General features: G+C 42.6%; 6 protein-coding genes across 13 annotated transcripts in view; 4 read left to right on the top strand and 2 right to left on the bottom strand.

Annotated features, from left to right (window-relative positions):
• Positions 1-4,585: 4,585 nt before the first annotated feature.
• Positions 4,586-11,837, bottom strand: PRDM13 (PR/SET domain 13). Its single transcript, XM_036379793.1, has 4 exons — positions 11,697-11,837; positions 9,892-10,023; positions 9,674-9,794; positions 4,586-6,216 (listed from the first exon to the last, which is right to left on the bottom strand). Exons 1-4 carry the CDS (start codon positions 11,835-11,837, stop codon positions 4,751-4,753), a joined length of 1,860 nt encoding a protein of 619 aa, XP_036235686.1. The 3' UTR covers positions 4,586-4,750.
• Positions 11,838-29,874: 18,037 nt separating this feature from the next.
• Positions 29,875-47,778, top strand: CCNC (cyclin C). The gene is made up of 12 exons (XM_036380228.2): positions 29,875-29,979; positions 30,893-30,999; positions 34,494-34,578; positions 34,824-34,893; positions 36,333-36,384; positions 38,929-38,984; positions 40,235-40,270; positions 41,668-41,759; positions 42,907-42,974; positions 43,260-43,339; positions 45,252-45,370; positions 46,027-47,778. The coding sequence occupies exons 1-12, from the start codon at positions 29,948-29,950 to the stop codon at positions 46,079-46,081; spliced, it is 852 nt and encodes a 283-aa protein (XP_036236121.1). The 5' UTR covers positions 29,875-29,947; the 3' UTR covers positions 46,082-47,778.
• Positions 47,779-49,321: 1,543 nt separating this feature from the next.
• Positions 49,322-51,842, bottom strand: TSTD3 (thiosulfate sulfurtransferase like domain containing 3). Its single transcript, XM_036381348.2, has 4 exons — positions 51,764-51,842; positions 51,490-51,645; positions 51,085-51,244; positions 49,322-49,737 (listed from the first exon to the last, which is right to left on the bottom strand). The coding sequence occupies exons 1-4, from the start codon at positions 51,840-51,842 to the stop codon at positions 49,674-49,676; spliced, it is 459 nt and encodes a 152-aa protein (XP_036237241.1). The 3' UTR covers positions 49,322-49,673.
• A 2,226-nt stretch (positions 51,843-54,068) lies between these two features.
• On the top strand, positions 54,069-108,434 carry USP45 (ubiquitin specific peptidase 45). Of its 4 annotated transcripts, none has more exons than XM_036379410.2 (18): positions 54,069-54,146; positions 62,924-63,033; positions 65,095-65,264; positions 67,401-67,504; positions 67,891-67,991; positions 76,504-76,649; positions 77,896-77,991; positions 80,111-80,241; positions 88,741-88,828; positions 92,174-92,255; positions 93,241-93,332; positions 95,316-95,372; positions 96,734-96,877; positions 98,155-98,821; positions 100,501-100,598; positions 100,987-101,073; positions 101,506-101,659; positions 103,062-108,434. In XM_036379410.2, exons 2-18 carry the CDS (start codon positions 62,934-62,936, stop codon positions 103,193-103,195), a joined length of 2,451 nt encoding a protein of 816 aa, XP_036235303.1. In that variant the 5' UTR covers positions 54,069-54,146; positions 62,924-62,933; the 3' UTR covers positions 103,196-108,434. The 4 variants fall into 4 exon arrangements, with proteins under 4 accessions (XP_036235303.1, XP_036235306.1, XP_036235304.1 ...); XM_036379411.1 differs by lacking the exon at positions 54,069-54,146 and adding an exon at positions 57,037-57,045; XM_036379413.2 differs by lacking the exons at positions 93,241-93,332; positions 98,155-98,821; positions 100,501-100,598; ... (1 more) ...; positions 101,506-101,659; positions 103,062-108,434 and having other exon boundaries at positions 96,734-96,841.
• Positions 108,435-110,152: 1,718 nt separating this feature from the next.
• Positions 110,153-137,235, top strand: PNISR (PNN interacting serine and arginine rich protein). Its single transcript, XM_036380183.2, has 12 exons — positions 110,153-110,243; positions 122,472-122,590; positions 123,828-124,013; positions 125,805-126,031; positions 127,710-127,896; positions 128,163-128,353; positions 128,957-129,094; positions 130,101-130,200; positions 130,907-130,960; positions 132,234-132,404; positions 133,928-135,029; positions 135,269-137,235. The coding sequence occupies exons 2-12, from the start codon at positions 122,503-122,505 to the stop codon at positions 135,297-135,299; spliced, it is 2,475 nt and encodes an 824-aa protein (XP_036236076.1). The 5' UTR covers positions 110,153-110,243; positions 122,472-122,502; the 3' UTR covers positions 135,300-137,235.
• A 2,358-nt stretch (positions 137,236-139,593) lies between these two features.
• Positions 139,594-141,398, top strand: part of COQ3 (coenzyme Q3, methyltransferase) — a 9,640-nt gene continuing 7,835 nt past the window's right edge. Inside the window, exons 1-4 of one of the 5 annotated variants that reach the window (XM_036380939.2) lie at positions 139,594-139,678; positions 140,567-140,690; positions 141,068-141,220; positions 141,380-141,398. The exon at positions 141,380-141,398 is cut by the window's right edge and continues 81 nt beyond it. In XM_036380939.2, coding sequence (XP_036236832.1) covers positions 139,594-139,678; positions 140,567-140,690; positions 141,068-141,220; positions 141,380-141,398 — 381 coding nt within the window. Of the gene's footprint in view, positions 139,679-139,791; positions 139,931-140,566; positions 140,691-141,067; positions 141,221-141,379 lie in introns of those variants that run through there. The other 4 variants (XM_036380942.2, XM_036380940.2, XM_036380943.1 and 1 more) reach the window with 4 other exon arrangements.

The raw sequence follows: 141,398 nt of genomic DNA, 5'->3' as shown, positions 1-141,398 counted from the left end.
TACATGTCAAAGACCCTAGCAGATTTTAAATCAGTCCCACTAACTTCAGTGGGAAGAGAAGTGTTCAACACCTTTGCAAAATCAGGTAATTTTAGGAGTTATTTAAAGCTATAAACTATGTTCAAACCCATTTAGCAAGTTTAGAGGAGTAACACTTAGATCCCTGGTCCATGAGACCCTGCCCTACAGCTTGGTCATTCAGGGCACCATTCATCTCCCATGTGCATCCTCAGGCAATGGATACAACAGTAATTACAGCCTTAACTAGTAAGATACATGACAGAGCTTTGTGCCAAAACTAAGTTTGGTTGAAAACCAAAATTACCTTCAAGATCCTTACAATCTACTTCTTGGCAATTCTTTGCATCCCCTGCCAGATGCATCCAGATTTCTTGATGGTGATTCTAAGAAGAAGATAATGCAGGGCAAGACAATAATCATCAAAACTGCTTCCCAAATTTTAAAAATGGGATGTTACTGAAATCAATTGCTTTTGCAATAATAGCTGAGGTTGAGTGTGACTCTTTGGAAACTGAAAGACCAGTTTGCAAAATGCCTAGACTAGTTTCTAATAATGTCCAAAAGCCATCTCAATTTATTTATTCTTCTTGTCTCTTGACTTCCAACCAGCAAATAATGTTCTATTCTTCACTCACAAAATGCACCCTTCATTATTCCTGTTCAACTTGATTCAAAAAACCTGAGTCCTTCCATAGAAAATAAAATAGAGAAATCTTGTCATTTAATGTCTATGGCCCTTGAAAAGGATCTCAATGAGTAATATTTTAAAGGAGTTAATCTTTCTTCAGTCTTAGCACCATTCTTTTTGCCTACACTTCCCACATTTTTTCCTGCAAATGTGGTTAATTATTTTCTCCTTTATTATAAAATTGCAGAGACATACCTGCTTTACTGCAGCTATCAATAATTACAAATTCGGAAGGTAAAACCCGTGGCGTTTTGGTTTTTTTCCCTAGCTTCATATGGTAGCCAGCCAGAAGCAATGGTAGACCTAGAGGCGCTAAGAACACAAAATCCAGCGGGTACCGTGCCCAGGCTGGCTGGCACCAGCTCCGCCCCGACCCTGTGACTTGAACTTTGCTCACCTCCCTCCAGACCCAAATTTGCCCGGGAAACCGAAGGACGCAGAACCGCCATGACCGGCAACATGACTCAATGAGCCCAGGAGCTGCAACCGGCCCGGCCGCAGCCCACGAGCCCACGGGGGCCGCTTCACTTCCCGCAGCCACCGGGCGCTCCCGACCCTTCCCGCAGCCGCTCCCGACGCCGCGCCCGCACCGCCCTCAGCGCCGCCGCCGCGGGGCGGGGCCATGCCGCGCGGACCGCCCAATAGGAGCGCGGGCCGCCGCGGGGCTCAGCCAATCAGCACCCGCGTTGGCAGCGCGGGCCGGGACTGCGGGAGGGAGCCGCGGCGGTGGCGGCCGGGACCCTCAGCGCGCCCCGCGGGAGGGAGAGCAGCGGGAGCCGGAGATCTGCCCCCGCTGATCCGTGAGCTCCATCCCGAGGAGCGAGGGGCCCGCCGGAACCCCGGGACTGCGGCTGCTGACCCGCCTGAAACGCTGCTTTCCCTGGCGCTGCTTGCACCCCGGGCTTCCGACACCGCCTTGGTCAATGAGGTTTCGGGAGAACGTTGCCGCCCCATCCCTGGCCTGACAGGGACAATGAAACAAAATATATCACAATTGAATAAAACAACCCAAAATATGGTAAAATTTAATAAAATTAATAAAGTTTAACGCGGAGGGTAATTAACAATAACGCCGAGCAGGCAGCGCTTCTCACGAGGGGCAGTCGTGCCGGGTCGGAGGCCGCTCGGGGCGGCGAGAGCTCCCGGCGGGCCCTGCACCCCGGGCCGCTGCACCCCGGGCCCCTGCACCTGCACCCCGGGCCCCTGCACCCCGGGCCGCTGCACCCCGGGCCGCTGCACCTGCACCCCGGGCCCCTGCACCCCGGGCCCTGCACCCCGGGCCGCTGCACCCCGGGCCCCTGCACCCCGGGCCCTGCACCCCGGGCCGCTGCACCCCGGGCCGCTGCACCCCGGGCCCCTGCACCCCGGGCCCCTGCACCCCAGGCCGCTGCACCCCGGGCCCCTGCACCCCGGGCCCTGCACCCCGGGCCCTGCACCCCGGGCCCCTGCACCCCGGGCCGGGCACCGGGGCTCGCCCGCAGACCCGGAGGGTGAGGCTTCGCTAAGAACTTCGCAGGAATGGGGCCCTAAAAGTGAATGGGGCAGAATTTCTCCATGTGTCTCCGCCTGTACTTTGTATTTCTATTTAACCGCTGCATAGCAATTAAAAAAAAATTAAAAACAAAAACAGATAAACCATATACTCTTTCTTCTTTTTTTCCTCGGCTTTGGTTATTTGAGGTTGGTTACATTTGGTTCAGTTTTGGGGTTTTCTCTTAACTCTAAGACTGATTATTATATATACAGACCATTAATTCCCACAAATTGACTCTCTGGAGTACTTTTTTTTTTTTTTTTTTGTGAGGGTGGCCCAAGTATTACGATTTGATGGAACACTTCTACAGACATTAAAAATGTCTGTAAAAAACTCTACAGACATTAAAAATGTCTGTAAAAAACTCTACAGACATTAAAATATTTCCCGTATCACAGTTGAATTATTATACCCTTTCCACGACCTGACAGTACACATGGTGCATCCCTCCCCGACAGCAGTTCCACGGTGGGTGCCTTCCTTTGGGAAAGCAGCAGACAAATATATTGAAATAAAGAACAGGCAGGAGATATTCCAGGTCCTGCTGACGGTGCTATGAATGACAACAGGATTTTCAACTCCGCCAAGAGATGAAAAAAATCCCCCTCTTTGCAGGAAAGGGGGTTTCCATTTATTTTCATGTCAGAAGGACAACTTGCATCTTGGGATAAAATGAATCAAGTGGGTGCACAAGCCCAAATAAGGGGGGTGGGGAGGGGACAAAAAGAAAAAAAAAAGGAATAAAAAAAGCCGACAAACAACGCTACAGCATCAAACCTTTAAAGGAATATTGAAGATTGGTATTTGAACTCCCGCTTCCTATTGCTGTCAAGCACGGTATAGCCTTAAGTGAGCAAACGAAGGATTAGTTTTGTGTCTGAAATTCTCGCAGATACTGAAAGTAATTTGTTTGTATTTTATATTGCAGCGCCTACACCCCGGACTGAAATAGGGCTCGATCCTCACAGTCTTCTAAGTGTATCGAGCAGTCAAAGAGATTTACCCTCTACTTCAGAGCTGTGAGCTACGCCAAACCAAAAAGCGGGGCTCCCTCCTGACTCCGCCTGCCCGAGGGCACACGGAAAGCCCCAGCTCGGACCTGAGCGGGCAGACCCGCACAGCTGGCGGGTCACAGCTGGCGGGTCACTGTCGGCAGTGTTGCATCCTTTTGCCTGGTGAGTTGGAGGAGCTGCCAGGAGAAACAGAATTTTCTGACAGTCTTTTATTTTTTTAAGTTGAACTCGTTTCAGGTTTTTCATACCAAAGAATAAGTAGATTTTTTTTCCTCGAATAAAAGTAACAACGATTCTAAAGAAGAGTGTTTGCAAAAGTGGCACATTTGACCGCGTGCAAACCGATAAAAACAGACTAATAATGTCCAGCCTCTAACAGCTCTGCCTTCGCCCTGTGAAAAACGAAATAGCAAAAAAAAAAAAAAAAAAATCAAAAATCCTAGGCATAGAGAAGAACAGATTGGATATGGGATTTTTGCCCTTTGGTTTCGCTGAGAGACGGAAAATGCTCAGGCGACATATTATTCAGAGGCAAATTGTTAAGAGCTTGACCCAAAGACACTGTATATAAATGGGTCTGTGCTTCCAGTCTTCAGAAGCATTGTGAAGAAACACGAGATCCTGCTGACAGCACCTCAACGAACAACTAGGCAAACAGTAGTTTGTCAGTAACTTTATTTCTTTTTTTAAAAAATCGCATGACAAACTGGAACCAAGACCAAAATACTGTATCCACTGTACATCGTTCATTAGAAAACAAACATACACCACATTTGTATTCTACCAAACAGAGAGTGTATTTCCTTTAAAATTATATAGTGCGTGCTTTTAGAGTCATGCTTTTCAATATTTATTTTACATTTGTTACTCAAATATTATCTGCTATAAATAATTGCAACTTGATCAAATGGTGCACCTGTTATGCGAACCTCTTCCATGCTGCAAGAGTGGCATTTTGTTGCCTGTTTTTTTCTGTCATTCCAAAAAGCTGTTGGTATTGCTTTATTAGGACCCGAGCAAGCACAGGTGAGGTGTCAAATAAAGTGTACAGATGCCAGAGGCGCTTGCAGACCCGGGTCTGCTGCTGAGCCCCACGGCTCAGACCGCTGGAGCAAGTGATGGGAGAGCGCATAGAAAAAAAAAAATCATTTCCAAAAGGCACAATTTTCTCGACACAAAGGTACAATAAAAATATATGGCCACTGAAATGCGGGCTCCTACCGGGATGCGGTGCCTGCCCAGCGGGATCCCGGGCCCGCCAGGGTTTCGCCCTCCCGCCCCTGTCCGGCACCGCAGCTGCAGCGCCGGGGGCGATGCCGTGGAGGGAAGCCGGGGACGCCCGCGCACCCCTGCCCGCCCCGCCGGCGGCTCTGCCCGCCAGCCCGCGCTCCTCCGCGACACGGCCTCGCGTGGGACCGCCCCGGGAGCCCAGAGTAGTGGGAGGGGGGCTGCAGCGCTCCCCTCACCCCCGCCCCGCCACGGCCGCCTCCCGCATCACTGCTCGCGGTGCCGGCTGCCGCTCTCCGGGTCGCTCTGGTCGTCGGTGAAGCAGACATCCACATCGCTCTCGTTGTCAGTCTTTTGCTCCTGCTCGGGCTGCGCATAGCCAGAGTCACTCTTGTCCTCGGCCGCCTTGCCGAGGCTCTGCCCCGGGTGCCGGGATTTGACGTGCCGCTCCAGGTCGCGGCGTCGCACCAGCACCTTGCCGCAGTACTCGCAGCGGTAGGGCGTGTTGCCCTCGGCGTGCAGGCGGATGTGTTTGTTGAGGTTGCTGGGGTCCCCGAAGGGCCGCAGGCAGACCTTGCACTTGAGCGGCTTGTAGCCGGTGTGAGTCCGCATGTGGATCTTCAGCCCGTACTTGCGGGAGTACAGCTTCCCGCAGTACAGGCACAGGTGCCCGGTCTTGGGCTTCCCTCCGGCCGGCCCGGCCGCCCCCGCCGGCAGCGTCTCCAGCCTCCCTCGGCCTTTCTCGGCCGCCAGCTCGGAGAGCTGCTGCGTGTGCATGGCGATCTCCCGGTCGATGCTGGCCAGTGAGCCCAGCTCTGCGGCGTGCAGACCCGCCGCCGGCCCCGCGAAGTACGACACCGACTCGGGGTACTTCAGGAGGCCGCCGAGGTGCAGCTTCAGCGGGTAGTAGGGCGCGGCCCCGTAGAGCAGCTCCCCGTTGTAGACGGTGAGCGGCATCACCGGCAGCCCGCACTCCCCCGCGTACGCCTTCAGCCCCTCGAAGGGCGGCAGCGCGAAGCGCTCCAGGGCCCCGCCGGGCAGCGGTGGGTAGCGGGCGGGCGGCAGCGCGGCCGCGGGCAGCCCCCGCTCCACCTGCCGGAAGGCCGAGGCCTCCTCCAGCGGTGACAGCAGCGGGAAGGCGCGCAGCCCGCCGCCGCAAGCCAGCCCCGCCGCCGCCGCCTGCGGGGTGGCCTCACCCGGCAGCGCTCCGCACTTCGGCGGCGCCTCGGCGGCGGCGCGTCCCGCCTTCAGTCCCCCCAGCAGTTTGGAGAAGCCGAGGGCGGCGGCGCCCCGCGCCTCTTCCCGCAGCGACCCGGCGGGGCGGAAGGCCGAGCGCGCCCCGGGGCACAGCGCCAGCCCGTTGCCGCCCGCCGGCCCCAGCAGCGGCCCCGGCCCGCGGGCGGCCCCCACGCTCATGTCCAGGGCGCGCTCCTGCTCCTCCTTGCCCGCCGCCCGCTTGGGCAGCGCCGGCTTGGCGAGCGGCGGGGAGGCGACGACGGCCTCCCGCTTGACGGCCTCCCGAGGGCCGCAGCCGGGCGGCGGGTGGCCGCGCAGCGAGGCGGCCGGCAGCTCCTTGGGGGGCAGGCCGAAGGCGGTGGCAGCGGGCCGGCCGTGGTCGTGATGAAGGAAGGGCCGGCCGTGGCTCAGAGCGCAGTGGAAGTGGACGTGGGCCTTGAGGCTGTTGGGGTATTTGAAGGTCCTCCAGCAGTACCAGCAGATGTACCTCTCCTCCCCTGCGGAGGCAAGCGGAGGGACCCGTCAGCGGCGGCCGCGCATCCCCGCGCCTCCCCGCGCATCCCCGCGCTCCCTCCGCCTCGTCCCGCCCCCGCCATGCTGTGCCGCGGAGCGGAGCCGTGCGGGCGCTGCCCGGTCCGGGCTGAGCTCCCGCGAGCGGGGCGCCGTAGGGCCGGGGGGAGCAGCTGCTGCCGCGAGTCGTCTGTCGGAGGGCCCATCTGTTGGCGTTTGCAGAGGAGGTAGCGTATGTCAGGGAGTCGGCTGCACCGAACAAAGGCCAATCTAATGATCGTGAGCCCCTCATTACGCGGCGAGACAATATCCGATATGTATGGGCCATATGTAATCGTTCCCTTTCAGAGGACAATGCCCTTTGTACCCCGTCCCATTTCGACTTCTCTCAAGCGGAACAGACCTCGGTGGCCGCGGCTGTGGTGGCTGCCCGACACCGCAGAGGCTCAGACTCCGCTTTCCCCCTCCTGGCCTTGCTTGCCAGGAGGGTACTCCCAAGAAGGAGCATCTCCTCAGCCCCGACGGTGAAACGCCGCCTCTGTGGCCACCTGTCTGTCTAGCAATCTTTTCCTTCCTTCCTTCCTTCCTTCCTTCCTTCCTTCCTTCCTTCCTTCCTTCCTTCCTTCCTTCCTTCCTTCCTTCCTTCCTTCCTTCCTTCCTTCCTTCCTTCCTTCCTTCCTTCCTTCCTTCCTTCCTTCCTTCCTTCCTTCCTTCCTTCCTTCCTTCCTTCCTTCCTTCCTTCCTTCCTTCCTTCCTTCCTTCCTTCCTTCCTTCCTTCCTTCCTTCCTTCCTTCCTTCCTTCCTTCCTTCCTCACTTTCCCCTTTCCTTTCTCCTTCCCCTCCTTATTCTTTCCCCTTTTCTTCTCTTTTTCTGTCCTTTGTACCCATCTTTCTCTCTGTCGTTTCTCCCAGTCACCATACTATGCTGATAAGCCCCTGAATTTCCCTTTCGGCTCCTGCCCACCCTGACCGTCCCCAGCTCACCCTCGCCCCTCAGTTTCATGCACCTAAGGTGAGCCCAAGCGCCGCACGGAACTGAGAGCCCTCTCCAGGCCTGGGGGCAGCTCCTCACGTTTCAGGGAATCCCGTGGGGGAGGACAGGGGTGAGACCTTGCATCGTGCCCCTCGTCTGTCGGGGCACCCGGGGAGGGCGGGTCGCCGGGGTGGATGCGATGGCCGTGACCAGCCTCCCTGTCACCGGCTTTTGACAGGGATCAGTCGATGTCCGCTGCGGATGGAAAACGGAATCTTCGCTCTCCGCGGGAAACTCGTGTGCCAACTCGCGTGGAAGCATCGCACGCTGTTGCGTGTATCTCGCTGTGTGTGTGCTCGCCGCCGTGGGCAGCCTTTCCTCGCTAGCCGTGGAGAGCCAGCCCCGGGATCTGCAGCATTGTGAGGGCGTTGGGAGCTCTATTTCGCCCCGTCGAGGAGGGGAAGAGACGGGACTGTGTCTGCCCGGGCCCCAGAGAGCCAGCGGCCATGGGAGGGGGAACCACGGTGGCAACCCACTGCCGTGCACGGGAAAAGGGGTAAAGGAGCGGTACGGATGGCAAGGAATACGGCCACGGACCCCACGGACTGCCCTCCGCTATCTTCTTTTGCCTATGCAGGTCTCTTCAGCGGAGCGGCGCGGGTCGGCCCTGGTTTCTTCGGCAAAAGATGGTCGGGACTGGCTCCCGACCACCACCGAGCCCGGCTCGGCTCTTCCCCGGCTCAGCTCCCGTTCAACAAGAACGGCTCCAGGGAAAAGATAAAAAAACCAAACAAACAAAACACAAAAAAGAAAAAAAAAAAATCAAACTACCCTCCCCACCAAAAACCACTTCTTTCTCACCACGGTAACCCAAATTAAAGGGGTCAAACACAGAAGAATTCAATTTTTGATTTGGTTAGGTTTTTTCGTTTTGTGCTTTTGAAAAAAAAAAATTCTCCGAATTTCTTCCACTGTCATTTTTCGGTTGGTGGGGGTTTGAGAGTTTAGTTTGATTTTTCGGCTTTTTTTTTCAGCATATGATCATTAGAAGAAGAGCACTTCAGCAGGCTTTGCTGAGTCTGTATTAATCAGTCTGGAAACTGTGGGACCGAAGACACAGCAGATCCGTAGGTTCACTTTGCAAATCAACCTCGCTTCGACGGGGCGAGGAAGATGCCGCACTCTGGGAGCCTCTTGCAGACATGAGCTCTCTTTCATTTTTCCCCCGAGTAGCACTGGTACCCATCCGCAGCAAGGGCTGCTGGAGAGGAGTGGGGCGCAACACAGCCGCGTGTCCTCCTTGCCACCGAAACTTCGCCAGGCTTTTCGAGAGGGCGACCCTTGGCAGATCCATGGCCTCACTGCCCTTCGACGTGGCGGGGACAGAAATGTGACCAAGAGTTTCTTTTCTGGGTGTAGTTTTCGTACAAGGAGGGATTTGGGCTCTTGCACGGTGTGATATAATAGCCAGAGCCTGGCCTTCCCGCAGCCATCCCTTCGGGCCGGACTCTGGTCGCCTTGCGGAGCGGCCAGCCGTGACGGGGGAGGGGGCAGCTCCTGCCCGGATCGTGCACTCACTCCCTTCCCGGGGACACTGCCAAGCTGAAGGATCTTCTGCGTCAAGCAGGAGCGCCTGGGGTTCCCTCATCTCCCGCGGAGCGGGCTCAGCCCGAGGGGAGTGCCCACAGGCAGCTGCCGCCACCGACGCCCCAGGGAGCGCCCGGACCCGGGACCAGAGGAAGGGGGTGGCCGCCGACAGAGAAGCCCGACAAATGAACGCTGAAGTGTTCCGTCCTTTTTCCCTGGTCTTTTTTTAAACGTGCTGCCGCCTTATCATTTTGTTAACACCGGTGTAACTTCAGTAAGAATGGGTTTGCGGATTGAAACAAGCCGTCCCAGACGGGTGTCTTCCCCTTCCCAACATCTTTGCATATCCTGATCTCAGGCTGATTTGACACCGACTTAACCTTTTTCCTAATGTATTCTAATTTACAGGGATTGCCCAGTACTGCCCAGTTTTGGCTTTACTATGTGAATCTACCCGCAAGAGAACCTGAAAAGAGTCTCTGAAACTCTGAGAACGGAAGGTAAACCCGATGTTTTTAGAAACAGCATAGGGTAAGCTGAGCCGAGCCAATTTGCTGTCTCGCATACCAACTATAGCGATGTTTCACAGAAACCCCATTTGCCTATCAAAGAATCATTAAATCGGGCCGATGACGGAACAACTCGACGCACGGGGGCCTTTCCATACGCCACCGAGTTAATAGATCACCCTTTAAATGTAAGCAGATGGAGCCTTAGTTTAAAGGGTGGTGGGTTAAATTCACGGCAGCTGTACTGGCATTTATTTTTCTGAGGGCCCACGTTTGCCTACCGCAGTTTGAGATCCCGTCAAAGGTGTCAGCTAAAGAAGGTTTGTTTTGTTTCATTTAATTTGGTTGCTCTGAAATGAGTGCCCGCATCTGTACCTTTCTCGTCGTGCGTTGGCGTGGCCGTGACGGGGATGTCAAACCACTGCGCCAGAGGGTTGGAGTACCAGACGGTAAGCTCCTCTCCCGGCTGGACATCTCGCAGCGCCCGGTAGAAAATCTGGAGAGGGAAGAAAGGAAACTTCTTCAGGAGGCTTGAGAGGCAGGCAGGTGGCGGGGAGAGGCGCCATGCCAGCCCGGAGCCGCGAGCGGGGTACCTGTCCTCCTGGCAGATCCGCAACAGCCTCCAGTGTCTGCTCTTGGGAGTTTCGGGCAGCTCGGATTAACCCTATCCATTCCAGGGCCGAGCTCCCGGCTTCATCCACTAATTCCCCTCTGACCATCCGCACCTGGAAAACAGGCGGCACTGCTGTCATTTTCACGTGAAACGAAACACAAAAAGAGCAAAAAGCTTACCCGTCCCCCGGCCTGCCTGCCCGCTCTGCCTGGCCCGTCGAGCTGCTTCCCCACACTAGGCAGGAGGCTGAGCATCGCAGCTGAAAGCAGCGGCGAGAGCATCTCCTTTTGCCGCCTTTTTAACGCTTCCATCCTCACCCACCTTTGGGTAGGACGGTCCCCGGCTCGCAGGTGCCCTGCCCTAGCGGGGGTTGCAGCTCTGCAGCGTAAGGATGGAAGAACCCGTGCCCGGAGAGGGAAAACGGGATTTTTCCCTTGGGTAGCATTGATCCAAACGCACCTTGTCCAGTTGCAGCTGTTACATTTCGCTTAAAGCTATATTAAATACCCAGGTACGATTTTAATTTTCTTTTTCTTTTTGTCTCTAAGTCCGTGCAAAACCATTGCGACATGCAGGACTTGTCGGGAGATGGGGAGGGGGAAAGGGGGGAAGATTCTGCTTAGCTACAAAGTCCCTGTAGCCCCATACTTCATAATCTGCTTGCCCATACAAAGAGAAAATGAAGTGCCCATTCCCTGAATGACCGTGCAATAAAAGTCATCGGAACAAAGCAGTCTAAAGCGAGAAACCAAGGGAGCCAGATGAGAAATAAATTTGAGTGGGCTGGCAGAGCGTTTAAAAACAATTAAAGTGCATTAAAAATCCGAGCGGAACGCGTGAGCCGCGGCTGCCCGGGGGGCGAAAGGAGGGGTCTCATCCGCAGCCCCCTGAAGAGCCTGATGGACGGGGCGAGAGCCCTTGGCCGCCTCCTCCTCGCTGCTTCGCTCGGACACGGACGGACCCCGGAGCCGGCAGCCGTGGGGCCGACATCGCTGCCGCTCCGGCTCTGCGGGTTGATTGCGGCTCCAGGGGAGGAGAGCCCCCGAGGCTCTGGGGGAAGGTCGAGCTGCCCTGGGCTGCCCCGACACCTGCGACCTGCACCCCGGCGCCGTCTCCGGGGTAGCCCCGGTCCGTCCTCTCGCCCCACACTCCCTTCAGGCCCGAGCCAAAGGATTCGCGGCCGGGAAGAGGGATTGGGGGGCACGAACCCGAGCCAAACACAGAAATAAATCGGTGCATTTGCCTCTGCCCTGCTCCTTCCCGGGCCAAACCCGGGGGCTGTGACAGCCTTGTGCCCTCGCCTCGCCGGGGCTCCAGGAGCGAGGAGCCGGCCGTGGCACGTCCCGGCTCCTCCAGGGAAAGGGGCAATGCCCCAGTGAGCGGAGCCCCGGGGGGCGGGGGCTGGGTGGCGGGACCAGGGCCCTCCGACATCGGGCACGGAGCTCAGGCGACGCTTCCAGCACGTCTCTGTCCAAGGCGGGGGAGCGCCCACTCCTCCGGGAGAGCCCCCGTGTCCTCTGGCCTCGCCCCGGAGGTCGGCAGGGCTGGGGGCCCCGGCGCTGGGGAGGAGGGGGAGAGGGCACGAGCGGGCAGGCTCTCCTGGCAAAACCACGGGGAGACATCTCAGGACGTTCTGGAAATGCTTCCCTTTGCTTTCCTGGCTCTCTCTAAGAAGGGAGGATCGAAGAGAGACGGGGAAGAGCAGCCTCTTCTCCCAAAGCCGGCTTCCCCCGAGTCAACGAATAATCAAAGTCCAGCGGTGCAGGAGCGACCGTAGGAAAATACCTTTTTTTTGGGTCCTGGCTCCTTGCGGTCTGACAGGTACTTGCCCAGTTTGAAGGTGCCCGGCACGGGACCCAGGCGCAGCCCAGCCGGGATGCAGCTCTCCGCGCTGACGCTGATGGCCGGAGCCCTGCTGGTTTGCATCGCTGCCGCCGGGTGCGAGCGCTCGGGAACCCCAACTACTTAAGGGGGCCGGAGTGACAGCGGCAGGCGGCGGGAGGATGAGCACAGGCGTATCTCCGCCCGCAGAGTGACGCGGCGCTGTGAGGACGCCGGCTTTTCGACGGGAGCAGGAGGGGTACCCCTTGGCAGGGGGATGCTCTGGGGCGCAGAGTTTGGTGAGAGAGTTTGGCTCCTCGAGCAGCTGCGGAGTCCCATCCAAGAGGGTCACATGGAGCCTTTCCCTAACCCTCCTGCATAATCAGGCGGAGTGAATGGCTGGCAGACAATGGGCCAGGCGACCTTCCCATTCCTAAAAATCCAATTTGTCAAGGGCAAAGAAAAGGCGCTGGTGAATCAAAGGTCTGGAGGGACCATTAATCCTCAGCATGGGGTATTGTCCCCGAGACAGTTACGATATTTTAAGTGACAAATCCACTGTATAATTTCTCCATAAATTTTACTTCCTTTTATTGTTCCTCGACAAACCAGTTTTGGAAAATAAGTGACTATTTTAAGTCTACTTGGCTGAGCCTTTTGAGGTTTAATATACTTCAAAGATTTTTAATTCTCTTCCCTTGGCTTTATTGTAAAGGAGATTAAACAAAGAGATGGGGAATGTTTTGAGGACTTGTTAACTTCTATTGATTCCCGGCGTGTGCCATACAGAAATTGGGCAGGTACTTGATGGGAAAACACCAGAAAATACCTACACTTTTTTTTAAGAACGACCATATTACCATTTCAGTGGTTTGGTTTCAGGCCAGTAATCTGTTTCAGAAGAGCTTTGATCCTCAAGGAGGATGAATAGCACAAAATATGCGCCGCCGTAGCCCCTGTAAAACACAAACCGCTGCACCTGCGAGCGCTGGGAAAGATGTGTCTGTAGTTCGAGCGATTAAGAAATAGAGACAGGAAGAAATAGAGACATACAGCCACCAGGAAACAGGCAGGCACGGCCAGCAGATAATACAGATATCTAGCAAACAATGTGCAGCTGGATTCCTCCTTTAATGCATCCACAAGTTCCTTGCCCACACGCTAAATCTCTTGCACCGAAACCGCTTTAGGAGGTAGTACCTGCAAAAAGCAACTGTAAATGGAGTCAGAACGAAGATATTTGAACAGAGTGTGTGCCTATGTCCCTCCTCTTCCCATAAATATTTTAATTAAGATACAATGAAGTGCTAGGATTAAGTCATCTTATAATTCAGGCTGGATAAATGTCCCAGGAATTTTCCGGGAGCTGACAAGGAAAAGTGTGCGACTTTTTTCCTTAAGTGCATACAACAGTTCAGATGTGCCTGTCAGACCAAGAGGGACACTAACAAATTCAATCTTCCACTTTCACTTTTATACTCCTATCTAATTCTTGCTGGTGGGTTTTCTCTGCTCCATGCCTCATAACACTCCAAAAAGATTTCTAAACCTTTCTCCTTTGGAGAAGTTGCAAAGTTGCACATGACATTTTATCCACTGCTTTCGGAAACAATGGCAGAGATGGAGCCCTTTTTTTCTTCTTCTTTTTTTCTTTTATTTTTTCCTTTTTTTTCCCCCCTGTGGCGTTTTTGTAATAGTCAGCCCTAATAAATTTCAAGAGGAAGCCAAAAAGCTACGCTTAGAGGTACATCTGCCAACAGATGCCAGGTAACTGAGCGGGCTCTTCTCAAGTAACCCGCTTTCTGCAAGATGAACCTTGGCACGTCGCTTTCGATGCGGTTGTGCGTGGGAGCTTTACTCTGGATTTGTTCGCCGCCGTCACGAGTGGCACCGTGAGAGCAAAGGCCACAGGGACGCGCACGGGGAGCGAGAGCGATTCCGAACCGGCACCTCTCACCAGCTGGCGGCCGCGGAATTCTTCTTTCCTCTCTCCCTGCCCTTCACCGCGCCGGAGAGCACTGAAAGCCCAGCCCGGCAGGTCACCGCGGCTGCTGCGATGATATTTGCCCTGGCTGGCCCCGCTCGCTGCGGGCCCGCGGCGGCAGAGCGCTGCCAGCCCGCCCGGTGCCGCCGCCGCCGCCTTCCCGGGGCACCCGGGGCCGCTGCCACGGCCGGGGCGAGCCCCGAAGTGTCAGCGCCGCTGCAGAGCGGCGGAGCTCTGGGCTCCCGAGGGCTGCTTGGCTCCCCTTGGCGCTGCCCGCGGGCGCGGAGCTGCCCCGGACGGGCGGCACCGGGAAGGGACGGGGACAAGGACGGGACGGGGCGCTGCCACCGCCCGCTCCGGGGGCTGCTGGCCGGCACCGAGTCCGCGCAGGCTGCGAGTGGATTTTCAGTACTGGTCCGTATTGGTGAGCGCCAGGGATAAATGTCGCGCCCGCCCCACCCCGCGCCTTCCCCCTGCAGCATCAGTGACCATCGATCGCTTCTCTCCGGGGTGCAACGCCAGGGACTGTCCCGGCAGCAGGGATGGGTTCGTTTGCACTTCGGCAGGGCTGGCAAGAGGAGGGGGGAGAGGATGTGGGGAACTGAAGATGACCCCTTTGATCAGCGGCATGAATGGGGGGAAAAAGGATAAACAAGAAGTTGAGAGCAATAAATTTAAGCCATGAACATGTCCCTGTAACCTCTGGCCTGGCCACTCGAGGATGAGACTGGCTTGAAATTCCGCGAGCCGCAGAGGTAGAGAGAGGGCCTTTAAGGCGACCAAGGTACCCTACTGCTCCGCCTCGGGAGCCGCTCCCTCCCAGGCCTTAATGAGTCAAAAAGCGTGAACGACACGCGAACAATTTTATCAATAGGACCATGTAAAGGCCGACTGTGAGGAAAGTTATTTATTAATATAGCCGATTGTGGCTGGTTCCCATCCACTCAGAAAAGAAAAGCCCTTGCTCTGGAAGCATTCACACCAGTTCTCCAATTTTTATTCTGTCCTGTGGCTCAAAGTTGAAGTTCCCCAAGTGAAATAAATTGTCCACAAAAGAGGAAAGGAACCACATTTTCTTTTATTTTTCCTTCCCTAAAAAGGAAGGGTGAAACCGATCTAATGTGCCCACTGGAGCAAGATGCAGCATGAAAGGCCGGGTGTTAAAAGTAAAAGCAGCCTTTGGAGCAAATGGGATGGAAAATTAAATGAAATTAAATAGCTTGAACGACCGTATTGTCCCTTATTAAAAAGACACATTAATTACATGGTTTCAGCTTTATTCAAAGACAATGTTTAGACTCAATCAAAACATTCCACTATCGCTCTTTATATACTTAAACCGGGCTACTAGAGGCACCATTAAAGAGAGATCACTTTTGCCCAGAGATGCGATGAAAGTTATTTTCCTTGGCGGCCCTTATTTATGCCCACCGCTGAACTGCCGGTGCCCCTGAGTAACACTTTGGCACACTGTTCTCCCTGATTTAACAGGTTGCCCCATAATGAGGCATGAATGTTAAGGAACAACAGTCATCCAAAGAGGCACAGTTGCAGAGAGCAATGTCCCACCAGGGAGCTCCATTCAAACCATCAAACCGCTCCGGCACAGAGAAGGTTCAACACCACATTCAGACCAGCATGAATGCCTGTATACAGGGCCCGGCTCATTATGCCGCAGAGCATCGCAGCGGAGGCTGGAACAAAATGCTGCAAGTTCATTCAGCAGGCCATACTCCGGCGGGGCGGCCCAGCCGGCGGCTCCCGGGGTGACCTTTTTCCCAAATGGCTTTGCCCCGACAGGGCTGCCCTTCCCCGGGCTGCGAGACGGGACGGCCCGAGGCTCCCGGCCCTGCCTGAGCAGGCCCGAGACTCCGGCAGGTGGATAGGGATGCAAGGCACGGGGCAGAGGGCAGGGAGGAGGCTTGCTGAGACCCTGAAACACGGAAATCCTCTTTAAACCGAAGAGACCAAAATGGTCTGAACATCTTTTTCTTTTCGCTTTTTTTTTCCTTCTCTTTTTCTTTCTTTTATTTTTAAATAAAATTTTCACACTTTCTCTGTTTCTCTTTTCCCCCTTTTCTCCCTTTCTCTTTCTCCCCTTTTCCCTCTTTCTCCCCTTTTCCCTCTTTCTCCCCTTTTCCCTTCTTCCTCTTTGCCCTTCCCTTCCCTTCCCTTCCCTTCCCTTCCCTTCCCTTCCCTTCCCTTCCCTTCCCTTCCCTTCCCTTCCCTTCCCTTCCCTTCCCTTCCCTTCCCTTCCCTTCCCTTCCCTTCCCTTCCCTTCCCTTCCCTTCCCTTCCCTTCCCTTCCCTTCCCTTCCCTTCCCTTCCCTTCCCTTCCCTTCCCTTCCCTTCCCTTCCCTTCCCTTGTTCCCTGCCTTTCCCCTTCTTTCTCTTCTGCAATTTCCGCGTACCTTTTCCTCGATCTCGCTCACCTTTTCTAGTTTCAGCCGCTCTTTCTCAAACCCCCTTCTCTCTACCACAATTTCCTCTCCTCTCTCCCTTCCCCTCACTTCCATTCCTCCCCCGTGACGCCGCCCGCAGCAGCCGCTGCCGCCCCGCCGGGCGCTGCCGGTGCCCGGTGCCCGGTGCCCGGTGCCCGGTGCCCGGTGCCGACCGGCGGGGCCGAGCGGCTGCGGCCGGGCCGGCGGCCCCCAACCAGCTGTGCGGTGCAGACGAGATGCGGGTGGGATATTAAAGCAGCTTTTGAATAGTAATTCAGGTTCTATGGGAATCCGGGCAGATGACAGGAGCTCGATTTGGTATTCGTATTGTTAATCGCGAGCGTCAGCCCAGATCGGATCCAAACACGTTTTGTGCTCGTTAAAAATTCCAGTGTAGGGGCTGAGATTTTTTTTTCTTTTTAGCCCAACTTCAATTGGAGGCGAAGCTTGCAGCATAAAGTATTCAAAGTCTGTCTAAAGTTGCCTTTTAACCGTACTCCCCTTCTCCCGCAACCCCCACCGTATCTCTTGGTTCTTTCGGTTGACATGGTGCAAATAAAAGTCAGTAAACTTGTTGCTGAATTGCAATGTTTCGGTGTACCTTATAAATTCATACCTTTTCTCCCTCGATCGCCTCAGAATGAGCCCCTGACTCAATTCGATTTTCCTTGCTGTTGGGCACATTTAGGAGAAAGTCTATTTGTGAAGTTCATTTCTAGGCAAATGTATTCAAGAGCTGATTGGGATGAATAGGACCGTGTGTCAGCCGCCCCTAATTGGGATTAAAGCACTTCGGACCATATGCAGAGAGTGACAGAAATTCTCAGGTTTCATTGTGCTCAGACTTCCACCCGCCTGGACACTCCCCCTGGAAAAGGGGGATTTATAAAGATTTCAGGGAGAAACTGAGGAAATAAAGGAGACTCAGAAAATGACCAGTCTAATGTGTCTCTGCGGGGCTGCCAGCGTGGCAACTGCCGGGGACAAGGACTGGCAGTGGTGGGCAGTGGCGAGAGCCCTGGCCCCGGGTTTCCCTTCGGAGGGAAGGGCAGCAAGCCTCAGGTTTCTCGTGCCCAGCTTGCTTTCGGGCTTAGAAACGCTGGGGGTTACACTGGAGTGAAAAACCCCATGAAATAACTTCCTTGGGTGATTTTAGCCGAATGAACGGGCTCCCAGAGGGGAAGGGAGGCAGAGAGAGGAAATGCGAGTCTCAGGCAGACACCACTGCCTGCTCAGGCCAGGCTGACATCTGGGAAATGAGGTTTTTTTGGGATGCCGTCCTGCTGCAACAGGGATGGCCGAGGGCTGTACCCCCTGCTCGGGCCTGCCCATCTAGTAGAAGATGCCACGGCCCTGACTGGATGCTCTTTAAAGGCTCCTTCCAACCCAAACTATGCTGTCAGTCCGTGTTTTTAACCCAAAGCTGCTCCACATCCATATCCACCAATTGCCCGGCCCATTCGTCTGTCTGTCCGTCTGTATGTCAGCCCCGGCACCGCAGAGCATCCTGCCAGTGCTGTGGACTCTGTGCTTGTGGGGCCACAGAGAGAGGCAACCTCCAGAGCTCAGGCCTGGCCTCCACACTGTGGCTGTCCCGTGTGTGAGGTCATCGGGGTGCAGTAGCCCAAAACGTGGTGAGAAAATTAATAATCAGGTGAGCGATTTCTAAACTCTACCGTCAGTTATCAGAAAGACGATGTTTAATCCCACCACAGTCAGACAGAAAAGAGCCTGTGCCTTTGTTTGCAGAAGCTACTCTGTGCCAATGTGATGACGGAGAGCTGGTGACCGCCTGCCGCTCTCACCCTCTCCACTCTCCTCTGCAAAGCAGCCATGGTCCCGACGGGGCGGGTACCCGGCCGGAGGCACTGCCCGTGTCCCGCAGAGCCCTGCAGAGCTCGGCAACCGCGGGGCGATACAGACACGACCGTGTCTGTACAGTGATGCTGAGCTGGGTGTCCCCCTGGGTGCGGGAATGGCTGGCGCTGCCTGTGGGCTTCTTCGTGGCGGTGGGAAAGGTCGCGCTCCCGCCGCCTGATCGGCGCTGGTCACTTATGCGGGCACCTTCCCACACGCCGTGGGGCTGGCTGGGTGGGGAGGGGAAATGGGGAGTGTCCCCTGAGGCTTCTGGGCATGGTGCCCCATTTCCAGCTTTGAACAGAGCTCGGTATGCGACATGCGAGGCTCGGCTGGCCTGGAAAGCAGCGCTACGAATCTTAACACCAGATACTGCTGAAGTCTCAGATCAGAACTGAAGTCGGTTCTCTAGGGCGGGTTTGCCCGTACATACCGCTCCTGGAAAGTGGAAGATCTGGTTCAGAGGACATTGACAGAGCCCTCTGTTCCCAGTCTCCTCCCGCACCGCCGGGTGCCCGACGTTCGTATTCTTGCAAGACAAAGAGCGGCGGGCACGGTGGTGCATGGCGCTGTGCGGGGCACGGGCACAGCAGTGGTGCCGAGTGGCCGCCGCTGAGGCCGTAAAAGCCCCTGATATAATTTCGCAGCAACTACGGTTGGCTAAGGGCCGGAGGAAAAGGGAAAAGCCCAGCCCTGACGTGCCTCCGCCCCGGGAGAGCCACGATATTTAAATACAAAAAGGAAAGGGCATCCCCGCGCCAGCTGGCAGCGCTGCCCCAGCTTTCGGAGCGGGGGACCGGGCGGGTTTGCTAGCACAGCCCTGCCGGGGCAACTCGTGTTTGCCCCTGCCGAGCCAAACCTTGGCCCCTCCCTGAGGAGAAAAGGGCGGCCCAGGCAGGGCGGGGGAACAGGGGCTCTGCCTCCGGCTGCCCGGTACCCTCGAGGTACCCGCGGAAGGGATGTCCAGGAGGTCCCACTGCCTGGAGGCTGCTCCTCTGGCTATAGGCAGGGCTGCGTGCAACCGTGTACAGCTACAGTATCCGTAAGGGTCACCGGCACCTCAGAGGCAGCAAGGACGCGGGTTTGCCTGTGAGTCCGTACACATGCACCCGACTATGTTTATGTGTAAACACACCCAGGGATTTATTTATAAATTGATGTGCTCGAGTCACTGTGATCCTTTTTTCCCATGGTTTTCGTGAAAAGAGCATAGGGATGAAGGCCTTTCATCTCCTCCTGACCGTCCCTGAGAGACAGGGCTGTGATTTAGTGAAAAACACGTGGAAAAGCCAAAGGTTACCGAACGTATACAGGACCGATGTCTTAGGAAACATCCGCAAAAGTCTGCGCGGCACCGAGCTGTTCCTGCACTCCGGGGAGCAGCAGGGTGAGGAAACAGGGGGTGCTTCCCTCCCTCCCCGTCCTCCAGCATCAAATATCCCCCGGAATCCAATTCGTGGAGCTGTATTCTGATCTGAGCTCTCTCTGAGTGAGGCTTTGTGAGACAGCGGCTGTAACACTTGAATCAGGTTCCCTCCACCTCTAGGCAGGCAACCTAGTATTGACTTTTTAATTTCAGCCTAGGCTTTAATTGTTTGGGGTTTTTAAATATACAGTGGGAGTACCCTTCTCTGAGCATTTCCACAGACTGTCTCTATCCGTTCTGACAGCTTGATAGATTCCAGCCAGACCCTGAATCTCTTCCAGGGATGAAATTGTGCAGCGACAGGAGAAGCCAAAGCACGCAGGCAGAGAGCCCATCCCGCAGAGCTCCCCTCCTCATCCTCAGAGGACTTCTCTGCTGTGCTCAGCTCAGCTCAGCTCAAGGCAAAAAAAGAATTATGTGAATTTGTTGCATTTTCCTGAAGAGCTTATGGGGGTTGAGGGGGGTTCATCTCTTTTAAAATCAGCTCAGTGTTTACAGAAGAATTGCAGCTGTAAAACAAGGCACTTAATTTCTGTAAATATTCTCCTCGAGGGGCACAGTTATAGTACAGTAACAGCAACGACATAGCTGGAGCTTGTTTCGTAGGTGGATGCCAAAGACCTCGGGAGAAGCAAGTGCCATCAGTGCCGGGACAGGAGCGGGAAAAGGCGCCCTGCCCGCTCCCGCGGCGGATGCCCTCGGTTCGGGAGTCGGGAGGTGCAAACGGTGGCGCTTTCGCCTGTTGGGCTCCCGCCGAATCCAGCGCTTCGTCTGAGGACAGGCAGGGAAATAAATCACTGGCACGGAAGAAAGAAAGGGATGAAAAAATGGTAGCTGCTGGAAGGAAGATCTCTCAGTGCAGTGGCACCAGGGAGCAGGGCAGAGCTTGCTGGCTGGCTGGTAACAGTGTAAATGGAGAAAGAGATCGGTTTTGCCAGCGAGGAGGAGAAAGGGCTATAAGAGAGCTGACTTCCTAATGAGCGCTTATAATGTTGTTAAGGGCTTCAGCGTTTTGTGCTGAAGATACGACTTTTCAAGACACGACTATCAGCAAGAAAAAAAAAATAGAACTTTAGCAAAAATGCAGCCATCGGAAACTGTTCGTTACACTCTGGTAAACATTCCCTCATGGTAAAATTGTTGGTGGGGGCGGGAAGCAGAGCAAGAAAACGCATCTTCTAGTATGTGCAGCTCTCTAATTAAGGAATTTGACAAACTGAAAGGTCTTTCTCTGGTCCCTGTGACTTGACTTTCTTTTTTTTTTTCCTTTTTCTTTTTTTCCTTTATTTTTCTTTTTTCTTTTATCTTTTTTTTTAACCCAAATAAACATACTAGATTTTATTTACATATGCTGAATACAGCAGGTTAAACCCAGATTATTTAGGGTTTATCAAGTACATCACGAAGAACAGCTCTTTTTCTTCTGTTTATTTTGCCATTGTACATTCCGACGCTGAAATATGCATCATTTTTGACAGATTTGGAGTTATAAGACCAAAGAAACTTGTAGGTGTCACCTGTCAAAAACAATTTTTCATAACAGCCTGCAGATGTAATGTTGTTCTTTCTGTTCATTGTTTGTGCTATTAAAATCTAAATAAAATCTAAATAAAATTATTCAGTATTTTTGCCCAATCGCCTGTGGACCGTTGCCCTCAGCTTCCCCAGTGTCATCATCTTTCAGTCTAAATATTCAAATATGCATTTAGAAGAAGGAGACAGATTAACCTCAGAGTTTCTGTCTCACTCTGCATGTCTCACACGGTAAAACAAGGGCACACTTCGGGCACAGACATACAGAAGGGTTAGCTCTCCCACAGCTGGGAGGGAAAAATCCTATTTATTTTCGAATATTTCCATCACAGCTTGGTATTTGGCGTGGGGGTCTTTTAATAAGATGACCTCTTTAAATTATTTGTGGAATGAACACTTAAAACCGGATTTGAATCAAGCTTTGTTTGGCTCAAAATATCAGAGTCGAACTAATCCCTTCTTTCGTGTCATCGTTTTTAAAGCTGAATTAGGATGCCCACCGTATAGGTATTCTGCCTGAGAAAGGACTTGCCACTATTGTTCCTAAACCCGTGCCCCGAGGTATTTGAAAAACAAACAAACAAACAAATAAAATTGACTGCGCACACTGAGTTGCCGCTGGGAAAATGTTTTCAACAGTCCGTGTCAGCCAGAGCAGCCCCTCGGGCTTTAGGGCTCACCCCCAGGTACAGAAACAGCTTTGGGATGAGTGTGGGATTGGACCTTCTGCAAACGCATGCCCCCACAGAAGGAACACTTGATCCACTCATCCCTTCTGAGCCTTCCAGGCATCCCCCGAGGTGGCCGCACCCCCGGGCACCGAGCTGCCACCGCCACACCGAGCTGAACGCCCCCGCTGGCGCTGCGGCTGGCGGCCAAGCCCCTGCCCCGACCGACCTGTGGAAAACCCTGCAACTCCCGACAACTTTCACTTGAGAAAGGACAGCCCCTTCCACAGTCTGGATGCCCCGTAGCCGGTGTGCTGAGATTTTCCAGTACTTAATCTTGCAAAGAAAAAAGCAATTTTTTCGAATTTGGGGAAATCAAAAATACGCGTGTCACCTGGGATGAGCTCCCAGGAGAGGAAGTATCTGGAATTTCATCACAGCCCACCTGAAGCTGTCACCCCGCCCCGTTGTGCCAGTGGTCAAAGCGAGCCCCGCTCTCCATGTCTCTCAACTCCTATCAGTATCAACCTTATCGGCGCTCCCCTCGCAGTCTGTCCGCGGGAGGAGAAGCCGGCCCGGAGCCGCGGGGTGTGCGGAGAGGCTGCGGGATGCTGTCGGGGGGCAGGTTGCGGTATCCCTGTCCTGCGGCCCCGCCGGGCCGGCCCCAGAGGCAGCTTGTGTTGGAGGCCATTTGAACCTGGGGCGAGAAGACAGCAGTCTCTCAAATTCCCCTTGGGAGCCCGCAAAACCGGGTGGAAAAGATACGCATAAGATATATATATATATATATATTTGTGTGTTTCTCATATATGAAATCTGTCTGGGGGAATAGAGAGACGGAATTATATAACGGGGCAGGGATACAGTTTCTCTCTCCGGTTGTATAGTTTTTCTTTACTTATATAGATCCAGAAATTCCCTCTGAGTTTCTGGCTTGGAGAGAAACCGTTCATTACCAGATAGAGCAAGGCAGCAAAGCCTGCCCTTGTGAAAGCATCTCTCAAGCGTGATGCGGCAAAGATGCAGCTAATTAACTCGCTTCTCTGTTTTCCGCTCATTTCTCTCCTGTAATGTCAGAGGCTTCTTGGGGAAGGGGGTGGGTTTCTCCTCGGGCCAGGCTCTGCCGTGCTCACCAGGAGCCGCAACCCCCTCCCGCCTGCCGGGTTGCTTCAAGGTTACCCGATACCTTGGCGAAGTCGTGCAGAAAATCCGGCTCCCGAGGTCCCAGAGGACCGAGTCAAGCAAGAAAATTAGTGTTCCTCATTTTATTCGAGTTAATAAAAGCGACACAACTGCTGCAATAGCGGGAGGCTCGGGTTGAAGGTGGAGGAGTTGCTCTCCAGGGGAAAATGCAGGTTTTTTAGTGAAAACCTGGAGGAATAGTGAGAAAAGAAGGTGAGGTCCTGAGGAAGTGGGCAAAGCCTCTGTGCAAGCCTGGAGTAGCAAAGGGAGCATCTCTGCTGTTTTGCAGGGGGGTGGGCTGCAAACCACTTCCATTTCACAGCAATATCATTTCCTCTGGAAGGGCCCAGAGCTTAAAAAATCTAAGCCCTCGAGACAGACTCACTTTCTCCTTCTCTTCTCAACAAGGCATTCTCCACCATTTATTATCAGCCCTGCCTAGCTGGAGAGCTCCCAGACTACTGAGGGTTGCCCATCTACAACAAGGGTCATAAGGAAGATTCAGGGAACTACAGACCTGTTAGCCTGGCCTCGTTCCAGGGAAGGTTATGAAACAGATTATCCTGACTGCCATCACTTGGCAGGTACAGGACAACATCAGACCCAGTCAGCACAGGATTAGGAAAGGCAGGCCCTGCTTGACCAACCTGATCTCCTTCTATGACCAGATAGCCCATCTACTGGATGAGGGAAAGGCTGTGGATGTGGTCTACCTGAACTTCAGTGAAAATTTCAATACTGTCTCCCACAGAATTCTCCTGGAGGATCTGGCCAGGTATGGGCCAGATGGCTTAGACAGGTGCTTTGATGGGTTAAGAACTGTCTGGTTGGCTGGGCACAGAGAGTGATGGTGAATAGTGTTGCATCCAGTTGGTGGCCAGTCAGTAGTGGGGTTTCCCCAAGGCTCAGTTTTGGGGCCAGTTCCATTTAATATTTTTATCAATGACTTGTACAAGGGGATCAAGTGTACCTTCAGTAAGTTTGTGGATGACCCTAAGCTGGGTGAGAGTGTTGATCTGCTGGACTGTAGGAAGACTCTGGATAGGCTGGATTGATGGGTCAAGGCCAACTCTATGGAGTGCAATAAGGCAAAGTGCTGGGCCCTGTACTTGGGTCACAAAAACCCCAAGCAGCACCACAGCCTGGGGGCAGAGAGTGACTGGAAATCTGCCCCAGAGGAAAAGGAACTGTGGGTGCTACTCAACAGCTGGATGAACATGAGCCTGCATGTGCCCAGTGGCTAAGAAGGTCAATGGCATCCTGGCCTGTATCAGCAATAGTGTGGCCAGCAGGAGCAGGGAAGTGATTGTTCCCCGTACTCAGCACTGGTGTGGCCACACATCAAGTCCTTGATCAGTTCTGGGCCCTTCATTACAAAAAGGACATTGAGGTGTTGGGGTATGCCCAGAGAAGGGCAACAGAGCTGGTAAAGCATCTATAGGGTAAATAATGAGGAGAGGTTGATGTTCAGCCTGGGAAAAAAGGAGGTTTAGGAGAGACCTTATCACTCTTTACAACTGCCTGAAAGGTGGTAGAAGTAAGGGGCTGGGATGGTCTCTTCTCCCAGGCAACTAATGAGAAGATCAAGGGAAATGACCCCAAGCTGCTTTAGGAGAGGTTGAGGTTGGACATCAAAAAGAGTTTTTTTTCATTGAAAGGGGGGTTAAACATTGGAACAGACTGCCCAGGGAAGTGGTGGAGCCACCCTCTCTGGAACTGTTCAAACACCAACTGGATGTGGCAGTTTGTGCTATGGTTTTGTTGACATAGTGGTGTTAGGACAAAGGTTGGACTCAATGTACTTGGAGGTCTTTTCCAGTCTTAATGATTCTATGAAAAGTTGTTTAGGGTGCAGAGGGGCACCCAGGGATACAGGTAGGATAGAGAAGTCTCCTGTCCTGGCTGGAGAGCAGCTGTGGTCAGCCTCCTGACTTCTCAGGAAGCCTTTCATTACCCATAACTGCTTAATTCCTGTTTAACTGAATGTTTGGGAAGAGGTGAGAGAGAGGCAAACTCTCCCTGTGAGGTGCAGGCTACCTAAGAGACCCTCAGTCCAGCACAGGTCCCCAATGTAGTGATCCTGGCAACTTGGTTTTTCCTGTTGGCAAAGCCCTCCCTGATGGAGGACAAGTGCTGATGGAGCACATGTCCCATGTGAATGGGGGTCTGTGTAACTCCCAGGGTTTGAAGGACAGCCTGAGTAACCATCTCAGCCTGGGCAGGGTGAGCTGCTCAGGATCCAGACCACAGGCTACTCCCTGCATAAAAAGCCTGAGACATCAGAGTGGAGGATGACCAGAGGAGGAAAAAAAATAATTTCAAGCTGACCAGAGGAGGAAAAAAAATCAAAACAACACAACATTGATATGATACTCCATCCTGCATAGGCTCCTGCTGCATGTTTTACTGAGAGGAGGTGGGGTTAAATGCCAGCGTCTGTGACCCAGAAAGGAAAACCCTTTGAAATAACAGGCTACTATGTGGGAATGCTGATTTTTAAAAATTATTTTAAGCAAAGATCAGTAGGAGGTGGCTGAACCATCTATCCTCATCAAGAGGTTCTCACAACAGAGCTGATGGTTTTAATAACACTTCTGTCCCTTGTTATTTATCCTCATGCTGTAAACCAAACCCTCATTATTCTAAGGTCTTTTCCCCATCTAATGAAATTATCCTGAATGTCTTTGATGTAAAATATTAAATGGTTGCTTCTGCAGGAGTCTGCTTTTTGTGTGGAAGTGGAAGTGTCTGTGATGGTGCTTCAAATAAAAAATTCTCCCATATAAATCCCTTTCCCCTGACACTTTCATTCAAAACAACAGGACCCTTATGTTCAGATACATGCATTACTGAGCAGCTGAAGTTTCATTTCATATGTATAAATATTATTTGTGGCTACTTGCTGCTGGTTTGACACATGGAGTCACATCCAGGGTCACCACTCCTCCAATCCACCTTGCTTGTTGCAAAATATAGCCTAAAAGACCACCATTATTGGGAAAAATATCGGACAACTGTCACATTACCTCACTTAGTGAAATCATAACAAAGGCTTCCATTAGAAGTGACATAACATAAGCTGGAAGGGGTTTTCAATTCCACTTACACTTCTTTTCCCTGTTCCTTCCTTGAAATGTCTCACATTCTCAGCATGTTTTGTGGAAGCTTGATTAAAGTCAGTAAATCTGGTTTCGTACCACTCATTCATTTCCTGAGGGGATATTAAACAGCAGAGGGCAAACAAGAATGCTTATTGTCAGATCTGTGAAAAGATATGTACTGTTTTCAGTTATTAGATGAATATGTAAACATGTGAAAAACCTGAGAGTATCAGCAAAGACTGTTTTTGTGTGCATCCAAGGGAAAGAGATAAAGAAAATATTGTATTTCCAATTGTGGGGGAGGACAAATGAACAAAAAACCGACCATGTATCATCCTATTTATTATGCTATTTATAAGATGTGGATTGGAAGAAACATATTTTGGGGGGAAAAAAATCTATCCAACTATCCGGTGTATATTTATATCTAGCAATGGACTGCTAAGTATATTCAATATGTTTGTGATGCTTTCTATTAGGGGGGCAGAGGGGGAAGAGATCAGCAAGAGCTGACAGATAATTTCATCTCACAAATATGACAAAGTATAATTTTACCTGCAGGTTCTTGGCTGCGATTTTTTCATCCTATATCTGGATGTCCCTCAGAGCAGGAGCCAGGTCTGAGGCTGAGCAGGAGACATCAGCACACACAGCAGCACTGAACATCTGTTTCATGAAATCTTCGTCTGCCTGTTTTGACACACACACGCAGAGGACATGGTAAATAAAGCGATCCTCCACACAGCTCCTGGAAAAGAAAGGTTCAAAAGCAATGTCAAGGGGAAAAAGCTCTGTCCTGTCTGCCCCCTGCCATGCCCCTGCCCAAGAAAGCATCTCCTAGCTGGGCTTCCAGGGAGATGGAGTCATGGTGGCATCCACCCATGGCCATCAGCCCCCCTGCACTGTGGGTCCACACCCTGCTGGCCTGCTGGCCTGGCAATGGGCATCCCCAGCATGGCCCAGTCTAGAGGAACCTTTGCCTTTTTGCTCAAGGGATGCTGCAGGGCTGAGAATGACCCCCCTAAAGCACTGGGAGCCCCCTGGGTGCCATTCTGCAGGGAAGATCTCCAGCATGGCAGAGTGTCCCATTGCAGGGCAATATGTACCCCAAGGAGTCTTTACCTCTGGTTTTAGGTCTGTGGAGCAGGGAGAGTTTCCCTCTCCATAGCTCTGGAACTGGTGTGGTCTGCTGCAGTGCTGTGAAATGGGTTCATGCAATTTGAGGTCTGTCCTGCTGGGAACGAGACAGTCTGGGAGTGGAGCTGGCAAGAGGCTGCAGAGCCAAGTGCTCCCATTCCAGCAGTATTAGACAGCCCCTGTGGTGCCAGATAGAGAGCGAGCAGAGCTGTTTCCTATGCCCAGTGTGGAGTGCAGCAATGGCATTTATCAAACCTATGGTAAATACCCTGCCCAGTCCCTACTAATTATTTCCTGCCATACTGCAGTGTAAAATCATAGAATTGTTGAAGTTGGAAAAGATCTTTGAGATCATCAAGTCAACCCAGCACTGCCAAGTCCACCACCAAACCTGTGTCCATTTGCCACATCCCCTTATCTTTTAAGTACCTCTAGAGATAGTAAGTCCACAACTTCCCTGGGAAGCCTGTTCCAACACTTGACAACCCTTTTGGTAAAGAAAGCTTATCTAAAAATTCCCTGCTGCAACTTGAGGCCATTTTCTCTTGTTCTATCTCTTGTTTGTTGGGAGAAGAAACTGACACCACCTTGCTACAACCTCCTTTCAGTGAAGCTGTAGAGTGATAAGGTCTTCCCTGAACCTCCTTTTGCCTGGCAAAACAACTCCAGCTCCCTCAGCTGTCCCTCATAAGACTTGTGCTCTAGACCCTTCACCAGCTCTGTTGCTCTTCTTTGGATAAGTTGCAGCATCTTAGTGTCCCAGAACTGGACATAGCACTTGAGGTGCACCCTCTCCAGTGCTGAGGACAAGGGGATCATCACTGCCCTGGTCCTGCTGGCTACACTATTTCTGATATAGGCCAAGATGCCATCAGCCTTCTTGTCCACCTGGGTACACAGATGTCTCATATTCATCCAGCTGTTGACTGTGCAGAAGCACAAATCACCATGAGGGAACAAAACACAGGTACTAAATCAGAGCAAGAGAAAGTCCAGGGTCATGTAGAGAAAGATGGTGAAAAAACCAGAGATGCTCACTTGATGTGATAACCAGAAGCCTGAGGTTTGCTGCTATTTTGGTTGCTTAAGTATGTTCAGTGAGGTGATGACAAGCTTCTCTGTTTTACAGCAGCCTCTGTCTCTCTCTGCTGATTCCTTGGTGCTGTGCTATGCTGTGTGTGATGTGGTTGTGGTTGTGGGTGGCTGTGATCCAGGGCATTTGCTGGCAATTTGGTTCACCTCTTTATGACATTGACACAGCAGAGTAAGTTCCTTTTGCCATACCCTGCAAAGTCTGGATACTTTCTGGAGGAAGGCGTCAAGTCAGAGAGCCCCCACAGACTCCTCACAAACCCAGCCTGTGGTTTCCATTGTGTCTCCTTGCACTAAGAAAGGAAAGGTAAAAGGTTTACAAAATATTTTTTTCTCTACCTCCCTCCTGCACATTCCTATGTATAAACAGGGTATGAAACCTAGAGTCTCTCTGGCATGCCAGAACAGTGTCTCATTCTGCCAGCAAAGGTATTTAGAAACACCACTGGCTCCATCTGTCCTGCTTCCAGCCAGGACAGGCTTAATTTCTGCTGTAGCCACAAGGGTCAGGGCCAGACCTAGAGGTTATTCTATGCCACCTCATGCCATTTTCCAGGGACAGGGCAGGAAAAAGGCTGACTTGCAGGCTGGGATAGCACTGCAGAGGGAGTGGCTGGGCATTGATGGGGGTTTCCACAGGGTGAGCGACTTTTGTTTTCTCCTACACTCCATCATTAGTGTTGCTGCTGCTACAGTTCATTTCTTATCTCATTGCTGTTTCCAGTAAGTTGTTCTCCTCTCAGTCCATGGTCTTTACCTTTTGTGCCTCCAGTTCTGCTCTCCAGCCATCCCCGGGGAAGTTGGCTGGGGGGAAGACAAGGGACAAGGGGACGGGGAAGTGCGCGAGTCATGTGAGGTCTGGAGTAGTTTCACTGTGAACACAACACTTGAAAATATAATTTCTAAACCATGACACCGCTTTACCCTCTGTGCATCTTCCCTCTCTGCTTCATCATTCCTAAATAGAATCTAAATTTCCCTTTAACTTCCCTGTTCCCAGGTTTTCAAGTGCATGATATTGATACATCTCAATACCCGTGTTGATACATCTCAGATCCCACTAAGAAGCTGAGAGGCACCACAGGAAAGAGCATGGAAAGAAAGCAGGCCCATGTACTTCTGTTTGTAGTTTAAATTAAATCTAGAATTATTAAGTAAATGCCTCTAGAGGCTCTCTCTGATGAGGAAAATTCCAGCACGGAGCAAGCTGAGCCATGAAAACTTGGGAACAGGTAAGTTAAAGGGAAATTTAGGTGAGGTAGAGACAGCACAAGATAAGCTCTGGATCTTCCTGGCTGCTTACAGTAGGGAGAAGCTGCTTATTGGGAGAAGCAGCCAGTTTTGTACTGACAGAGGGCAGATTTGGACTGGAAATAGGGATGGAATTCTTTCCTTGTGAAGGTGGTGAGGCACTGAACAGGCTGCCCAGAGCAGCTGTGGCTGCCCCATCCCTGGCGGTGCCCAAGCCCGTGTTGGACGGTGCGCTAAGCAACCTGGCCTAGTGGAAGGTGTCCGTGCACACTGCGGGGGCAGGACCGGGTGGTTGGGAAGGTGCCTCCCTCGGGGCCCATCGCGGTCCGTGTCCCCGTGGCAGCCGGCGGGGCTGCGGGGCCCGGCGGGGCGGGCGGAACCCGCGCGCGGGGGAACGGTTCCCAGTGCCGCGTGTTGCCGGCCGGCGGCGGCGGCGGCCGCCTCCTCCTTCCTGCTGCCGGCGCGGGGGCGGCGGCGCTGTGGCGGCGGGGCCGGGGCATCGCGGGCCCGGGCGCCTCCTCCCCGCTCCGCTCCGCTCCTTCCCATGGCCGGGAACTTCTGGCAGAGCTCTCACTAGTGGGTGCCGCGGCCGCGGGGCGCGGGGCACGGGTGCTGCGGGCCGCCGCCGCGCTCTGGCCATTCATTGCCGGGCCGGGCGGCGGGCACGGCGCTGACGGGAGGCCCGGGAGCGCCGGGCGGGCGGCGGGGCCTGCTCGCCGCGGGACCCTGGCGGGAGCCGGGCTGGGTGCGGGAACAGCCCGGGCCAGCCCCGCTCAGCCGCCGCTCGGGAAGCGTTTGGGCGCTCCGGGACAGGGATCGTGTCCCGGTGTGGCTGCCCGCGGCACCCCGGGCTCCGGCGGGGGAGTGCGGGAGCTCGGGTCCCTGACGCGCCGGTCCCCAGCGGTGGGGCAGCCGGGCCTCGGCTGGGGTGGACATCAGGAAGTTGATATTGGATTGATGCTGGGACGGGCTGCCCAGGGAGGCGGTGGAGTCGCCGTCCCTGGAGGTATTTAAGGAAAGATTGGACGTGGCACTCGGTGTAGTTGACGGAGTGGTGTTCGGTCATGGGTTGGACTGGATCTCAGAGGTCTTTTCCGACCTGATTGATTCTGTGATTCTGCCCTGGAACACTTCATGCTGAGCGCATGGTCAAGGTTTGAACAGTGCCCGTAATGAAATGGCTGCAACATAAACCCCGTTAGTGACTGCCGGGGTCTGAGATCTGTACAGCCATCTTACTGGTAGGGGCTGATCTCAGCCCGTGGTAGTTCATGTTTTGTTGTTTGGTTTCTGAGTTTTTTGTTGCTTGGTTTTCAGTTGTCTAACTTTCAAAAATCCTGAAGAACAGTTGCTTGAGAAGATTGTTTGTGGCGGTGTTAAAGGCCACAAGCTCTTTATCTCCGAGCCTTAATTCGTAGTCTGTTTGTACAGGAGGTACCTAGTATAATGTTGATAAAAGAGTTGCTGAAATTATTTTCCATTCCTCTAGTTTACAATGGATTTTGGATAAACAAGATCTATTAAAAGAACGCCAGAAAGACTTGAAATTTCTGACTGAAGAAGAATATTGGAAGCTACAGATATTTTTTACTAATGGTAAAGCTTTTTTTTTATTTCTGCCATAAAATCTGTGCAATGTGTGCCGTGTCTAAATGGACGTTTGAATTGCTTAGAGAATGAAATGTTTTCATTGTTGTATTACATATACTTTCACAGCCTATTTTAACAAGACATGGAGTATAAATAATTTGTTAGTTGTACTAACACAATTTTAGGAGACCTTGCAGGCTAATTAGCTACATATATGACATTTTAACCTGTGATAGGATGAAACAGTAAATTTTCTTATTTTCAAGAGGTTCTTATTAAAACATAAAAGGAGGAGAAGCAAGCAGAAACTTCTAAGCTAGTGTATTAAAGGCTCAATGTCAAGCATTAGTACTCAGCTTGGGCTTTTGGGGGGTTCTTAGGGTGGGGTAAATATTTTAGGTGACCTGTGCCATCCTGTTAAACAGCAGAGTTTGGAAACTTGTTATTTGTGTTCATTTAGATTCTCTGAAACCTGCAACACAGCCCATGTTTTGTCTTCTGACTGATTTCCCAGTACCAGGTGGCTCTCAAATTGTCAACAAGTTTCTGAGAGCTGTTGGCAAGCAGCCTGTTCTCCCAAAGAATTTGGGACTTGTGTGTGAAGTTGTCTAAGATTCACTTGATCTTGCAAAGCATTAGGTATCCATATGAATGGCCACATCTGAGTATATCAGATTACAAAGGCACTTAAAATTTTCTCTGCAATTGTTGAATATTTTAAAAAAATCTCCTTATGCAAAGGATATTGCTAACTAGTAACTTGTTTGCGAGCAGCTCTTCTTTGCAGCAGTCCTTTAAAGTACAGAATGCTTATTTTTTTCAGCTATCTGGCCAGACTTGTGACAGAGAAATGAAGTGACTTTCCCAGAGCCTCTGGAAGATCTTATGTCAGTGCTGGAATGGTATCTCTGAAAGATACCATTGCTTCTCTCTTAGCTCAGCTATTTTTGTAACAATTGCATATGCTATAAACACGATCACTATGGATACCTCTGTGTTATTGCTTATAGGGCATCAGGAAATCAAGCTAGCAATGATTTACCCATTTGATCCATTCCTGAAATTTCTTGGGGTTAAAACCAAGTCATAACTTCATAATACAAAAATAGATGAAAGGAGGGTTATGGATATTTCTAAAACTGTATTTCTATGCTAATTTTCACTAGTATTAATTTGAACTGTGAAATAAGCTTTTTAAATGTTTCACTTCATTTGTTTTTCTTGGGTAAACAAAGCTTTACAAAGTAAACAAGTTAGTTTGTTAGTTATGGTTTGTGGTTCCCAGGGTCCTTTTCCTTGGCACTGCTTGCCTCCCCTGAAGGTAGGTGAGTGACTGGGGGCAGCTGGGGAGCAGCTCTGCCAGGATCTCCCCTGTGCCTGTACAAACACAGCCTACTCTGCAGGAGTGAGTGGTGCTGGGCTTTCTGCCCCTCTCTAGCAAAGAGGGCAGGGCTGCTCTGTGCTCAGGCAGAGCTGGCCGTGTTCAAACCCTCAGTGTGTTGTGTCCTCGCTGCCTCTGAACAGGGACCCTGCTTTGGGTCCCCCCTTGTCTCCCATCTGCACTACCTGAGAGCAGATGAGGCCCGGCCCCAGCATGTCACATTCAGTGTGTGTCAGCCCAGGAGATGGTTGTTCCCTAAAGCAATTAAAATCTGCATGGAGAGGGGCAATTTCCTGCTGCTTTCTCATTGGAAAACAAGTGCAGTAGATCACTAACTGATTGTATGGCTCCCTGCAGCTATGAAGAGAAGGAAAAAGATCATCTTCTAAAGTAGTTTGAAAAAATAAACTGATGTTGATTTCTCTGTTTGGATCACCAAGCCTTAACTGGTTTTGGTTGAGAAGTGTATTAGTTATTTTCCCTTTTTGGTTTTGGGCAGAAGCAGTAATGTTTGTGTTAGAGGCTACTCAAAATACTCAGATTTAAAACAACCTTTATTAAAAAACTCCAAACTACTGAAACTGCTTACTTTCTAAACATACAGGAATAAATGATCTTGTAGTTTCTTTTCAAATTTTAATATTTTCAAATATTAAAATAATTACAAGCATTGGACTTCTCCCCAGCGTATACAAGCTTCCATTTCATTAAGTCTCTCTAGGCTCTTGTCCATTTTTTTCTTCTAAACCACACTTGATTTTTCTCTGACAGCAGATGGCCTAACCATTCCTGAAAATCCCATGGGAGTATGAGACATATTTGGAGAATTCTGTTTAGCCTAATACTTGAATTTTTCTGATGCCCTAGTAGTAGGACAGCTTTTTAGCCCCATGGTCAAATTAAAGGCAAAAATTCTTTCCAAGCTCCCAAGATATGCTGATCAAATATTTAATATTTGTACAGACATTGCATACTGGGTTTAACACCCTTTTTGGAAGTATTGCTTGTCCTACTGTCACTGTCAAACTAGTCCAAATTTGGTATTCTTCTCTAGAAAAAGAATGATATGACACAGGCAGGAATTTAGTGTTGCTTTGGGCCTTGCCAGTGGGTGACAAATGTGTACCCTGGCTGTTCACAGGGGATATGTGATAAGAGCATGGGCAAAAAACTCTCAACTTGAGTGTTGGAGAGTCTCTCAACTTAGAGACTAAGAATTTAGTGGTGATTGACAACAGAATTGTTTGCTTTTCCCACCAGTGGTCACTGTCTTGGTCTTGCTGTACATATTTTAAATATCTACTTAAGTGTGTTTTAAAATATTGTTTTTGATGTTTCTCATGAGGGAGGAAAAAAGAAGAGGGAGTCTTCACAGAGCCGAGCCGTTCTCAGAATAATGGTGGCGCAGAAGTATGGGAAAAATAACAAGTAACAACCTTATGTTTCACTGTGCCATTCTTTACATCCAACCCCTGCTCTTAATCCCAGCTTGGTGCATCTATTTGCTTGGCACCTTTCCTTTGCCTGGGAGGCCAAACAAGAGCTACCTGCACAGATGACACCAGGGTTGTTTCTTGGCCAACTGGCAGAGGACCACCGTGATGGAGCAGCTGACTGCATCCTCTGGTCTCCCACCCCCTCTCCCTAGACTAAATATGTCATTTTTTAACACCTGCTGCCTCTGCCAAATTTAATGACCGTGTTTGTGTTGGCAGTTTTACATATTTGAAAAAATACCATCCATTTTGTGTGGCACTGAAGAGCTGAGGATTTATATTTCCTGTGTCTGAATTTGTTTTGCTCTAAAATGGAATACCTGAGCTTTACCCTTCTGAGATTTGTGCTGTCATCTTCTTAAAGGTCACACTCGCTTTGTACACAATGAATCAAAGTTCCTTTTCCTTTTTGAAGGTGTCCCCAAGCTTCAGGAGGCAGCGGTTCTTCACCTGCAGGTCCGTAGGTTTCCAGCAGTGTGTTGTCTCTCTAGAGCCACAGAGGGAGAAGACTGTGGTGCTGCTCCTTAGAATCCCCAGCACTAGCTGTGTTTTGAGACCCTTTGCTATTTGGTGTCAAATTGTTTAAAAAACTCAACTCAAGCTTTTGTTCATTTTTTTTTAAGTTATCCAGGCTTTAGGTGAACATCTTAAATTAAGACAACAAGTTATTGCCACTGCTACAGTCTACTTCAAGAGATTCTATGCCAGGTAGGACTGTTTACTATGATGGTACAAGAATAAAACATTTGCTAGGCACATTTTGGTAGCCCTTTAAAAATGCAGTTCTGTATTAAAAACAGTGCCACTTTTGTTTTTTGGATGGTGTAAAGCTTTTATGCTTTAATAAAGTTAACTTAAGCTTTGCTTTTTCAAAAGGAAGTGTGGTGCTCTTAATAGATTAATCGTTCTACATGTATGAAACAACATATTATAATTTTGTTGTAACATTTCAGATATTCCCTAAAAAGTATAGATCCAGTATTAATGGCTCCTACGTGTGTGTTTTTGGCATCCAAAGTAGAGGTATGAAGTATTACAATTTTTTAATGTAACATTATGTGATGTATGAGAGAAAGAAAACATTTAGGACTTTCAAATTTTTTGTCTTTCTTCGTGCTTTGGGGGTTGAAACCTTCTCCTTTTTGCATAGATTTCTATAGCATTTAAGAAAAGGAGACAGAGAAGGCCTTCAAAAGTTGTCTAAATTATTAACCTTGAAGTGCCTCTGAAAACTGAAAAAAAATATTTTAAATGGCTGTTTCACTGTCACACAGTGTTTAAATATTTACATACACTATATCTTAAATTGTGTATATCTTAAGCAGTGTCTCCTTTCTGGTGTGTTTCTCCTTATTTATGTTTACTCAAACTTTAAAACATAATGGGAATTTTTTCCCCTAATTATCTTGTTCTATTTCATATAGCAAGGGATCCTCAGAGTTTACCACACTTTCATTACTTGGATTAAAAGTATGTTGTAGCTCATGCTCTGTCCTTGAGAAATTATAAGGAACTGACCCATTGGGGGTGATGGTGAGAGGGCTCCATGCCTTCACCATCGGTGCTCCCCTTTGAACGTGGCCAAGAGTTAGCATCAGCTGGGTGCTGCTGTTAGTCCTCTGTAATGCAGCAAGTTTACAGCTGTTTAAGAAGTGTCTGTGTAATGGAAAAAAGTCAAATTTGGCACTTTATGATATGTCAGCACTAAAGAGTTCTACAGAAGGAGCTCAAATACTTAATGGATGGTAGAAACAGTCCTACTAAACTAGTGGTGACATGTGATACTGTTGTCTGTACAAGTACTGTGACACTCTTCAGTGTTTGGAAGACATCAAGGAAAAGAGAGAGTGTGGGAGAGAGTGCTTTTTTATCAGCCTGTTAAATGAGCATTTAAGCAGGCACAGACATAGAGTGTATATACATGGATGTACCTTAAATTAGAAGTCTGTGCAGCCTTCCTAAAGCTTCTGCAGCTTTAGAGGGCAGCACTATTGATTCAGCTATGGACTTCTCTGAAAGAACACTCTATACAGAAAATGTTCAGATTGCTGACTGTCTCAGCACAGGAGCTAAGACTTCATAAAAACATAACTAAAAAGGGTAGTTAATGGCAGGCTTCTAAAGACAGTTTTCTCTCCAAATGGGATAAGGAAAAGAATAACCTCCTTGAAGCCCTCTTCTCTATTTTATAAAAAGAATAGTAGCCAGTTGAGCTTTTGGTGCTTTTGTACCTTTCATAAATCTTTACTGTTCCTCACAAACAACCAAGAAACTAATCAATGAAATAACTTTAGCCCTGTTTACCTTAAGGAAAAAAAAAAAAGGGGTGGGGGATAAACCTAAATACTACAATACTGCAAAAAGAAGCCCAGTTTAGTAAGAAGCCATTATTTTAATTTGATAACAATGTCAGTCTATGGTGTTTCAGGTGGTTCACCTCATTTACCATTCTTTTTCTTCAGGAATTTGGTGTTGTTTCAAATACAAGATTGATTTCTGCTGCTACTTCTGTATGTAAGTATCACTAATTTTCATTACACTCTAATTAAGTATCTCTGTAGGGAGATCAGTTGGTTTCTTTGCTTTTTTTTAAAAGGTAGCTTTTTGTCAAATCATGGAGGACTTAAAGAGCCAGTTAAAACCATTAAGAATAAATAGCTTCTGTGTCCAAATACAGAGACAGAAGGGTCCATTCTGTATTAGTTTTGGTTGATTATGGTTGGAACTTATGCCAAGCATGAGTGAAAACGAAGTCATAAAATAAAACTATTGAAATTTATAAACAACCTCGAGTAGTAAATTGAATTCTGAACTACTCAAAGATAGAATTGGAAATTTACAGCTTTGCCTGTTTAGTAAAAGGTATGGCTCTGTGAAAGTATCTGTTTTAAGAATTTTTGGTAGGCTGTATACCTTCAGATTTTTTTAAATCCCTTTTTCCCCATCAAAAAATTAGTCTTTGCACATGGTATTTATTTCTAAAAATACATTTTATGACTAATTATTCACAATAAAGTCAATAAAATTACACTGTAATTACTTAATCCTCTGTCTTTCCCACTTGCCTTTGTATTTCCCAATTCATGTAACTTACATGTCATCCATCAAACTCCTGAAGTGATGTCTTCCTTAGCTAAATGCTGTTATCTGACCCAGAAGGTCCAGCTGCTCTCAGTGGGCAATTCCTGGCTGTGCTCTTCCAAATGTAGGTCAGCCATTGAGGGGACAGGTGACTGGCTGCATCTGCAGCCTCCAGATGCACAGGGTGTATCAGTCCATGGGGCTGGCCGTGTGACAGTTCTGCCACCAGGAGCTGAAACACATCTTCGGTGCCAGCATGACCAAGACCAGTACTGGGTTTAGCACTGAGAGTTGCTATTTTTACCTCAGAAGCATCATTGTGAGGAAGTTCTGATGCATAAGTGAGACTGTCAGATGGATTTTGGTAAATATGCCACAGCTGATTTTACTTGGACGTCTAGTTCTTAGCTGTGCTGTTTCTCAGAATTCCAGTCTCAGGACCCTATAGAAGATTTTCCTCACAGCTCTTCCTTCACACCTAGAAGTCCTGTCAGCCCTGATAAGTACTGTGCATTTCATGGAAGTGGGGGCAGGCAACAGGCTTTCTCCAAGCATTTATTCTTTTATTCTACCTGGTCTTCCTTTACCAGAGTTGCTTCAGTAGTACACAGTGGTTTTTGGGAGATCTTAATACCAAAGGCAAGAAAAGATGAGGCAAGACAAGTAAAAGCGAAATCAAGCTAACAAAGGGGCTGACCAATGTAATAGTGGCTGGTTTAAGAGGCTTGTTTGCTTTTAGCTCAGTAGCAACATGAAGTTAATAACACTTGCTTCCTTTGTAAGGAAGATGATCTTAGCCTGGTTTTCAACAACCTCTTCAAAAGGTTTTTCTTCTGTTAACACATCTCACTAAAATGACAGCTCCGTGTAGTGGTTGTGTCTGCAGCTTGCTTTGTGGGAAAAATGCTTTTTCTCCCTATCTTCTTTCTCAAATTGGTATTTTTTTTTACCATGTACATCTTCAGTTTGCATACAAGTTGAGAAACTCTCTTATTAATTCTTTCTTTCTTGAAGTAATTAAAATTTCCAACCAGTAGCCCAGTCTTGGTGTCCTACAACAAATTTTCTAGTGAAGTTCACCCTAGGTCTAAATGGTGAATTCTTTGGTCTAGGGACTGATGCTGTCTTTTCTTTGAACTGAAATGTCATACTGATTTTCTGGAAGTAATAGCAATAGTATCATTTAATAATATACTGCCTGTCATTAATATAAGAAATACTGTCCACTTCCAGGATTTTAAATGTTACTTGTTTTCCTTGGACGACAAGGACTTAAAATAGCTTTTAAAATGTTTTATGTGTACAAAAGTCAAATCCACATCTTCAAGTGTTCTTGTTTTCCCTTGTTCAGCATTCTAACATGAAATCACTCTGGTTTTGCATATTAGCATACTTCTTACCAGTGTAAAATACACAAAGATTAATTCAATATCTCAGTTGGAGATAATCCTTACATTCTGGACCTGCAAGAAGTCTGGCTGAACTCCCTTACCCTGCCCTTGGGCTTGCTTTTCTAAGACTTCATTAGTTCCTTTAAAATCTTGCCTGTTGAAGGATCAAACCTATGTAAAAAATCCCACATGAAAATTCCATTTGGATTTAGTGTTCATACTGAGATCCTGAACATCAGTAGCTGGAGAGCTCTGTGAGTGATAACTTGTGGGAAGTTAGCTGTCCCTGAGCTAGTTGGTGGTTAACCAGAAGACTTAATAGTGTCCAAAGCAGCAGTCAAATGTCTGGCTGAGTATCTGTGCAAATCTGGATTTCAGGTGTATTTCTCTTTCCTTTTCAGGATCTTAAATCTTGTAACTTACCTCTTCTCTTTGAAATACAAGCCTTTTGTACAGAAAGCCACAAGCTGAAAGTTGTGCTGCCAGGTAGATTTGTAGGGCTATATACAGATGAATAAATAGAATGGGAAGGATGTAAAAATATTAATTACATTATTTTTAACATACTTTTTTCTGTTTACTGTAGTGAAAACTAGGTTTTCATATGCCTTTCCAAAGGAGTTTCCTTATAGGATGAATCATGTAAGTATGCTATTTGAAATACAACTTGATCAAATAAATTAATAATTGCTAGCACGAAGTTCTTTCTTTTAAATACTAAGAAAGAAATATTTTCATACTCATATGTCAGGTTTATTCATTATTTGTTTTGTATAGAATATTGGGAAAGTTACTTTTAAAAATAATAAAAATCTTACATAACCTTCTTTCCTTAAATTGTTGTCAGGAAAGACAAGTGATGTGATAGGGTGACTGAAATGGTAGTTTTTCTATAGCATGATAAGAAAAGAGATTTAGGTTTTTTTTAATGTTCTTGGTTACAAATACATTGCTCCAGGGAAAGTAAATGGCCTTTGCACCTGGAATGCTTCCAAGCTTGCACACATGAGCAGTTGGCTTACAGAAAGCAGTTTTATTTTTGCCTGTAAAATTTAATGGCTCTTGAAAAATAGTTTTTAATTAGTACTTTAAATTTACCAGTGGTTTTCAAGGTATTCTCAGTCACAATACTGAGAAGTTTTGTGTGCTGTAGAATTTGGAAAGCTAAACATCTAAATAGTTTTAAATTGGCTGTAACAAATACTACTTTTTTGTTGGTTTGCTTTTCACCCAATCTAGAAAGCCAAATGATGCATTTAATATAAATATAAAATACCTAAGATCTTATAATAAAACTGCACTGCTATTTTATAGATAAAGGCAAATGGAAATACATTTTGGAGTACTGCTTTCGTATAGCAAAAGTAGTCCAGTCTTTTCCTTCATGTCACCAATACATCACATTCTGTATTGAGAGTGAGAGCTGATTTAATTGTTACAATTGCACAGAATATTTCACATGAAATTAAATCTGAAAATGTTTTGAAAGGCTATTTGACAAGTTAGTGAGCTGATGAAGACACTCTAATTCTACAAAACAACTTCTCTATTGCTATGAAGTTCTTAAGCACTGAGAACAATTTGCTGCTACCAGGTGTTGAAACAAATCAGGCAAGTGCTGCCAATGAAGCAGTCTTTCATAGCAAACTTGATGCAAAATATTCAACTTGCTTGTTATTATGACTGGAGTTGAGTTATAATAGTGATAAGGCAATAGCTAATAATAGCTTTATTTTTGTTTGGTTTTGTAGTTTCAGATAAAATGCATTTAGGAATGTTGGAAATAGTTGTTGAGAATTCCTGTGTATTTATGATGTTAAACTGCGTGTCAGTTAATTCTTTCTGCTGCCTGAAACATACTGCTTATTAACTGTGATTTTACTTCTTTACAGATACTAGAATGTGAATTCTATCTCTTAGAATTAATGGTAGGTTGGGTTTTTTGGTGGAACTGCTTTTGTTTTTGTGAGAAAAGTAACTGTATCTAAGTCCTGATGCAGAGACTGGGATGTCAATGTCCTTTTTCCCTAGATGGAATGGCCAGTTATGACCATGAAGAGTTGTATTCTTACATGCCCTCTTCTTTATGCCTGAAAGAATCTGGGGCTACATATATATGTTCTAGCAGAAGGTGTGGGTACTATCCCATTCAGGCTAGTCTATAGCAACCCAATAATTAATCTTCTAGGAAGTGAGATGTGGGTTTGAATCCTGTGAGAAAGAAACCGAATTCAGGTCTCCCATTTTCTGAGGTGGTGCTGTAACTATTAGGCTGTTGGATGAAAGGAGCACAGTGGGACATTTTCTTCCAGACCCTTTCAAAGAAAGGAGCCATATCTGATTTTTGTAAGAGTAGCTATGCCATTGCTGTGTTTGGTAGCTGAAAGGAGGCAACCCAGGCTTCTTACAGGGCTTGGATAAAGTAGTGCCTGATTTCTGCATATGGCTTGGACTTGGATGGGTTAAGCTCTAGTGCTACTGTACTAGAGTAGTTCTGCTCAAGTGCAGAGAAAAGGAGTGAGAAACCAGGGAGCAGCTTAGTGAGTTAAGCAGCAGATGAGAGAATGTTTTGGGAATTGAACACAGAGGAAATAAGATCAAAGTTTTTGTTTGTACCTACAAGTAATTTTAATACAGTTTTTAGATTCCTGTTTAGATTTAGCCCTTGATACCTCTGCTATACATGACAGTAACTCTTGAGTTTTGTATACAGGAGTTTTAGCACAAGCAATTGCATTTACAAGAAGTTATGTTTTGGGGATTCACTTATTTTTCCAGCATGCTATGCAGTATATAGTGTGTGCAGTAGTGGTGTTTCATGTAAGTGTTCAGCACATGTAACTTGATGTGGCTTTTCCCTGTAGTATCCACACATTTGGCTGCTTTTAGCAAGAGGATTATTCCTTCCTGTTTACCTGGACCTGAAATGAGGGGATTTGAGAGCAGTGGAATTTTTCTCTCTTTTCTTTCCAAACCAGCATCAATGATTTTGGCATGCTCTCCATGTATGGTATTTAGTAGCTGACTGTTTTCTGGCAGCATTTTGTATTTCCAAGTGGGAATTACGGGTTTGTAAGCAAATGAGGTTTCAGTGTGCTGCAGATGTGACTCTCTGTGTCTCTTAGGGGAAGGACATTGACAGACTGGCAACTGTGCTGTGTAATGGTATTCTAGAGAGAGCACTGCCCTCATTAGAACAGGGCTAGGTGTTAGAATGCTACTTAAAAAAAATCAGTAATTGACTTGTAAACCAAATGTTTTAATACGAACTGACAACATGCTCTGAATTGAAATCTAACTTCTGTCCCCATGACATTTTTCCTAGGACTGCTGTTTGATAGTATATCATCCTTATAGACCTTTGCTCCAATATGTGCAAGATATGGGCCAAGAAGACATGCTGCTACCTCTTGCATGGTAATGAAGAAATGGGAATAGTTCCTCCTTTCATCAAGAAAGCAAGTGTTTAACAGTTATGTTTCAAAGGTGGTTAAGCTTTTGCTGAACCAAGCAGGCTTAGCCATATTTGAATAGAAAGGGTGCCCTAGTTAATTGTGCAGGTATATGTCCCTGAATTAGCTTATTCTCTCTTTAGCCCTGTAATGATTTTACTTTGCAGTGGTCTAATTTTTATTTTGTTAGACTAGCTGTAATGGCATGGTTTCAACATTACTGAATGGTGACTACGAGTAGAGGAAGTTTCTTTCTGTCAGCATTGTCACAGGACGTTTGTAGCTGCATTTCTCTTCCCAGAGAAAAGCAAGGCACAACTTCCCAGGGATATTTTTGGGATTCACATTCTCTCAGCCTCAGAGAAAGAAAAAACAATTCTTATCTCAATTGCTGCTCCTCTTGTTGTTCACAAGTGGAATTCATTGTGGAAGATTGTTTACCTGAAGAGAATTGATAATTGGATTCTGGTGTGAGTGTATTGATTCATTGACCAATTGAATCTAAGTGTGTGTGGGGATTGTCAGCTGACAGTCACGAGATTCTGGGCAGTTGAGTTGAGTGAGTGCTTGTGCAGATTCAGTTTAGATGTAATGTAATATAGTATAGAATAATATAGTATAATAAAGTAATTAATTAGCCTTCTGATATCCATGGAGTCAGATGCATCATTTCTCCCAGATATTGGGGGTTGCCCTGCTTTACAATAGAGGTAGAAGCAAATATATAGGGTTTTTTAGCTGTGTTAGCAGAACTCATTCTTCAACTTTTTCAAATACAGAAAGACAGTAGAACTACTGCTTTTATGCTAGCCTTTACTTATTTGTGAAACAGATAATTATTTGGTGGTATACATACACATCCACTGCAGAAAGACATTTATGTACTAAAAGAATGTTTCCAAATAAACTTCTGCTGTGAGTATAAGGGAAAAAAAGAAAGGCTAAGAGATTTTTACAAGGGAAAAGATCTCTTTCCTTGATATTTTGCCCTGTAGCCTCATTGCTTCGACTGTCTGGAAAACTGACAAAATATTTGTAAACCAACAGCAGTTTTTGAAGGAATATAGTCTAAAGGTGAATAGGAAGATACTTACAAGTTCTTTTTTGCACAGGAGGATAGTGAATGACACTTACAGAACTGATCTTTGTCTGCTGTACCCTCCTTTCATGATAGCTCTAGGTAAGTAACAAGTAATGTCTCCTGGTCCTGTTTACCTGGATATATTTATTCTGTGCAGTGTCCCATCACAAGCATTCCTCAGAGTGCCCTCATAAGGTGCTTCAGGTTGTGTCTCATACAGCACTGACACTGTAGCCTTGCAACTTAAAAAGCCTTAAAGAAAAGTCAGATAATTAATCCTGAGTTTCCTTTGTTGAACTGTATAGGGTTTATAAAAAATGGAATGTTTCTAACTCTATTGGGAGTGTATCTTTATTCAATATCCATGTCACCTGATCTTTGCAGCTTGCCTACATGTGGCCTGTGTTGTCCAGCAGAAGGATGCAAGGCAATGGTTTGCTGAGCTGTCTGTTGATATGGAAAAGGTACTCTGTTTTTTATTCCCTTCACTTGTTATGGACTGACCAGAAATGGTAGTCATGGTTGTCTTATATATCTGCAATACTGATTTGAACTTAAAATTCAGTGCTCTTGTTAGATGCTGTTGCGGTTAGGCAGATCTCTTTGGAAGGGAGACAATGTCGGGTTATTTGGTTATCACCCTGCTCTGAAAGTCAAGACAAAACCATTGCATAACAGAAGAGCATTGCTGGTATTGCCATTTTCCAGACAGTAATGTAAACCAAGTATCTTTTACATTGTTTGCCAGAAAAAGGGTTCCCAGTGTTTTTCTGTCACGCAAGATTGTCAGTACAAGTTTGACTTTCTGATTGACTTTTCAGCATCATGCCAGTGCACCATTCTCATTTTCTCCCTGTACATGTGCAGATAGCCTAGTGTAGAACATTTTTGACACTTTCAGTATCCCCAGCACTGTGACTTCAGTCAGTGCTACACAGGGAGACACCAAGATCATTCAGTTGAGTTCCCTGCTAATGCAAATTCTGTGTCAGATAATCCCATTCATTAATTTATTAGGTTTCAGGGTGCAGTTGTCCCTATACTAACAATGCTCTTCATCCTCACTAGTTTCTTTTACTTTTTAGGTTGGCTTCTTTAACCTGTGTTTAGCTCCAGCAAGCAAATCAAAGTAGTACTCATATTCCTTATCACCCTGTTTCACTTAGCACATTTTTTCAGTCTTTTTTTGAAACTGAGTGTCTGGAATTAACTAGCCTGTTATGATTGAGAGGTACCATTTCCTTCTGTTCCCTTCATATTGCCCTTCATCCCACTGATGTTATGGCATTGTGTTTGTATTCCAGGATTTGTCCTGAAATGTAAACACAGTGTGGATGCTATGCTGTGTGGAGAGCTCTGTGAATTATGCTGTCATACATGTAAAGGCAGAGTGATAATAAACTGGCAGCAAAGGAGAGCCAACATCTATTTAATAGATAAAATTACCATAAGCTTGATACTGAGTATCTTTGAATGTTTACTTGTATTGGTTCTTGTGTCAGTGATAAAGCCTCAGCTTGATTTTTTCACACAAACACCATGGACAAGGTGAAGCACCAACTGTGACTTTGGTTTCAAGGACAAAATATATTGCTCTAGCACTTAATGAAAGATCATGTATTAAAAAGAAGAAAAAGTAAATTCTACTTTATTAATTTAGAGAATGATGAAACATATTATGAATGAATTATTATCCAGCTTTCACGTAGAATATTGCACCAGCTTTTATATAGAATATTGCACTACAAATTTAAAGGAAATTAAGGTAGATAGAAAGTCCAAACTGGTATGGAATGCTTACACTTCCAGAAGCAGAATATGCAGTGTCAACAATTCTTATTATATGTGTATAAGAATGTGAGAAGTATTTAAAAACTCCTTGGCTCTGTTCCTTGGAAGGAAAGAGTTCAGATGAATGTTTTGTGATTTTGGGCTTTTGTTTTCCCACACTGTTCCTCTGATATGTATAGAACATTGATAATCATCAATTACTGTATTGATCATGGATGGTCATATAGCTGCAGTCATGCTGCCCAAGTCTGTATTTTCCCAGGAGCTTAGTTATCCCAGGAGCTGTGGCAGTATTTGCAAATAAATAAATAAAATTTAAAAAAGGTATTTAGTTTGCAGAGGAAGAGAAGCAGTAAATACAGTTGAAAAGAAAAGTATTCTGTTCAGGCTTTGATTCACAATTACTAAAAAAACTAATTAAATGCTTTTTTGGGACCAGATTAAGTGTGAGACAGCTCTGTTTATAATATGAAAATTGTGTTGCTTAGTTTCAGCTTAGGGCCTGTTTAGTTAATTAAACAGGCTGTGACAAAGGTGAAATCACTATCGTGTCTGACCTTAGGCTCTCTTCTCTTTCTAATACAGATTTTAGAAATAATCAGGGTTATTCTGAAGCTGTATGAGCAGTGGAAGAACTTTGATGAGAGAAAAGAGATGGCTACTATTCTTAGTAAAATGCCTAAACCAAAACCACCTCCAAACAGGTATGGTACTTCCTTATTGCACCTTTCCCATGGAAAAACTACACTGTGATCTTAAGAATGTGCAAATGTTTAATTCAAGGTGTAGTGTATGTTTTTACAGCCCAGATGTTTCTGATACAAAACCAGCCTGATTGTTCAGGAGCTAGTGGGAAGCATAACATTCATTATCTTAGAGAGAGTGTTAATGTGATTAGAATGTGATCAATACAGCTCAGCAAATGTAAGGAACCCCAGTGTGAGGCTCCATGGCTGGGCCACATTCAATGGAACTGGGCCTGCTTGATGTCGTATTTAATTACTGTGATTAAATATCACTGCTGGGAATCTGCACATGCAAATTCCTGTGCACATGCTCATGTAATGTGAACTTTGCAGTGTTGACTTCAGAAGTAGATTCAGCAGGCAGCTTCATGGGCATATATTGAATTTATTGTTCACATAAATACGGTGAAGTTATTTATGCACGCTGAGAATAACCTTTGCATTTTTTAATGAAACTGAGCAGAATATTTTGACCTACTTATGTATATGTTGAAGTATTTTCTTTCCAAAGATTTTTATTACTTTCAGAATACTGTATTTTTTAATTAAAAAAAAGATAAAAATGTAATGTGATGCTTCTTATTGAAGATACATGTTTATGTTTTCTTCAACAGTGAAGGAGAACAGGGTCCAAATGGTAGCCAGAACTCTAGTTATAGCCAATCTTAAGGCATTCCAAAGAATCTCTTTATGGACCACTTTGACTCAAGACATCCTGGGATATTTCCTGTGTTCATGAAATGGACAGAAGGTTTTAGTAACATCTTTGACAAAGAACTCGAAGAATAAATAGCTTGTTTGTGTCAAGCATTTTGAAAGCTTTTTCTCTAAAACTACATCATTTTCTCTGACGCTGGAACAAATGTGCTAAGATTTTTCAGTGTAAGGAATCAAACTTTAAACCAAGCTGCAAAAGATTAATGTTTTTCACTCAAAACAAATAGTTCATTATTGGTTTTATTTGTGTTGAAGTGAACTGTTTTTAGAGCGACAGTAACCCGAGGCCTAAGTGTAACTGTATTAATGACTTGTATTGTCTTCATTTTGTTTGTGACTGAAGGAAGATAGTGCACTCTATGTTGAATCTGTCCATGACCTTCAGTTTTGTTGATTTAAAAAAAAATAAATACAGATTCTGCAACAAGAAACGCATTCCTTCAGAAACATATGCCTAGAAAAGCCTGTAAAGAATATTGTTAGAGTTCTAATGAAAACTGCAGGAAAGAAAGTCAGTTGCTAATTTTGGGTTTAAAAAAGCTGTATTCCTCAGTAGATCTACTTGGTTGTTTTTGCCATGATACAGTAGCCCAGCTTGCCAGAGAAGTGCAATATGTATAGTGATTCTGCAGTTTTCTGAAACATTTCAAGTGTTAGAAATTAAGACAACCCAACATACCAGGATTTTTTTTTTCAAATAAATGTACTGTATGGTACAATCGGAATATTTCACAATCAAGTACAAATCTGGATATTATTGCTATTTTTATGGTGGATTTTTTTTTTTTGTAGAAAAGATACACTGTTAGTCTGCCTTCACTGTTAGTGTGAATTTGTGTGGTTCATTAGAGAGTTTATTTAAGAGGATCAAGTGTTTGGTGAGCTTCATACTGGCTAATTTTAATTGGGATGTTAGGAGCAACTCTAGAATAACTGAAATGGGATTCCTTGGTTACCTTTGTGCTGGAGAAAATGAGATTTCTTCAAACAGAAGGCCATATCCTGCATTCCTTACTCAGGCAGATATCCCACTGAAGACAGGAATGGGCCTTAATTGATTACTTGATATCTTGGTATTTTAGATAACTTTGTTTCTAACTAAGTTCTGTACAACTTTATTTTGAATGATAATGCCAACTTGCCCAAGTATAAAAGTTGAATGATAAAGTTCAGTAACATAGTTCTCCTTTTTTTTTTTTGTTTGTTTGTTTTTTTTGTTTTCCTGAAACAACACATTTCACTACTCTGAAATCCTGGAGGGAGATTGAAAATATGTGCTCTGTGATGTGTCTTGGTTCAAAAAACTGGCCCCTTAAAAAAATCCCCACCTGTTTTTGCAAATACTTGTCTTTGTAATTGGCTGGTCATCCAGTGAAGTATAACTGAAGTGTTTTTCTGTGTAGCTCATTAGGCTACTAGCATTTATTTCTGTTCAGGTATTTCCATAAATCATTATGTGAACCTGCCCCAGACACTTTGGTGAGGTGGAAAAAATATACATTTTGGTCTTTGCTACTTGGTTTCCATATTTTTTATAGACACTTGATTGATGAAGTGGAATTTGGCTATTTTGCTTTCATTTCTTGAAGTCTAAAATGTGTGATTTGTAATGTGGACTTGGGGAATAGAAATAAATCAAAGCAACTTGACCTTTGTTGTGTGGAGTAATTAAACAGGAACTGTTCTTTAGGTAAGCATCAGTCTTCTCACATATACCATGTAATCTGCCAGGAAAGTTCATGTTTTGGAATTGGGGAATTGATTAAGAATTCTGGCTAAAGTGATTAAATATTTTCTTGCTGCTGAAGAGTCTTTTCAGACTTTACTTCACACCTAAAGCACAATGGGACCTAAATCTCAGAGCTAACATGTCAGGCACTTCTTGATGGTACCTAGAAGTTTCTTAAGGCAATTCTCTACTAGGAAGATGAGGCTAATTTTACCAGCTTTGATTCCAGTAAAAACAGTGAAAGGCAATGAAGTGCAGTCAAAAGAGCTGGATTCAGTGAAGACAGTTTTAAAAAGGTGTTGTTTTGAACAACAGGAAATGGAACATAATGTGAATTCAACAGTCTTGCTACTAAGCATGCAGAAAAAAAATCATGTTTCTTGTGCTTCACGTCAAAGGAGAGGTGCATAAAAATGTGGTATCTCACTGAAAGACATGTAACTGAAATTCTTCACAGATTATATGGCAACAGGTGGCTCTGAAATGTCAAAGCAAACACAAGCCATCTATGCCAAAAAGACTTAAAGAAAAATCCCAAAGGAAACAAACTGGATCAGACAAGGTATTTAACTCAAACCCCATCATTTGGAAAGCAAATTAGAAAGGATCATCTAATTTCAAAAGCTACAAATAGTTTGAGAAACATCTTGCAAAAAAACTACCATGATTAATAAAAAGGGAAAATAAAAAAGAGGTATACAGTAATTTTCCAATTATAAAAAAACCAACCCACAACTACTCAGTTCAGAAAAGACAATAGGTCCAGAAAAATCAGAGGTGGTGAGAAGACTGATAGGTGACAACTGCTCACTTCTGACAGAGGAGCCAGAGCAGCTGATGAATACATGGCAAGTCGGGAAGCAACAAAAGGAAAGATTTCTCACCACTGCTGTGTCTGATGGGAGTTTCTGTTGAAAATGTACAAGTACCCAAATACAGTAAGACATGCAAAGCCTGGAGCACTCTGAGTTGTAAATGAGAGTAATCTGGAGATTGTACCACTACATACTAATCCTGTTTTATGCTCTTCCTCAGATGTTTATTACCAGTTGCTGCCAAACAGAAAATAATGGGCTAGATAGATCTTGGTGTAACACAGAATAACTTGTTTATTTTTTGTGGTTATGTAGTTTTAGGTGCTCCTAAGAAATGTTAATTTAACTACAAAAGGAAGCATTGGCTGCTCATGACTAAGTACTAAGTTGATTAGAGTGCCTTGCTTTGTTCATTTGTATGCTGAAGTTTGGTGGCTTATCAATACAGCTAAGCATGATGAATTATACATTTAACTAAATCATGAAATCCTCTATATACTCTGACCTTAATGATCTTCAAAAGGCATTGTTAGTCCTGGTGAGGCCTGGCACAACAGAGCCAGCAGCAGGTTTCTGTTGTCCCCCTGACCCCTTGATACTAGAATATCTGCAGTTTGACTATTCTAAACCAACTACCCAACACAGGTATTTGAGAAATAATAATTTTATTTGCCTTATCATCATTCGTTTAAACAGTCATAAACTACATTATACAAAAAAGTAAACATAATCTGCACTTAGGTTCTCTTCACATGCATTCACCAAAACCATAGCCCAAAGTAAAGGTTGAAAGGTTGAGCAAATTTAGTGTCCTCTGTTTGTGCCATAGTCTTTGGGTATAATTTAAACCAAGCAGTTGCTATGCATGGCTGTTTGAAGGTGAATGTCCATTCATACAAGCCAGTAGTGAGCTTTATTATGGAAGCAGAATGCATGTGATTTGCTAAAACCTCCAAACCATCCTGAAGCCTTGACTGGGTAAGGGGTGGGGCTGTCATCTTCATTTCTTTTCTGGAGGTTCATGTTTTACCCAGTCATCAAAGCCACCAGCATACTGCTGAACTCTGAAAATATGCAGAAGATACCTTTCTCAAGAAGAGTCCTTAATATTGTCTCTTAAAGAGGACACAGCAAAAAAAAAAACAAACCTGAAACCAAAAGTAAAAAATAAACACCCCAAGCCCCACAAATCAACAAAACCCCCTACAATAGATTAAAATAAAGAGAAAACACAGAAATTCTCTGCAACCATATACATTTGTACCTAGCTTCAATGAGCCAGACTGACATTCCTTCTACTCTAAGACTGCCTGCTTCCATGCAGTGAGTTCTGTAACTCTTTTCTTCCAAATTACAATGTTGGAGTTCAAACATCAAGCAAGAAATAGTAGCTGGATCAATAAAACAGTTGCCAGTTCTTTTTTTAAAAGAGTGAGAAGAGACTCACAGCACTGGGAGATATACACATCTATTTATTATGTCTAATACTTGTCACCAAATAAACCCTGCACACTGATCTTTACTTCCTTGCAAACCTACATGCTCTACAGGTCTGACATCAACCTGTGCAAAACTAAACTCTGTAAAACAAAAATCCACTATGCAAAACAATATTGACTCCTTCAATTGGGCATAATGAAAAACAGGTAATGGAGGGTATTTTTTACTCTGAAACAAGAACATGCTTCCATACTTTTGACTAGAATTAGTGTGAATGTTCCAGTTCCTGAATTGCAGTTCAGTGAAAATGGGAGCAAATAACCAATGTCTTAAATTTTATCTGCAGTCTTCAAGACAGTGAGGCACCTTCCAAAGATAGGTTTAACAACTCTGCAAACCAAATGCTGCATTTCACTCTATCATCTCATGGTTTTATCAGCTATTGCCTTCACTGCTTTGCTCCTGGCAAATAATCCAAAGCTTCACAGGAAGTGCCACTGTCAACAGTGAACTGTAAAGGTGGAACTGCAATTCAACAAAGGGTGTGGTTTCTCAAACTATTATTTAAGACTGTACTACTACCAAAGCAAGCAGTTCTCCACCTTTACAACCTTCCTGCATCTCAGGACTAGTGCTTATGGAGCTCTTTAAGAAAGAAACATCTCAGCAAGGGAGCCCTGAGAGGCAGAAGGACCCTTCAGTGGCAGCGTGGTCTTGCAGCAGTTTGTGTCACCAGTGGCACATGTGCAGAGCCGCTCAAGGGCTGTTTCAGAGGGTGGTACACTTCACTTTGCTGCAACACCCAATGGCATCTCCAGGTTCAGTGGAGACAAAAGGAGGTGTCTAACTCAAATACCAATTGTTTTGTTCATATTCCACACGTAATTTTTACCCTTGCACACAAGATGAGTATGTGTTCTGCTTCATGGGGGGAAGCAGCATTAATGCCATACTTACACACAAAGTCATACCTGCTGAAACCCAAGGACATGGCAAAACCAAGTGCTTGTTTACTTCTTGTTCCTGCCAAACAGGAGAAAACCACAGGGTCTGACTTGGATGGCATATTTTGATTATACTGTTCCTTGAACTCCGTTGGGTCCATTTGTAGAGCTTCTACTAATTCACCCACTGGGAAATACAGAAAACAAGCTATTGTTTACTCTCCATCCAAAGACAGGTTTGAATGGTTTACAGGTTGGCAGGACTTCTAACTCCTCTGCTAAAGGAGGAGTTCAGAAGAACAGTTCAGCCTCATTACATGCCAGCGGCTTTTTAGCAGCGTTCCTCTGTGCTCAGTCACCACCACCTGAGCATTCCAGCCAGGAGGAACACGGAACCCCCGGCGCCTGCAAGCAGCGGCGCTGACAACTTACGCGGTATATTGATGGACTCCGGGATTTTTCCGAACCTGTCGATCTCCCACCTCTCCCGCACGTCAATGTGAAGCACGTTGGCCTTTTTCAGGTCTTTGAGCTCCTTGTAGGAGAGGTTCGGCGCCGCGGCGGCGCAGAGGCGGCGGCAGGTGGGGCCTGGCGGGAGGCACAGCCGGTCAGCCCGGCCCGGGACGCGCCGAGCGGAGCCACGCGGGGCTGTCCCCGGGCGCCGGCCAAACCCCGCACGGACCCATCCCCGCCCGCCCCCGCTCACCGGGCGCTGCCGCCCGGCTCCAGCCGCCGCCCGCCGCCCGCAGGGCCCGCGCCGCCCGCCACCAGCCCCCGAGCCCCATGCCGGCTCCCTGGCGATGGCGGCCGCCCAGCGCAGCCCAGCCCAGCCAGGCCCGGCCCCGCCGGCGGGGAGGAGACACCGCCTTCCCCGCAGGGGCGGGGGCCGCAGCTTTGGTGCCGCTGGCTGCGCAGGGGAGCGCCGCCGGGGTGGGCACCTGGCAGGTCACACACACACCGCCTCCGGCCTCGGTACATCCGGCATCTACCCTGCACTGCCCTGGGCAGGGTAAATTCTACCGGCCTGCCCAAACTGGGGAGACGCCCGAAAGTAGCAAAGGCTGGGAGATGAAACAGAGATGGGGAATTTTGATGCCAAATCAAATTTTAAAAATGCCAGCCTCTGAGTGTAACGTCGAGGAGAAAAGGTGATTTTAGCACTGGCCTGCACCACTTTCACCAGTGTCACTGTCCCCTTACAGCCACAGGACATGTGGTCCAGGCACCGATCTCATTTCTGGTGATGAATGAGCGGATGCGAGGGAAGGGCATGAAGCTGCATCACAGGAGGTTTAGGTTAGATATTAGGAAAACCTCCACCCAGAGGGTGTCAGGCACTGGAACGGGCTCCTCAAGGAAGAAGTGGTCATGGCCCCAGACCCACCAAAGTTCAAGAAGTGTTTGGACAATACTCTGAGGCACATGGTGTGTAATTCTCCTGTACTGTGCACAGTCAGGAGTTGGACTCAAACATTGTATGTCCCCTCCAGCTCAGGATATTATATGAATCGATGATCCCTGGTTTCAGTTTTGAATGTCTTGGTTTTCAACTGAAACCCTAGATTTAGGTTTGAAGCTGCCAGTCTTCTAGCCACAAGGACTAATGGCCAAGACCTATGTGAGTGAAGAAATGAGGGTCCTTCTGTTCCACATATTTTAAACCAGTATTCTGTATTTACTGCATAGCTTTATAGTATGTTACATACCAGCAATTCTAGTCTTTAAAAGCAGGCATGCTGGATCTTCTCATAAAAGATGCACTTTGAGGAGTAGGTTATTGAATCTTTACTAATTAGAGTTTTCCTTCTCAAAAGGAGAACAAAATATTTCTTGGTACTGTAAAGTGTGACAAATTGAACTTGGCACATATAACTGGTTCACTAGCTGCCCTTCTGCCAGCCTCTCCATATGGCCTCCTTGACAGGCATTTGCAAATTGTCTGTCTGAAGCAGTATATCTATATACAAATTGAGGTTTAATGCATTTTCCATTTCCCACAAGGTAAGGATATAATACATTATGTTTAGAAATTATCTTATGAAGTATAATTTGCTGTATATTTTATCTGTAGTAAAATAATGACCACAGTTAATCTCCACTTATTGCACGTATCACCATAAGGACCATAAAGCGTTCAATGTGAAGCACCAGAACACTTGTCATATGAAATACATATTCACAGGAAGAAGCATTTTCATGGTTTTGATTTGACCCTGGATCATACTATGTACAGAAAGAGAGAACACACCTTGTTTTCTGAAATAGGAAGCATTCACCAGCCATCTTGTGAAAAACTCAGAGAATTTGAGGTCAGAACAGACAAAGCTTAGCAAATTCCCACAGCTTGGTGAAAAGGAGGGAAGCAGCACATCCAATTCTCCTTTTGTCTTTATGGCTGCATTCAGCCAACTCCTCAGCAGCTTCCTTCATTTCACCTCTTGGGACTCTCTCTCCATTTCACCTCTTCTTCACTTGACTTTCCAGTTCTGTACAACCTCCCACACTCAAACCCAGCGGCACCCAACCCAGTTTCCAGTAGCTCCTCCTTCGAGTGCTGGACACGCTTTACTCTGCGTGCCCTCGGTGGGGACATGCACATTTGATGCTGTTCTCCTTCCAGTCCCTCCCACGGTGGCTGCCTCGAAAATCCAGGGCCCAGACCCTGCTGCATGACCTCTGAGCACGACTTTCCACCGCCATCCCTGCGCGCTGCCAAACCTCCTCTTGGCGCGCTGCCCACGGGCACAAACCCAGCGCAGCATCTCCAGTTCTTTCAGGAAAATTCAGAAGTGAAGGTCACCCCAGCCCTTTGCCCTGAGTTTCCAGAGTGCCCCGCAGCCAGACCTGTCGCTACCAGTTGCATCTCGGCGGGCCCCGGTGCGCTCCCGGACGGTTCCGCTTCCCCCCGCCCTTCCCACCCGGGACACGCGTTGTGCCCTGGAACCAGCCCCAGCCCCGCTGCCACCCGTGCGGAGCCGCCTGGGCCGCGGCTGGGGCGGGGAGCGGCGCGGCGAGGCCGGGGGCGGAGCGGAGCGGAGCTTCCTCCGCCGCTTCCTGCCGCCGCCGCGCCCGCCGCCGCCCGCCGCTCCGTGAGTGCGGGGCGCGGGGAGGGGGCGGGCGGCACAGGCGGGGGGCGCCGGGCCCGTCCTGCGCAGCCGGGGGGGGTTGCGGAGCCTCCGCCGCGGCCCGAGGGTCGGGCTGGGCCGATCGGCCCCGCCATGGCGGCGGCCGGGCCCGCGGCCTGCGGAGCCGAGTCCCGGGGGCCGGGCGGGCGCGGGGCGCGGGCTGGGGGCGGCGGGAGGGGGCTCTGCCCCGCCGTGGCCCCGGGCCGGGCGGGCCGCCCCTCCCCGCTGCCGGCGGCTCCCGCGGCAGCGCCGTCCGCCGCTTCTCCCGCCAGGCTGGTGGCCAAGTGCGTGCGGCTCGTGTTGGGTCGCCGGCGCCGAGCTGCTGGTGGCGACCGCGCGCTGTCGGTGTGGAGCGGGTTAACCCTGCCGAGACACGAGAGCGGCAGCGCCGGGCCGCCTCCGTGAGCCGCAGCGCGTCTCTCGGTGTGTGGGACTGAGCGCGGTCGGCCGGTGGCAGCGCCTGTGGCCGCGTTGAACGTACGGCCCGGTCACGGCGTAGGGCGCGGGGCTGCCGAGCGCGCCCGGCTCCGCGCTGCGTGTGCCGGCCTGCAGCCGCCGCGGCCTCAAGCGCCGGGTTGGGCGGGCGCGGAGCCGCCCGTGCACGGGGATTGAAGGACAGCCCGGTGCCGGTCCTCGGGGTTAGCCAGAGACGTGGTGTTCTATACCCATAGCTGCAGCCCTCCACGTTTTATTTATTATTGGGATTCTCTGTTTTGACTCTGTTTTGATTCCTGTTTTGTTGTTGTTGGTTTTTTTTTCTTTTTTTCTTTCTTTTGCTGTCATTTGTCCTTTACTTTAGTACTTTGTCCCGCCCTTGCTGTACCTGTGTTGCTACTTGCACTATTAAACAGGATATGCCCAACAGCACATTACACGTAGGTGCAGTAGAATGATGACGGCAAGAACCTAGAAGCATATGGCAATAGCTGCCGGTGTAGCACTGTATTCTAGTTGCATGTCATCTTTAACTACAATTATTTCCCAATTCCATTAAATAATCGTCTCATACAAGCATAAAGAACAGACTTGTCTTTTAAGGATTCTTTCTGCTCTCGTTTTCTGGCTTTTAAAACAGAAACATAGTAATGGCACGAGCATGTGCAAGCTTGAAGCAGATTATGCCTTTGTGAAATTATTCTTGTGTTTACTACATTTGTAAATATTTTGTCAGATTTCTTCATGAAATATTGAAGAACTGGTGTTCTGTAGCTTTATTTCTGTGAGATTCACAGAACTGCTGCTAGTGTCTCAGGGGTTCTGTTGGAGCATCAGTTGTAGATCGAGGACAAGTTGTTCCACTTCAGACATGCCATCAAAGCAAACTGGGGCAGTCTGTGTGGAGGAAGAAAATGGAATTAAATTTTTAGTTCTTGATGGCAAGACTTGGACTTTCAAAGAGCTCAAACTAGTAGTAACTTACTGTTTTATCTGTTCTACCCTCACTGATCAACCACGACACCCTTCCAGAATAGGTGGGAAGTTACGGGCAGCCATTGTCTTTCTGTATTTTCTCCAACTCAGCCCTTTAGGTGGAGGTACAGCAGGAGCCTTAGCTTAAAGTGTTGTATTGTGTGGGTTTCAGCCTTCTGTCTCACACACATGCTTCAACCACAGTTCCTTTTTATTTCTTTGAATTCACAGGATGAGCATTTCTCCAAAGTTCATCCTTTGCTCATATTGCCCTTTATTTTCTGGCTGCTTTTTCCCCAGTTTTTGCCCACATGGTTATCCTAGCAAGGTACTGTGAGTCAACTGGTTACTTTTCAGCTGTTTCAGTTCTTATGCCCTCAGATTTTCTGATGGTGATGGTACAGTAATGTTGTTGTTTATATCATGAGAGTGCACAGTCTGTCATCTGACTGCCTTTTCGCATGCAAAGTTTTTACCTTGCAAGCCAACATCATTAGTTAAAAGCTATGGCTCTTTTTATAGTACTTAGGTGTTTTTTTTTTAAGGATGAATTTTTTAGGAAGACCTATGTTGGACCACACATGCATCTTCCCAGATGTTTTTCCCTTTTGGTATGTTATAAAGAAACCCCACACATTTAATGTGGGATAAAGAACATAAGCAAAAGTTGCAGTTTGCTTTGTGGGGCTGGATATTGCCAGGTATATCTGAAATTTTCCATAAAACTTTGCTGTAAGATACTAGCAAAAAATATGTCATCAAAATGCTACTCTTTTTACCCACTTGGAGCTTTAAAATACTCTAGTCATAAACCCAGTTACAGAGTCTTTTCAGTTTTGCTTCTGGACATTTCTGGCTTCTGTTCATCCTTAGAGGTAATTTTTCTGTGGCAGGTGGTTTTAGAAGGAAATCCGAGGGGGATTGTGGAGGATACGGACATGAAAGTTGATAGGACGTGCTTAGCATGAGCAGCTGGCTGAAGTGGATTACTGAAAGTGAGAGAGGCTGTGAGATTTTTACTGTCACTTGGAAAGTTGTGTCTAGCAGTCCAAAGCCTCCATCTCACTCCTTGCTCCAAAAGTACATCAGTGTCTCACCCTTTTTTAAGACTGGAATACAACGTCAGGATTGGCGTTTGAGCTCCAGTGACAGTGTAGGATGTGTGATGTGCCTTTGGGCTAGGACATCTTGGAGATGATGCTTTCAGAATTTCAGATGACATTTTCCAGGGGAAGAAGCTTCGCTGCCACTACCAGTCAGCAATTCTGGTCCTTTTACTGCTCTCGCAGGCAGCGGGGGCTTGTTTTCCACAGAGGTTTCGGTGGCTGTCAGAGCTCTGAGCCTCCTGGCCTGCTGATGGGTGACGCTGCCCAGCTGCTGACCATGATGGATGTGGTGCCTCTTTTGATTGCCTGACGCTTGGTCTAGTGGCGAGCAAGGCAAAATGCCACAGGTAATGCTTGGAACAGGCGTCTGAAATGTATCAAGTTGCAGCTTACATCAAAACATGTAGCAGTTCTGCGGAGGATCTGGCGTTGCTGATCCATACAGGGACCTTTCACAGATGTGTTCTGAAGTGTCTCTGGACTTAATCTGCACATCTGTGCTGTTCCTTCACCAATTTGGTGCCAGGCTGCTGTTTACAGCTGGGCAGTTCTATTAAGTCATATTGTGCTGGTTTAGGGCTAATCTGGGAGAAAACCTCCAAAGGGGGCCCCTCCAGAAAGCAAACCCACACTGCCCCTTCCCCCAGCCTGTTCGAGAAGGATTCCTCGGAGAGGAGTGGAAAGAACCTGTTTATTTAACAGGCACAGCACCCCCAGCACACAAAATGAACAATACCAGATAAAAACACTCTTTCACCACTCTGAAAAAGATGACAAATTCAGAAAGTCTCTCTTGGGGGTGGTCGCTCTGTTCTCAGTCCCTCTGGTGCTGGGGCAGCTGCTGCAGCCACAGGGTGCAAACTCTCGGTGTTCCCTGGTCCCAGTCCGGAGCATGTTTGAGTGGTTCCAGCAAAGGGAAAGGAAAAACAGTCCTGGGAAAAATTCGGATTTTTAAATGCTTAGCTAAACTAACTAATGAGCAGAAGCAAAAAGCAGGAGCAAGAGCAAAGCAAAAAGCAAAAGCAGCACTATGTACTGCCCCATCTCTGTGTCCTGCCAGCCGTGGGGGAGCAGCTGATAGCAAAACCAAAACAAAACATTCTCTCTTCAGAGCCAGTCTTGAAGGCATAGAACATAATATCCAGCATAAACAGAACACATGAATGGGGATACAAGCATCATAACGTCACCCTAGGACACATATGAAAATGCTAATTTTTCGCAGTATTCAGTATGTGCTCTGCCCTTTCAGTGTGACCCAGGTTTTTCTTTGCATTAGCAACGTAAAATGATACAATTTTAACTTGAAAGTTTGACAACAACTAGTGACACTGCTGGAATTTAGGCTACCTCAGATGAATTAAGGGATTGAGGTAAATATATCTGCCCCAGCTTCTTTGAATTCAGGTGCTCACTGATGAAATAATTAACAATACTGGTTTCACAGCTAATGGGCAGTCCTACTGGGAGAGTATTGCCCATATCCAAATAGTACCTGGAGATTCTCTTTAGACTCACTTGGCTACATTTCATAGGGTCAGTATGCTTAGATAGGCTGGTGAGTTTTGCATAACTTTTATCTTGTTTGCATTCTAGTAATGCAACTGTAATCCTCCTAGTTAATCAAGAATCAGAAAAATATTGTAATAGATACTGCACAGATAGGAACAAAAATGTGGCACATGTCACAAAGAGCTCACACCCTAATTATAAGAGAGAGGGAACAGTGGATCTAGGCAGATGGAAGCAGTGATATGATGTTAATCCGTGCAGCAGGTTATTTCTCTAACATACTGGTGGTGGTCTGGTCTGTGTTTCTTATAAGCATCATGGTGAAGATACAGCATGGGAAGACTCACTAAGGTGACACATTTCAACATTTAGTAAGCGAACTGTAGACATTCTAGGAGGAGGGACTCATCTTCCAAGTGAGAAGTGCAAGATGGTAAGATGGGAAAGGGTTTTGGAAGTGCAGACAGTGAAGATAGTTTGCTTCTCCAACTCTCTTGCATAAAAATGTGAAGAGGAATAGCCTGGTTGGTTGGTGGGTTGGGTTGGGTTGGTTTCCCAAGGAAAAGCAATTTTTAGTTCATACTAGCCCTGTAACTTTTATTGGTCTTAGCTCTACTGAATTACATTTTACATTACTGTAAAATATAAATTTTTTAAAAATAGCAGTTACTTATTTTAGAAACAACATTCAACTCTTGTAAGTATCTAAATATATACTTTATGAAGAGGGTAAATTTCTAAATATAGGCATATTAATGCTGTTAAATATAGACTATAACAAGCATATCTTAAATTTAAAATAGTCTAGGCACACCACAGATTTAACTTAACAAATTCAGCAAATTGATTTTTGGCACTCTGTCAAATCTGAAGCTTTTAAAATTAGATAGGCAGATCATTCTGCTGCTTTTGAAGTGGTTTGTTCTTTCTAGAATGGTGGAAATGAGCAGTTGAGTGAGGAGGTTTTGATCTTAATCAGCTTTTTGTAGGAAGATTGACATTAGGAGTCTTTTAAGAAGTAAGAAGTCAACTGAGAATAGCTAGTGATGGTGATGATTGTGCTCCAAAATCTTGTATGCTGAGCTCAAAGAATCTGAACATGTTTGGAAGGATTAGTTCTTAGTTTTGTACAAAATGATTTTTTAAAAGGAAAAGGTTTAGAGTTTTTAAATCTAACTTTTTCTAGTTTTTGGGGTTTTTTTTCCCAAGGAAACTGCATAATTTCTACTTAAGATTTTTACTGTGTGCCAAGTGGAGATGAGAGTAGGGCTAACATAGCCTCTAAACTCAGGTTTTTCTATCACAAAAATCAGTGTCTTTTTATTTGTCAGATTTATTAGTCAAATATTATGTGCACCGTGACTTGATTTTATGTGTACAAAATAAAAAGTTTAAATATATTTGTTTTTCCATCACAAAAGAATACTTCAAGGGAAGATTCATGGTGATCTCTTTCTGCATAGGAAAAGGAGAGTATTTCCCCTTTAGGGTAGTTGGTGGCTGTAGACGGAAAATTCTCATTGGACATATTAAAACAAATATGAGAATGGGTTGGAAAGAGGCAAATCATGGGAATACTACCATGGTGTTTAATCTTCAGTGTGTCAAGTTAGTTTTGTCTGAATTGTTTCTTTTCTCTTTTGCCTGTTTGTCCTAAGTGGTTTGTGCCTGTGACCAACAATAAGGTATAGAGTATCCCTTTTGGTTTTTTCTTAGCTATATTTTATGCTTTCTTGAGTCTATTTGTTCAGGATTTTCATTTTAACAAAAACTCAAATCTTTTATTTCTCATAAACTGAAATATTTCTGAAGCATCCTAAGTTTCTTCCTTGTTTAACTCAATTAACTATAATAATCAAATTCCTGTCATAAGCATTCTGATTTTGAAATTGATTGATGCTGATCATGTTTTTATTAAATGGAGTCTTTAATTTGTAATGTTTTCAGTCCCTGAATGTACTCCACATACACTTGCATCGTAGATCATGTGGAGTAGCTCGTTGCTGTTACCTTTCCATCACACTTCTGTGCTTTTCAAAATCAGGCACAAACCCTGGCTGTCTCAGTCCTTGATATGCTCTGGTTTTTCCAAGAGCTCACAGGTCAGTAACCATTGTCTGATGGATGTCTGTCTGTGTGGATGTCCATGGAGAGTAATTAATCTAATGGTCCGTGTTGTCTTTTCCTCCGCCTGCTCTTAGTGAAAGGAGGCTGAAAAGTGTCTGGGCTGTGCAGTGGGAGTGCAGCTCCTTGTGCCAGTGTTCATTTCTAATGCCATGTTGATTAGGTTGGGCTTGAAGTGCCATGCTTTCAGTCATTGTGGGTGTCAGCTGACACTGTTTATGCCCTGTGTCCTCAGGGTCCCTAGGAGATAGGTCCAGCAGTGGGCTGTGTTTGCCCTGATCCAGGTTGTATCCATCACCTGTGCTGTGGGCCACAGGATTTCACATGTGGGAAAGGATTGTGTTTCAGCTGGTTGGGACCACTATTATTTATTGGAGCTCTCTAAGTGTACTGATACGAAGATGACTTTCACTGGGGTGAAGTCTGTGCTTTGGACAGTCTTACATAATCTGTCCAAAGAGATCAAAATTGTTATGCTGAAATGAACTCATAGATTGTTTATGTCGATGTTGAATCACCTAAACACAGCTATGTTCCTTTAGGGAGGACATTTTTGCTGTCTTTGCTATTGACTCTTTGCATAATTTAGTTTAAGGTCTTGTGTTTTCTCACAGCAGCTCTGTTGGCCCTACTGTTTGATGAATGTCTTGATGAACCTTGTGCTCAGTTAAGTGGCAGTGTGACAAGAGGTGATGAGTAGTTTCACATGAAACTTGGGTACATATGAGAAGCTGCCAAGGCAGAAAGATACAGCTGAAGTTGTTTGAGCCTCCTCATGTTCTAGGGATGCCAGGTTGCATGGCTGCTGATGGACATTAGGTGTGCTAACATCTGTTGAACATATATAGTCAGGAGCTGGAATATTTAGACCTTTCTTAGTGTATGAATAGGAATTGTGAACCCACGAAATCAGCAAAGCTGAATTCAGTGGTGCTGTTCACTTGCATGTCTAGGCTTTATATCTATTTAGGAAAATTTGAAATCTGTAATTTAAGAACATCATGGTATTTAATATAGTGTAAGCTAATTTCTATGTAAATGTAGCATTTTATATTAAAAAAAATGGGCTGTGTTTTGAAGGATTGAGGAGACATGATGCTGTTGATGCAAGGAAGCAGTGAGTAAAGATTTCTTTTATACTATACAAAAATGTGACTTGTGCAAAGCAAATCTCTCATGGGTAGGTTCATGCAGAAAACCTCTAGCACTAACAGTATGTGGGGATGTAGGGCAGATGCAGGGATGTCTGCCCAAATGTATAGGAACTTGAAACAGGAGCTTGGTGGTGCAGATTGCCTGCTTTCCTTCAGGGAAGGCTGTTCAGGTGTCAGTGGTGGTGGGGCTCTGATATCAATATTGATGACTGTTCTGCTCATTGGCTTAGTGGATAAGTAAGGAGAGGGAATATTGAATTCAGTGTACTGGTTGATTCCTGTGTCTCTCAGAGCTTCAGTAATACAAAGGTCTAAATGCATATACAGAAAGGATTAAAAAAATCTTGAGTAGACAAACTTGCTAAACTTTGGCAAATTTAACTAATTGATCTATAGTAAGAATACACCTTTTGCTATTCCCAAATATAGGGCATTTTAGAAGTTTCCTATACCTAAATGCAGTAGCACAGTTGAAAATCTTTGGTCCTGGTGGCTCAGGTGACATTACTAGCCTGTTTCTGGTACACAACAAGATGTCATGTTATTTCTGAATAGAATGGCTCACATGTTTGCAGTGTATGAGTATTTGACTATTTTACATTTATATGCTTTGTATGTGAAAACAAAAATCTGTTTTTATGAACCACACTATTAAAAGACAAACTGTAAACTAAGCCCCAGCAGCTGTCTCTATGGTGCACAGCTACAGTGCTTCAGTGGATTCACATTTGGATTTTGATTGGATCATTTGACTGGTGTGCTGAAATCTGTAATGATTTTTTTTAAAGTTTACTGGCAAATATCTATGCTTTAATTCTGTTCCTCATAGGACTCCTTGATTAATGACACAAATTTCCTATGAGAGACTTCATCTTTATGGATTCTGTAATGTTTAACAGAGGGATCAGTTTGCTCTCCAGTCAGTCATCCATTGTAGGATAGAGCACTTTAATCAGATTTGGAAGACTTTTTTATTTTCTTACACTGTTTGAAATTGCTCAAAAACCTTTAGGGAATGTGCCAAGGGTAAGTAATGACTGAAACCTTTCATGAGGCATATACATTAGAGAAACATTTGTTTTGATGAAGTTTTTCTGGTATGTTGTGGTTGTAATAACTTACTTTGTAATAACAAAAATATAGAAAATCTCAATACCTCAGATATTTAACACCTCTGCCTAGAAGTGAGTGTCCCCTTTTACTACAGCTACAATTCAGTGTCCTGTAGTCTAACTGGTGTTGTGACATTTCTAAGGCTTCATTCCTGACACATTCATACTCCTTGTTACACAACAGCTGACATTAGACCAAGCCTAAAACTGTGTTTGTGATGTTTGAATGTGTGATTGGATCTTGTGCTTTTAGAGTTCAAACTTGCTGCATTCAGTGAAACATTTCAATAAACAATAACATTGCCTCTGTTTGTCTTTCCTAGTAAGCAACAGATGCGGGTGAAAGATCCATCAAGAACCAACCCTGAGAAACCGAAGAGAAGCAAAAGGCCCAACAGGCCACAGGATGAGGACTCTTCAGATGATATTTCAGGTATGTAGGGGGATGTTTGTCCTGAGGTTGAGGGCTAGTAGCTTCCATGTTGACTGATGAAGGCCACAAATCATTGTACCATGAAATACTTTTCTTGCTTGAATTTATAACAGAAATATCCCCAGTCAAGTGTTTTTGACGAGATCAGTTGTTAACTGCATGAATTCCCTGAAGTGCTGCAGAGTTGGTTGATCTTCGATGACGACCTCTCCATGTGAGGTCAGGCACGTGTGGCAGGAGGCTGTGTGGCTGAACAGGGAGCTTCCAGCTGAGCTCACAGGGAAGAAGGAATGGCAGAGAGGGTGGAGGCAAGTTTGAGCTGCCTTTGCAGAGGTCTGGAGCATGCAGGATTAGGAATTAAGTAAAGCAACTACAGTTAGAATTGGTTGAAGGGTGTAAAGACTAAGATGAGCCTTTATGGATACAGTGGCAGTAAAATGAAGACTAGGGTGAGTGCACACCTGCTGTGTGAGGGGGCAGGGGTTCTAGGGACACAGGATGTGGGAAAAGGCTGAGGAACTCAATTCTTCCTTTGCATCTGTCTTCACATGTAAGCTCTGCACCTGATCCTCCCTGGCTCCTGACCTTAATGGCAGACTCTGGGATATAACCACTGTCCAGAGCAGAAGATTGAGAACTGTGAAACGAACTGAATGCACACAAGTCTGTGGGGTCAGATGGAATGCATCTGAAAGTGCTGAGAAAACTGGTTGATGTCATTGTGAAGCTGTGATCTGCTATCTCTTTTTGGCAACAAATCGAGGAGGCCAGCTGATAAGCAGGAGGATAGGTCTGCCATTCAGAGTGGCTTAGACTGGCTGGAGAAATGGGCAGGCAGAAACTTCTCAGTGTTCAGCAGCGGCAGGTGGAGAGTTTGGCACCTGGGCATAACCATGTGCCATTACAGGGTGGGAATTAAGGCAGCTTTGCAGAAAAGGTTCTGAGGGTCCTAATGCACACACTGAATAAAACCCAGCTGTGCTGTTTGTGCCTGCTGTAGGCAGGATTGTATTAATGAGAGTGTGGGGCAGGCAGGTGATTCTTTCCATATTTTCAGCATTCATGGGACTTCATTGGAAGAACTGTGCCCGGCTGTGTGCTCTCTCTTACAAGAAAGGCTGACTTGTCAGTGGGGCCAGTGGTTCACCCCTTCCAGATTTTTAAGGAGATTGAGAACATGATGTAGGAGGAGGGGCTGAAGGGAATGTCTTTGTTTAGCCAAAGGAGTGGAAGTATAATTTCTTTCATTGGTTGCCTGATGGTAGTTACAGAGAAGACAGACCCAGATTCTTGCAAGAAGTCCACAATGAGAGGACTAAAGGCAACAGACCAAATTTAGGGTGTGGAAAATTTGACTAGGTGTGAAGAAATTTATTTTATATTCACTCTGAGGGTGGTCAGACAGAAACCTGATTTTCTAGTGCGTTGGTGAAGCCTCAGTCCTTGATGATATCAACATTCAGCTGAACAAAACCATGAGCAAACAGATCTAAATTAATATTTGGCAGTGCTTTAAGTGAGGGCTTGGACAAGATGGCCTTCAGAGGTTACTTCAAACTTAGCTAATTCTGTGATTTAGTGAATTTTTTGCAAAAAAATATGACAGAGAAGAATGGTTGATATTCACATTCAGAATGAGCAGTTGTAGTACGGATGCATGGGTGTTTGAAAATCTTTCTTTAGGGGTTGGAAAAAGGTCAATGGTCTGTGTTGTTATATGCAAAAATAGATTTATCTATATTTTTATTGTCAAAAACCAGGGAAATTAGTTTTGTATAAAAGTAATCCTTGTACTTTTGTACGAACTACTTTATCTGGTTTTAAGAGGTGGCATTTATTGACTTGAAAAGAATTTCCATTACGGAAAGACTAAAAGAGATTCCTTCATAAAATTCAGTATGTGGGGCGCAGCTGGCTGATCTTTCCTACTTTAATTCTTTGCTGTTTTTTTTTTTCCTGGTGCTGAATTAATTGAAGATCAGGGTCTTTCAGTGTCCATGTGCTCTCTTCCGTAGCCATTATTTTGGATGGCTAAAAGCGAGTGTGTGTTATTTTCCACAGGGCTCACCTGCCAGCACGTGAGCCAGGCCGTGGACGTGCCCCATGTGAAGAGAGCGGTGGCTCAGAGCGTGTGGTCCGTGTGTGCCGAGTGCCTCAAGGAGAGGAGGGTGAGCGACGCTGAGCCCGGGGCGCCTTCAGACATCTGGCTGTGTCTCAAATGTGGCTTCCAGGTGAGCATGTGTGCTCAGTTTGCACAGGTGCAGGTTCTGAAGGATGTGTTGTGGATCCTTGTCTGTTTGGCATCTCATTACAGAGGAGCAGTGTGACGCAAGTGCTTGGTTGTGAGAGTCCCTGCTTCAGCTTCCTCGGGAAGTGGGGTGTGACCTCATGTTCCTGTTCCTTTTTGGCAGTGTTTAGGGTTAGCTTTATGTGTCACAGTGTCTCGGGGCCTTTCTGGGTCACTGCGACCCTGAGATTGTTAAAAGTCTCTTTTCCCAGCCCGAGCGCTTGACGAATGAGTCAGAGTTCTTCATTTCTCGGTCTCAAGGTTGTTTATTGTGTCTTATCTATAAAAAATTTTCTCCTGCCCTGCAGGACAGTTCCAGGCACTCTGCCTGCCCTGGGGTGGTGTTATGTCTTTATACTAAAAACTGTGTGTACAATGTTTACAATTACTTTCCAATACCTATCACCTATGTTAGACAGTGAGCTTCTACTCTAAACCAATCTGTAAGTACCAACATCACAGCAGAAGATGGAGGCCAAGAAGAAGAAGGAGAAAGCTGGACATGCCCAGTTCCCTCCATCTTGCCTCCTGAACCCCCATACCAAAAAACCTAAAATCTACTTTTCCACCCCATGATAACTTCACTAATATTCTACTTAAACTGTTGTGGCTTGCTGATCTTCATATATGGTTGGTAATTTGCTCCACGGGTCATAATCAAAACCACAGGTGTTTTGGGCTCTGTGCCAGGGCTTCTGAGCCCCCTGGCAGGGGTCTTGGCCATCCTGGACGGCCAGAGGGATGTTCTGGGTTCCCACAACAGTGTGGTGTGGCATCACAATTAGTGATGGCCCTGCCTTTTCTCAGTTCTTATCTGCATCCTCTTGCCATTTACAGAGAATTGGTTCTGGGAGCTGTGTGGCTGCAAAATGCATCTGTTCAGCTGGCTCCTCTGGCAGAAGTTCCCATAAATAGGAATGAATGAAAAACCAAATGTGTATATTGCTGAATGAACTTGTGCTGTGGACACTCAATTGCTAGATTTGACTGAAACCAGGGAGAAAGTCCTGTGCTGGAGTGAGAATGCTGCTCCTGTGGCAACTAGCCATTAGAATGGATCAGTTATAATGTCAGATCATGGCCTCGGGGTTCAAAATGGCAGGTCCTGACCCCAAGGGCTTTCACAGATTTCTGCCCTGGGAGTGAAGTAAAGAAAAAATTCTGCTTGATACAGCAAAATTCAGTTAATGGGCAGTATCAGGCTTAGTTCAGCCAATAGTTGCCTGAACAAAGCATGTCATGATTTTCTTGGAATTTCAGTAGGTTTCACTATAGAAAACTACTTTCAGTAAGTTTTACTATAGAAGCCAGCTCCTACCAGTATAATATGAACAGATTTGATTTTGCAAAGAAACATCCTATTCACAGGGTTCAGAAGATAGTTAACTAGATCTATATGAGGAGGACTCCTATATCTTGCTTGAAAAACTTCTGTTAAGGAGGCCTTTAAAAGGAGTTAATTCTGTGTGCTTCTTCACGTTCATGCTGTTAAGAGCTTCTAAACCTTATGCCTATTCAGAGACCAGTCCTGAATCTAAGTCCCACTCTGTTCATACTTGAACCATTGCAAATGCTTTCTCCTGAAATTGCTGTACATAAATAGTGTGTTCTGAGCAGCTTTGTAGTACAAAGCACTTTGTGTACTTTTTTCATTTGCTGTCTGGAATGCATTTGACATTCTTGAGCAGTGAGGGTAACCTATGCTCTCATCTTCCTTGATATTCTGTGGACCAAATATGCTATGTAGTTGTTTCATTCACAATTACTAGAGCATTCTTTCTTTTGTGAATGTTATAGTTTTTTGTATGTTGATATTTATTCAATACTTATCCAAAAGCTAGGAATTATTTCTATTCAGTTAGAGCAAATTTATTAATTCTCTATATTTTAAAGTGATTTTTCCAAGTAGAAAAGATGAGAATGTTACATCCTCTCAATCCTTACAAATGACAAATAAGTAGAGCAGAATAGCTTCTTGTCTAGTTTTGAAAAGTGGAGTTTTTGTAGTTTGTTTTCTAATAATATAGTCTTTTCTTTTTCCCTTTCCTGCCCCTTACTGGGTCGATGTGTCCATTTTTAGGGGTGTAGTAAGAATTCAGAAGGCCAGCATTCTCTGAAGCACTTCCAAACTGCACGCACAGAACCTCATTGCATCGTTATCAACCTCAGCACGTGGATCATATGGTAAGAATCAGTATGCAGGTGTTTGTGTGTGCCTGTACCTAGGACTTCAAATAACTTAAAGCAGTGTCTTCTCATGATAAAGAATGATTCTGACAGATAAAATGAATGCTTTCTATAGAAGAAAGGTAGGCTTTCTGGAGGCAATATGGGTTTGTCCTTTGTATTCTCTGAAATTATTTAAATATGTAAGTACCAGAGTGAATTGGGACCGATCTATAGAAGAGCATATATGAGATGTGGGAATTCAATTGTATTCTATTTTTTTAGCGTGAAAAATTGAAACTGAGAGCTTAAGTAATTTATGTAAGGTTGTTTGGGAGGTTTGCTAGAGGTGGGATGTGCATGCAGATAGCCCTGAATTCCAGTTTGTTTCTTCTTTTGTTTAGGTGTTATGAGTGTGATGAAGAGCTGTCAACACATTGCAACAAAAAGGTTCTGGCTCAGATAGTTGACTTCCTTCAAAAACATGGTGCCAGGGCTGAACCAAGTAAGTTTGCACAACTAGTTTTATCTGGAGATAATAATAAGCATTTCAGATTTTGAGTCATGTTAAAAATACAGCTGAAGAATTGTTGTACAATGTGACCATGATGTAATTTATAATTGCAGAGCTTCTTGGAGAAGTAATGCCTATCAAAACGTAATGTCACTTTTTTTTCTACAGTATGATTGCGTTTTAAAAATATTTTGGATGCTATAGGACGGTTTTTCTGAATTTTGTATTTGACAAAGAAAGTTTATATAGAGGAGTTGTTAACTTAAATATGATAAGGCCATATAAATTAATAAATTAATCACAAATTAACACATAATAATATATCAAAGTGTACATTATACATTCACTATGAATGAATTTAATTTTCTTGGTATGGATGTACAACAGCTTAAAATTTTCTGATTTAAGCTTGTTCTCCACAGTTTGCTAGATTTAAGTGGATTTTCTTGTACTCTGTTGTTGGATGTAATGTCCATTTTTACTATTTGGTTTTAATTGATAGAATGATCATTCCTATTAAAATAAGATAGTATTAAATTATTTTTTTATATTAGGAGCATTCTACACATTCCCAATATATGTGACAGTGGATAGCATTTTGTATGTGTGGCCCTCAGCTGTCTACTCTTGATAATGTTGGTGTTATTCACCCCTGCTGTAACACACTTGGCAGCATTTCTGGCTTGTGACTTAGTGCATTGAATTCTACATTTGCTTCTCAAAACCCACCTTAAGTAAAATTTTAAAAGAATTGTTTGCATCCTTTAACAGAGATAGTCAACCAGTTAGAAGTGAGAAAGGAGAACGATTGCCTTACAGAATTACACTAAGTATTCTTCTAGCTGAATGTGCATAAATCCTACTGGTTTCAAGAGATGTTACATATTTTTTGAGGGAAAAAAATGAAGGGCTGCTTAAAAACACGATATTTTGGTGTAGTCACAGGTTGTATATTGAATTATTCCATTTTAACAAATTGATATATTGCTACCTTTTGCATCTTTTTTTTCTTGGAGCAGTGAATATACAGCATGTGGTTTCACTTCTATTCTCAGCTTTAGTTTCAAATTTATGTGTAATAAATGCGTGTTGCAGCTTTCTTGCAGATGAAAATGCTGTGGTGGTTTTTTTTCAGTTAATGTAATGAAAGCAATTTTATTCCATTATTGTACTGCTGGATAAGGCTTTCTGAGTGATACAACTCTGTGCCTCATGGTTTAGATTCTAAATTTGTGGAACTTCAAAACATCTAAAGCTTTCAGATTAAGAAGTTTAGAAGTTTTCTGTGAAATGTCTTAAATTAGGCAACTAAAATTCCAAACTAACTCAGGAAAAGTAAACATATTTATAGCAGAGCAGGGTGGTATATGTTTCTGCTGCATATGCATTTGTGTTTAATTTTGGTGCTCTGTTCCGAAAATGCTTACATTTCATGTAAATGTTTGCTGATATAACTGGAAACTTTGCTGTAACTGGAACCAAAATTGTATTTTTTGAATCTGTTTAGGGCTTAGACATAGCCTTGCAGGGTGCCTGTGTTGGCAGCAAGAGGTCTGAGAGTGCCAGGGTTGCTCCTGCAGGGCAGCTGCATCTCCCGCTCCATTCTGGGAAAGGGTTGAGGCTCCAGTGCAGGATTCATACATTAAGTGTGTGTGTGTGTACTTCCAGTGATGTTTTAAAGGTGGAAGTCTGTGACCCTCTCCACTCTGTCTCTGTTGAGCACTTTGGATTGCATTCCTGAAAGCTCTGGGAATGTTGGCCCAGAGATGATTTGTTGGGTTTTCCTGAGTGGCAAGAAAAGGACAGAAAATCTCTTTGCCCAGGACTGTTGCTTTAGGCCAGGCTCCTTGCTGGAAGAGGCTGGAAGACAGCCGTGTGTTCATGAATGACTGGTGTGCATGACAGGTAACTCCCAACCAGAATTGGCACTCCTGGTTCATTTTGATAAATGACAGACTTGGTATTTCCCCTACAGAAATTGAAATGTAGTCCATGCTGTTGTCCAGAATACAAAAGGACATGATCTATTACTGTGAAAATTAACTCTACTTTTGTTTTGGTTTTATTTTTTAGTGTAACATTTTATTTTATGTTCCATTGATACTTTCAGTGTAGTTATAATTTTTTAAATTATTAGTTGATGTAGATTGTAAAAAATTATTCTGTGTATTGACCCCTTAAAAACATAAGCTAATTTTAAAAGAATGAAAAGTAACTTGTAAAAAACAAGTAGTGAAAAACTGACAGTTAATTAATATTTTTCGCTTAAAAATCAATCTTGTGCTTTTTTCCCCATTGCTTTTCCATTTCTTTCTAAAAAAGCAGTCAAAGTGAAGACAGTTCTCATAGCAGAATGTGGCACTGTAACAAGAATTCATCTTATGTCTGGATTTCTTTCTGTTGTAACAACTGCTTGGCATGGTGCTTCATTAAAATTCAAATAGCATTGTGTAGAAATTTCTGTAGAAATGCAGTATGAACATGGGTTAAGTAGCAAATGAGGGCTGCTAGGATTTTTTTTTTCAGTTCTCAAAAGTGCATGATTCATTTAAAGATAAAATGATCGGTTGAAACATGTGAGAGAGGGTTATATAGATTTCCTAATTAATGCATCTTGGAAAATAAACAAAAGCAAAATGCTTGTCATTTGGTACTAATGTGGTGGAATAGTGTGGCAGCAGGATCCCTGCTTTTCACTCGGCCTCTGATAAAGATTCAACTTCACTTCAGCTGTAAAAATGTGCAAATTACATTACTACTACATGACTGACTTTTGTAATTACATTAAGCGATTGAGATAAATCCCAGTGCTGGGTTCCCAAAAGAATGCTTGCAGCTGTGTGATTTTCACATCTGATCCTATGGTTTGTTGTACCCAGCAATGCCTGCTCTTTTCTTTTTTTTTCCCCCCTTTTTTTTTAAAGGAGTCTGTTTGGTTAAGAGGTCATGTTGGGCACAAGCTGGAAGAAAAAAGCAAGATTGCTTTCTAGGGTGTACCACCCAGAAATTTGTTTTGTGGAGAAGGTTAGCAGGCCGTGATGATTGCCACAGAAAGGCAGGTGCAGTATTGTCCGTGTGGCACACTTGTGAGCTTCACATGGACATAATGCACATGTAGTACACAGGACCCATGCTGAGACATTGCAATCTGTGTGTCTGCTCATTTACTGGAGAAAACAAATTGTTTTGCAGTCTTAAAAGTGAATCGTATGCGTATTTTCCTTTACAAAAGCCAAATTATATGTTGGTGGAAACATGAGATCACATACTTTTTATAGAGAAGTTAATTAAATTGGTTTGTGTGGCAATAGAATGGAAAGGAAGAAGATATATTCTCAAATGTTGTAGTTAAATTTATTGTTGGGAGGGGCAAGCAGAGGAAGGGGGTTTTTCTAGTAAGTTCAGCTGCCTGGATTTGCCAGTAAGTGAAAGTTTGCAACTTGGTTTTTGTTTTGATGGCTGTAACTAATGTATGAAAATAGATACAATTTTACAGTACATATGAGAGTTGTAGACTTGTATGGAAAAACTGGTAGTGTGATGAATAACTTTGCAGATTTGCATTCTGCTGTGGATATTAGCAATTGACAAAGGATCATATTGAAAAAAATGATGTTCTTTCTTCCGTGACTTTCACATGGAGTTTGGAGTCATAGAAGACCATTCTATCTACTTAAAATTAAATAGCAAAATAAAACAGATTATATTGATTCTCTGAATCTGAAAATATACTTTGTCAAAAAGACATTTTTGTTATTGGTCAGAAATTTTCTTTCAAATTTGCTTACTTGCTAGTAAGCTCCTTGCAAAGGAATGAAAACTGAATAATTGACAAAAAATTTTTTAGGCATTCTGTCATTTTTAACCACAGATTCTCACCTTTCCTGTCCATGTACTTATTTACATGTGAGGTGTAACACAAGTCATCTGAGCATAGAGGATCAAAAGCACTCCTTGAATAGGTTGCTCATCCACACTGTGCAGATGTCTTTTCTAGTCTATAACATTTTGTCAAGACTCAGAGAAATGAAATTGCAGTTTATAATCTTTGATTTGTAGGGTTGTAACACTAGAAGTGAAATTTGACTTTTAAAATGTAAAGCTAGTGACCATTTCAGAAGAAAACCAGGCTGTTTTTCTAAAGGTTGGATTTTAATTGCTGTACAGTGTTGAAAAAAAAAATCTAAATTTTTTAGATAAAAAAGGAGTGCCAGACAATTTAGTAGCATTTCATAATACAGCATGATGAGAACTTGGTAGAAGAAACACAGTCTGTTAACCTTGCTTTTACTGAGAAGACCTTCAGCTGAAGTACCAGAGTTGTATTCAATAGAAAAGGCTTGACCTTGGAATGAAAGTGTGTATTCCTGGAACCCTTATTTTTAATTAAAAAAAAGTTGCATTGAAAAGATGAGCAATAGTGCTTACTCCCCTGGCTGAAAAAAAACCTTGATGTCATTTATCTTCTTGCTTTCATACAATCTGCATCCCCAGCCAGAGCTCAGTTTCAGCAAAGGCGGTGCAGAAGTCTGTGTGTGGTGCAAATGTTTGAAATGCTGGCAAAACAAATTGATAGGGAACCCACAATAAGTTTCCCTTTGCAAGTGGATGTGTCAGCACCGTGTGTTTTTGTACAGCTGGTGCAGTAAGTGGCTCTGCTTTGTGGAATGAATCATTGTCCATGCTGATGTTTGGCTCAGGAATCTCAGTCACTGCCTGTGAGGCTGGTGCTGAGCAGCTGTGGGACAGAGCAGGGTTCCCTGCCTCCAGAGAGCTTATGGGACGGGACCACAGGTGAGTGGAGCAGGCACAAGAAAAGCTGAAGAAAAGAGCAGCAAGAAAGGGGTGCTTTGCAGGCAAGAGCTGTAGCAGAGGAGCAGCTTCTGCTGCCCTTCTTCGCAGGGCTCTGGTGGATAGGGGGCTTTCTGGCATGGGGGAGAGCAGGGTGATGTTGGGGAGCTTTGCCAAGCTTGAGCCTGTGTCTGTGTACAGAAACATGGAGCTGTGTCTGTGTACAGAAGCAGCTGTCTGAGGGTTGGAGGTGGATATCATGGTGGGAGCAGAGGTGGGCACTGACCTGGTGCCTATGGACAGGGGTGATGATCTGGATGGAGAGCTGGGCAAGGGGTTTTGGCAGAGTGCTCAAGCAGAGTGTCCGTGCAGCCACATATGATTTGTCAAAGGAACAGAGGGTTCCAGTGATCAAGGCACAGTTTAGGTGAGAGTTTTCCTTGTATGGCTGCCTCAGAAAGGTCAGCTGTGCAGCAGAACAGCAGGAAGGGTCTGACAGAGGGGCATGGTCTGAATGTGAGTCCTGAGTGTGGGATTCTCTGTCCTTGCTGGGGGTAGACAGGCCTGCCTAGGGCTGATGTCCACACTACCTGGGAAAGGCAGAGAGCTTAAGGGTTACCATGTCAATTCTCTAAAAGATGAGTTAACTAAAGACAGAAATCTGTCTGAATTTAATTACTTCTGTGCTTTTCATCCAACCTGCTCTCATTAATATGAACAAGGTCCTTTATAACAAATATTACTGTGTGTGGACAATTGACTTGGACTACTTCTTTTATTCTGTTAGGCCAGGAGCTGAAGGTCCTTGTGGGCAGCTGCAGATGACAGCCATTTTGATGGAATCCTTCAGCTGGGATCCTTGTGTATATACTGGTTTAAAAGTCACTTTTCATACCCAAAAGCACGCCTGTTAAATTACAGGATTGCAAGATTGAGTCATCTAGGGTCCGTGAAACAGTTGTTCAGTGCAAATTCACTTTAAAAAATTACATATTAGCTTTTTGATTAATAACATGCTTGTAGCCTTGGGTTAATCTTGCAGAAGGACCCTCCAGCCCCAATCTGTAGAAGTATTAGCTATCACAGTCATTACCAGCATGTTCTATTAAGACTGACCAACTCTTCACATGTCAAGTAAACATTCAGCTTCAGGCCTGTCTGTCATTTATCCCTGAGTTGGGGACATTGAGCAGAGCTAAATTAAAAACTGCTGTCCTTCCTCTGGCTCTGTATATGTACTTAAAAATATCTGTGTGTTATAAGCATAACATATAATGTTTGTAATGGCAAAGCAGCACATTTCTGTCAGGACTTTTTCACAGGTACAAAGAGCATAGTAAAATGTCATGTGGATTGTGTTTTTAAAATTATTAAGAAATCAAACAGCAGTAATTAAAACCTTCTGAATGAAATGAGCTTCCTAACTTTGATACCAACATCCAGGCATTTTTCCAATTTGCTACTACTTCTCCTTATCCCTCTACATATATCCTTATCCCTATATATCCTCCTAATTATCCAGCTTTGTGGCAATCGGATGTCTGGTTCTCATTTCTTGTGTTTTGTAATTGCGTATTCACCCAGCTCTCATCACAAAGCTGGATGCTTTGGCTTTGTTTTCCCTCCCTTAAATAACTTGTATGTAAGGTTCAGCAAATGGAACCTTGCTACTTGTGTGAAGCTGCCATTTAACCATGAAGTGAAATGCTTTTATCGAGTTTGCCCTGCAGATATGGTCCGCTGTGGCAGTGCTGTCCATATTTGGTGGCTGTGCAAGGAGAGCCAGGTGGTGCTGCAAAGCATAGCACAGTGAAGCGTGGACAGATCTAGGTTTGACATTTGTCATCCTGTACTGCTAAAGGGAAGAGAAAAATCTGCTTTTCCATATGCTTATGCTTTAATTTTTGCCTGCAGTTTTGTCCAGATGGCCCTGTGAACATTGTTTACTTTAAGATGCTGTCCCAGATGTTTTTGAATGCCGATGGATAAATGCAACAACTGTGGTATACTAATACACAAATTATTTCCACAATTTTGGCTTTTTTTTTCCATCTTTTTTTTTTTCTCTTTTTAACCATCTCTTTTCCCCAGCACTACTCTGGATGGCCCACTTCTCTGAGAGGAAAACATCTCCAGTTATAATATTAAACTTCTGAGAGGAGCAGTGCCTTTGCATTGCAGATAACTTGGAGCTCCCATTCCCGTGCTATGGCTGTTCTGAAGCTCTGTGGGTGGATGAGCTGCAGACACTGTAGCATTCCCCTTCTAAGCCTGCCAGCTAAAAGGTGTTGCACTATATAGCCCATAAAACAGTGACTCTTTAAGGGTGTGAGCAGCTCGCTTGTTGTTTATTATATTCAAAACCACTTTGTCTGCTTTTTCAAGGAGAATTCCATCTTTTACTTTGCCCTTGTACCGTCTTAATTTTCCACCTGAGTGGAAAGGAGAGTAATTTAAAGCTGTGTAAGCACTGTTAACAAGAACATTTAAAAATGTTTTTAAACAGCAAAGCAGCTCTAACTCTGTTTTGAAAAACTCTGGTACAATTTGGAAGAATAGTTGTGCCTCAATGGCACCGTGGGGTGCAGGCAGACTGCGTCAGAACCTTGTTGCCAGATACAATAGATATTTTAATGACTTCTTTTTTATTTAATTATATTTTTTTCATTTTTCTAAGCAAGAAGGTATTTAGGAGTGTGCATAAAAGAACCTTTTGGCATGAGAATTTCATTAACGTAAATAGGTCTGTTAGTTATTTCTCAAGAACACTTTAATGAGACTTCAATGTGAAACTCATTAGAACAAATACATGAATTCATATGTCAAGACAGAGATTGTAGCATCACAGTTCTTGGCATCTATTAAGTCCATAACTCGTTTACATTGACGTGCATTGTTAATCAATATTTAAGACACTGCAGATGTCAGTAATGTTCACATTTAGTTCTGCAACCATGACAGTATGAAAGTTGCTAGTAGAATTCAAGGCTAAATATTGTTATCTCAAGTCTTTCCATTACCTCTAGGCTACAAGTTAATGACTGTCTAACTTTGCTGTCCCTCATCTATTTAAATAATAAGGGAAACAAGGAATTATGTGGATGTTATAGCATAGTCTTATCAATTTTTTGTTACTTGAAATTAAAACACTAGCATTGTATGTATGTGGATTGCATTAGTAATTCCTCAGGCTGTGACAAAGAGAGGTGAGTTGAGGAGCACATGTAGGGACAATGAGCCTTGGGCTGTTGACAAGGCAGTTGGAACAGAACACTAGAGTTGATAAAGACTTGCAGCATTCAGTGGTAACTTTGGGCTACCTCCTTTAAAATGCACCAAAAAGCAGCCTTTGGGTGGTGTTTCTGATGTGTATAATGAACATATATCTCCGCTGCCTATTGTTAATAAATAACTCACTTTATTTATTGCTTGTCTAATTGTAGAAGTTACAGTCTTACAGGACAGTATGATTATTATGGAAGGTTGTGTTGGATATTTGTAGTTGTTGAAGGCATTTTTTTACTCCCCAGGGCTTTATCTGTTGATGTCTAGTTTTTTGGGTTTTTGGTGTTTTTAAGACTGCATACAGCAGGTTAGAGTATTATCAAGGTATCTTCCACATATGTTAAAGTTAATAAACATTATAATGAAAGGACTTAATTTATTAAACTATGCAGTTATGTGGTCTTATTAATCTATAATTTAATTATAGGTTCATCAAAAATCATACGTCTTCGTGAAGAAAACAGTGAAACAAGTGAAATACTGAAAGGAAAAAGCTCTGGTAATGGTGCATCAGTTCCAGTTAAAGGAATAAATAATTTAGGAAACACCTGCTTTTTTAATGCTGTCATGCAGGTAAGTTGGAAAGATCATGCCACTTTCTCTTCACAGATTTCAGAAATACTAAGTCTGTATAATCTATGGGATTCTGAAAGGTTTTGAGTATTACAGGTCTTCATTCTGCTTTCTGAAAGTCCTTTTCAAATTCTTTCTACTCCTTGCTATCCAAGGAGTGTTTCCTGTTATAATAAAAAAGAATTCCTGGATCACTGGCATTTTGCACAGTAATGAAACAAGTGAAAATGCCAAGTGTTTTACACACTGCATATGTGTGTGGGTTGTACTGTAGCATATGGTTTTATTTGAAGTTCACTATTATTAGTCATGACTAATGCAGGGTATCTACCATCCTGGTGATGTGAATAGTGGCACTGTGTGCATAATGTAGATGTCTGCACTATTCATTGGGATGATTTTAAACCCCTGCTATGGATGCAGTTATAAAATTATTTTTATCGATTATGGTTTTTTTCTGACTACAATAAGAGGAATGAGCTATACTAATACACATCTATTGATGTTTAGTGTACAGCCAATCCAACATCCTCAAAAAAAGCAGCAGCCTTAGTGGGTTTTATATTGCACCATCCTGTTGCTTGTCAGCTGAGCAGAGATATCTCTATGTCTGCAGACAGGAGTGAACAAATGAAAGAAAACTGCTACAAAGGTGTTCTGTACTGGCACACCTTACCTTGTGTTTATGATGTTGATTGCAAAACTCATCAAACAGATACTAAAACTGCAAATTGTTATCTGTCCATACTTAGGGCATCGTAGAAGCCTAAGTGATCTGCTGTCAGAGTTGACCAAAAATAAAGACACAAAGACGAGATATGTTGAGTTGATTTCTTTCCTAAATTCAGAAGGATAATACTTTTCATTGTGCCAAAGCCTTTGTGCTTCATGGAACATGGTGAAAGGGACTGCAGTGTTTAAAAGAGGGAAATGGTTTCTGGAAATAATCTCCTCATCCAAAAAAAAGGAAAACCAAAAAACTTGTTGTTCAGCATAAATTAGAAAGTTATTACTAATGAACTGTTTTGAAATTACAGAAAAAGAAATCAGTAAAATTTTAGAAACAGTCAAGTTAGTGGGGTTTTTTTTAGTCCTCTTTCTAGTGGTTGGATCTAAACCTCGGTTACATGTTATGAAGTGTACCTGGTTTGGTCTACCCCTGAATCTAGAATATGTAACTAAAGCAACTGTGTAATTGAACAATCAGCATGTTTCTCATAGTTTTTTGTTTTTTTCTTTCTTTAAGAACTTGGCACAGACTCACGTACTAAATGAACTGATGTATGAGATAAAGGAGAAAGGAACAAAGTTAAAAATCTGTCATACTTCAGATTCTCAACTGGTAAGTGTGCACTGAGAAATACAAATTTGGGAAAATGTGGGAAGAAGCTGGAGGACAGGAAGTCACATCTCCATTAAAGGCACTCTGTTGCTCTCCCATTTCTTTCACATTTTAATTGTTCAGTGGGTTTATGTTACCTGTGAACTGATTTATTTTACAGAAATCATTACTCAGCCCTAGAGAAGGAGGAGGAATTACTTCCTTTGACATTTTTTGATATTGAAGTATCAAATAATGCCTTTCCTTAAGAAAGAGCAGCTGCCTTATATTACTTGCCATTTAATTTCTTCTGTATGAATATATGATACAGGAAATTGTTTGTTTGGTTCTCGAAAGTGTCTGTGAAATATTTTATTCCAGTCCTTCCCTGCCCTTGATTGATAAGGTCTGTAAAGTTTATTACATGCTTCACAGGCCAGGGGATTAAAATGAGAGAAGAGAAATTTCAGTGAGGAACAAATTTGTCCTCAAGCTCATTGCAGGCATATGGGAAAGTGTCTCCTGTGGCTGTTATCCAAAGAATATTTTGCTGTTCCAGTCATGTCTTAGAGACTTGGGGTTTCATTATATGTTGTTGGCAATAAAGATAATACCCCTTTCCCTCTGCTAGCTGAAGCAAACAGTTTACAGAGTATTTTTTCTTAGTTTTTTCCTTTTTTTTCCTGCTGTTTGCTGCGAGCTTTCTGGTGGCAGAGAGGGTAGAGGAGTGGTATTCTGTTTCAAATACCTCTGAAATGATGATGATTTCATTGTGTTGCTGTAGGTGATGTTCATAGCTCCTCCAGGCAAGAACAGTGAAATTCACTGCATTGCTCTCTTTATTTCCTGCAGTGGCAGTTCAGAGCAGTAACATGTTTCACAAAGTTATCCTGAGCCACAGCAGAGGTCTGGAGATTGTTTTTGCCCAAAGGCTGAGCAAGCCAGTGGGGTGTTGGCTTATGCTTGATGTGTAATTTGCACAGCCATAAGGTTGAAAGATTTATTTTTTAATTTCAATGCTTACAATGTAAATAAAGTCTTTGGAGCAAAGACTGTGTTTTCTGGTCTTTGTATGCCAGTGCAGAACTTGGCATTGAATAAGAGGGCTGCAGTAGTCTAATTAATAGTAATGCAGAAACCTGCAGCTTCTTGCTTGGTAAGGGGCCTTTTCCCACCTTTTGATAGTGCATATAAAGCAAATGCTTTGCTTTATGTGGTTGTGTGTATCCATATTGCTTACCTTTTGTGTGGATCTGCTTGCTGGACAAGGTGCCCTCTCCAAGTCTTCATCTGGCACTTGTAATCTGTTTTTCTGAGAGTCAGGCCAGCTAATAGGGAGCACTGGGGGAACATGAAACCTTGGAGCATGTTAGGGAGAGCTGGTGGTCTGTGGCCATTGTAACAAGTGGTGTGTAAGCAGTGCAGGATTTTAAAATTCTGCTTTAAAATTGGCTTGATTGGCTGCTGGCTCGATCCTTCCAGACCCAGAACCTGCTGGCTGGGCTGAATGTCATACCAAGAGGGGCTGTGCAGGATGCACCCTGTGCCTGGCTCCCAGGGCCTCAGGACACATGTGGGATCTGCCATCAGCTCTTGCTGTGAAGCACTGCTGGTACCTTCACAGCACCTGGTTTGTGGAGGAGCAGGTTGTGTTTCTGTGACTGCCAGATGTGTGGAAATTGCAGTGTGTGGCTCACAGATCAGAGAAGCTGGATGTCCCGTTCCTTGGGTTGAGTAGCAGAGAGCCACTGAACACAATCTTACACTGGCCTATGGAGGTGGTCACCTGGGTTGTCTCTCCAGATGAATTTTAGTGCATTTGGGGGTAGGAGTAAAGCAAGTAATACAAAGGTTGCTTGTTTTTGTGAGAGCCAGACTGGCTCATTGACATGCCTGTTTCCAAAGCTATTGGTTACCACCAAGAATTGTTTGGTTTTGCAACTATTACTCTTTAAATAATAAGCCTGCTCTTAAATTATTTCAATCAAATGGGTGATATAAACATTTAAAAAAAGCAAAACCCTGAAACATTCTTAAGACTGAAAGTTACATTGCTCTTTATCATGTATCAAATAACTTGAAAGAAGTCTTGTGTCATTAGTTTTGAAATCTGATGTGTAATTTACCTTTGTTTTTGAAGGATCCTTTGGTGGTAAACCTGTCCAGCCCGGGACCTTTGACTTCAGCAATGTTCCTGTTCCTTCACAGCATGAGGGAGGCTGGAAAAGGTCCTCTGTCTCCCAAAGTGCTGTTCAGCCAACTTTGTCAAAAGTATGTATTGTGTCCTCAAGCTCATCTTTCACTTATTTTTTTAATTTAGTTTCCAGTGATGTGTTTCTAAGTGTGCAATGTCTGTTGTTCTTTCTAAAGAAACTGTTAGATTTTAACCAGGCAGTCCAGAAAGCAGCTCCTTCATGTTTTAAAGTTGAAGGACTCCTTGTTGCACACCAGGGTTGTCCCTGCTCTCTGTGTAATGTGTGGCCCAGGTCATAACCATGGGCATTCAGTGGGCTCCAAACTGAGTGTGAGGGGGCAGAAGAGGGCATGGTAAAACTGAAGAAAACAGGACTGCCTTCCAGGTTTAGTTGTTTCTTAGCATAAAGCTGTGTTACCACGACAAAGTGTACCTAAGTATTTTGTAAAAAAGAATAAGATTTTAAATGGGGAACTTCTGCTATGATGTCTAACCTTGGCATTAACTCAAAATTCAAAAGGGTCTAACAAGTAAGGACTTGAAGCAGTACTGAAATGGCATATGGCTCCAGATTGCAAAGAGCTTACAAGCCCTGAAGAAACTCCTGTTTCTTGGTGTGGAAAATGTTTACAGTGGTGCTTTGTAGGTACTTTCAATTATGATGCAAACAATCTTGCTTTTAAAAACACCTGTAGAAGACCTACTTAAAAGTTGATGCAAGTATTTAAATGTTGACTTACTAGTAACAGAATCTATAGGAGCAGAGTAGCTGAAGGATGGTATATGTGAATCTCATATTTAAAAAAGAGTAATATTGCATTATAATTTATTTGCTACATTATTGCTGCATGGAACTTTAAGCATTTCTCAGCACTAGAGTTAGGAGGAAAGTTGCAGCCTCCTACCATGGAGTTCCAGGACAACCTTACTGAGCAGGAATGGATTTAAAATATGGTAAAAAGAAACAAAAGCTTTTAGAATAGAGCAGGGACAATTTAATTCTGTAAAGAAACAAGTCATTGCTTTTTCTTTATCCTCAAAATTCAGCTTCAGATATTTAATATTATATTTTTTCTATTGTACTTGTCTTCCTTTTGATTCTTTGAGCTGTAAAACGAAATGTGTGTAAAGTTACCTTACAGCATTTTTGTAGCATTTTACAGCACTCCTCCTTGTGTTTCAAGGCTCTCTCAAAAAATGTGTGTAAGAATTAAATTTGGCTGAGAAATGGGAGGAAAATTATTTAATAACACTAGTAGTTATTTCCCAGTTAGTATTAAGGATTGAAGGGAAAAAATGATGTAAAACATGTTTTGAAGCCCACCTTAGCAAATTGATTGTGAAATAATCACAATGCAGTGCAGTTCAGACGGGATGGTATTTTTAGAAGTGACAGGCATTTTGTGTCTGCTCTGTGTGTCTGTAGTCATTGAGCAATGTCAATATTAAATCTCAGCTATCTGGTTGTTCTGTTGTTGTCTTTTGTTCATTAAGATGTGCAAACACTTTAACTAGCAGCTAAAATTGAAGCATTTTAATGTGGTCAGCAGACTTTTGCTGTTTAGAGAAATATCTGCTAGCTCCTACCATTGCTTGCCTTCATCCCTACTTCTCACTTTCATTATCTTTGCAGGACACCATTTAGATACAAATCCTTTACTAGCTCTACTGTCAACAGCAAAAGTGTCAGCCACATCCTGTTAGTGAGAAGTTGGATGTTCAAGGGCAGTAAGGGGCTGGACAGGTATTACAGAAAGTTTTGGTCTTCGGATTGTTTTACAGAAGGTTTTGGTCTTTGGATTGTTTTCTCATTGTTGGTGACACAAGCTAAAAAGGGAGGGTTTCAGAAAATTCAGCGGTGTGCAGTGCTAAAAGTAGGAGAATGGGAAATCTTTATCTTTGCAAACTGAATACATTTACTATTTATTAGCTTTAACAGTATGAATGCAGTGTTCTGTCATGCCATTATTACAAAGCCTTTTTCTTTCTTTTGTTTTTAAGTTGGCTTTCTATTTTTCATCAAAGTTGAAATGGAAGAGAGAGCAGGGCAAGACTGCAGGAGTTTCAGCTGGGAGAAAGTCTGTGTTACTGCAGCATTCTCTGTAAAGCTGCTTCTTGACTGCTGCCAAGAGCTTGTGTTAATGAAGTAATCCTAGAGGCAGGCACTACCCATGGCCTTCATATTGCATTAAAACAAACTCTTTTTATTCAAGAAGCAAAGTTCAAGCATCTCTTTTCCTAAAGAGATGACAGGATGGGTGTGTAAAAGGAAGAACTGCACTGACACAGCTACCAGGGAGAAGGACATGGGGAAGGGCATTACTATTCTGATAGTAATGATTTGGGTTTTTATATATTAACATAAAGGTTTGCTGACTCCAGTTGCAACCTCTTTTTCTTTTCTTTTTTTTTTTTTTAGTTCATTCTTTCCCCATCACAGATCTCGCTGTGTCAGTGCGAGTATACAGTATGTCACCATACCTTTCTTCAGTAAAGAATTTAGGAAGGAGATTGTACAGATAGTATAGGATAGAAAAGGGGGCAGACACTGCCTTGTTCAGCTGCAACTCTGGCTTGTCCCTGAGTGGGATCCCAAAACCTGCAAGTGGATGCATGTTCACTGCTCAAAAGCAGTAAGAGAACTGGAACACAGTCGTTTTCAACTGCAAACTGCTCCTTTAAGAGTCTGAGGAGATAACGATGTGAAGTTCATAATCTTGTGTACGAAAGGACATTTGTGGTGCTCTTTTTTTTTTATTAAATAATAAAAGAAAAGAAATGATACCAAGTGTTATTTTTATCAAGTGGTGGAGTAGCCAGGTTGAAGAAGGGGAGAAGAAGAAAGAAGTGGATGAGTCTTTCTATAGCAACTGTTTAGTGTCTGGTACTAATTCATCCACTGTTAATTTTGTTAGTGTTGCAGCTGTCAGATGTTTTGCAAGGACAGATTGTGAGCATAGCTACAGGGCCCTTCTGTTGGTTTTCCACTGTGCTGAATATCAGGGCTGCAGACTTCTGACTTATCTGGAGACATAGTGACTAACACAACACTGATGTATTAAGAGGACATAAATTTTATTTCCTTTATTTTTTATGATTGAGTAATTTTATTGGTGGAAGAAGACTTAGGTTTGTGTAGCAAGTAAATGCTGAAGCATGTAAGTGATAAGTCCAGAAAGGAGTTACAGAATTTATCTGCTTCAAACCTCCATTAAATAATTATTAATAGTAGTATTTTATTGCTACATTACTATGCAGGAAAAAATACTTCCCTAGCAAAGATTTTATTGGTGTTCACAAAATCTACATAGGTGTTCATTCTCCAAAGACCATTATTCATCCTTCCTTCTCATGTGCAGAAAGTAGAACTGAAGGCAGAGGTGGGACTGGCAGAATGGAGGTCATGTGTGGCTAGGACTCTTGATATTAACAAAACAATAGTTTCAGAGGGGAAACCTAAACAAGTCCACATTTATCACTTCTGAGAGGAAATGCTAAGGAAAGCAAAGGTAATGTTATACAAAATATAAGAGATAAGAAACAGGATTTTTCTCATTAAGGAGTCTTTTTGAGCCTTTTCTTTTTAAATAATCCTGCTGTATCTAAAAAGATACTGAAAAATAATCTTCTTAGAAAAGATATTTTTGCTTGTTTATTTTTCCCATTTGACTTTTACCATGTAAGTATAATAGCAGCAGAACACACAGTTTGTTTCCTTGACCAGTAGTTATGGATTATTTTGTGTCCTTGTCGTGCCTTGCTGGGGGTGCTGTGTCATGTTGAGGAGCTCTGACACAGGAGATTACAGCTTCTCTGGGCAGTGGCAGTTGAGAGATTGCATGTCTTTTTGTAAACTTTGTCAGAGTTTCATAATTTATGAGTGCAAAGTAGACAAATTGCATGTGAAAGTGTGTGGGAGCAATCATCTGTACATGTTCCTGAGCTTTATGTTCACTTCTGTTTAGAAGGAGGACCTGTGCAGCATTTTGGAGAACACAGGTATTTTCAGTGTATGGTATTGGTGAGCTGTGTAAGCAGAGTTTATAGACAAAATGAATTTTATTAGGTATATTGGCAGTGTATTCTCCATTTGGGTTAACCAGAATTTAGGGAGGAGGTAACAAAAATAGGAAGCCTTTATGTCAATAGGGACTTGAATGTTGGGAGTTCAGGCAGGAGAGAACATGAAAAGAAGACATGACAGCAAGAGAAGACAACAAATGATAAATTAGCTGTGCTTCTTTAATTGCCCTCATAAGAGTTCAAGGAGCTGTCTATGAAACTGAAAGGCAACAGATTTAGAGCCAGGGGAAAAAAAGAGTTTTTTAGCATTTTATAGGGCTAACCTATGGAACTTGCTGTCAGAGCAGAGTGCTGTTGGAAATCTTAGCAGGACTTAAAGGAAGAAAGAATAGATCTGGTGCAAGTAGAGGTATCTCATTTTCCCTTTTGGGGGAAGGTGAGACAAAAAAGATGAAATGAATCATCCAAAGGAGAGCAAAGTGCTGTCTATCCATGCCCTTGAGATAGTACAGTTGTGCCTGGTGTTATCTGTTGCTTACATGTGGAGGCAAGCCCGTGTTTGCTTCCCTCCTGCCAAGCACCTCCTACCAAGCAGAACTCTGTAGTGTAAGTACTGCATTACAGGATTCCTGTGCCTGTTGCCTTACAGGAAAAAATCAAATAGTATCCTCTGTTTTCTGTTTCCAGGTGCTTATTGTTGTTTCTAAAATTTTCCAAGGTATTAGGCTATCTTCTGCACAAAGATAGTAATTCTTGAAAAGATGATTTTGGATAAGATTTTTATTAAAGACAGTAAAAGTATGTCAGCTCTGTGCAGTATGATTGAATGACTTTAATTGTATGCCAGTTCTGCTTTTAAAGCATAGCTTATTTTCCCTCAAATGAATATAATACAGGAATTATAACTATTAGCTTTTTTCTTTAAAATACTATGTTACTATGCAGTTTTTGCTATTACAGCATTCCAGGAAGTAGATCATCATGAAAAGTATTTCTTTAGCTGACACTCAAGCAATTCTGACTGGTCTCCAGATGAGCAACGAGAGGCTAGTAGGGGAGATGTCACAGTTGTCCTTCACCACTTCTGGCCATGAGCAGGAGTTCAACCTGTTCTGTCATTATCCTGCTGACACTGTACAACAGGTTGTATTGCATTGGCACTGGCTTCCATATGTCAGCACATCTGTGAGCGGTCAACTCAACCAACCATCTCCAAGTCCCCCACTTTTGCCAAGGATATTGCTTGAAGCACATTTTCAAGGAGACGAGAGCACACATCTTTTAGTTGTCAGATTTCTATCTATCAGCATGGTTTAATTCCTTTTTCTTCTCTCATACTGGTTTTTAAGTGCAGGAAGTTTTCAGTAAATGCATTGTGAGGTGTAAAATTCCCTCCTTTCTTTTTATTGTTATTTTTTGGTTTCCTCCTGTGGTTCCCCACCCAAAACAAATGCAGTAATTTCAAATATTTTTACACAAAAAAAAGAGATATTTAGAATTATATGCAACATTACATAGCATGCTTTGTACATGAATGACAGATTAAATATATTTTAAGCAGTGTTAAAAATGACATAATTTGTCAGTCCAAGTAAATGACTCAGCCTTACAGGGAATCTTTACAAGTCACTTTCCCTGCCAATTCACCTTTAAAGTGGTAGCTATTACATTCCCATCATCCATTAAAATCAGGCATATAAATTTAGTACAGGCCCTGAGAAGCCTAAATAATCTTGTACTTGTAAATGCACTGTGTTCTAATGAAATTAAAAAAAAACCCAAACCAAACCAAAATTAAAAACTTCCATAGCTGAGTTAATTTCCTCCTCTCTAATTTAAACTAATAAAACTGTGTGGAACATGCAGGCAAATTATTTTACTTGGAAATACAAATTAGTAAATTAATTTGCTCCTGAAAATTGGGAGGTTACACTGCAGTAACAAAAAGTATGTGTGGGGCTTTTTCCTGATGTGCATTGAAGATTTAGTGTTGTGAGGTGTCTCTGCAGTGAAAAAAAATCTCTCCTGTAACAGTGATGGAATTTTTGCTTGCTCCTTTGTCAAGTAATAATTAATGTTTCTTCCATTTTATTATAGTGTCTCTTGAAAGAGGTCCTGCTTTTGTTGCCAAAAAATAACAAAATCCCTATTAGTACCAGGATCCAGAAAATGTATATGTGGAGGGTTTTCTTGCTATAGTGGAGCTATTAATGTGCCTGTACTGGAGGAGATGGGCTGAATATACTCATTGATTCTCACTGCCTCAGGAAAACAAGGAATTTCTCATAAATTAATGATAATACTGTGGCTAACTAACCAGATTTCTCAGAATTGAACCGATTTTGGCATCTGGGTTTTTTTAGATTCCTGGACATTCAATGAGGGAAAACTGTTTTGGCAAATTGAAAAGTGAAACTGTGCATACATGCAAATGTGCACACAGCTACATATGTTATTTATTTTTTTAATGTATATTGAGTGTTTTATTGGAACCAAAATAAAGGTTCAGTGCTTTTCAGAATGTATTTGCAATTTATAATCAAATTTATTAGAAATCAAACATGTGATTTTAATAGAAGAAAAGATGGTATTTTAGGGATATTAAGCAAATTATTTAATTTTAAAGATTATTTCAATTTTTAAAATTTGAAATTAATTTTTGATGTTGACTTGCTCATGAAAAAATTCAATTTCAAAAGAATACTTAAAAAAGTCACCCACTCTACTGAATCCAGATTTTATAGTGAGCCTCACAGTACAGTAGCCTCATGAAATCATTTTTAACTAGGGACATTGTCAACTTTGTATCAAAAACCAGATACAAAGTGCAAATATGAAAGTATCCTATTTGTAAATGTGAACATGTTGTTTTGCATATGCAGGTCCAGGTTTGTTCCATTTAATTTTAGGCATTGACCTGAGCTATCTGAGTTGTGACCTTCAGTCCTTCTCCAGTTACACCCCACAGTGCCTGCAGGGAGCAGTTCAAAGCTGAGACCCCTGTATCACTCTCCTGCCTGTGCCCATGTCTGCTGTGCCCTAACTTGGCATCTCAACACCTTGCCCAGCTTTACATTTTACTGTTGTGGGCACATCACACAGCTGGGGTGTTTTCTGTAATTTCTCCTGTCCATGAGCACAAGCTTCTAAGGCAGATCTGAGCAGCTGCTTTAGTGTGTGGGTGGGATGGAAGCCTCACTAACCCTCAAAACCCTGAGCAGCTGAAGAGCTCTGCTGGGCAAGTGAGATCATTGTGCCAGGGGAAATAGGTATTTGCAGCTCTGTGTACTGGCTAGCCATAGCATGCAATCCCCAGCTCAGACTGAAAACTGGTTCAATCTGTGTTTAATAAAATTGAGGAGCTGAGTGAGTGGTTGGGTTTTCTGGCTGCTCTGCCAGTTTGATAAAATTCCTGTTTGAGCTGTGCTAGTCCCCTTGTCCCCTGTACTAGGTTTAGGAAGGGGTGCACGTGGTTACACCTGCCTGTGCTCACCTCAGTCTGCAGCAAGAGTCACAGCTGCCATTTGGTGGCATTACTGGGAATTCAGGAACCTCACCATTGCAATCCTAAGTAATTTGCTCTAGAGGACCCTGCTTGGGCAGGAAGTTGGGTTAGGTGACCTCTAATGGTCTTTTCCAACCCCTTGTGATTCTGTGGAATCTCATTTTAGATTAAATAGTTCAAGACTGTAATTAAAGATCTAAAGGGTAACCTGCCTGGAAAGACAGGTGTAGTTTGGCCAGTCAGTTACACTTAATGTGAACAGAGATGTGTTAATAGTGAATACTATTCATTCATTTGGGGTTGCAAGATCCTGAAGATTCAAACTGTTAATTAGGAGCCTTCTGGCTGTGGTAAGGAAAAGGATCTGTGTACTCATATGTTTATTTTTTCTAATTTCTATGTATTCTACACCTGAAAATGTGATACATAGAGTACATTTAGATGCTGTGAATAGTAAAAAAAAGAATTCAACAGTTCTTGAATAGTAGTGATTGATGCTGCTGAGTGGCTGTCTCAGAACTGATGCAATACTGCTCCTGTGCAGTTGCCTAGAAGATCACCAGTGTAAATGGGAGCATAGTCAGAAACTGATGTTTTTCCTCTTCTGGCTTCTGAGGGTGATGTGGATGCTGCTGATGATCTAGAAGGACTGTTCATGCACATTTGAGATTTCTCTTTGATTGAGAAAAGAGTGAGATAACAAAGGAGGTTAAGCACTTGGAAAATCTTTTTTCTCTCTCTTCCATGACATTGGGAGTGTCTGGTGCTACAGAAGTACTGGTGTAGTCTGTCAGGAAAGGGCTGCTAGCATGGATGAGACTCTACTGGCAAATCTGTATTTTAGTCAAGCCATACTCCATAGAATCAAACTGCAACCCAGGTCAAAGTGCAGCCTTGTTGGAGAAATTGCCTACTGGAGCTTCCTAAAGCCCCATGAGGTTCTGCAGAGATTGTACCTATTTGAACCCCAGCAAAGTGTCTGATGTTGACATTGTCTTGTTAAGAGTCTCCCAAGATCATTTTAAATTCTTCACTGTTTCTTTCATAGGGCTCCTCGATTTAAGGGGTTCCAGCAGCAGGACAGCCAGGAGCTTCTGCACTATCTGTTGGATGCAATCAGGATCGAGGAGACAAAAGTAATGTCTTTGTGTGCCTTTTAAAAGTGAACTACTGGTCATTGCTTCAATATTCTTCATGTTCCCAATGTTTTAAAGATGTACTTCATGAAGCAGGAGTGTCTGTTTTCATTATCTTGAGAAAATATTTTTTTTTTTAAGATGCTTAATTATGTTTATGTTGATTTGTTAAAATAGTTGATTGGAATCAAAGTTTCAGTTAGTAGGAGGAATATGATAAGTGGAACTTGATAACTTTAGGACTCCAAGTTGTTTGCCTTTAAAAAAGGTAAAGGAGGAAAAAAGGGACATCTGAGACATCAAGAAAGTAAAGGTAGGACCTCTGCATTAGCTGACAAAGTGAATTTTTAAAGCTTTGGATCAAAATTTAGCAGTTCTTAGCTATGGGCCTGCCCTTAGTTTTAATCAAAAATTTTCACTGAAAATTGTGAGGGGAAGTGGGAAAATCTTGCAAAGTTTCTTGTGTCTCTTGAAAGTGTGAAGAACTCCTTGCTTTATCAATAAGGTGCTGCTTTTCCTTGCTTAAAATCTACATCCAATTATGTGAAATGTAGAAGCAGTTTGTTATGTTGAAAATGTCCCTGTGTGGGTTTTTTTTTTTTTGGTTTCTTTTCCTTAATTATTTGTGATTCCTGCATTGTTCATGCAAGAAAGGGAATGTTTGGCTGCTATTTTGACCATATCAGATTTAATCTGTCTGACTTAGTTTTGGACCCTTCTTTTCAGATGATGCTTTGTGGTAAATAGCTTTTCCTAGGTCTCCTCTAAAGGAAGGCCTTAAATCTTGTACTGACCAGAGTACTTCCTCTTCCCTTTCATTTAGTAACCCAGTGACTGTTGTGATCCTGAGCTGAATTATCTCACAGATAAGATGTAAAGCTGTGTCTGAGCCTGGTTCCTGGCACTACAGTAGAGCTGAACAAATCCCCATCCTGCCAGAATACAAATATTTATTGGTCTTGTCAGCATTCTTGACTATAAACAGAACTGAACTGCAAGAAGAAACAGTCAAAGCTTGACACTCACACTTAGAAAATCATGTCTTGAACACAGCACACAGCAGAAGCAGCTGACTTCAGTTGGAAAACAGTTGTTACATTTTTGCATCAGAGAGAACCTTTATTCTTTTATTTTTTGATTTCATGTAATAAAAGGTGAAAACTATGTTTTCTTGACAAAGGAGGAATCACAGAAAGCAGGATTATTACAACTATGCTGCTTCTCCAGGAGGTGCTTGTGCTTTCCCCTCAAGTCAGTCTCCTGTCAGCTTCACCAGTGGATGTGCCATCATTGCAATAACCTGCATTAGCATTTGCCTTTTGAATCATTTATTATTAGAGAGCAGTGACAGCTACAGTACCTACCTCAAAAGAGTGATGAAAGATGGTAAGAGTTTACAGTGATTTTGGGGTAGTATATCTGCCACTCCATCAACAGGCAGAGAGACGTGGGTGCCACCCTGCCCTGCAATTACATCCCACTGCTGCCCTAATGGTGCATGACTGCAAACACATCTTTATCACCTCGGGGTGCTCTGCCACCGACCATACTAGTAAAAGCTCTCTCCCCCTCCCTCTCTCTGTTTTTTTTTAATTATCCCATGTTTCAGGTCTGTAGATGGCAGACAACCAGCTGGGCACAGGCAGCAGCCCAGCCATCCCTGCTGCCCTCTCCCTGTCAGGATTAGTTGTTTTTAAACCCTTAGCTTTGCTGAGAAATACATATAATACATAACATAACACTAGTTATAGGAGCTAACCACACATCCTGTTACACTTCTGCCTCTTCTGTGTGGTTTTGTGTTTGTTTCTGACACCAGCGCCGAACTTTTTCGTATTCCTGAGGAAAAAAGTTAGGAAGTGTACACAAGTGGATTTTCAGCTAAAAGCTTGGCCATATAACAATAACGATGACATAGTGTCTGCCATCCCCAGCAATGTGGGCTGGAGATGGTTTCACACCGGGGCCTGAAGTGGCTGAACCCTGCTGCTAATTGATTAATGTCTGCTGCCATTGTCCACAGCACCCTGCCCATTCAAAGACTATGTCTTTCTTTGACCTAAATAAATGGTTCAACGCACTAATCCCAACAAAAGGGTTGCTTATGGCCCTAAACCCATTTATGGTGCTCAACTTCATGAATTACCTATTGATTAATCCTTTTAGTATATTGTTGGCTTTAAGATGAACAAAGCTGAGCTCGGGGCAGCGGGAGTTAATTCACAAGCCAGGTCATATACTCATAAGGCCGGAGTATGACTTGGTCTGATGGGTGCCTGAACTGGAAACCAAACCTCTGACACTGTCTGTCATCCTCACACTACAGTGATATGTGGCTTGGAAGTGTGCTTTGCTGCCTGGAAACTAGAGCCATCTATTAATCTTTTCCTGTTTGGACAGAGGATTTGAGTTGATTGCAGCAGGTTTGGTATTTGTCTCTTAGAATGGTCCTTTGCTCTAAGTGTGACTTCAGTATTTAATTATAAATGTCATTTGCACACCAACAAGGGAGTCTCGTACGTGTTACTAGAGTCTGTGGATCAGAGAGACAGGACATTTGCCAGGAAAAGGGAAGGCATAGTAGCTAGAGTCAGGGGACCTGATTCATCCTCCTGCTTCCCTCTCTGCAGCATGTCAGAGGTTGGGCTTTTCTACCAGCCCATGCAGTTCTGCTGCCAGGAGTACAATGCCTCTTCACTTCCAGGCAGTTGAGAAATAACAGGGAGAAGCACCCCCTGTCTGGAGGGGCAGCTACAACTCATTAATGAATTTGCTTCTTTCTGATCCTTCTTTCAAAACTGTAGTTTTTAGGAGTTTTTTTTTTTGGTAAATGTTAGCAACATTTACATGAATTCAGAAGAAGTTTTCTTTCTTTTCTAAGGTTTTCTAGCATACCTCTGGAATTGGCAGCGTTAGAAAATAAACAGAAGTGATAAAAATACTGCCCAAACACAGTCACTGAAGTTTGGCTAGTGAAAGGCTCTTAGCTGCCTTCCAAGTATTTTAGTCAAGTATTTATATATATATTTTAGTATATAGTCAATCAGTGTGAGTCCATTTGCAGTGGGAGAAATGCATAGCATTAGTTCACTGAAAATCTCATAGTTCCTCGGTAACCTGTGAAGTGCCCTATGATGGTTCCCTTTTAATGGAAGGAGATTTTTGCGTGATTATCTACAAAAGTTAAGCTCATGTAGTTTTGACATTGTTAGTGAATAACAACAATAGTTTACAATATTAAATTACATTTATTTTATGGAAATAAGACAAGATAAAGTCTAATCATATATGAGTAGTTTTTAGAATGTTTACACTTAAAATACTTTGTTTTATTTTTACTTCTAGCGTATACAAACTGGTATCTTAAAGGCATTCAATAACCCAACTACTAAGACAGCAGATGAAGAAACTAGAAGAAAAGTCAAAGGTATGCAACTCTTTATTGAAAACTTCTAAAACTGCACTAGTCTTTAAATACCATTTTCTTCTGAAGTGCCTGTTGGGAGCAGGAGATGTGAAGTGCTGTCATGGCCAGACTTTATTCTGTGTTACTCTAGTGCCGCCTAGTGCGTACCTAAAGTGCAGAGAGCTTAGTGTGTGCTGACTTGCATCTGTGTATCCAGGAGAAAGGCACCCCAGTGTTAATCCATCTCTTAATAATAAGTAGAATTTAATTTTGTTTTCTAAAATAGCCTGCTCTATATTTGTTACATAGTCATAATTACTTTATACTCAGAGAGGCCACTTTCCATAAATAAAATTGATTCCTGTCAGTTGACTGGTACTGTGAGCACTCTAAATACAATTACAAAGTCAAGATAGGCAGCTGTTTCTAAAGAAGGCTTTTTTTTTTTCAAAATAAGAGGTTTTTATGGGTTTTTTTCATGTGTTTGTTTATTCAGTAGTTCTAATTTGGGGGATTTTGTCTTAATTATAGTCCTAATGGTTAAGATTTTTTGTAAGTCATCCTTCCCAAATCTGCAAAAGTTAAGGCATAAAGATGTATTAGAAAAGGATTTTGTTATGTTTTAGAGCTTTATAGTTGCAAAAACCATTTTGAAAGGGTAAGAATCTCTCTGCTTACCCTAGTGTCTATATCAAGACAATGCAATATTATTTCTTCAAAAGAAAACTGAGATTTAAAAAGCTTCTTTTTAAGAGATACAATATTACTACTCTGTTACAGAAGATGGGGAAGGGAAGGACAAAAGGGAACCTTCTCACTAAAATATTTTTAAATGTTGAGATAACACAGTATATGATGTATTAGTTACTGTATTGTGTTCAAAACATTTTGAATATGTTTAAAATTGTGCTTTCATAATATATATATTGGAAAGTATTTTGTTGTTCTTATAGTGTGGCATTGGATGTGTTATTTTTCACATTTAAAAAAAGCAATGTTTTTTCAGCATATGGAAGAGAGGGTGTGAAGATGAACTTCATAGATAGGATCTTTGTTGGTGAATTGACTAGCACTGTCATGTGTGAGGAATGTGAAAATGTAGGTATTCTGGAATTTGGTTTGATGTGGAATAGATCACATACTGGTTTGATTACATTGTCTTGAAAGTATAAAATTGTGTTGCCAATTTTATACTTGTTTGTTTGTTTGTAAAAACAAGACTTTATTGAAACTTTCTCATTTGAAATTATTTATTCCTTCTTTAAAGCATTATCCTCCCAGACCTAAGAAGAGGGATCCTTTGAATTCAAAAAGGATTCTAGTACTGGGCTTGATTTTACGTCTGAATTAAGGCTGGAGGTTCCAAATTCTATAATCATATTTGTTACACGCCAGTGTTATTTGATATTTTTGAAACACCTATTTTAAAACATAAGTCCTCCTGCCTGCTCTTCAGGGATACACCTGAAAATTGGAAATTACTTACTTTGAATTAGAATGAGTGGGAAAATGCTAAAATGACTTCTTTTTCTTTGAAGCATTTTTTATAATTAACATAATAACCCTAATGAACAGTATATTCCTTTCATAATTAATATTACTGACATTCCATCATAAATGCTTTCCATGATCCTTATAATTTCCTTTTAAGTTTGACAGAGAAAAATCTTAATTGCATGACTTTTTAAATTGAATGTTACATTTGTGTTTGGTTTAAAACATTCTATTTCATATTATAGAGATTAAGTAAATTAATCAATCTGAAAAATTAAGCACAGTCCTGCAGTGCCAGGTAAACTTCCCTGTGTGTGATGTGCAGATTACTCTTCAATGTGCTACTTGTACCAATGAAGAACTTTGACCATATAAAAAATAGAGGTTGTATGTATTTTGCATGTCTCATGTATTTTTGCTGGCTTCTTATATTCTGCCTGCACAGGACTTGAGAATATGCTAGCTCTAGCCCTTTGAGGAAGAGTTTAGCATTCATTTTCCTTTGCCTGCACTGGCAAGATATTTCTGATATGTGTTTGTTCATGCAAAGCGACACTTTAGAGGAACCCCTGTTTGAACATCGCTCACCAGGCAGGCATGCAGGCACCAGACTGCCTGCTTTTGATCCCATTTATTGCTTTACTGGAACCTAAACATTCCTGAGTCCCTGGCACAACAGGTAAATTAAGCTTGCAGTCCATACCAAGTGTCACAGGTGGAAGTTGGGGTCACAAATACAAGAGAAGGGACATGGTGACAGTAATTGATGGCATGGCTGTGACTTAAATGTACAACATGATTTTTACTTCCTTTTTTAAGGTTTTGTTTTTCACAGTCTTTTCAGAGGTAAGATAAGTCAGTTTTGGAAGGAATTCGAGAACAGCAAGGGAGAGAGCCTAAGGAACTTAGTGATAAAGGCAGATGGAAAGTGCTGGAAGAGATTGTGTTTAGGTATGCTTTGCAAGATGTTTCCAGCTTATATATGGCAAAATGAAACCTCAGTACAAAAAAAGAGGTTGGTTTTTTTTCAAGTCCCTTTCCCCCTGTAATTGGATTTATTTTACCAATTAGTATATGGTGTCAAAAAATCTAACAAAGCTTTTGACTGTAACCAATAAGACTGACTTAATCTTAACCGAGAGCATGAGGTTAGAACCTGTCAGTAACTGTCATTAACCAGTCCTTGCTGCATAACAGCTCAAACACCTGTGCAGAAGTGTCCAGAATCAGGAAACTCCAAAAGGTAGCTTTCTGCAAAAGGGTACCACAGAGGCCCACTTGAAACTCCATCTGGAGCTCAGAGAAAGTGAGCACCACACTGCTTCAAGTCAGTTCATGCCCAGACTGATGGCCTTGCCCTTTACCTCTACATGCTGAAGTTTTGTGTGGTGTTAGAAAGAAAATTAGATCTAACTTAATAATTTTTTTAAAAGTTAGTGGGAAGTTCTTCATTGTAGTTTCATACATCTTGTAAGTAATTAGCTTGTTGTATAGTTTTTGATAATAAATTGATTAAATAAAGGGAGCTATGTACTAAACCCATATACTGTTCTTTGTGTTTAAGTGCATTTTCTCTTTTTCTTCAAGATTTCAACAGTAAAAGAACCTTTCATTGATCTTTCACTTCCTATAATAGAGGAGAGGGTAAGAAACAGAATATGTAATAAGTAACTATTGCTTCTAGTGGATTGTTTTTAATAGCCTTATGAAGATACTTATCTGTATACATATAGTTTTGATTGAAGCCTAAAACTGTAACCTTGTTCATAATACATGTAGTGTTATCCATCTATTCATTATATGATTTTCTTTTTATATATATATCTGTATCTATATGCACACAATGTCATAAGTACATATATCTTTAAATTAGTCCAAACTTGCATCAAATGCCTATAGTAACCAACAGAATATATAGATCTCAGATTAGGAGATTAGCTTAATTTAATAGTATGTACTTATATAACTAGAATTATTATAAGCCTTTTTTTGTTTTTGGAGGTCCAGAGAGTCAGATTCTAACTTATGGGTTTGTATCTAGAGAACCTGAGTCCCTTGGGCTGATGTTTACCTACAGGATGAGACACTTTAAAAATGGATATTTGAATTTATTTATTCTGGAGATCTCAGCATTTTATGGATTACCTCCATTAGCTGCAGAGGAACTGTGTTCCTTTGAAGGCAGAAGCTATTTTTTCAGGATTTGGGCTTTTCATTTGAGAGTAGTGGGTGTGGGTTGAGAGTGGTTCTTCCTCCATCCTGCACATATTCATCTACATTTAAGGGAGAGTAATTAATGTAATATTTATTTCTGTGTAAAATGTATTTTTCTCCAAACACCAGTTTTTTCATAACCAATTCTTCATCTTTGTTGGTGCACTGAGCACAGATGTCTGTGGGAGTTAAAGCTTTAAGAGCATTTTGAATATCTGGGCCCTTGTGCTTCCTGGCTCCCATGTGCAACAAGGGAAGTTGGTGGGTTCTGTTTGAGGGTGATTGCTGTGGCTGTTTAGCAGGGGCTGCACTTGCTTAAGGATGGGCATTACTTCATAGCCAGCACTTTCCTTCACAGGTGACCATGTGCTGCTGCCAGTAACGTGATGGAGGGGGTGTGGCAGCTCTGGTGTCACAGGCTGCACCAGGGACTGACTTAGGGGGGATCTGTGTCCCTTTTGATTAAGTCACATCTTGTACAGCTATGGATGTGCTTACACAATAGTAGAATAGATTATTTTGTGTTGTATTAATACAGAAGTTTTATATCATTCCTATTCCTTGTGGCTTTCACTTGAACCTTCAGAGACGCTGACAGTGAGTTCATGATTAAAAAAAAAACTAGAAAGTAGCCTTATATCACAATTCAGGGGGCCATTTAATTGGTTTTATGTAGGTCACTGTTTTCTAAAATAAAGGAAAAAATCCACCTGCATTCATCTTTTCTGTAGGTTGCAAAGGAATACAAAATGGACGTGTTGCCTTTCCTAATTTCCTGTCTAATTTCTTAGGTTGCAAAACCTGTGCCCTTGGGAAGAACAGGTAAAAGTAAAAGTGTACAGGAGGCAGATCTTGGTCAGTATAATTGTTCTTCTATCAGTACTCTGAATAATCAACCCAAAATTGTCAAGAAACACACTTTAACAAAAGATAAGGTAAGAACTTAACTACGCACACTAACCAGTCATCCTGAGTTAACTCAAGTTTCTAGGGTGACTGAGAACTTCTGAGGAATTTTCATACGTGTCAGTGGGGTTTTTTAGTATACATACAGCTGACATAGACTTGTTTTAAAATATTTAGGTCATCATTAGAAGCATGAGAAATGACAGTCATTGGTAACCATTTAGCTTTCAGTTACAGGGTTTCATTTATTAGGAAAAAAAAAATCTGCTGGCTAGTTTCAATTCATGTTGCTTTTGGGACTGTTGCAAGGGTCTGTGCTCTGTTGAGTACCATAAAAACCCGCCTGAATCAAGTCCTAACACATTAAACACATGTGAAGAAAAAATATAATGTATAAAATACAACATATTAAATACAATATATGTAAGAATGATAGGAGAAGAGAGTGAGACAGAAGTAGAAAAAGGACATGAGGTAGAAACAAAGGAAAGGATGGAAAGAAGTAGTGCAGAAACTGATGGTTGTAGAAGAAAAGGCCTAAAACTCAAACCGTTGAGATTAATGGAAGGATTCCCATTGGTACCACTGGAATTTTGATCCAATTCAAATAAAGGAAAAAAAATATGGGGAAGGAAAGTTGCTAGTTTCTTTTGGAAAGTAGCAAAACAAAAGAAGGCAAGAAAAGTGTCATGAACATTTGCAAATCACCTAAAATTATAGCAGCTTTGTGGGTTTGGTTTTCTAAATCTATAGGAGTAGTTTTCTGTGGAAGCAATCTTTTACTACTTCTTGCCATCTTGATTGAAAAAAAAAGTCATCTTCAGGTGATACTGAAATCAGCAAACATCCTCCTAGGGATGTCTTAGTTAATTCTATGACAAATGCCTGTAAGGCAAGTTGAATTTTTTCTGGAGCTGCTCATCAACTAAGGCCTCTCATGGGAGGTCAGAGGAGTAACTTAAACTTGAGGACCTTTTAGAAGCTTAAATTAGATTAAGTGAATACCACTTCAAATGTGCTATCTGCAGCTGTCACAAAGTGAAATTAATTCATTGTGGGAAATATTGATCTCACAGTAAGTATAAGCTGACTTAGCTGACTGGGATGTAGGTTTCTAATCCTAAGTTAGTTTGAAAACATCTTAAGGAAATCAGCTATCTTAAACATGAGAGATGGAGAATATAGAGCAATATAACTCCCCAATAATTTGCTTTGCATTTGTCATGTTGCAAAAGATTTGTTTGCTTACAAATCTGCTTCCTGTTTCTCCCCTCTATTACTGAATTAATAATGCCATAATTTACAGAATCAATTGAACCATGAGAGACGGCTTGCCAGAAAAGCTTCCTCAAAGGAAGGAGAAAGAAGTCCTGTTATCATGCAGGAAAAAGGCAAAAAGCTGGAGCAGGAAGGCAGCTCTGGTGTCCTGTACTCCAAAGAGCCCTGTGCGGAGGCGGCTGTCAATGGGAGCCAGACGGAGGGCAGCGAGAAGGAAGCCAGCCGCTCCGAAAGCAGCTTTGATGCCGACAGTGAAGCCTCAGAAAGCGAAAGTGCTTCCAAGCAAACAGCTCTGAGCCCACCCAGCAGCGTGTCTGCTGGGCACATCAACCCCTTAAACCCTAAACCGCCGCACAAGCCAAGTGACAGCAACGAAGAGATGATCTCCAGCTCCATATCCAAGCTTAGCTTCTGCGATCCTGTACACGAAGATAAAAAATCAAGTTGTGGAGATCCAGCATTGGGTTTATCAAATAATTCCATGTTCTCAGTAGGCAAATCCTCACTATCCCAAAACCCTCAAAATGCTTTCCAGACACTTTCCCAAAGCTACATAACTAGCTCAAAGGAGTGTTCTGTTCAGTCCTGCCTTTACCAGTTCACCTCTGTAGAGCTCTTAATGGGGAACAACAAGCTTTTATGTGAGAGCTGCACAGAAAGGAAACAGAAGTATCAGAAGAAAACCAACTCCACAGGTAAAGTGCTTATACCTCTGAACAATTTCCAGCATTGCCTCCCAAAGCCTGTGTGCTGGCTGCTCTTCCATTGCTCCAGCATGGGCCTCCCTGCTGTAGTTAAAAAGAAAATGTCTCTCCAAACAAAACTTGTAACAACTTAAAACTTCATCAGGCAATGGCAACAGGACTAATTTTTATATTAGAATATAATGGTAGATGTAACATAGAATTAATTTTGCATCTTTATTCTGTCCAAGATAAAGAATTTAAAGATGACTGTAAACCAAGTGTGTGCATTGCTCGATACTAATCTTTGCTGCTGTTTCTGTTCCTTACAATCCTCAAAGCTTTGAAATATATGCTGTAATATTTGGCCCCAGTAGCTTACATACTCAGGAAAGTAATGTAATTATGTATGAAAAAGAGGCAAAAAAAGAGAGTTGTAATGAAGACAGAAAAAAAATTCCCAAAATTTGTAAGAATGGAGGTGAGAAGAAGCACCTTCTTGTGACAACGTTTTCCTCAATGGTTGTACAGCCAAGCAGACCATTAGAGTTCACTGAATAAGAAAAGCAACTTAAATCTAATGAAAAATTAACATTTTAGAAGGACTGGAGGATTGGGGCTTTTTTTATATATAGAATTTCAGAAGAATAAAAAAATTAAGCTCTTCTGATAATTTGTAAATAAAGGGAGTTCATATAATAACTAAAAATTGCCTGTTTGCTGTGCATTTATAGATACCTGGAGAGATAAAATTTATGCATGAGTAAATTCAGAAAAATTATTTGTATTTTATAGTTGTACCTTTAATCATCATTGGACTATAAGTGCCATATAAATAACACTTTGGTTCCATGGGCACCATGGAAAAGCAAAATCAATTCACAACTACTCATTATTTATTTTTTCCTTCTAAAACAAAAGATATAAGAGGTCACCCAATCAAACATTAAGTGCTCCATTATACTTCAAATGAACTATTTTCTTTTGAACATATGTAAAAGCAGTAAATGAATTTTTTCAGCAAAACCAAATTCTAGTGGTATGTTCTCTTTTACTGTGGAGCTTTTCTGTGGAGCTTTCACTGTGCTACTTTTGGTAAGTGCCCTGTGTTCCGTGCCTTCTGCACCATTGGGAATTTGGAGGCCACATATCCCAATCCTGAATGCTGAAGCCAGCAGGTTATGAAGCTTCCTGAAGTAGACAGCCCTCCTCAGACCTTTCTCTTAAATAAGTATAAAGTATGTAGTCATGCAGAAAGAACTGAAGAATGGAAAAGTCAGCTCTTAGTGATTAGGACATTAACACAGATAAAGAGACTTGTGCCTTCCAGTTTTTATGCAGGGATCATCCATTTATTTTAGGTTTTAACAGGAAAGTTGGCTGCTATAGTAACAGAAGATGGAATTATCTCAGTGTGCAAGCTGACCTAGATAGTGGACAGGCTTCCAGCTTCTGATCTGATTTGCACAAGACTGGCTAAAATAATGCTCAGGTTTCACAGATTATGTTTATAAATAACTAGAAAAATGAGAAAATATTTTTGTTACTCCACAAAATTTCCCTTGTTTTCTATTTAACAAGTACAAAACCATCACAGTGTAGGTCTGTTCTGTCAGATGTTTAGAAAGTACTTTAAAAATTCCATATGACTGCCTTCACTTTACATATTATTTTGATATTCATAAATACAGAAAAGAAGATGGAAGGTGTCTACACAAATGCTCGGAAACAGCTGCTGATTTCTTCAGTTCCTGCTATTCTTATTCTCCATCTGAAAAGATTCCACCAGGTAAGAGGCCAGACCCCTCTTCTATATTCCTCTGCCCCACTGGTGGTTCTTCAAGTGTCATTGTGGATCCCAATACTGCCTTTTTAGATGGAGACCCGGTAGAAGCACTGTTTGAAACATGCTGATGTTTGTTGTGATTATTCTAACACCTTCAGAGTACATTTAGCCATCCTGATGTATCCAGGGAAACCCCTTGTGTGTCCATCATGTCATCATGTTACTGTAGCACTGTTTTGGAAACATAACAAAGAAGGTTTAAATCAGTTAAAATCTTACTCTTGGATTTGGTTAATTTTAATAATATAATGATACACCTTAGCTTTAAAAAGCTACCTCATAAAAATATTTATTTTACAGTTTTTCTTTTTTTTTTTTTTTTCTTTTGAAGGCTGGTTTGAGTCTACGAAAAGTAAACAGGCATGTGGATTTCCCATTGATTTTAGACTTAGCACCATTCTGTGCTGCATCTTGCAAGGTACAATTTCAAGTCTTTATTTTTGTTGTACTTCAGCAGTTGGTGTCCTGACCACAAGTTAAATTGGATTGATGATGATAATGATGATTTTTAATTAAATTGTAGAGTGAATTTTTCAGATAGTGTCTTGAGATCAGAATTGTAACTGTGTGCAATCCCATTCATGTCAAGAATATCGTAGATGTTAGCTAATGTTAGTTAAGCTGTGGTGCCCTGGTGGTGTTGGTATATATAACAGCATTAAGGACAAGTATTACTGTCTCTATGGTAACTAAATTAGTAAGACTACTGAAATTAAGAGGTAATTTGCTGTTGGAAATGTTGTGGATGGCTGTTTGCCTCTTTTGGAGTCATACTGCTGCTAGCTACTTAACATGCCTGTAAAATTGATGGTGAAATAATTGCCCTTTGTTTTCTGTTTCTGGAATGCAGAACGTTATGGATGGTGCAAGGGTGCTGTACAGTCTCTATGGAATAGTGGAGCACAGTGGCTCAATGAGGGGGGGTCATTATGCGGCGTATGTGAAAGTCAGGACATCCTCCAAGAAACTGCTGGAGCATATTTCTACCACTAAATCTGTTCTGGGTATGTACAAATAGAGCTTCCTTTCCTTTACTGTAAACTAAAAGTAACTGTCTACAGGGATTTATAGCAAATAATTTTTTAGCTGAGAATAATTGTGGTTTTTAGACAAGTTGTAGAAACCCCATCCCAGGATGCGCTCTAGGCCAGGCTGGATGGAGCTCTGAGCAGCCTGGGCTAAGGGAAAGGTGTCCTTGCCCATGGCACAGCTGTTAGAACTAGATGGTCTTGGAAGTTTCTTCAACCCAAACCAACCTATGATTCTATTAATTATTCTTTTTTGTTGTTGTTGCACACAATGCATGTTCTACTTCTGCTATTAATGCCATATAGAACTGAGTGAATAATGGAATTTTGATTCAGCTATTAAACAGATAATTGAGGGAAAACTTTCCTCTCTTTCCTACTCAAAATAATACATCCTGATGAATAGTTGTGCCTGGTAAAACTTAGTTATTTGGCATATTTGGTATCTGAAAATGGTTTAGTATACCAGTCAAATCCATCACATTAAATTAAGTTACATTTTCTGAATATATGAGCATTTTATGTATCTTAAGTATTTTAGGATAGGAATTTTTTAGTACTTAAAAATCTGGAATACTCTGGTTTAATGTGAACAGCAAGAATCTTTTTCATGGAAGATAAAAGGTATGGTGTAGGGTTTCTGTTGGCATTTTGAGAACACCACACTAGTTCTTTTTTATTAATACTTGATGGATATTCAGAACAGATGACTGGGGCTACAAGCATCATAAAGTCACCCTAGGACAAGAGTGAAATAAGTTTCCAGGACAGAATCTGTTAGTGAAAATTTTGCAGCAGCAATAATACGTTAAGCTGTCAAAGTTAGGTAAATATATTTACTGTTTCCCTTCTTGGGGGAAGTGAGAACCAAGCATTATCCTTTCTATCCTGTGTAATATCACTTTGCAGTTGAAGCTCATTTCCCAGAAAGACAATCTTTGACATTATTAATGAAATCAAAGTTTCCTTCAGTCTTATGTTTATCTTGGAATGATTATTAGAACAGATTAGATCTCTTCATGTTCTTAATTTCACACTGGTCAGCTTTTAAAGTAAGACCTTTTTTCTATGTCAGAACTGGTTGTGTTCTAGTATAACTTCCTGTTGGAACTCAGCAAGCTGTACTGCAAATGTCTTAGGCTTTCTAAAAAAATATGAAAAAAGCCACGGCAGCATTCATTCCTAGGCATTGTCTTCCACCAATTTCTCTTACAGTGCTCTTTGACATGTAAGTTTCAAACTGAATAGCAGACTGTATCTAAGTAATTAATTACTCTTGTACATGAGAAGCTTCTCTTGCTTTTTGAAATAGCTGCTGTATTTGCTTGATGATGTCGTGAAAGACAAGAAAAATATTTTTTTTGCTTCTACATTTCAGGTTTGAAAGAAGCCATGGGAGCGTCAGGAGGACAGTGGGTATATGTTAGTGATGCCCATGTTCAGATGGTTCCAGAATCAAGAGTACTAAATGCACAAGCATATCTACTTTTTTATGAAAGATTATTACTATAATTCTTAACAGTTTAATTTCAAAGAAGATAGTGTTATTTAGTTTATCTTATTTAAAGCTGCAGTGATAAGAGTACCTGTAAATATTGTGCCTTTATCTTGTAGAGAATTTATCATATTTTGACTCTGAAGTTCAGCTAAACTATTATAAATATCTGAATTATTCTCTTAAAGTATGCACTTTGCCAAACATGTAAAATTCCTGGGTTCATTAAAATGCAGTACCAATAGAATGTAAGATGATGTCCTATCCTACTGAGGTCTAGGGAAAGTTTGGTTTTGATTATAATAAAGATAAGCTTTCGCCCATAGTTCTAGAACAGTTGAGAATAGAAATACTGATAGCGCTAAGTGCCTGGATTTGCTGGTGTACAGTAACAGTACAAAGTGTTCAACTTCTTCTGATCCAGTCCAGACCCTTCCTACCACTGGACTGGATGTCAGCTGTTAAGATTTCTGCAAACAAGAGCCTGTCAAATTGTGTTGCTTCCATGTGTAGTAATTGGAAAGCGGAGTCCTTCCAGAATGGAGTGGCAACAGCTGTCTCTGGGTGGTGCTTCAGTGCACTTTCCTGATAAGAGCTGGGAATAGATTGGGAAAACATGGCTTCTGAATAGTGACAGTGAATCCTCAGATACCCAGTACCCTTTCAGTTGCCTCCAACTGGCACTGGTATAGCAATGTACTCCTGTTTCAATAGAAAAATGTACTTGGTGTGCATAACTATTTCCTCTGAGATATATGCACACACCATAAATCCATCAATAGATATTGTCATTTTACCTTCTAGGGAAGAGAATTGCAAATAATTTCTGTATTTAGTAATTTTTCAACTTCACAATTATGACAATGTACAGCATATAAGCTCGTGTATGTACAGAGTTTAGGCGTAATTCAGTAAATTCTGTTACTTTTGGTTCCAAATATGAACTTGTTTATCTGTTCCAGAATACTTTTCTCACAGGAGTAATAAACTATAAATTATTTTTGCACTGTGTGTGTGAGTTGGACAGTAAATGATGACTTTTGCCCTCTCATACATGTCTGGACTTCCTTTTGTCAGCAGTGGGGGACAGCAGGAGTCCTAGTGGCAGAACTGGTTCCTGTTGACTGTGTGACTGCCCTGTTTTGAGGTGTTACTTCCTTTGGTAATTTCTCATTTCCATCCCAGAGAGTAACAGATACATTCTAAGGTCAAGACCTGATGACTGCTTGAAGTTATGTGGTAATTAAATTATTTAATAAGCAGTTACTTAAATACAAATTACTTCTGTAACAGTTCCATCCTGTATGACTTGCTCTTTGGTAGAGAAAAAAATGTTAATATATGCTTACTGTTTTCATTTATGGTAATGTTTTTTAAATGAAAAGACATGCTGTCCCAATTATTGTCTGTACCACATGTTGTCATACCTACCTGCCTGACTCTCCTATTCTCTACTTCTGTTTCAGAGCTTCATCCCACTTGCATTCCCTCTTTTGCATAAGAAAATGGCACAACCTGCTAGAATTGCATTTGCTCAAACTGCTGAGGTGTATCTTACAGCCACATGACTTGCACATTCTTGTGCAGGCACTAGGGATTGTTAGGCCATAAAACTGATAGTCATAATGGAGAGAACCTCTGGTTGCACAGCATTTTATTTTCAAAAGGAAAACTCCTCTATTTAGAACAAAATTAGGCTATGTGTTTTGGGCAAAACCATGTTTTTTCCTTGTACAAATTAAAATTGTCTCAGTCTATCCAAAAGTAGTAAAAATCAGAGAAACCAAGCAGCCAGCTTTAGCTATCTGTATTCCAGCTAACAACATCTTAGCCCAAGTCTACATTAAGTAAGAAAGAAAGATAATGTTTAGCTGAGAGTTGGTTAAAATACCGTAATTCTCTTCTAGCTCCTTACGTTCCCATACCATTCACCCACCTACACACGCCTTTGTCCTCTTTGTATGTAACTGATCAAAACTCAGAATTAGTTCCAGGCAACAGTGGTAGCAAATAGCAACTAAGTATCACTTATGTGACACAACCTTGCTAGGAGGGCACATGGAGTGAATCCTCCCCCTAAAGCACACAGACTGAGTAGCTGGCTCCTGACCTTGCTCTCTTTGCTGACTTCTGGAAAACTACTGAATTTAGGTACCTGTATTACTCTACTTTTCAGTCTAGAACTACTTCCCTAGCCTGCACAATAGGAGAGAAACAGAACAAGGTTCTTAACCTGTTACTTCCTACTTTTAATGCTATTTTCAGGAAATTCCTGAGGTGGTGTCTTTGCTCCTTTTTAACTAGAGTTTACAAGCTGTTTCTGAAATTTTCCCAAGTGGACATAACTGCCTAGAATGTCGTAAACGATGTTGGCAGGGTTATCTTCTCATTAACAGCCAAGGAACATTTATTTACAGGCATTTTATAGAACATAGAAAGAAAGTGCCATGAAAAAGAGCCAATGCCTTTATTCAGGATAGCCATCACTGTTGCTCTTGGATGAGGTGTTCTGAGCTGAAATAAAAAGCTATGTTGGCAGGAACTCTGTAAGCCTTGAGTCAGGAGCAGGTATGAAGATATGATAGAAGGAAGCATTCTCTAAAAATGAAGGAAATAGGTGAAGTTATGCCTTCAAAATGAAAAAACTGATGACCAGTGCAAGATGTCACACACAATTTTAGATGCAAGTCACAGTGTCCATTACACAGACCTAAGTTATTTTGTGTAAAGTCTGGCTCTAAAGAAACTACATAAATGTGTATAGTGAAGACTTATAATTCTTTATCAGGAATTGGAAAAGAAGCTCAAAGCATTCTGGGAAAATAGGAGTATACATCCTATATGTGCTAGAATGTTAAACATGATTCTAGTCAGGGAACTGGCAGTTTCCTGCAACTACCAGATGTGTGAATGCTATTGAAAAGCTGTATGTTTTCAGAATTTAAGTGAAGGGCTTGAAAGTTTAAGACTTTCCTTAAAATGTCTTATGTTACCAACCCAAAATCTCTTCAGGCTGACAGCATGTACTCTTTACAGAGCTTCACCATACTTTTGTGGTCCCCCACCCTGAGCAAGTGCAGTAACCTGGGTCTTCATGTGGCAGAGCTCCAAGATGGCTTTCTCTTCATCCCACCCTTCTCTTCTCACAAGGGCACCACTGCTTTCTTTATCAGCTCCATTTGTTCTTTATGTTTTTGGGGTCTCCATAAGCCTCTCTGTCAATGTCTTTGTTTTCATTGATCCTTAAGCATGATATAGAGGTTCCCAATCTCTTGCAGGAAGAGGTACTGCTGCAGCTGTGGTCTGGTCTGTCCCCACCACCACACTGGCTCTGCCTACAGGCTGCAGTACTGACCCCTGAGAAAAGCTGTGACCCCTGAGCAGCTCTCTGCTGACCAGTCACAAGACAGTGCCTGTAAAACAATTACAAAGGATTCAAACTAAACAGTTCCTCCCTCATCTGTAAGTAAACCTCACCTATGGGAAGTACCTGATTTACATGTATGGACAACTGGAACCCCCTACAAGTTTCCCCAGAACAGAGGCCTCAACAAAGACCAAAGATCAGCTAAGGTGTTAGTACAGATTATAAGAAAGCTTTGTTATCTTTGGATTTATATATCATTTACAGCAAAAGTGGCAAAAAAGGATGGGGAGATTTACTATACTAACCTGTCTACAATATGTGTACAGATATCATGTTTGCATTAGTCTGTTCTTCTAAGAGATGGCTACAAATAGAGGGGAAGGAAAAACAAACCCTGAACTTTGCTGCCCAAAATGTACACACTGTAATTGCCTTTGTTTAGAAAATTAAATCCATGCAGTCTGCCAAACCTTCCTCCCTTTCCCATCTGCACCCTCTGTGTGCATCAATGAAGTGCTCTTGCCTATGGGTTTCAAGTGGTAGCAGGTGAGAGTGGTTTATAAATTCATTAAAAGGCTGAAATGTCTTAACTTCACCATTTGCTTCTCTGTACGCTTCTTTTTTATACTAACACAAACTGAATCATAAAGGGACATGAAATTAATGCATCTATATTCTCAACCCATTATAAAAATCTTATTTGAAATTATTGGTAACAAACTAAGAAAGGAGTAATTTCTTTAGCGGAAAATCTAAGATGTATTAAAAAGGAAACAAATCAGATGGGAACAAAGAAAGCATTTAAATACAACTCTTCTGTTAACAATAATTAACAAATTCAATTTTCATTAAAAAGCACACCTCAGCTTTAGCTATCTGTATTCCAGCTAACAACATCATAACCTAAGTCTACACTAAGTAAGAAAGAAAGATAATGTTTGGATGAGAGTTGTTACAACAACCCTGATTAAACAAAGATTTGATACTCCTTAGTTTTCAATATCTGGACTCTATTTTGCTGTAGCCTGTACACATTTATACATTTGTACAAAGATTTGTATATCTATGTGAAAGAAATGCCACTATCTAATTATTTTAGAACAGATTATTGTTACTTCTGTGTCTTTATACCATGTCTTAGGCTGTTATTTTGACAGCTGTTCTAGCTGATGTACCTCTCCTGTTGGTGTATAAACAAATTGCAGAAATGGTGGAAAAATGATTATTCAAAATGATTCATAATCTATTTTCTTGTAAATGAGATTATAAAATATATTTTCAGATGGATGTCTGTGCAAGTCAAAACACTTTCTTTGCACAACATTACATAATAAGTCTAAGTGAATTTTTATGTTATAATAAAACCATTGCAATGCACTGCAGCCACTTCAAAACTACTTGGTGTACATTCCACTTTATATAAAGTTATAAATACTTCCATCATCACTGACAGCAGTAAAAAATACTAACTTTAAAGTGTCAACAATGTTTCTTACATCTATTGTAGCTTCCAGTATTTTTCTAGCACAAAATGTAAAGGTGCAGAACTACTTTTAAAAGAAAACAAGAACATTTATTTTGTGAGAGTTTATGACTTCTTAGCAATTACCTCATTGCTTTGCTAGTTTAGGGTTTTTTTGCTTTTGAGCTGTGTAACGTGGGAATCGTTTTCATGTATTCTGTAGTGAAACCACCCTGTCAATGGCCACCATTCCCTATTTAGCCATTCCACAAAGCTGAGTTCTGATTCTACTGACATTTATACATGGAGATAACCTCTGGTATGTTCATGTGTGCTTGCACTTACACAAAAGACAATCCAATAATCAAAAATCTTGTTGCTAAGTTCAAAATACTTGTGTCCAATAAATCAAGCATGTTAAAATTTTCATCTAGTTTTCATTCATTTCCTTTTTTCATCTATTTGAACTTATAGTCTGACTCTACTCTGCAGGTATTTAAATAACAAATAGTATTTTAGAATTTGACTACAGTGCTGATACATGGTACATTTCATTTGTAGATTTCTAATTCCAATATTACCAAATAAACAGGGTCTTACATACAGACTGTATTTAAAAAACAAACACAAGTCTGATCAGTTTTCCAGTCTACCCAAGGTGCTTTAACAAGTTCTGAGACAATAGCTGCATTTGTCATCTATTCATTTTGTCTTTTCATTTGTTATATATTGTTAGAAAAATGTGTAAATAAAACATCCAACCATTTGGAAAGCATTAAACATAAACTGTATGTTGTACATCTGTTAATGTACATCTGTTAATGTATTTTTGCTTGTGTCTTGTCTCACTTCATCACTGCCTGTAGAAGAGCTCCCCAGAGATAAATCCATATCCTTGAACACTTAAGGTGCACCTCTTGTTTCCCCTGCCTTACCCTCTGTGGCAAAGGCCATGGATAAAGTTTGTTCCCTTTATGAGAACTGAGTTCTGTAATTCTGTGATAAAACCAGGACCAAGAGTGGGACTCCCTTGCATGCTCGCTTTCAGTAGCAGCTGGAAGTTTGTCCATCCATAAGCATCACTACAGAGTTCCAGCTGCGAGTCAACGCTGGACAGACTTAAAACTTGTACAACACTTCCGTCCATGGAAAGCATGCTCAATCCTGCCATTCCATGTGACACAAAAAGGGCAAATCTAGAATGCTTCAGCCAACACTAATATGTAGCCTAACTGGCACTGAGAATCATAACAAAAGTTTCTTGAATTTTCTATAGATTTATACGAGTCAGTTTTGTTACTCGGTGTGAGTATTAATATAACTTTATGCAATGATCAGAGCGACTGTGGGTGTTTTAGGCATTTACATCCATGACGCTGAGGGAAGGGAAGGCAGCGATCCCAGCCGTGAGTAATGTGCCGGCCAATGGAAACCTCTGCTCCACGCAAAGGAATGGAATTACCCAGTCCCTGCCTGTGGAATCATCCCAGGGTCGATACAAGAAGAGCTGTTTACTGCAGGTGATTTTTTTTTTCTCTTCATGCCTTAAAATAAAAGGAAAAATTCCAGGTAGAACTCACAGAAGTTAATGTGGATATTCAGAATAAGCTACTTGGAGAATTGTCCTGCTTCACAAACACTCCTTACAGCCATACCCTGGCCTGACTTTGAACGCTCACACTCTGTAGCTGTGTAGCACAGAAGTTATTATGTATTTCAGTGTAGGGCCAGTGCCCAGAGCCTGTCCACTTCGTACTTACACCACTTACAGGCGTAGCTACCAGCATTATAAACTTCTTCATCCCGACCCCGTACTGGAAGCACGGATCACACTCCGACTACAAGTTACCCGTGGAGGCACGGAGCTAATGCGCCTCCCATGGGCCTCCTGACACTAGCGCAGGCGGGAAGGTGAATCCCGTTTGGTTCATCCCGCTTGGCTCTCCCCGCTCCCGGCCAGGAGCCGTCCCCGCCGCCGGGGCTGCCCGCAGCAAAGATGGCGGCAGCGGGCGCTGGCGCTCCGGCCGCGCCGAGGGGAGCGGGAAGCGCCGCCCTCAGCAAAGATGGCGGAGGCAGGCGCCCGTGTGTGCCAGGCGAGGGTCAGCACCGTGACGCCTTTCACTTCCGGGGGAGCGCCAGCGGGCGCCATATTGTCTTGTCCGTGAAGACGAGGAGTGATAGCGGGGACAGCGCGGCCGCGGAGCGGCGGCACCGGCGGCGGGAGGCGGGGGAGCGCGTAAGTAGCAGGAGGGCTGCGCTCGCCAGCGCTCCCGGGGGGCCGGCGGGTGTCGCTGACCCGCTCTTCCCCTTCGCTCCGAGTCGAACCGGGAGGGCGCCGCGCGCCGCGGTGGCGGCGGCAGCAGCTGCTGCTCGCCGGGCGTGAGGAACCGGCGGCGCCGACAGCGGAAACCGGCGGCCAGGACGAGAAGGGACGAGCCGAGAGCCGCTCGCCCTCCCCCGCTGCCCGTCCTGGGGGGGGCGGCGCGCCGCGCATGCGCGGTGAGGGCGCGGTGAGGGCGCGGGGGGGGGGGCCCGGCGGGGACCCCCGAGACCCCCTCGTCCCGCCCGCCCCCCCGGCGAGGGTCCCCGGTGGGGACGGGCCCGGTGCCGGCAGTGCGCATGCCCCGGGGCCGCCCCGCGCCGCTGCCGCTGCCCCGGCGGCGCCGGGAGAGGCCGGTGCCGAGCGCGCGACCTGGCGGGGCCGGCGGTCCCGGGATGCTGGAGCGCGCGGCCGGGCCGGAGCCGCCGCTGAAAGGGGAGGCAGCGGCCGTGGTTCCGCGGGGCGCAGTGCCTGCCTGGGTTGGCCCGTAACCCAGTTAGGGGAGCAACATGTGCGCTGGGATTTGGGGCTTGGCTGTGTCAGCAGCCTGGCTCCCGCAGATGAAATGTATTCGTGGGGTATTTGTGCTGTTTCATGGGTTTCGTGGCCGCTCCTATGAATTCGTTCCACTGGAGGGCTCCAGAGAACTGAAATTCACACAGCGGCATTTGCGAGATACCTGGACCAGTAGCTTGGCAAACGCAGGGTGTTTTTTAATGGATTCTCAAACAGATTATGGGTTTGAAAGCTTTTTTGCTTTCATCACTTATCCCTGTAGTTTCTCTGTACTTCATTAGACAATCCCACAAAGTTGTTGAAGTGAATTTTAATGGGATGTGCTAGGCTTTACGGTTGAGGATGGAGACACAAAAGTGGTTCAAGGGCAGGAACCACTCTTCTGTGAAGACAGGCAAAGAGAGCTGGGATTGTTCAGCCTGTAATAGAGAAGGCTTCAGGGAGACCTTATTGTTGGCTTTCAGTACCTAAAGGGAAGGAAAGGTACATTTGTACATGAAAAAGATGGTAAAAGGCTTGTTGCCAGGGCTCTGGGTGAGGGACAACAGTATTAAACTGAAATATAGATTTAGACTGAACATCAGGAAGAATTTGTTTATTATAAGGATGGAGAAGCTGTGGAATACGTTTCCTAGGGAAGTTGCACGATTGGAAATGTCCAAGATCAGGTTGGACAGAACTTTCAGCAGCATCATTTCATGCAGGATGTTGAACTAGATGGTCTTCAAAGGTCCCTTCCAACCCAAACCATTGGATAATTCTGCGATGTACTACCCCAGCTGAAATTTCCAAAGCTTCTGTAACAAGAGATAATGCAGAGTATTCAGCCACCTTGGTTGTTGATCATTTCTTCTCTTAGAGTTAACACCTGTAAATGAGCAAGCAAACAGTCTGTTGGAAGGTGTGGGATACAGGAAACACGGGTTGCCCTAAGGCTTTGTTTTGAAGCACAGTCAGCCACCTTTCAGAGAAAGGGAATGGTGGTCTTCAAAGCATAAAGCTTGTCTACCAGCAGACAGTATTCTAACATCATTTTCCAAAGGTGGGTTACAAATACCAGTGCAGTCCAGTCAACACCTGTACTGTTGGTAGGAGTAAGAAACCTCTTTTTGGAGTGCAGCTGCACTAAAGATGGCTCTTATGGGGCTGACAGATGCTGCAGCTCCCCTGACTGTAGAACAGAGGGGAACTGAAAGTCTCTGCTTTGTCCAGGCACAAGCTGCTGGGATTGCTGGCAGACAAGCTCCTGGTTTTTAATTTGTTTGGTGCAGCAGCAAACCTTGTGTCATCTCTGCTGTTAGGCCATGACAAGACTTCCTTTGTCCCATATGACATACAAACTCCTGCTCTGATAAGAATGCTTTCAATACTTTGGGCTCAGAGGTGTTGTAGGGCTTAAGAGTCCACAAATTTAGCACAGTTCCACAATTTTTTAGTGGTTAACTCAGCTGATAAGCTGTAGTGGTAGAGTGGAGTTATAACCATGTTTGATTTTTAGTTGAGTGCAGGATTATGTAAAGATTCAATGGGGAACAGGAGTGTCCAGTCTCACTACTTTTCATGACTGAGATATGTGGTGATTCTAAGTCTGCTTTTGGTGACAAATAATATTTTGGGTAGGTTTTATTAAAGTCTTCTTGCTTTCATCACTAGCTGATCCCTTATTAAGTGATAACTGTATTTATCATTGAGGTTAATATCTGCTCATGACTAGTGAGGAGTAGTTGTTTATTTAGTTATTGGCACTACTAATTTTTGTGCAGAGCATGTTCATTGCAGAGGAAGTTGCAGATGGACCATTCACTTCAGAAAAAAAAATAATGCTGTGTTACAGGGCTAATTGAAAATCCTGCATCAGGACTTTCAGTGGAATGATACATGAAAAAAATAATCAGATTGGACATTTTTTCCCCCAAACCCAGCACAGTTTTGACTTAAACTGCCTAAGTTATGATAATATTTCTGTGGTAGTAAATGTTCTAGCAGTGATTTTGTTTTGGTACTATATTATAATCAAATAATGTATTTATCTTTATGTCTTAGAAATAGAAAAAATAATTAATGGTACCTGGATGCCAATATCTGGTCCTTTTGCTCTTTTAAAAAAGAGTTGTGTTCAGCTCAATGGATATGTGGATGTAAGTTTGTATTGACAGACCTTGGAAGCTGTACTGCTGGAGTGACTCCCTGAAGAAGATTTCACAGTACTTTTTTTTTTCTTTTAGTTTTTTTAAATCCGACCTTTGTTCATGCTGCTTCATCTTGTTAGCATTGTAAATATTACTCAGACATACTGATGTGTGAACCAGGTTCTGGGAAAACTTAATGGATCCTGAGCATGCAGTTTTCATCAGTTCTTTTTCTGGTTCTGTATTTTGGATCTTGGTTACACATTTGAAAAGCCTCTGTTCTTCAGTCTGAGAAAGAACAGTTCTGATGTTAAAAAATGCAGTGGAGCAAATTTTAGTGATACACAACTATAAGTGAGCTGGAAGATTTTACATGTTTTTTGACTTGTTATCATACTAACAGATCCCAGCAGACACAAAGGTATAGATAGCTTCTGGTTCTCAAGAGGAGAAAAGATGCACAGTATCTGGACATGAAATACTGGGAGCAGCTCAGGATGGTGCCCTACCTGATGGCAGAAGTCTTTGGCCAAGTGAAAGTGTAATGAGTGAAACAGAGTAGTAGGCAAGACAGTTACTGTAACTTTTCTGATTTATTGCAAGCTTAAAGCACACCATAAATACCTGATTTTCTAATCAACAGCTGAGTATAATATAGCAGTAAATATTAATATAGTCGTAAATATTAGTTGTCCCAAGTAAAGTGAAAGCTGGTATGTTTTTGTCTGAGTGATGGAATGCATTTGTTCTGACTCTGAGTGAATGTGTCTGCAGCCACTCTGTAGTAACTTGCAGGGTTTGTTCCTATGTGGGTGCATAGGATGCAGCACTTTTACAGACTCCCACATCCTTTTAACTGCAGAAGTGTTCTGAGTCACCTGGGTCTCCTATGCTAAGACCACCACCTAATGATAATTCTTGTGACACCCTTTCTGCATTAAATTTTTCTTCTTGGTAGGGGGATTCCTTTGGATGTGCAAAGCTATTTTTCATTTGCAGTTCTTTTCAGTTGCACCTCTTATGTACAAATTCTTGCAGAAAAGTATCTTTTATTCCAGTGGCACAGTCATGGAAGAAGTGCTCAGTTTACATTTCCTTCCAGTTGGGAGCACTTTGAAATAGACATCTTTGGAGTTTGTACCATGTCTGTCCATTATTGACTTTGGATTCCAGTGTGGTTGGATATTGATGATACCATGGAGGAGCTGCTTTTTCTAATTCCTTGGGAGAGCTGTGTAAGCTGTTGGTGTGGTATCCCCAGAGTATTTATCCACTAGTTCAACCTCATCGATGATGTCTTTGCTACCATGGCCCTGTTGAAGCAATAGCACAGTGGGAGGAAGGTGAGGGGGGAAGCAGCTCTGCAGCAACACTTGTTCAGTTTGAACTCTTGGAGGTATTGGCCTTATTCCTGTCTTTCTACTAACTGCCCTGATCCTGGTGTGGTGAATGTAGGATTAGGTTTATCCTGCTTGCACCTGAACAGTTCCACAGAATTCATCATGGAAACTCATCATGAACTTTCAGTCACTGTGCTAAAACTTGAATGAAAGGTAAAAGCCTTAGATTAGAATAAGGCACCCACATGAAAGATCAAGAAATCAGGCTATGGATTTTAAGGAGCTCTGCTCCTGAAACATCTCCATTTTCCTTTAGGTTTACCTTCAGAGCCTATATCTATATGAGATAAAGAAACTCTGCCCACAGAGAATGTAATGCTTTTGAGATCCTTCTCAAGATGGGTTGTGGATGACTTGTGTAGCCCAGGTTCTACAGGGAACATCAGAGACTAATGTACCTTTGTAGTTTCAAAACCAGTAATTGCAGTTTGTTACAAACCAGGACTCCTACCTCTTGGGGTCTTTCCCTTCAACTATGTAGACCTAAATGTAGGCAAAAAGTCATGGCTGCACTGCCAGGTTACCTTAGAGGATGTGGAACATCTCTAAACCCTGAAGTACAAAGACTAGCTGTGTAGGGATTCTCCAAGTATGCATGATGGCCTGCTCTTTCAGCTTCCTTGTTTAATGAGATGATGGATATTTCTTTGCTAAATGCCATGCCTGTTTGGAATGCCTGCAAGACAAATCTTTAGTCACCAGAAAAACTCCTGCAGCTGTGTGTTAAGAGTTCAATTTGCAAGTAAAACCTGTCAGGCCATATTGTGTCATATATTGACCTGCTCTTCAGGAATGATGAGAAGCATGATCAGAAAAGTGATGCAACAGCCTCCCCTCAGCATCAGAAGGCTTTTGATTTCTGGCTGTGGTCTCTGTAGGTTCCAGAATCCTTAGTCTGCCTGTCTACAGTGTTGAATAAACCACCACCACCAGGGTGTGCCCTGAAGATCAGGTCAAATGATATTGTTGATCTCTTCAGCTCAGGACACAGCAGAAAGTGTGTGCCACTCTCCTTCTAGTGACAGCTTGACTCCTAGATTGTCTCTCCTGATTTCTTGGAGTTGAGATAGTCTAGCTTCTAACAAATCCTTGATTTCATATTCCAAAGATGACTTCTTTCCTCATTTGTAAGATATTTGACTTTCATGGATTTCCTGACAAGCCATTCAGAATCTGCTGCAGAAGCTGTTGAGCTCTAAGGTGTTCTGCGTGGTTAGGATGGTGTGTAAGTTGGTATTAGGAAGAAGCAGATTGGCAGAGTGATGGGAGTTACTTAGAAGGAGCAAGAGTTTGTGTACAAGATGCACTCCTCAGGACAGCTTGGTATGGTTAGTTATCTTCCTGATGCCTTTCTGGAGCTGAGCTAATTTCCTAGGTCTCTGTGCTTCTCATCTTGGACTAGCTGCATGAATTGGAGCAATTCAGTTTATCCATTAGCTGCATTAAATTTTGTTTGGGGACAGATCTTGCTTATCTTTCCAGGGGAAGTTTCTTGATATTTTTCAGTTCTGCTGCAGCCAATGTCATAAAGCATTTAAGGAAGATAGTATCTCCAGGGTGACAAGCAGGCTTTGTCTTTTGACATTTCCAAGACTGAGCGTGAGACTCCATGGGACTGCTCTTCTCCAGTGTTGAGAGGTCAGAGCACAGTTAGCTCTGCAGCTCTGCACAAGTGCTGTTGAACTGGGAGTGGATTTTAGGAGTTTACATTATGAAACTCCTAAGTAAGGTTGTCCAAGGAACCTGAGTGAACCTGTTACTGCTCAAGTTCTGTTGGTGGCCTTGTCTAAAAGATGGCCCCACCTTTGGCATCAAGGACCTTCACTAAGCACTGTGAGCACTAACTCACTGTTGGTGAGTTCTCAGGAAACCGTGCTCTGCTTCCTGTTGGTGTGGAAATATGTAATGTCCTTCAGGATAGCTGTGTTTTGTGGGAAGTACTTGGGGGAGTCTCCCAGAGTTAAAGGTGAGCTTGTGAATTATCACTCAAGACTCTGTTTACTGGTAAGTACCTTCTAAATGTGTGCTTTCAGTGTGTGGTGTGTCTGAACACATCATACAGCTATGTTGGAAAATACCTTATTATGTTAACAAATAGGGTGAAGGAGATGCCTTTTTTCCCTAGAAGAACAGGTTAACATTGAGTTGTAATTTGTAGTTGAGATGCATGGTACAATCAAGGATGGGAGTGGAAAGGTGCCTTTAAAAATATGTTCTTTGTCTTTACACAAAGAAAAGTTAGTTTAAATACAGTGGTAGAGAGTTTGACACCACATTTAAATGTTTCTGAGTGCTGTTGGCTCTCAGAGGTTGATGGTGATTGAGGTAAGTCCTGTCTATATTGGTGTCTCAGCTTTTTTCATCAGCAGTGCAGCCCTCACCAGCAGTCCTGTCAAGGGTAGCACATTTTTGTACCAGTAGTTTGCTTTAATAAGTCTTCAGCAGATTCTAGTCCAGCCTTTGAATAGAAATTTAAAAAGAAAAAAACCCAACATGTGAAAGAACGTATTTCAGAACATGTTTGCTCTTAGGAACTCCTGCAGGATTTTCAGGTATCTTGTGAACTTTCCATAATCTGTTAAATACATGTAACTGAAATTAAATGTGAGTTGATGGGGTACTTTTCTCATGTGATTGTGCTTCTGTATAAAACAAAAAGAATCCTGAATTGGCTTCTGTTTCTTCATTGGTAAACAGATTTTTAATAGATTCAGGTTCCTGTACTGTGATCTGACATCAGGGAACAGCTCTTGAAGCACCAATAAATGTTCTTTTGTTTATTTGTGTGTGTATGCTAGAGAGAGAGAGAGAAGGAAAGAAAAAAAGGCTATGTCCAATTGAATTGGAGGGTAGAACAGCTAAGTAAAAGAACCTTAACCCATCATTGTAAAGGAGGGATAGTATCTGCATTTTCCTTTGTAAGTAGGTGCCTACAAAATGGATCCATTCTTTAAACCTGTTGCTTTTCAAGCCTGTTTTAGGTACTAGTCATGTCAGAACCAGTATGTTTTAATGACTGCTCAGTTGAAGCACCCCTCTGTTACTGTCTTGTTAACCTTTTAAACGAGTTGAACACTGGCTAAAATTAACTCCCTCCCCTCCACCTTCAGTAGAAAATAAAGTTTGTTTCACTGTCATTTGGATGCTCTGCTGTGTATTTGGCCTTAGGTCACTGGTGGGAAATAGAGCTGTCCATTGTATTAGGTGGAGCCTTTCTTTCTGGTGATGCTGATTTGGGAACTTGTAAGAAATAAAAACTTGTTTATTATTTGTGTGGCAGTATCCTAAGTTAATTTTGTCAGGGCAGGTTTTAGTTAGTAGGAGAGGATTTTGAGTATCTTTTCTCCATTTATTAATTACTACCTGTGTCTTGGGTTGTTTCTTGTCATATACATTAGTACAAGAGGTTCCAGTTGTTTCAAGCCTTTAAGTTACTGGTTTAGTGGGTGAGAGGCATTGTTTGTTGATTTTGGGTTTGTTTCCTCCTCCCCTGCCTTGGTATAGAAGGTGAATCCCTTGCAGTAATTTTAAAATTACTGCGAACAGGCTACATTTTCTCTGCTGTGTTTCGTGAGTTCTTTGTGAAGTAGTTTGTGCCCTTTTCTGTGTATGGACTCAGGTTCAAAAGTATTATTTTGGTAACTCACATCTGGTTTGTTCATTACTGTATGACATGACTTGATCTGGTTTTATTTTTGACACCTTTAAAATATTACTAGGAAGGAAACTGTCTGTGGGTGTCTGACAGGGCAATCCTGAGATTCTGTTGAAAAGTCCTTTCATACTCAGTAAAGTTTTACAAGCAGAATACAAAGTTACATTGTCTTTATATAAAAAAAGTGTAGCATCAAATAGCACAAGTGGTTGTTTTACTTACCTTTTAGAAAATGACAGCTGCAAATGAGGAGCTAAAAACAGGTTGGGGTTAGCCTCCGAAACTTAAAAGCAGATGGAATTATTAGACACTGCAGTGCTTAGCAAAATAATTTTATAAGACAATGAACCATTTTAAAATGCCTGTAGTAGATAAAAAAATTATATCAAGTATCTTTTTCATGTTTACCTTGTACCAGTTAGTGAAAACTTGGAGAGAATGCAGGAAAAGAAGTGGAGAACTAAAAAGCAGGGGAGTCTGTTTCCCAGAAAATGATGGTGTCCTGCTGTTCCAGGTGACCATAAAGAGGGAGGTGCTACAAGTAACCTCTTCTGTTCAGTGGCTCTGAGCCACATGTTTAGTCTTCAATATTAAAAATTTTGAATATGGCCTTCTCTTTTAGCTTGTATATGTTAAGATTACTTCTATAAACATTTTAAGGTGCAAATTTTATTCCTTCCATATTTGTGTTTCTGTAAAGCAAACATTGCTCAATAAGGAAGATGTATTGAAATAAATAAAAAATCGTTTTGGACAGTTTTCACATCATATTTGGAAAAGGGTTTCTACAGGTATGGTTGCATAAAAAAAGTGATGTCATTGCTTAAGTGTTTGTGTAGTACATATTTCTGATTAGTAACGAATGTTTTTACACTGAATTTGCTAATAAAGCTGGGTACTTGAAAGCCAGCATATTTTATTGTTACCAACCTATGAAAATCAACATTTCTTCAGGAAAACCGTAGAAGTACAAATGCAATACAGAATTAAGATGTTACAAACCAGGACTTTGTGGTTGAAACCAAGCTTTCAAATACAGTTCACAAACTAAAATTAGCTGCTTCAAATAGCGGTGATTTTAAATTAGTTTGTTCTGAGTGGCATAAATTGAATTAATCAAATGTTGAAGTTCTTCAGGGTTTTACACTGTTGTTGCTTTCTTGTTCTAATATTGTGCATCAAAATAGAACCCAGTTCCATGCCTTGACCTATTGCTTTGCACTTCCCCACCTGATTTCTCTCCCCAGAATAGAAGTAGTAAGATGAAATAATCTCTCTAGGGCAAGGAGAAGACTGGGCCATATTATGTTGCAGAGCAGTGGATCAGCAGCTATCTGTGCTAACAACTAAACCCCAACAGTGCTTTTTATTCTGGCCCTGCAGCCAGCTGGCACTGAGGGAAAGCCTGTGACCTTCCAAACTAGACTGGACAGGTGTGAACTGCTTGTGGGGTCCCAGGTCCATGCAACACCTGAGACGTGCTTGGAAGCAGCCAGGGAGTGTGAGGTGGCCTGGGCAGTGCTGTTCTCTAGTGGGGACGTGGTGGGGTCCTTCAGCACCCCTTCCTTAGGAGGGTGGGCTTGGCCTCGGTGTCCTAGGGCACAGTAAGCTGCTGATGGGGCAGCAGGAGGTGAGTGAATGCTGCTGCTCTCTGAGGTCACTGCCTGTCTGCTTTATCCCTTGGTCACCATTTCACATGCCACTTGGTACAGGGCTGCAAGGTATTGTATCTTTCCCACAAGATTTATTTGAATACCCTGTAAAATAATAAGGCAGTAATTGTCTTAAGGGCCGGTTTTACTGAGATGTGGAGGCATTTGTTGTCTTAGACCTTATTAATGATCTAAACAAGTGCTTCAGTTTGTCCATAGTGAGGATCAAGGCCTGAGAGTAAAGGAAAAAAAAGACAGCTAAGTGTCCATTTCAATTGAGAAATAGATATATAATTATGTTAGCTGGAACACGTTTAAAAAAATCTGTAATACTGCAGATTTTAGGACAGAGATAGAACAAGTCCAGTAAAAATAAATCTCATCTAATCCTACCACATAAAAGCTGTGTGTAGGAGGTTTCAGTTTAGTTGCCTGTGTAGATGTGGTCTTAATATTGTTACACTTTGATAAGCGAAATTGGTATTTACCTGTGTAATTTTTTTTTGCATTCAGTTATATGCAAAGCGGTCTCATTAGTGGAAAAAACAGCCTTTTGCTGAGTTTTAGTGTAATTCCACAAACTTGTTTCAACATACTATGTATTGAGGTAAAAAAATGCTACCAGAATTAGTGAAATCCATGTTGATTAGTGCTAGTGGGATTTAACAGCTGGAAACAAAGGGAGCAGTACCATGAGGCTCTGCACAGAAACCCCAATTCTTAAAACTTCTAATATGTAAACAAATTTATTTTGACATTTGAAAGAATCTTTGTTCTGGATGGAAAGATGAACTGAGGGAAGGAAAAAACATTTACTTACCTTTTCCTTTAGGGTGAAAATAGTATTTGCAGTTACTTTCTTGTATCTAGTGTATGAAATATGTGTCTGTGAATACCTGGAGAGCTAGTTTAAGGGATCAGCTATGTTGCATTAAGTGCAATAGTAGCCACCCATACACTCAGCTGGTATAAAAAGGTTAATTTCCTAGGTACAGATAAAATTGTGAAAAGAAAGAGACAAGAGACAGGGCAGTGTCTTCACTTATTAAAGGTTTGGATAGCATAAAAGTATTCATGAAATGGGAAGAAGCCTCCATACTTAATTTGGCAAGAAAAGATAGTGAAAACAATGAAGTATTAGATAGGTTTTGCCCAATACTCCCCCTGTTGCCAAAGTTGATATGGTCTTGTTTGAACCCCCCCCAAAATGCAGCTGAAGGTTTCAGAGCCACAGGTGTAGTTTTTGTACAGTGTTGACAGTAAGTGGTTTCAAAACAAAGGTGATCTACCGTTTTTCTGATAAAGGATTTCATTTGACAGTAGTATGCAAAATACAGGTTTGTGTTCATCTCTGCATGGGCCAGTGCTCCTGATTTGAGTGCAGCTCTTTGTGTGGTGCACTTTTGTGGAGTGATGCTCTCTGCCCATGCAGTCTCTTGTTGAGCTGGCGAGCGCAGGACGCCTTTGTGAGCAGGTTCCACTCCGGCAGCTTTGTCCGTGTGCCGAGAGCAGGCTCTGTCTGTGTGTCCCACTCCCTCAGGGCCACTGGGGCTGCTCCTGGCTGGCCACCCAAGTGGCACTGGCTGCTTTGAACTAGTTTACTCTGAAGCAGAGAGGCTCTATTCATCTATTCTGTATTGCACTTGGCTGTGAACCATGGCTGGGTCCTGTATGCTGCTCCTTTTACCTCAGGGAATGAATTTTTCTCTTTCTTCTAAGTTTGGAGTGTTTGAAACAACCTACATGCTTGATGTTTTAACAGTGTGAACTCAGGGATTGTATGTTAAATTCCATGAGGATATATTCATTGAGTGGAAAGCCTGTTCAGAAGTTCTTAACAGATTGGGTAGGGCAGATGGGGTCACACTCAGTGCATTCCTACCATACTGGTTTTTGGGAACAGCTGCTGGAGTCAAGCGTTCCCAGAACTGTGCCTAGTCTTTGTCTTTGGAGAAGCTCTTTGGAGCAATGCAGGTGGCTGCTCTCAGGTCTTCCATGTGTGGCAGGTTAGGTGTGTGACTGGAAGAGCTGCTGTGCCATTGTGGGCACTCCTGCCTGGAGTGCTGTGCCTCAGCACATTCACCCAGAGCTGGCCTTGGAGCTTCACTGCAGGCAGGCTGAGGAGCTCTGCTGCTGCCGTCTGGAGCCAGGGCTGCTAATGCCTGCTCAGTGAGGATATATACAGCACAGCAAAAGTTGTTTCTCATCATTTTAAGGGGCAATGTGGTAATTGTGTGGTCATATTTATTTTTCTTTCTCAGATTTGAAGGTTATATTTAGAAGTTAAGAGTCTGTACAATGCATAACATGCATGCGGGCACTGTCTTGTACCTGTGCAGTTCTCCTGTGCAATCATTAACAATGTGTTTTACCATTTGGTGACTTTTGTCTTGCTTAACAGCCTTGCATGACACTTGTTTGAAGAAATACACATCTTTTCCCTAAGAAGCAGGCAAAGATACCAATCATGCCTTTTGTATTTTGACTTGCTTTAAATTGCATTTATTGCCAGTTGAGATCTTGTCGTACAAACTTGTCATATCTCTCCTTGAACATCATTTGGTAGTTAATTTCTTTGTGAAAATACAGAGAAATCATACTAGACTCCTGAAATCTTACAGTAATATTTCAGATATTACTCCAAAAGGATGAACCATTTCCTCCAGCTTAAAATATTAAGCCAGCATTGCTTCAGCTTGCTTTGCAAGGCTTAACTATATCTGCAGTTATGTAAGTTTCAGTTATGTGATATTTCATGGGCATCTATTTAAACATACAACTATTATTTTTAGTTGAAATATAGACTATATAAAGACTTAAAAGATGTGGGATCAAGGTGGACAACCTTGGCAGCAATGGCCTTTGAACCAACAGCAGTGGATGCAGTCATTTCAGCACCAGCAAGATCCAAGTAAGTATATAGAAAGCTTTGTGGATTCATTCTTTTAATGTGTTGTCATTTAAATTTTTGAATCTTTGTAACAGAGTATGACTCATAGTTGCCTTTGTAGCTGCTCTCAAGATAATACATTTATGATGCTTTTCTGAACTAGAAAACATAGAAAACGTCCAAAGGTTCATACAAATGTTTTCACATAGTTAATATATAATATGCAAATACAAGCAAGAAACCTGAGTTATCCTACACAATTTACCAGTATTTTACCAGTCATACAGATCAACATTTAGACCTCTGTTACTAGATATGTATCCCTGTCAGTTCTTTAGATAAGCTAAATCCTTTGTTTGAGAGAATATGCTTTTTTATTCAGTACCTGTGTGGCAGAAGTATTAATGCAGATTTTATATACAGAAAAAAAAAACCTCACTGGAAGACCAATGCAGTTCTTGATTTAGGTTACAGCAGTGACAATCATGATCTCTTGTTTGAATTTTTTCCCCCACCAAAACCACCAAGTGCTTTAAAGAGTAGAACATAATATACCTTAAATTGAGAATGAGGTGGCAACATTCAAAATATCAAGAGAAATAGAGAAATGGATGAAAGTGCAGGTGTGTATTTAATACTAAGGCAAAGTGATCAGGCACACAAGTTTTACTGTCACTTTAATTTCTGTTAAATTCACTGGAAGGTTTTCCTAATTTGATAATAAGCAGAAGACATACTAGTGTTCTTATCTGAGAGTGCTATTTATTTATTTATTGATAGGAATGGCAGTAAAGAAAAAGAAGGGGAGAGAGAACTGTAACATAATATAGGGGTTATAACAAGGGTTATATGAAGAGGGTACATTGAAGAATAATTTTCCAAATATGTATCTTTTTTACTCTCAAATCTTCATGAATTTATAATATAAGGATAGGTATATTAACTTCTGATGTCAAAATTAGCTCACATATAAAAAAAGTGCATTACTACCACCCATTCAATGCTAATGTGAATGTAAAATAATCTGCCTTGTGACATTTTGAACATATGCAGAGAAACTACTTCAGCAAGTGTGTACACTGACATTTGCTTTGTTTCTTTTACTGTACACTGTGAATAAGTTTAAATGGTGCTCACAGTGCTTGCTGAAGGTAAATATTGCCCATTTATCTTGATCAATAAGGCATGCAATTGAGAAACAGTGTTAAACTTCAGACATACGAGTTCTAACCTCTTTAACTTCCTCTGTTTATTTTAGGCCAGATTGACTGGGCTGCATTAGCTCAAGCATGGATTGCTCAGCGAGAAGCCTCAGGGCAACAGAACGTGGTGGAACAACAAGGAATGATGCCAAACGGACAGGATATTTCAGGAATAGAGTCTGGTCCAAACAACCATAATAATTTTCAGGGGGATCCCAATTTCAACAGAATGTGGCAGCCAGGTTTGTTTCCCTTCCTGTTCATTCCTTTTTTTCATGTTTTTTCATTTTATTCTTGTCAGATTTTTTTGGTGTGAACATACCCTGTCCCTCAGGCTTCAAAATGCAAAACTACCAGTTGATTTATTAATCACAGCTCCTACTCAGAGAGTTACTGTTGCCTCTCTGTAGTGTAATACCTGCTTCTGGCATCATCTTGAAGTGCAGAATGAGTTCACAGTATAACTGGTGCTGGCTTTAGATATCATAAAATCTTTGAAAAGGAAGATCAGCAAAATTCTGTGTGAAAAATATGGTTTTATTGCGTTTCATATACTTAGGATTTACCCTTTTAACTTAGGTATCTGATTGTCAATATTTTTCAGTCATTGTAAGTTAAAGTTGATTGTACTCTTCTGTTAGTATTGATTATTTTCTGTATTTTTTACTTCCTCCAAACTTTATTTTTTCCCAAAAATTAATTTTCTTTTTAAAACTTCACAAGATACCACTGGTAATAAGAATGGGATAGAAATAGGTTATTTTCAGCTAAGAATTTTTCTGAAATTATTTTCTGAAAGCTGGGTTATGACACTATACTGTAATGCAATTTGAAGTGTATGAGCAACATAGTAAGCCTATGTGCATGTCCTGAGTTGTTTTGGGGAAAACTGCACTTCATACTTGATTCTGTTAATGGTTGAGAGAATAACGCTCCCAGTTTTCACTGTCACTATCTGAATTTATTGAAATGTAACATTTAATATAAGTAGGCTTAATATGTTATTGGTAGCTTTTATATGTCCATAATAAAAGGGAGGTAGCAATCAGGTTTCACCTACCTGCACTAGGCTACAAGTTACTGTAGGCACATGTGAGAATTGTTAACTTTTTTATGTGGCAGAGTGTATTCTAGCTGTATTTCTGTACAGTAAGGAGAAATTTTCACAGAAATAGAAAAGCTATAATAGCACTTTTTAGTTGCTACAGTAATAGATGCAATTATGATGCAGATGGGAAGGACAGTAAAAATTAGAAAAATGTACTGAAGGACTGGATGGAAGGTAGGAATTAACCTGAGAGGCTAGATACTAATTCTGTTACTGGTGAGAGTTATAAGGCAGCTCTGTCATGGTCTATAAGTATCTGTATAGTGCACATAGTTTTTGTCTTTTTAAGGAGTCAGTCAAAAATTATGGCCACACGAACTATTAATTCATTCCTTGGACCCTTTTCACTCTGTTAGCCAATTGTAACCTATGTTTGAGGGCTTACAACTATAGCTTATTCTGGGACCTGTGCTAGATATTGGGCAATCCAAGAAATCATCCATTATCAGGACTCAAGACTTTGGAGCACAGGTTTCAGTGGTTCCAGTGGTTGTGCTGCTTACAACACCATTTTCCTTCCATAGTAGGTATTTCAAGTCTATTATGCAAAATAGTAAAATTGCTCCTTGCTTTCAAAATTGATGTAGAGAAGTAGGAGCAGGTTTTTAAGTTTAAGCAATTTGTAAGTCTTGTGGTGAACTCATTATTACTAGAAATTTATAAAAACAATTTACAGGATGTCTGTACCTGTCAAATTCTGTCCCCCAACTGCATGTTTCAGTTCAGCAATAGCTATTTGTATTTCCTTTGTTTAGTTGAAGAAATTGAGACAGTATAATATAGACTGCAGATTGATGATTCTTCCTTGCTTTATCATCTGTGATGCTTTGAGGAACCTTGTGATAAATGCAAGAACACTGAGTGATTGGTGACTCATATAAATTATACTAACTTGGTATTGAATTGTGTTCTGAATCCTGAACAGAATGGGGAATGCCTCACCAACCCCCTCACCCACCTCCAGATCAGCAGTGGATGACTCCAACCCCCCCAGGTCAAATGGAAATTGTTCCTCCGTCGGAAGACAGCAACAGTCAGGACAGTGGGGAGTTTACTCCTGACAACAGGCATATGTTTAACCAGAACAATCACAACTTTGGGGGACCTCCCGATAACTTTGCAATGGGGCCAGTGAACCAGTTTGACTATCAGGTGAAACATATTTGTTACTTTAATACTGTAGGCGCGCAGAGTCCCTTCCATGGATGTGTTCCTCTAATATCATCTAGCGGCGGCTTTCATTCTTCAGTTCTACCAACATCTACAGAATCTGTTATCTGCTAAGATACATTTTAACCAAACACTTGACAGAAGATACTTTAAAGTTCTCAGTTCTGTTCAGAGGCCAAAGGGTTTTATTTTTCTACAGTATTAATAAGAAATGGCTGTTGTCTGCAGTATTAAAATGAATCACTGTGTTCCAGTATATAGATTAACATTATGTAGCTTTGTGTTTAAAAAAAACAAAAAAGAGGAGAAGGAAAAAAAATAAATTCAGAAAGATATGCTTAAATACACTAGATAATGTACCACAGGAAACAGTCCTGTATTTGCAGGGAGATAGACCAGATGATCCATTCATCTTTTCCATATCTATCTACTGTGATTCTTTGAATAAACAATGGTTTTTCTAAAAAAAAAAAAAAAATCCATATCCACTTTTTTCTTCATTCAGGCATATAAGTTGTATAGTATAATAAACATGTAGGTGGTTTTGTTGCTAATAATAGCAGGGTGCATTGGACAGACCATTAAACACAAAGAAGTTTTGTATCTTCCCTCTATTTTCAGTATTTTTCTTCAGATCTCCTGATATAAATGACAAACTAGCGGTCTAAAAACCTACTTCCTGTTCATAAACAAAAAAAATTTCTGCCCATCTTCCTGCATTTGTTATCTTCTAGGCTATTTTTTATCTTCTAGATTGTTTTTCCTCTTACAAGTCTCTTGTTCAACACTACTGTTAAATAGGGAACTATTAATTTTCCAATACATGAGTTTGTTAAAATTTTTGTTTATTGTCATGGACAAACTCTTAAAATTAGCTTCTCTTAAACTACAGAACTTGTTTTGCATTGAATGAAAGAGATGCTTAACCTGAAATTGTAGTGGAGAGTGCCTTAGTGCTAGTCACTTAAATACTCAGTGGAATATTTGATACTGTACCCTTTTTCCTGAACACTCTCTTCTTAAATAGTTTCATTTGGCGTTTCTGGGCAGTAAATATTAAAATAAAAAACTCCTCATATATGCCTCAAGACTTGTGATTTTTGGGTTGTATAGAGATTGCCCAGAACCCAGGATCTGTACTAAAAATTGCATATTATGCATTTAATATTTTAATCATATTAACCATATTAATAAGATCTGTGAAGGATTACTGGAAAGTGCACAGTGCAAAATTCCTATGTAATAAAAGGCTGGTCTTTAAATTTTTGTTCTCATGCTGTAGTTAAAAGACTGCTAACATAGCTAGACTTTTAAATCTTAGTTTTGTACACTCTTTATTTAACTGCATGCTCTGATGCTAAGCTGGCATGGAACTGATGGAGATAGATGGTGATTATAGAGCTTAATGTTTAGCACAGTGTGAAAGGAGATTGGTTGAAGCCCTTTCAGGTTTGTTAAGTATCCTTGCTTAAGTCTAAGTTTAGTCATTAAATATTTAAAAGAAACTTGTTTCTTGGGGACCACAGTACAAGAGATGGAGAGATCTCAGTAGCATAGAAATCATGGATTCCTGCTTGCATGGATTTTTGTAGACCGACTTGCTCACGTGCTGCATTTAGTGTTACCATGTGAAGAAAAATAAACTGCATTACTCTTTCAGCATGGGGCTGCTTTTGGTCCACCTCAAGGTGGATTTCACCCACCTTATTGGCAGCCAGGACCACCAGGGCCACCAGGTCCTCCAGCACCTCCTGCACCTACTCAGAATCGAAGGGAAAGACCCTCATTCAGAGATCGACAGCGTTCACCTATTGCGATGCCTGTGAAGCAGGAGCCTCCCCAGATTGGTACATGTTAACCACTCCTTAATGAAAAATTTCAAAGCTGTATTTCATAAAGAACTGCAAAATTTGAAGACCTTTTTCTTTTTAGTAGCAAGTAAAAGAGCAGGGAAAGAAAAAGCAATTTTAAATGTTTTTTCCTCACAATCAGATGTGGGACTTGTTTTGATGGGGATAGGGGGTTTACTTCTTTGTTTAGGGGGATATTTTTATTCCTTTTTGTGGGGGGAAGGTTTTTTCATCTTGCAAAACTGTAAACCTTGCTTATGTAGATGCTGTGAAGCGTAGAACTCTGCCTGCCTGGATTCGTGAGGGCCTGGAAAAGATGGAAAGAGAAAAACAGAAAAAGTTGGAAAAAGAGAGAATGGAGCAGCAACGTTCGCAGATGTCTAAAAAAGAGAAAAAGGAAAATGAGGAGGCTGAAGAAGGGGATGGCCCACGGTTACCTCAGAGAAGTAAATTTGTAAGTATAACTGCTTGTTTTTTGCTCAGGTTTGTATTTCCTGAAAGGTATCAACTTTTTAGTCTCTTACAAGGAGAGACTCTGTGTTCCTGGTTACCTCATTGCTTTTGTTTTTTAAAGTAAGGTTAAGCTGCTGCTCTGTTGATAATTGCTTAATGTTTTGAAGTTTTTAATGGCTAAGAGGTAGAAGTATATAATTTGATCTGTAATAGCAAAGAAACAAGGAATCGGACTTTTTTGTTCCCTTTTGGAACGTACAGAGTTTTTGAAAGTCAGAATTCCAAATGAGCAGCTGAAAATATTCAGATACCTGTATTTGCTAAACTGAGCTAATTTAGGCAACCTTGCATTGCCTTCATTTTAGCAGTTATATTTTCTGTAGTCCAAAGCATATGTCTGGCAGGGAGCTGACAACTAAGTATTTTCTTAGCTTGTGTGGGTACATGTACCTGCATATTTTTTAGGAAGGGAGAAAATAAATGGTTTTATGATAACTTGTAATACAGATTTCAGTACAAAGTAAATGAAGCTGTCTATTAAAAATAGAAACTGAGGAGTTTGATATTTAAGTTTTTCCTGAAGTGTATGATGCTCTACTTGTAGGACAGTGATGAGGAAGATGAAGATGCTGAAAACACAGAAGCTGTAAGTGTGGGGAAAATCAGCAGGAGTCCATCCCCAGCTCCTCAAGAGGAGCAAAGTGAACCAGAAATGACAGAAGAAGAAAAGGAGTATCAAATGGTATTAATAATGTAGTTCTCACTAAGTATTTCTGTTTAACTGCTCATACTTTTCAGGCATATCAAAGTAAATCACTTTTTCTATGCCTGATGCTGTCAACAGAGGTGCAAGTATGCATTGTACAGTAAAGCAGGGTTATATTTGCAGCTGTTCCTAATGCTGTCTTTCTCACAGAAACAAGGATATCAGTTATGTAACTCATATTTTGCACAATAGTGAAAGAATGTAATGACTAAAATCTTTACATTGATCTTTACTAATTCTAGATTTTGTTTCACTTCACAAATTTCTGAAAACTTTTAGTGATTAAGTGCACCCATTTCAAATCTGTGCTTCAGCCTCAGTTCCTATGAAAGGGTATTTAAGAAATATATTCTTGCAATGAAGTGCTACAGCACTAAATCCTAGATCACCAACAGTTTCACTGTGTCTGCACAACCTTCATACTTGGCAATTCTTGTTAATTAAGGCCCTGAATTCTACTAAGTTTGAATATATTTTTGTAGAGCATGTGGCCAGACATAAACAACTTGGGGAACTAGCTACCACCTCAATTTTTTTTTCAATTTTTGTAGAAAATATGTAATAATAAAATGCTGCATAAGTAACCTCTGATGATCTTTACAGGCAGCATACCAGTCAGAAAAGTGCTCTTTATTTTTTGAAAGAATAATTGGAATCAGTCTAAGTACATTGCTGATTTAGATATTCATTGTTATAATCATTTTAGACATTAAGATCAGTGCCTGGATAGCTGTGTGCAATACATGCAGACACAGTTCACAGTTAAAATAGAAACTTTAGAGTTGTGAAATCAGGTCACATTTAAATAGCTTCAATCTTTTCTTGGTTTTTTAGTCATGTCTTTTGAAAGAAGTTATTGAATAAAATGTGCAGGAGACAACTTTGATAGTCATCAAAAGAAGTGAAGCTGTATGGATATAATTTGAATGCAGAATTTATTCAAGATGTTTTGGCCTTTAATTGTATATGCAATTTTCTTCAGATGATGCTGACAAAAATGCTGCTGACAGAGATTCTCTTAGATGTCACAAATGAAGAAATCTATTATGTGGCCAAAGATGTTCACCGTAAAGCAACTAAAGGTATGCCGGGTTTGGGAGGTTTTTTCTTTTTAGTTTCTTCTGCAAAAATTCTGTATTTGCATGTCTTTAGAACATTTAACCTCCATAGTTCTCCCTCAAGAACAATTCCAGTATAATGCATCCAGCTTGGTAGAGTTCAAATCCAGTAATCATGTACTATTGTCCTGTGCAGTGTATTGTGAGTTACTTGAGTTATTCCATTTTTTTCATACAATTCATTTCAGTTAAAATGGTACCTGTGTGTCAATGGCTCTTGAGTTGTAGCTGTTCCTTACTACTATCATCTTTATCTCAAAGCTGTTCAGAAGTGAAAAGAGATGAACTTTGAGTCCTCAATTAGTAATTAATTTGCTTTTGCTATTAACATGTATTGTACTTACAGAACAGATTATTTTAACATAACAGAGTTAATCTAAGTATGTAACTACTGAAGTTGAAAATTATGTGCAGATGCTGTAACTTGGAAAGTGATTTATGAGTATATATTTGGGTTTTTTCTGTTCACTGTTAATTTGCAGTTAAATTCTAAATCTTCATGGTCAGAAAATCTAGAAGTGGTTTTAAATGGATGATGCGTTTTTAATGTTTCTTCTCTCCCTCCAAAGAACAGCAATAGTAGTAGATTTAACAATACCATAGACTCATGACTATGAAATCGTGGCTATTTGTGTTAACATGTTGTTCCTGTTGTTGATGTGATACAAAGCTCCTGCAAAACAGCTGGCACAGTCCAGTGCACTGGCTTCCCTCACTGGACTCGGTAAGTATGTTCCTTATTTTTGAGAGGGCTTAAAGGGGGAGTTTCGCTTTTGCCTTGCATTTCTAGAAATTGCATTTTGAAACTAGATTTTAATTGCCTGGGAGTATGGGTCACTTTCTGATAACTTTATCATTATCAGCACCTTTGTTTGTTCCACAGGTGGTCCTACTGATATATAAGTGGGATAGTTGCTGAAGTAAAGGACTAGGCAGTGTGATTTAGTGTATGAGAATCTTGCCCTAATTTGGAAAATATGTAAAAATTTTAGATAAATTTACTTGTCAAAGTATGATAGTTTCAGAAGCACACTGCAGCCTTCAAAGAAATTCATACTTTTCTTCTGTTTTGATCCATATGAACGAGAGGGGAAAGTTGATAGAAGAGTAATGTGAAAGTCTATAAATAAAAATATTATAATCTTTGTCATTATTATTTTATTGCAAAGCTACATAAACACAAAGGCACCCATATCATATACTGCCAGAAACAACACAGGAAAGAGAGATTGAAATTCCAGCTTGAGACACAACTGCAAGAGATTTCTCCCAACATGACCTTTATCATCTAAAATGTACTACAGCAGTGTCAGTGATCAGTTATGTGTTCATTACATGGAATATTGATGAATTAGATTAAATGTTATCATCACAAGTATTCATGTTTAAAAACTAACTCAGTAAAGATCCTAAGGACCTCAGACTGAAAGAAATCCATGTCATGTTTAAACTGACTTTATCCTTATCAGTCCAGTAGTTAAATATCTCAGGGGGAGAAGAAAGTCTGTTTCTATTCCATCTCCATACCTGTCAAAGTGCAGTGTTTTCTAAATCATATGGAAAAAATTGATATGGCATTCAGAATTTCTGTAGCCTTGGACTATGGAGGCAGCTGAAGTCATTTCAGAGATGTCCTCTGGGAAAGATCCCAGGCATTTTCTGTCCCGTTGCTGATACAGAGGCAGGCACTGTTACAGTCTCCACACGGAGCTTTTTTGCCTTTCCATACAATGGAAAAAAAGTACCATGGTCACAGTGATTGCTTGCTGAAAATAAACAAGCTGTTCCAGAAGGAGTAGAAGCAGACAGTGACCATCATTGCAGATACGGGGGCCTTGAACACACTGGCAAACAGCACTGGCACTTACCAGAATGAAGTGACTTCTTCAGAGAGAGGAAGTGAAGGAAGGGCAATGTTACTCTCCTCTTTGCCTCACAGAAGTATTAAGAGCAAAGCTTAATCTTTCCTCGTGATAGACTGGACTTTATGCACGCAGGTGGACTGGGTGGTTATGGATCAGGAGACAGTGAAGATGAGAGGAGTGACAGAGGCTCTGAATCATCTGATACTGATGATGAGGAATTACGACACAGAATAAGGCAAAAACAGGAAGCGTTTTGGAGAAAAGAGAGAGAACAGCAACTACTACTAGAAAAACAGCTAGAAGGTAAACCATATGATGTCTTCCTACTGTGCCACTGTATATGGAGTTTACTACTTAGTGCATGTAAATTGATGGCAAAGAAATATGTTTTAAGCAAAAAAAAATGAAACTGAATTTATAAATAATGTTTTTAAAATTCAAATTTAAAAAAGCCAAAACCCTGTGATTTACTTATGTTTCTCCGTACAAGGTAAGGTTTGTCCTTTTGTACAAGTAATGTAGGCCAAAATGGTAGCACATTTGATCCTGGTGCTGAAGAGCTGTCTAAAGATGGATGCAGTGTTAAAAAGTCATGAACCAAGTTCACAGGCTGGAGGAGAAAGTGCTATTATGATACAACTTAAAATTGATGGTTTCCTCCTTTAACTTTTTATTTAAAAGCCTGAAAATAAGACATATGGAGCCTTTAATGAAAGGCTGGGCTAGCTAAACTTTTGGTTTTCTTAATAGTCCTGTCTCTCTTTGAGTGTTGGAAGATGTATGCATAAAAACATGGCCATATGGAGAGTGTCTGAGTGGTGGCCTGTGACCTCTGTCTTCTAGTGCAGGAAGCCAGATGTCAGTGTGGAGACATCTCCATGGGACTATTTGCAGAAATACAAAACTAGGGTGTAAAGCAGCTGATTCTGTATATCCATAATACTGAAGAATGCTAGTGCAGAGTCTCATTTGTAGCAGTGTTTTGGAAAGGCAGAAGATTTCTAATGGACAATACAGCATTATCTAATATACACTGGCTTCAGCCTGTATTGCCCAATAACTTGGGGACCAGCTGGAATTGTTTTCTGGGTTAAATTTGACCATTAGCTGCCATTTGAACCCCTCTGGGTTTCTGGATGCAGTTTTATTCCCTAAATTAATTCAGGAAATGATGGCCCACATCAAAAGCCCATTTTTAGTTAAAAATGTATGTCAGTTATTTTTTCTGGATTCAATTTAAAATGGGGAGATTAGGTTGGCAGTGATGCAAAGAATCCTAGATTGAATAAAAATAATTTTTATTTTTGAAAACCTCTGAGAAATGCTCTGAGGGTCTCCCTTTGTGAGAAATATGGCTTCTTCAGACCAGACAGTAATCCTCAAACCCAGATGAATGGGGCTCTGAGAAAGGCAGGAAGCATCAGTACTTCCTGCTGTATTGATGAGGAGTCTTGTAGGAAGCAGAAAGGGAGAGTCAGGTGTGCAGAAAGGTTGCAAAAGGAAAAAGTCTTTTGTGTAGATGAGTTTGGGAGTTCAGGTGTTCCAGGATATTTGTTTGAGAAATTCATCTTAAACCATTAAAACATGGAATAACATCAATACTTCTAAAATGACTGGGCTCTACTTCTAAACCAAGAGGACAACTTTTCTAGAATTATAAGAAAAGAGAGTGGTTTGTTAAGTAGTTGGTATAGTGGCAGTGTTTGAATTATAAGTATTATGAGAGGTGCTTGGAAACTTAGTTTTGTTAATGTAATGGTGTGGAAATTACTGACATACTGCTCAAAATTATTTGCGTTTTGTTTTCTGTGTACTTCTTTTTTCAGAAGAAAAGCTACAAAATGAAAAAGTTTCAAAAGAGATGAGTGAATTTACCAACAAAGAACAGAATAGTAACTTAGCATCACAGGAGGCAAAAGAAATTGAAGCAGATATGGTTCATGAAAAGAAGAGATCTCCAAATGCAGTCGCACCTGATGTAGAACTCAAGAAAGAGGGTAAAGAGAGGACAGGAAGGAGTGGGTCAAGAAGCTCTAGCAGTGGTAGCAGCAGCAGCAATAGCAGGAGCAGCAGCAGTAGCAGCACAGTATCCAGTTCTTCGTACAGCACTAGCTCAGGTAGCAGTCGCAGCACTTCACGTTCTTCCTCTCCCAAAAGGAAGAAGAGACACAGTCGCAGTAGGACCCCATCACATAAAGTTAGGCGCAGTAGAAGCAGGAGTTACTCCCACAGAAACAGGAGAGAGAGGAGTAGGAGCAGGGAGAAAATAAGGGAAAGGAGAAGATCTAGTAGAAATCACAGTGCTGAAAGGGGGGAGAGGCGGAGAAATCGGAGTCCTTCGAGAGAGAGAAGCTGGGACAGACGTAGAAGCGGCAGCCGCTCAAGAGACCGGCGAGCCAACCGTGCGAGCCGCAGCAGGAGCAGGGACAGGCGTAAAGCTGAAGAGCAGCGTAGAAGCCCTACTGGAAATAGGCACAAACATAAAAGTGAGGGTAAAGATCAAGAAAGGAAGAAGGAGCAGGGTGGAGGTGTAGATAAAGACAAAAAAAAGAATAGAGAAAGGGACAGAGATCAGGAAAAAAGAAAAGATAAGCCCAAAAAAGAGGAAAAAGAAAGTAAGGCTGGCAATCATGATGACAGTAGATTAAAGAGAAAAAGAGACAGCGAAAGAACTTTCTCTCGCAGTGATTCAATATGTGTGAAAATAATAAGACAGGATTCCAGACAAGAAAGCAAAAAAGTTACTACCAAAGATAGCAAAAAACGATCAGGCTCTGAATCTAGTGCAAGGAGTAGTTCTGAATCACCAGGAAGCAGTAAAGAAAAGAAGTCTAAGAAATCGAAGCATATTCGGTCATGCTCCATGGAGAAATCTCAAAGGTCTGGTAAGAAGGCAAGCCGCAAACACAAGTCTAAGTCACGATCAAGGTAGTATACTTTTTAAGTATTTTGTCTGACTTTTTAAAAGTTTTTTTATATTCGTCTTCATGTGTACGGCATATGAACCTTTTTAATAAAGTATGGAATTTATTAAACTTTTGTCTTAGGCAAAAGTAACTTTGGAAAATCTTTTAAAACTATTAATTACTAAGCCTAAAGTGTGTGTGGGTTTGGGGGTCTTTTATTTTTTCCAATTAACTTTTTCCCCCTTTTCCTTTATTTTTCAGATCAACAACTCCTCTTCGTCGTAAACGCTGAGGAATTTATGGCACCAGTGCTATGATGTTTAAAAATTCCATGAGTTATAAAAGGCTTGTCTCATTATAGAGGCACATTGTGGCTATGTAGGTGAAACCAGAATCCTTTTTTTTATTTGTAAATAGGTGTATTTTTTCCAAATGCTGCTCAGAATAATAGGATTTCTTTGTATTACATTTTTTCAAGAACGGTAGTGCTTATTAAGACTATAAAACAGGCCATTCTCTTTCAGCTGTAATGTTCTTAAAATTACTATTGAATGTACTGTGATGTCAATAAAGCTCTTTAGTTCATTTTTTTGTTTAAAATTCTTGCACCTGAATTTTGTGGTAAATGGTAGAAAGTACTTAAAAAAAAAAAAGAAAAAGAAAAAGGCAGCTTTTTTGGTATAACAGATTTTTAAAGTACTTGAAAAAGATTTAACGTGAAACACTTGTAATCCATGGACATTATAAGATTACTTTATTGGGGGTGTGGAAGAACAGAGAAAAGACATCTTATTTTTCTTTAGATATGTGTAATAGATTTTTTAATAACCCTTTTTTTTTGGTCTAGCTGGTACTATATGCTGTTTGTGTAAAATATGGGTCACTGTAATACAAACTATACTTAAACAGACTGAACCCCATTAGGAATATGTGCAATTAACTGATCTCATGTGGCAGTGTTGAGCTCTGGAACTATATTCCTCACCCAGTTTTCAGAGAGATCTTTGGATGTTCAGGCATATTACACACATCTCACAGTTTTAGATGTTTTTATGGGGCATGTTTATAAACATCACTCAGTACAGCACTGGAAAACTGACAATAGGTTAACTTTACATTTTGGCACATGCATTAAATGTGTAGTGAATATTAAAGCTGGTTCTTAGTGTCACAAGAATTATGACTCGTGTAAAGCTGATACATTGGTGTATTAGCAATGCCACTAAATTTTTGATTTTAATATTACCATAAAATGAAAGAGGTCACTGATTACCTCCTAAAGGAAATGGACTATTGCTATTAGAAACAAGAGTGTGAAATAATAGAAGTTAAAAAACAAACCAACAATACCCAACTCTAGGCCAGTGACTGTTACAGAAGAACATAAATTCAGGGAGAGATCTGTGCCTAAAAGGTCTGGTATGACACCAGTTGTGAAAAAGGTAAAATGCTTAACATCGAAGTAAGTTCTCTTTGATTGGCTCTATCTTCTAAGAAGAAATGGTACTAGTACAGGCAGCTTGGAAAGCATGTCTTCATGAATAGATAAATCCATTTAACTAAATCAAAATTCAGCTATGCAGCTTTTTTCCACTGTAATTTTTTTCATAAATAAGATGCAGAAATGAACTGCTTCAGGGCAAAGAAATGCATTTTAACTATGTGTTAAATAAGCAAGCTAATTGCTAGTGAATACATGCATGTTTATCAAAACACTGTTACAGATAAATAATCAGTTATAAATTATAACATCCCGCTCAATTATATCTTTCACATAGAGTAAGCAGTCATATTTATTAGCAAAATAAGGCATAATTTACAACACACAACTTTTACTTGCATTGGTAAGAATATAAATAATTATGTATTGATCCAATCTCATTACACTCTTGGGTCTGGGTAAGAGTGAGGAATTTTTGGAAAGTAGGTAGCATAACAGTTCAGATGTCCTAGAAGGATATCTTGTGAGAGACAGAAAGAAACTAGAAATAAGCTTAAGAAAAGCTGTTGAGGAATACAGTTTCCAGGATGCATTGAATTTGATTTTCAGTTCAGATTTTATATTCTCTGTCTAATAATAAAAAAGATTGTGTATGAAAAGCTTTATATACTCTGCCAACAACTGGAATTCTGTCACTTCCTGTAAATATGAAAATTATTTTTTTGACACAAATGCACTTCTATGGGTAGTGACTGTATGCCAATAAAAAGAGCATACGATCTCTGTATTTAACTGTTTCAGAAATCTTACTCATCACTCAATAATTACATACATGTTGGTACTCTTGTCAGCATCACATACATTAAACTTCTTTGGGCTTTGGAAACTCCCCCTAGGAATGTCTTTCACCAGAAAAGGCTAAAATTACTACTGCTCTTTTAATTCCATACACCTGAAGTTATCCTAAAATGTGCAAATACATACAAAAATGGGAATGTATCATTTTAAAATGAATGCTGCAAAAACATTTCAGTGCACTACAGGAAAGCAATACATAGGATTTTGAATGTCATGCAGCAGCATGACATTTGGAGGCATTTCACTTGAAAACTTTTTTAACTAATGAGGGATGGTGTGGAATCAAATGAATAATGATTTCCATGCAAATTGTTCTGAAGGTGAATACAAGCAAGCCAATGTCTGTATGTACCCCAAGGAGCCTGCTACACCATGTAAAAACAAGAATTAGCTGTGGCTATACATAGGCCAAAAAAGAGTAGTATAGTAAATATTCTGACTTTAAAGATTGAGCGACTACATGTGTTTTGAAATATGGCACAATAACAAAAACTCTTTTCTGTATTTGAAGCTCTGTCTCATGGAATAGCTACTTCTAGTTTCAAACAAGCTTGTCCTGTTAAGTAGAATACATGGCCAGTGTGCATGTATTTACTTGCTTATAAGCAATTCTAAAATCAAAAATATAAAAGCAATGGCAATGTAAGGTTTGCCTCTTGCTCAGATTTTGCGTTTGCCTTGCTAAATGAATGACAAGCAATAAAGTTGAAAATATGTGGATGCATGCCTTGAAGGAAGGCTTAGTTTTGTCTCTGAACAAAACTAAGGAGACTGAAGGAGACTATCCATAAAAGATTTGTTGGAGCTCTGTTTCTTTCAGTAGCTCTGAGGTGTTATTAATTAATAACTCGTAACTCCAGTGCACTGTGAGCTTTGTGGGATAGAAATCAGGTGAGTAGAAAAGTGAGGCAGTTACATACTAAGCAGGTTTGCCATATGTTTAATTGCTGTCAAGCTCTTCTGAGCCCTTTCAGCAGTCCTTATTTAGCTTTAAAAAGAAAATAATCCAGACTTTAACTACTCCATGAATTATACTGTATTTACAGGAGACCTGTAAACAGGGCAGATTTCAAGCAGTGAGGGTTGTATTACCAAGCAAGGTCAGTTCATAAAGCAGGCTGGCACTAAAGGGAAGTCAAGCCAAGACTGGTTATACTACTCCAAATTTCCTGCAGCCTGGAGGATGCTCCTGCCCTTGGCGTTGTACAGGCCGTGCCTCCCGTCTGCGGATGCCAGCATCTGCACAGCCAGGCAGGGAACCTGGCTGGGATCATCCGCCTGGAGGCACAGGGAGCGCTGCCAGCTCGGCCTTCACGGCTCACCTTTGCCTTGCTCTGCACTGCTGCCTTCCAGACACCTTTGGTTTTCACTGGGCGTTCTTGTTGGACCTGCAGCTCAATAAAGTGTCAGAAAACGAATCTTTAAAAAAAAAGGCTTAATTCTTTTCCATTTATGTGTATCAGTCCTGAACTGCCAGGGCCACCACCTCAGACCGGGGCCCTGGGCAGCAGTGCCTGCGAGGGAGCAGGGAAAGCAGAAACCCTTCTCGTTCCTGGGCCACAGCCTGGACTTCATCTGCGAACCGTGACACGGCAGCCTCTCACAGAGGCAGCGGCACGCCAGCTCGGATGGTTCCCGTGAGGGGTCTGCCCCAGGCCAGCTCGGATGGTTCCCGTGAGGGGTCTGCCCCAGGCCAGCTCGGATGGTTCCCGTGAGGGCGCTGCCCCAGGCCAGCTCGGATGGTTCCCGTGAGGGCGCTGCCCCAGGCCAGCTCGGATGGTTCCCGTGAGGGGGCTGCCCCAGGCCAGCTCGGATGGTTCCCGTGAGGGGTCTGCCCCAGGCCAGCTCGGATGGTTCCCGTGAGGGCGCTGCCCCAGGCCCAGCCATGCAGGGGCCCAGAGGTTCTGCTCCAGGCGGCAGTGCCGGCTGCTGGGATCGCTTCCCTCTGAGCCGGCCCCGAAGCGAGGACTCTTGTACTTTGAGCTGTGCCCTGCAAGCCCGGTGTGTTTCTTGGTAATGAACGGGGCTGAGAGCTGTGGGCTCGTCGCTGTGTCATCCGAACGAGCCTCTGCTTGCGGGTCTTTTCGTGTTCCAAGACAAGGCAATGACGGGGCACACATTAAAGCAGAGTTGCTCCAGATGAAGCCCTAGCGACAAGTGCCACGGGGGCTGGCATTCGCACCGACCCCAGCACCGGGCGGAACCTTCCCGGCGCCCGCCCGGCGAGGCAGCCGGCACCGCCGGCCGCGGACCGGGGCGGGGCGAGAGCGCGGCGGCGGCGGCGGCCATGTGGGGCGGCGGGGCGGCCCGGGCGCTCACCCGCGCCCTGCGGCGCCGGCGGGCGGCGGCCGCGCTGCCGGGGGCTGCGGGCGGTGAGCGGGCGCTGGGCGGGCGCGGCAGAGCGGGAGGGACGGAGGGAGGGCCCCGGCGCGGCCGGCGGCAGGGGCGGCGTTACGGGGCTTCGCTTCGCCGGCTCCCTCACAGCCGGGCCCCGCAAGCCTCCGGCCGGCAGCGGCCCCGGGCGGGTGTCTGGCAGCTGCCGGCCGCGTCCCACGGCACTCCCAGCCCGGCGCCGGCCGGACGGGAAGGTGTTGTTCCCTTGCCGCCTCCTTTGCAGTCCGGAGGTGTCTAGATCGCTCCATCGCTCACTGCGGCCTAAAATCGTCTTCAGGGGGTGGTTTACTGTGGGTACAGTGAGGCATTGCTGTGATTCGGGGGCTGTTGGTGACCAGGCAGCAGCTGGATGTGAGCGAGTGTTCGCAGTGCCAGCGGGGGCTAAGCAGGAGCGGACAGCAATTGCAGGATATTGTCCCTGACCTGTCTGTGCGCCGTCTTTTGCTTAGGTTTCCTTACCGTACAATGCAAAATGAGTGTGCGGCTGTGTACGTCTCTTTCCAATGCATAATAAACCCAGCACTGCTGAGTGTGTGTGTGTGCACAACTCACGGTCGGGGTAAACATTTTGGGGAAGTTCACACTAACTGAAACATTTCAGTTGCATAAAAAGCTCTTTTCCATTCAGTCTCTGAATGTGGAAATTATGTTCAAATTCCTGTACATAATTTGAGGAGTATGGCGGTGGTGAACTAGCATACATTCTTTTATTTAATCCCCAACTCCTGTAAGTACAATAGTGAGCAAATGTGCAAAGATTTGCATGGTTAGTATTCTGCTAGAGCAGCACTCTTACAACTAGGTGTTTTGTCTCTGACTTCTTGTAAAGCTGATGCTTTCCATTTGGATGTCTTTTATTTATGCAGATGACCATGCTGATCTGTCTTTTCAGACAGGTCTGAGAGATATCCTTCAGGACTCCAACAGGAAAAGACAGCTGAAATTTGGTAGTACCTTGCCTGTCTCTCTGACTGAAATGAAAAGCAACATGTAAGTATTGTAGCTAAAATTACCCTGTGTGGTGAGGTCTACCCTTTTCTGTAACAATTTAATTTGACTTTGTGACTTTGTGACAGTGTCACATGGAGTTGTTTTTATATCTCACACGTTTGAATGTTTGGTGTGGCCTCTTCTTGTTTTACTAATTGCCAGCTTAAAAATGACAAGCATGCAGCCATCTGTTTGGGAAGATATATTACCCATACATGTATGATATCTGTATGCTACCAAACAAGTGGAACTCGAATGTCTAAAGAAACATGAGTCTTAACTTTTTGCATTTTCTGATGCAGTATTTGTTTTTCCCATATTTCAGCTGACACAAAATACTAGTATTGGTTTAATGATGTTCAGCTTTCATTATTTAGGTTCACTGTGAAGAGACCTTTCAGCACTTCACACTCATCAGTGGATTCAAAGGAAATTAAAAAATTCCAGCTCCTTGCACATAAGTGGTGGGATGAAGAAGGAGAATATGCAGCCCTTCATTCTATGAATGATATTAGAGTGCCATTTATTAGGTATGGTTTTGAAGACAGATTTTTTTTTTTTATATGTACTATTTCTGTATGACCTCAGAAAATACTGTAAAAAAAGCTAATTACCAGTACTTAAGATAACCACAGCATCTACTGAAGCACCTTGTGGGTTTGACCTTAATCACATCCCTTTTCTTTCAGAGATACTCTGTTGAGCATG

This window comes from Molothrus ater, chromosome 3 (assembly GCF_012460135.2).
Source record: "Molothrus ater isolate BHLD 08-10-18 breed brown headed cowbird chromosome 3, BPBGC_Mater_1.1, whole genome shotgun sequence".
Lineage (NCBI taxonomy): Eukaryota > Metazoa > Chordata > Aves > Passeriformes > Icteridae > Molothrus > Molothrus ater.
The sequence above is the reverse complement of the archived record's forward strand: the minus strand, read 5'-3'. Positions and strand labels throughout refer to the sequence as shown.

Bases quoted from the DNA above. Each gene is read 5' to 3' on its own strand.
- TSTD3 (XM_036381348.2), bottom strand. From the start codon at position 51,842: ATGGGGCTCGGGGGCTGGTGGCGGGCGGCGCGGGCCCTGCGGGCGGCG. The intron at 51,646-51,763 runs GTGAGCGGGGGC...GCCTCCCGCCAG, and splicing joins GAGCCGGGCGGCAGCGCCCG to GCCCCACCTGCCGCCGCCTC. The intron at 49,738-51,084 runs GTATGACTTTGT...GCATATTTTCAG, and splicing joins ATGTCCTTGGGTTTCAGCAG to AGTTCAGCAGTATGCTGGTG.
- USP45 (XM_036379410.2), top strand. From the start codon at position 62,934: ATGCGGGTGAAAGATCCATCAAGAACCAACCCTGAGAAACCGAAGAGA. The intron at 76,650-77,895 runs GTAAGTTGGAAA...TCTTTCTTTAAG, and splicing joins TTTTTAATGCTGTCATGCAG to AACTTGGCACAGACTCACGT. The intron at 101,074-101,505 runs GTACAATTTCAA...TCTGGAATGCAG, and splicing joins TCTGTGCTGCATCTTGCAAG to AACGTTATGGATGGTGCAAG.
- PNISR (XM_036380183.2), top strand. From the start codon at position 122,503: ATGTGGGATCAAGGTGGACAACCTTGGCAGCAATGGCCTTTGAACCAA. The intron at 126,032-127,709 runs GTGAAACATATT...TTACTCTTTCAG, and splicing joins TGAACCAGTTTGACTATCAG to CATGGGGCTGCTTTTGGTCC. The intron at 130,201-130,906 runs GTATGCCGGGTT...TGTGATACAAAG, and splicing joins TCACCGTAAAGCAACTAAAG to CTCCTGCAAAACAGCTGGCA.
- CCNC (XM_036380228.2), top strand. From the start codon at position 29,948: ATGGCCGGGAACTTCTGGCAGAGCTCTCACTA. The intron at 34,579-34,823 runs GTAGGACTGTTT...GTAACATTTCAG, and splicing joins TTCAAGAGATTCTATGCCAG to ATATTCCCTAAAAAGTATAG. The intron at 34,894-36,332 runs GTATGAAGTATT...CTTTTTCTTCAG, and splicing joins TTTTGGCATCCAAAGTAGAG to GAATTTGGTGTTGTTTCAAA.
- PRDM13 (XM_036379793.1), bottom strand. From the start codon at position 11,837: ATGCAAACCAGCAGGGCTCCGGCCATCAGCGTCAGCGCGGAGAGCTGC. The intron at 10,024-11,696 runs GTATTTTCCTAC...CCTGTTTTCCAG, and splicing joins AGCCAGGACCCAAAAAAAAG to GTGCGGATGGTCAGAGGGGA. The intron at 6,217-9,673 runs GTACAGATGCGG...TTGCCTCCGCAG, and splicing joins GCCAACGCACGACGAGAAAG to GGGAGGAGAGGTACATCTGC.